Below are 144,179 nucleotides of genomic sequence, written 5' to 3' on the forward strand. Positions count from 1 at the left end.
CAGTTGAGTGAAGAAAGAGGCATTCCCTTTCCATCTCTTCACAGCCGTACAGGTCAAATATCACTCTCATTTTTCCCTTCTGGCTGTGTAAAAGGTGTTTCCTTTTGGATGCTGACAACTTTGCAACTGCTGAATGGCCTTCTTGAGGCATTTTCCCAATGATCATCAGGAAATCATTACAGCTGAGAGATGAAAGGTACTAACATACATAAGACTAAGGTACACATAGTGAATGCATCACCCAATAACCTGCTGTAGTGTGCGGGGCAAATTAAAATGTCTCTCACAAAATATTTGGCTTCTGGAGCCTGGTTCCAAAATGGCCAGTATCAGATTATTGATTTAATGGTGAGCTCTGTCTAAAACTCAGGAACAAAGGAGAGTTTGTGTCCTTTGGAAAAGGGGGCAGGCCATTTGGGAGGACTACAAAGACATGGTGAAGCTCTGTAGGGAGAAAATTAGAAGGGCCAAAGCCCAACTAAAACTCAATCTAGTTATTGGCATAAACGATAATAGCTCCTATAAATACATTAACCACAAAAGGAGGACTAGGGACAAATTCCAGTCTTTACTGGATGCAGGGAAAAACATAGTGACTAAGGATGAAGAAAAGGCTGAGGTGCTTTATGGCTTCTTTTCTTCAGACTTTAATAGCAGGACTAGCTGTCTGCTAGGTAGTCAGGCCCTTGAGGTGGAAGACAGGGATGGGAAACAGGAGGAGATCTCCATATCCAGAAAGAAAGGCTGAGTGACCTGCTGAATCACCTAGACATTTGCAAGTCTATAATGCCAGCTGGGTTACGCCTAAGATGTTGAAATTGTTGGCAGATGAGGGTACCAAGCCACTTTTCGTGATCTAAGAGCAGTCATGATCTAAGAGCAGTCATGATCTATAAGCAGGGAGGTCCCAATGGACTGGTAATTAACAAATGTGATGCCCGTCTACAAGAAGGGTTGGAAGGAGGATCCAGGGAACTACAGACTTGTCAGTCTGACCACAGAGCCAGGAAGGGTCATGGGATAAATCATCTTGAGGGTCATAAATTCCATTTACAGGACAATCAGGCAATCAGGCCCAGTCAGCATGGGGTCATCAAGTGCAGGTCCTGCTTCATGAACATCATCTCCTGCGACAAGGCAACCTGCTTGATGGATGAGGGAGAGGCTGTGGATGTTGTTTACCTGGACTTCAGCAAAGATTTTGAGACTATTCCCCACAGCATCCTTGTGAAAAAAAAAAAAGTCTGCCCTAGGCCTGAACTTGCCTACTCTGCTGGGTGGAACTGCAGCTGGATGGCAGGGCCCAGAGGGTGGCAGTGAATGGAGTTAAATCCAGTTGGTGGTCAGGTATATGTGATGTTCCCCAGAGCTCAGTACTGGGGCCACTCCTGTTTAATATCTCTAGCAATAATCTCAACTGTTAGTTAGGAGGGAGTATTGATCTACTGGAGGGTAGGAAGATTTTTCACAGTCACTTGCACTAGAGAGGCAATTCTTCCACTGTGCTTGGCACTGATGAAGCTGCACCTTGAGCATTGTGTTCAGTTTTGGGTCCCTCACTTACAAGAAGAACATTGAGGTGATTGAATGTGTTCAGAAAGGGGCTAAAAGGCTGGTGAAGGGTCTTCAATACAAGTCCTGTGAGGACCAGCTGAGGAAGATGGGGATGTTCAGCCTGGAGAAGAGGAGACTGAGGGAAGACCACATTGCTCTCTACAACTGCTTGAAAGGAAATTGTAGTTAGGTGGGGGCTGTCCTCTTCCCCCAGGTAACAAGTGATAGGATGAGATGAGATGGCGCCAGGTTGTGCCAGGAAAGATTAGATATTAGAAAAAAATTCTTCACTGAAAGAGTCATCAGGCACAGGAACAGGCTGCTGAGGGAAGTGGTGGAGTCACTGTCCTTGGAGGTGGTTAAAAGACATTTGGATGAGGTGCTTAGGGACACGGTCTAACAGTTGTCTACAGGGAGATGTAGTATGAGGGAGACATTGAGGTGCTGGAGTGGGTCTAGAGAAGAGCAGCAAGGATGGTGAAGGGTCTTGAGAATAAGTCTTATAAGGAGTAGCTGAGAGAACTGGGGTTGTTTAGTCTGAAGAAAAGGGTGTTGGTCTCTCTTCACAAGCCACAACTGATAGGACAAGAGGAAACAGCATCAAGTTATGTCAGGGCAGGTATAGGTCATACATTAGGAAAAGCTTCTATAACAAAAAGGTTGTCAAAGACTGGAACAAGCTGCTCAGGGAAGTGCTTGAATTGTCATCCCTGGGTGTATCTAAAAGCTGTCTAGGTATGGAGTTCAAGGATATGGTGTAGCAGTGGCCCTGGTAGATTTAGCTGATAGTTGGACTTGACGATCTTAACGGTCTTTTTCAGCTACATTGATACTGTGATTCTGGGAATCAGTTATTAACAATAATTGTACTCTGAACCAACTGATCAGCCTGTGAGCTTGCAACGATGCCCTCACCACCTCCTCTGTTGTTGTTATCAGAAGAGATGGTAGTTTCTGTGCACTGCTGCAAGGGTTTCTCTCTGCTGATTTTCCAGCATCACATCCAGTGCAAAGAAATCTCTTGCTATCCCTAAGGGAAAGAAATGAAATTAAAACCTCAGTCCAGCTTCCAACTAAAACTGGTGCTGTGTTAGTTCCTGGACTATAGCCTAACTGTTCCTGGACTAAAGATTAAATGTTGACGGTGATGTCAACGTTTCAATGGGAAATCATTCTGTTCCTCCTGATGGCTTTGTCTTAGACAATCTTTGGAATGCTGAGAAGGTGCAGAGCTCTAAATACTCCCCAAGTGGAGAGAGCTTTAGTGTCCTCAACTTCCTTGAACATGCAGCCATCCTAGATGTGCATGGGCCTGATCGTGGTACACCTCTTCTGTGCTAAGAGATGTGGAACTTTCTTTATGTCCTTGCCTTGATGGGTGGAAACGGGGGCACCAGGAACATACCAGTGATTAGTGACATTTGTCCTGCCACACTTAGTTTGGAGACATGGGGAACACTTTTGCATTAGACCTTTTCTAATAAGGGCTACTTTTCAATGACTCCAGCAAAAGATCATAGCATCATGCACTGAGGATTGACTGAAGAATTCCCATTTGTCACTAAAGAAGAGTCCTCAGGCTCATAACCTGAGAACAATCCATGTTGATTTGCTTGGGCTGCACAGGTTAATGCAACATCTTGAGGCATTTAGTATAGTTTTCATCACCTCTGGCTGAGAAAGACAGAAATAACCTGGGAAACATATCATCCAAGTCATGCACTCATAACTAGGTGGAGTTGGCATACTAAGAGAATACCCAGCTGTGGGCTGCAGAAATGAGAAGGGTTTGCTTGCTTTTCCTGTAGTGTTCCCTGAGGTCATCTGCTTGTGAAGAAGTGCAGAGGCAGGAGCTTGGTAGAGAGAGACAATAGGATAAAGACAGCATGGAGTGAAAAAAGTGTTTCTGCAAAGGCAGCCAATTAAGACATGCAAGGATATGTTCCTTAGAGCACTATGGCCTGTATTTAATGTGACATGTGGTCCTGTTGAGTGGTTCTTATGGTACTTAATTGCTTCAGAAATCCTCTGCTTTACTCTCCCACCAAAGAAAGGCCATTGGAGACATAGACATGCCTAAGGAAATTTGCTTTTCAGAGCAACCAATTCCTTTTACAACAGCCTGCAATGCAAGATGAAGGAAGTGTACTGCACCATGCCTTGCTCTGAGGTAATAAGGTGCTGCCCAACCAAGACATTCAGGTTAGGCAAATAGCCTGGGCACCCAGACCCCCACCTACAGGATCACTGTAGGTGCAATGGCAAGACAGGGGAATTGTTAGAAAGTAACTGAACATGCCCGGAGGGCTTATTGGCTTGCCAGATCTTCACTTTCTGTGTTGAAAATGGGAAAAAGTGTGACAGAAAACCCATGCCAATCTCCCCCTCCCTTCCTACATTCCTCTCTCTATGTCTCCATTCCTCAATCCCTCCATTCTTCTGTCCTTCCATTCCTCCATCCCTCCTCAGTTTGGTATGTCATTCAGTACCTATAGGTAGGTGGAAGTAACCTGATCTGCATGTTTCTACCAGAGAACAAATGGCTGTGAAAGGCATCCAAGATATCTTTGCTAGTTTCTTCCCTCCTTTACCCCCTCCTTGCTTTTCTCTTCTTATTTAATGCTTGTCAATAGCAAAAGACTTCACATACTAGTTACCATGTAAGGGCAGACAGATTGGATATCTAGCCTGCCCTCTGTCCAAGAGTGGCAGATGGAGAAATGGAGATAGTGAGAGCAGGGTGAGTATGCATGCTGTTTCTATCTTATAGAACTTCCATGTTTTCAGTTCAGATATTTCCTATACCTGATGTGTTTTCCATGGATTTAGTTATTCTTATTGGGTTACTGTCTAAGTTCTGGCCTCCCCTTGAACCCATGGAAACTTTCAGAATCCACAACTTCTCACATCAAGTTGGTCTCCAAGGTCTCTACATCTCATATGAAGAGCCACAACTTTCTGAATATGGTGCTCAGTAGTTTTGAGTGATAACCCCATTTCATGTATTGGAAAAGGTACTGAACAGTGAGTTCTTTCTTACCCTTGACAAGATGATTATGTTTCCATAGACCTTTATGATATCTCCCATCAGCTGTCCTTTCTTCTACACTAACAAGACCCAGCCTGCTCTGTGCTCCCCAGCCATCACGTGATCAAGATAGTTGTTCACCCATGTTGCCCTCCAAACCCTTCCCCATTATACTATCTCTGCTTTGAGACAAGGAGACCAGGACCACTCATGGTATTTAAGATCTGAACCATCTGGTGATGGCATCTTGAGATTGTTCAGCCTTGAGAAGGCTTAGGTGAGACCTTATTACCACATACCAGTACATAAAGGGTGGCTACCAGGATGATGGAGAGTCTCTTTTTACAAGGATTTACATGGAAAAGACAAGGAGTAATGAGTACAGGTCACTCCTGGGGAGATTCTGACTTGAATCCAGGCCAAAAAACCAAACCAAACCAAACCAAACCAAAAAAAAACAACGATGAGAACAGTTAAGACATGGGAACAATTTTCTAGGAAAGCAGTACATTCCCCTACATTGGACAGTTTGAAGACTCAACTTTACAGGGTTCTGGGCCATTTAATTTAAACTGCACTATTAACTAGAAAGGTTGGACCACATGATCCTTGGGGTCCCTTCCAACCTGGCTTTCTGTGATTCTGTTATCTAATAATTCCTACTGTCTGGTTTGCTTCATTAACTGTTCCTGAGCAGTGAGGTATGATTTTTGTAGAGCAGGCTCTCACAGCCCCAAGATTGGTTATGACTGGTGAACTTATCTTTTGTTGCAATAATGTGACCCACTTAGTGGATGAGTGAAAGGCTGTGTATGATATTTACTTGGACTTAAGTAAAGCCTTTGACACTGTCTCCCACACCATTCTCCTGGAGAAATGGGGTCTCATGGCTTGGGTGAACACTTCACTGGGTTAAAAACTGGCTGGATGGCCCAAAGAGTGGTAGGGAATAGTTAAATTCAATTGGTGGCTGGTCACCAGTGGTGTTTCCAAGGGCTCAGTTTTGGCATCAGATCTCTTTAACATCTTTACTGATCATCTGGATGAGGCAATTGAGTGCAGCCTCAGAATGTTTGCACATAAAACTAAACTGAGTGGGAGAGTTCTACTTGGGGGCAGGAAGGCTCTGCAAAGGGATCTGAACAGTCTGGATCTATGGGCTGAGGTCATTTGTATGACCGAATGTCGGGTCCTGCACTTCAGTCATACCAACCCCACGCAATGTTACACACCTGGGGGAGAGTGGCTGAAAAACTGCCCAGCAGAAAAAGACCTGGGGGTGCTGTTTGACAGCTGCTTGAACATGAGCCAGCAGTTTGCTCAGGTGGCCAAGAAGGCCAATGGCGTCCTGGCCTGATCAGAAATAGTGTGGCCAGCAGGAGTGGGAAGTGATTGTGCCCTTGTACTTGGCACTGGTGTGTCTGCATCTTGAATACTGTGTTCAGTTTTGGGCTCTTCACTGTTAAGAAAGGCAACAAAGCTGGTGAAGGGCTGGAGAACAAGTCTTATGAGGAGTGGCTGAGAGAACTGGGATTGTTTAGTCCAGAGAGAAGGAGGCTGAAGGGAAACCTCATTGCGCTCTACAACAAGCTGAAATGAGGTTTGTAGTGGGGTGGGTGTTGGTCTCTTCTTTCTAGTATCAAGGGGCAGAACAAGAGTAAATGACATCAAGGTGCACCAGGGAGGTTTAGATAGGATTTTAGGAAAACTTTCTGTACTGGTCAGGCTTGCCCAGGAAGGTGGTAGAGTCATGTCTCTGGAGGTGTTAAAAAGCTTGTAGACCTAACACTTTGGGACACAGTTTAATGGCTGTGGTGCTGCTAGATCAGTGGTCAGACTCAATGATCTCAGCGGTCTTTTCCAGCCAAAACAATTCTATGAATCTAGGATTGTGTAATTTCTGCCACAAGCTGGAGTAGCAATGGTCAGGGTAAAGCTAATCATTCCTATTTAAGAAACTAAAAATTCTGTAGCTAGGAACAAGAGTGCCTGTCAGAGACCCCCACAGGGACAAGTGAGAAAATTCAGGGAACAGCGGCCCACAAAGACAGAACATGGCCTTTACAACAGTGTTTGGATCCAGAAAGATGGTGGCTAGTGACCTGACACAGCCTGCTGAGCAGCTGGGCCAGTACAACACATAAACAATTTAATGCAGCACCTCTTTTACTGAAAATTAATAACAAAACCTTAATAAATCAACAATTACTTATTGCTGTATTTGGGATAATAAATTCTTTAGTTTATCAGTAGCTTCTGGCTTCCATAGCATGTTCTTTGAACAGTTTGCCTTTCAGTTACATCCCCTTTCTCTCCTGAACAATAAATTAGCATTCATTTTTCTTTTAAAGGAAAAGAGGGGAAAAAGAGGATATATTACATTTTTTTTTTCAAAGCAAAAAGAAAAACGCAACATATTTTGACATATATCTTAAAATAATACGAGGATAACTTTCTCCACATGTTAGATGCTATGCATAAATAATAAAGGATGTTATGTTATTTACAGTGTTATACAATAAACTAAGAGAGCCTCATATAACACATAATCCATAAAGACAGTAAATGATGAAAACATCCAAGTATGTACAAGATGTATTTACAATAGAATAGAGAATTACAAATCATGATAATTGGCCATGTTCTTTGTCTGCCCTTCTCTGCAGCATTTCAGAGGTGCTTTTTTTAGTTTCTTACTAGAAGTAAGTCCCAGTTGATGGTAAGTAGACACACTGCAGGGCCAAGAAGTGTTCAACAGGCTGAGAAGCATGTCCTCTGAGGGGACACAAGATTGCTATCCTGAATGCTCAGGAAACTGTTTGCAATGTGTCTGAGAGAAGCAGGGAGATGCAGCGTTGTTGTTTTGGAGAACTGGAAAGAGAAGGAACTTCCCTATTTCCCTGATAAAGGCAGTGATTGATCTCTTAAACCTGGGGGTGCTGGGGTGGCTCAAGTGAGGAAAGAATAACTGGGCCAAGAGGAGGGAGTATGTTTATCTCTGTTACATAGGAACCTCTGTAGAGTTGTAATGATTTTCACAACTGTAACAGGCAGATTGTACCAGTTTGTGCAAAACATATTCCAGATATGCACCCCTGAAGGAAGCCTTTTATTCTGGAATAATTCCTGCATATGAACACATGCACAAGGAAAACTCATAGCTCAAGAAATATGTCATGGAAAGAAACCAGGACAATTCTGCCATCACTGCAATATTTCCCTCCTCTTCAAAGTACATTTATCTTTGCTATGACAGTGATGGCTCAAGGGTGTTGGGACTGCCTAGCTCAGACATCTAGGAAACGAAGCAAATATCCCCAACAGGGGAGCTGGCCTTTTCTGTAGGCACTTGCTGGCTCTGCTCTGTGTTGTTGCAATTCTCAGCTCCTTGGCCAGCAGGAGCTGGCTACAGCCTGCCAGCAGAACCTGTGGCCATGTAGACTTCCTAATTTCGGGATGTAGACTTGACTGACACAGACTACACTTACGGTGCACCTAAAAGCAAGTGCAGAGGTCTGTGTCCTGCTCCCACTTCTGTGAGTACCAAGCCAGGGCAGGTCCTGTAACTCGCCGTTGCATGAATTGTGCTGTAAGACTGGGTTCTCCCCAAAGACCTAAGGGCTTAGGCAGCCATATCCCCAATTGTATTTTCTTGTTCTTAGGTCCATGTGAAGACTCCAGCCTAATTTCATGCTTATCTTATAACACACTACTATATGTACCAAGGGGAGGAGAAGCAGGGACTGCACACCTATCTGACTTTGAGGCATGGCAACAGAAGAGGTGCGATATTTTCCCCTAGACCTACACCAAATAAATCTCACATGTATAGCTCCCCGGGTTGCAATTGCTCCTTAGTTTTACACTGGCCCTCTATAATAACAACAGTGTTGCTAGTTAAATAATTTACTCCACTTCAAAGCAAGTTCCTTTTCCATCCTGGTAGTCTGTCTGGGCTATCACAGACATTTCAATGAAAACTGGCCTTCTGGGAGACCTATACTGGAGGAGATTACAAAAGACTTGTGTTATAATCTCTACATTGCCACTAACATTGGTGATTCTGGGGCAAATCTCTTGCTCCTTTGCCATCCTTTCCCTGTCTTATCTAAGATACTTGTAGTATTGAGACTTTACTGAAAGGACAGATTTTCAAGTGCCTCTGGAAACTCAGCAATGCAAAATGTGTGGTGTGCATTAGGAAAGCCCACCTGGCCTTCTGTACTGCTGAGTGGCAGAGTTACTCAGGAGATGGGTGTTTTGCTGCATGGGATTGCAGATAAATAGGCCTGACTAAAGGGATGAAAATGAATGTACTTTATATAGAATTTGTAGATAGCTTTTGTTTTGGTCTGCAAAGGCAAAGCGTGTTCAGGTACATGCTAGCTGGGAAAAAAAGTCAAGGTGGACTTAAGTCCAGACAGAATGTATTTGACAAATTCTGTCATCTCCCATAGACTTCTGAAATTACCAGTGCTATTTCAGCCACCATGGAGCAAAAAGTTGTACTAGTTTCCTAGCCTTTTGCTTCTACTACCAAGATCCTGGTATACAACTTTGTCATCATCTTCTTCCTATACTAAGGTCTTACTGCTCTTTTTCTGCTGAATCTAGTGGTCAGGTAGACTCACTCACGTTCCTACTAATGTGGTGTGGCTGATTTACACAGTGAGCAACTCACTGATTTTCACCACCCTGATAAAGAGCTTCTTTTACCAGACTTTGCTTTTGGGTGTCAAGTCAAGAGGACACCTTGTTTAACAAAACTCTTAAATGCGTGCTTAACTGCATGCATGTGCTGGGTGTGTCAGTGGAAGCCTAGGACACGCTGAGGGTAACTCTTGCTGGGATTAGAATAAGCATATGCTTGAACAATTTACTGAGTTGGGGCTTTTGTTCCACGGGTTTACATATCACAAAATTCCCTTGACTTATTTCTCTTCATTTAACTGGGGCCAGGATGTGGCCCAAAGGATGAGTGTAGTTTGGCTGAAATTCTTTTCCTCTTGACATGGCTCTTATTTAGAGTCCAGTAATACCTGTAAAATGTATGGTCTCATTTTCAGAATCCCTGGAGCTTGGAAAAACATTTGTTTTCCACATCAATCCTGAGTCTATGCTGTGCCAACTGAACGCACAACAAAAATCAAAAGAAGACGCAGTGACCCTGACTAAACTGATGGGAATTTAGTGCAAAAGAGGCCATTTGCTTCTGTCTGAACGAATGCAATTGCTGCAGCACTGGCAGCACCCCTGTCCATCACTAGTCAAAGACTTTAAGGCTGTCATTGGCTGTATAAACACTGTTATCAAATAGCCATGCACATCATGGGTGTAACCCACATGCTGTTCTTGCCTTCATCAATGGGCTTTGCACCAGACTTGTCCTTCTCACCCCAAATAATGGAATCAGTAACAGCAAGTAGAAATGAACTCCATACTTCTACTACGTCCTTCCTACTTGCCTGCACCAAATCAGCTCTTTGCTGTTTCCAAAACCCTTATGCCAATGCCAGCTCTAACAAGGTACTGCTAGAAGCCTGTCAGGGTTCTTTCTGAGGAGAAGAAAGGGGAGAAAACTGAGAGGAAACAAAAGGATAAGTCATCTATTAGAAATTAACATTAAAAAATAGAGGTGAAAACTGATTGCACTTTTATTAGTGGCATTTGTTTTCCAGCCAGATCTCTTCCTTGCTTGGTTACAGATATCTGCTATTATATTTGCCCCATTAACTTAAACTAGTAATTTTTTTTTAAATTTTAATTTTTTTTCTTTTTTTTTTCTTAGTTTCTTTTTTTTTTTCTTTTTTTTATTTTTTTTTCATTAGAATATTGGGTTCAAAGCCTCAGCTAACCTAAATCTGTTTTCTAAGGGATAACTACAATTAGTATCTGGAAAATAATGAAATGGCAGCTCCTAGTGATTACAAGCTAACCTCTGATTAATAATATATTTGGTTTAAAATCACAATATTATTTTCTTTCTATAACATTATTTAATGCAGATTGGCTTTTTTTTTTTTCATTTGTTTGTTTGTTTGTTATCCTGCTGTAATTAATAGTAGCATGCTGTTGGATCTACTATTATCCCAGTGCTCAAAAAAGCAAACCTTTTGGCTGGCAGAGAGCAGACAAAACTCATTTCAAATACTGAAAGCAAATAAAACTTCTTGTAGAAGAATATATTTTTTTGTTGTTTGTTTTGCTGTTTTGTTTTTTTTTTTCCCTTTCTTTCCCTTTTGTGTGTGGATATGAGTGTGTGTGTGTGTGTGTGTGTGTGTGTGTGTTTTTCTGCTGGGCTGGGAGTGCCATTACAGGGCATTTTGATCTGGGGATTCTAAAACAAGTGACCAGAGGGACTTCTGCAATTCTTGCAAATCAGTCATGATAATGCAATGCACCAAAAAAAAAAAAAAAAAAAAAAAAAAAAAGCCAGGGTAACTGAGGGCTAGAAGGTTTTGCAAAATACTATGGGTCAACCATCATTTTAATTGTACACAACTTGCTCTCAACATAACATAACATAAAGGCACCATTGATATCTTTCCCCATTTTTGAAATACTGTAAAAAATTGCTACATATGGCACATAACACATTTGTACATACTTATATTTAATTTATAAAAGTTTTTTTTTCCCTCTCCTGTTTTCTATCAGCGGAATTGCTAGAATAAAATAAATCGTTTAATTTAAAGGTGGAATACTTCATTATATAAAATAAAGTTTTACATGTGAATCTATGTGTTTTTCGTTTTATACAGCAATAGGGTCTTGGTTAGCTATCACACTGGACAACCTTGCTTGCAACTCTTCTGGTGTGGAGAAGCGATTCACCGGGTTAGTCCTACTTTCACCGAGCCGGTAGGCAGCGGCTGGCTCCAGATTGGTCACTGTGGGATTCGGTATGCTTAGGAATGGTGTATCCTCACCTATTCTTTCATCTTCGGTTTCGGTCTCAGAGCTGCTGCTCTCAGAGCTTGTGTCACAGTCCGCTTCCACCCTGCTGGAAATGTGGCCGTTGGGCTTTGTTCTTTTGACCCTCCGGCTGTTGGTGAGTTTCTTTGGAGGCTCCTGTGCTGGTTCATACTCCTGCGTGGTCTCATACTCCTCATCCTCCACTATCCGCAGAGGACTTGGAGGCAGGCTGTTGTTCTCGTGAGCAGCATTGTGGTGGAAGGAGTTGAACTGCTGAAGGTGGTGGCTGTATTTGTCATGTAGTGTTGGCGGGGTTGCCAGCAGCAGCGGTCGCTCCTCTTCTATGAAGGGGCTCACTGCCACTGAAGGGACGGAGACAGTCAAGCTGGAAGCCGGTGGTGATATTTTGGAGGGGCGGGACTTGGGGGAAGTTGGAGTGTGGAAATCAACAGGTGACATGCGAGCTGGTGTGGTCATAGCTGAGACATACCTGAAGAAAAGAGATGGGGAAAGGTTGCAAGCACAGGAAGCCGTGGTAATGTGAACACAGCTGCTCCACAGCATGGGTTGGGAGGGAAAAGGCAGGGATCCCTTAAGATCCTCAGCATGCTCACACAAGGATACAGGGGAAACTTTCCTATTGCTACTAATCTTATAAAATTGGTGACTCCTGGAACTCTGGGCAAAAATGTTTGAGAACCCCCATGTCTCAGGTAAAGCCCTCAGGTCTCTTCACCTCAGAAGAGCCATGAAAATACTGTAAATTGTTTGCCAGAATAACTTTCTGGAATGAATCTAAGAATGGGATTCATAGACTGGGGGGCTGCCAGAAACAAAATGCATTTGCAAGCATTTTCTCAGCAAGAAAATGGCTGCTGCACTTCTGGTAGGACCTGAGCAAAATATGAGGTGCATGCAAACAGACAGGAGTAAAGAAAGGAAGGGAATTGAGGGGCAGTCTCTTGGGACATCACCCTCTTCTGGCAACCAGATTGTCTGAGGCTAAGTAATAAAGCGAAGTTTGGACAAAATCCAGACCCAGGTTCTGCTGATTTTCATCACTGCTGTGAGTCAGAGCAGAATTTGCTGCAACTTTGCACTGTTATACTCATTGGGTGCTATTTGCCTTGGCTGGTACATCACATCAGTTGGCAAAGAAACGTGAAGTATTATTTGGTTTTTTTTGTGAGAGCAAATGCTGACAGAGAAGATGGTCTGGCCTATAGTTCATGCAAAATTTATCCCGATTCCTTCATAAGTTTCTGTGGGAAGGGTAGTAGTCAAAGGTGATTTCTGAAAACAAAGCTCAGGTGCCAGTACAGAGTTTATCCCAAAGGAAGAGGAGAAAAAATGTGAGGCTCTCAGCTGGTTTGAATCATCAGAGCTCCATGAAATGCTGTGAAGTCATGTGGTTTCATGCCAAGTGAGGATCTGCTTGAAACCTCTTGATCAAAGGCACAGTGCCCAGTATGACATTTTGCATAGTTTGGCTTTGGTTTTGTTCTTATCTGAAGTTCACCCACCTGAATTTCATCTGTGTCCAAGATTAAAATCTTTCTAAGCTCCAACTCCTACACAGGCCCATTGACACAAGTTGCATGGCTGTGATCGAATAAGTTATTTAGTTTTTTGTTAATGATTTATTTTTCCAAGTCTGAAATCACCAAAATAAATCTGAATCCAACTTTCTTATCCAATCTATGACTCATTTGCACATACTACGCTTGATTAAAACAGTTACTGGATAAATGGGAAATCAGGATAGATCCTCAACAGATGTGCAGTAGAGTAAATTGGTTTCACTAGAGCCATATTGATTTACATCATGTGAGAAATAGGAGAAGGAAAAACACACCTAGAGTCATGCATGGGAATTAATTGTAAGTAGAATGGGAATTAAGTGTAAGTAGAGAGCAATTAATAGGTCTGTGCATTGAATCAACAAAGTAATTATTTTTCCTTCCATAAGTGAGCTTTTGATCCCTTTCAGATTTTTAAATAGGCATTGTCTGAAAAACTGAAGCTTTGCAACCTCCCCATATGGTACTGTGTTGGACTTACATCTTCTCGACACACTGCATTTTTGATATTATGGACATCCCATAAGATCAAATCCTTTTGATTTCACAATACTCAGAGAATTAGTCCAGTAACCATTTGCTTACCTTTTCTTCTGCCTCTGATTGTTGTGAGTAAAGCTCTCTTTAAATGTCTTGGGTTTTATCAGTCTTTCTTTTGTTACTTTGAGGTTATCCCATGCATTCGAGACAAAATTCTAGCCTAAATCTTGGAATACTTTTTCAGTAAAAGTTTTATTGCAGTTGATGCGCTTCGAGGCAGACCCTTGGTACTGATGAACAAGCCTTCTCAGAGAAAAAATTACTTTGTTGGAAAAATCCTGGCCAGCTCTTTCTCTAGTTATTCATGACAATAACAACCTAAGTTCTTCAGCCTTGCACTTTGGGTTCCTGGCTTTTATTTAGCAAAATACCAAGGACAATTTTTGAAGTAGGTGTTCGCAGAATTAGTGACCTCCTCCTATGGATCAATACACTGCTTTCTCCACACCTTTTGTCTTATAAAATCCCTCAATTTTCTCATTTGATTTTTCTAAGAAATTGATAACTAGGCAGAGATCCATTTTTACTTTACAATGGACATTTTTGACAAATTACTCCAGTAACCCAAATGTGAACTGCTGTCTATTAGGAATAAGTCCAGGAGAGGCAAGAAATGTTTTTGGCAAACTTTAAACTACTATCAAAATCTCCACCTTCACAAATGTAGAGATGCATGCCCTACACACTGCACTGCTGGACTTCCTCTTGTACTACCAAGCTTTGGAACCTTTTGGGAACATCAGGCCTTTCCAGCTGGAATCTATGAGGTAATGTGTCCTACCTTTCACTATGAGGAGAGTCTCGGTAGGAGTCAGGGGTCTCTCTCGCATGCCGGAGGAAGTTGCTGCCTTCCCTTGGCCCACCGATGCCATTGAGGCGGCCCCGGGGCCCTGCTGGGCTGGCGTGCCTGCTGTTCTCCATGGAGGAGCTGATGAGAACCGAGTGGCTTTCAGAGAGGATGCTTTCAGAGTGGCCATTACTCCAGCTGGAAAGCAACAGTCAGGAAAGGAGAAGAAGGGAGGGGGGAGTGAGAGGGTGCTTAGGTGGCAAATGCAGATGAGCAGTAGCCAGGGGAAAGAAAGGGCTCTTTGCTGCTTGGGATGTGCAGCTTAACCTTTGGGTTGATAACTGAGGCTGCAGAGGTTTGTGAATTGTGTGAATTCACATGCATCAACATGGTTTTGCATGTGAGGATAAAAGGAGAGGGAAGGAGGGCTTCCCAGTCATAAGGACTGTCACTGATTCAGCAATTTGCATGTACCAAAATTCACTGCAATAATTACTGGAATGTAATTCACTCAACAAAGATATTTGTAAATTCCTGGAAAGATAATTATTTGCACGACATCAAATATTGTTAGTCTTAAAGTGAAAGCGATATGAAGGCAGCATAGATTTCTGTGAGTTTGGTTTTTTTAACACATCTTTTTGGTCTTGCAACAGCAACAGATCGGATATGGTAGGCGCTGTTTTCCTTCCCCCTCCAGTACCTGTGGCTAGGCGTCTGGGTGACTGTCACAGAGTGATGTGTTGTTGAGGTGTAGTGGCTTGTAGAAAATGAGGTCTCCGTTTCTCGCTCAATGACATGCTCACTGGAGATTATGTTTTTTGAAACATACTGCTGAAAAAAACCAGACAAATCTCAGGTTTACAAACTGGAACTCACAGCACATTTGTAGACTTAATTACAAAACCCTCCTGCCTCCCCCTGCAAGTCACAGTTTTTCATGTGTGTCAAAGCACTAACTTGGTCACTTAAATACAGGCAGAAACCATACTGACACTCTTAAGCAAATTCATGTCCACCTCTGCATACGTATCCCATGTAAACTCTAATTACAAGGAAATAAATGAGGAAGCTAGCAAACATATGTATCCCAATCAGGCTACACGCAACACATCTATTAACAGAGGAATTGGAAGTCTTTATATATAGCGACCTTGAAGGGCAACTCCCACTTTACTAGTAGATGTATCAAAAATACTGTTCTCTGATGGAGAAGACAGCAGTAATTAGCAGAAGAAATTCTTCATTGCAGAATAAGAATTTGGACAGCAATTGACTATTTTCAGTGTCCATGACTGCAGCACCAGGGCAGACCTATTCATCAGGGGATGATCTGCAGAACGGGCCAAAGCCTCCTGGAGGTGTGAAGTGTCACTACACTCACACAGCTTTCATCTGTGAGCCCTGTACAGTGCTGTTGCTGGTAGGACTCTTCATTGTGGGGAAGCCTGGTTTCCCTACTCTTAATAATTTGACCACGGATTTGTGTCATTTGAGGGGAAATACTGGAAGCTGAACTTTTCTGAGGTGGTGTCTTGGCCTTAACCAAGTTCATTGGGAGCCATGTCATTGACTTAGCAGAGTTAGGGCTCACTGCTGCAACAAGCTGTCATGAGTATGTACAATGATGGAGGAGCAGGAGAGTGGTGATGGCTCGAAGCGGCAGGAGGCTGACAATGTCTCTGGGCATCAGGCTTCCCTGGGAAAGGGAGCACTGGAGGAAGTGGCTATAGGACGTGTGTGCCCTGGGGATTTGGTCAGAAGGTTAGCTGAAGAGTAACTCTCTGCCCAGACCAATGCCTGGGAGTTCCTGGTGGAGTATTTGCCCCAGCCCATTCTCCTCAGTCACCGCTACTGTTCGTGTGAGATTTCAGTCAGACCTGCATTCATAAAGTCACATTCCAGATGTGAAGGGGCTGTCCTTACGCACCAATCATTGGGCCAAGGACAGCAGGAAGATCAGGACTTGTGTCTTTGAAGAAAATGATCCCTATAGCACTTATCCCTACTGTAGAGCCATTAGTTTTGTCAGGTTTTTTTAAGGTGTTTTTCTTGCTATTGGTGTCCCAGATCCACACGCACAGTCACAGGACTGCAGCATGTCCCAGCAAACTGGCTGTCTGCAGAAATGTGCCTTATTTTACTGTGTATTTGTTTTGCTAAGTCCCTAACTGTTTCTGAGGGGAGAATGACAAGAAAACTCAGTCACCGGCCTGTGACAGGTTGAAGTTTAAAAGCTGTGCGGTGAACTTTGATGTGTCTCTGCCAGCCTAGGCTGAAATGTGGGCAGTAAAACCTACGTTCACCAGCTGGACATTATCCGGTGGTGGGTTGGGGTGGTGTGGCCCGTTGGCCAAGTTCATCACATTGTTCCTTTCTGAGCGCAGGCTCTGCCGAAGGCGGTCGTGCAACTTTTTCCTCTGCTTCCTGTGCATAAAACACAGAAACAATTTTAATAGAAAAAGGGAAAGCAGCTGCACCTTTCAGCATGTTGATGATGATGATAATAACACCACCCTTTTTTTTTTTTTTTTTTTTTTTGCCAGCACTTTCCCCACTGCTGCAAGATCTCAGAGTAACTCTGAAGACCACAAGTCTAATTGCAGCTGGAGCAGTGAGGACCTACAGAGGGGGAAGGATGTGTGGGAACCCTTCCAGCAGTCAGCAGGCCACAGAGGGATAAGAAAAAGGATGAGGAAGAGGGAAGCTATTCCTAAGCCATGTTGCATCTCAGAAGGAGCTCTTTTCTGCACTCAGAAAGGAGGCAGGAGAGATTGTAACCTAGCCATCTTGACACCCTCACTGCAGCCACAGGCACATGTCTGGCAGCCCATTAAGTTCACTTATCCACTCACCACAGGCAGCTGAGGACTGCTGACAGCTATGGGAGAACACGAAGTGTGCTGTGATCTTTGTGGCATGGCAGCTCATGTTTGCTACGGGATTCATCCCCTACCTCAGCAATGCACTCCGAATATGGGAATGTGTTAAACAAACGACAGGTGCAGAGGAAGCCTCAGAAATCCAAAGCAAGTCAGTGTTTGTGACGTGCCTGGGTCTGCAGTCATCCTGGCAGCTCTGGAAGGTTTTATTAGAGCAACATCAGGTTAACTCTGGAACCTAGTGATTACCAGATTGATGCCATTGGCTGCTAATGCATTCGATAGAACCGTTCATCAATTACATGTACTAAATAGCATGTTAGCTCCTTCTACTATGTCCTGTCCTCAGCTGCTACGTCCTAAATTGCTAATCCTTCCAGCTCTTCTCAAGAGAACTTTTCAGGAGATTATTGCAAACTGCCAGTAACAAAACTTGCATCACAGTAAAACTTAGCACTGTGAAGGCCATGCATAACACACTAAATAGAACACCAAAATAAATACCTGGAGAAGGAACTATTCAATTTCAGACTTAATTTAGCAATATTCCCCAGCTTCGTCTGATTATACTGGACAACTTCCACCATCCTGCCACAGAATCTGGGGAAATGAAGGGAGGATGCAGGCTCCAACGCACTGCAGAGTACATATGACCTTGGCTGTGGCAAGAGCTAAAATACACACAATTCCCTAACCCCTACACAGAAGTGCAGACAGTTTTGGCAGGCTAGGACAGTATAAGAAATAACCATTTTCAATCCTGTTTTGAACACAAGAGGACTATTCCATGCTTTCCAAAAAGGAGGAGGGGAGAGAAAACAATAAATATTTTGAAGCTTGATGGCCAGCAAAGCTTAAAGGCAAAGAAAACATTACTTGACACACTATATTTTACATATTTTATCTCTGCATAATGTGCCTAGACAGTGGTGGACATTTAATTTATGTCACTCCACATGAATGGTGTGAGCAGACTTGGCTCCGTGTCTCAGTAGGACACAATCACTGGTCTTAGACACAAAGGTGCTTGAGGCAGATGGCGAGTGCAGTGCCAGGAAGTATGTGAGCAGCTTCCCAAAGACCTGCCTGGGTTGAGAGGCATGACAGACAAAGGCTTAACATGATTTCACAGCACCCCTTCATGAGACTTTGGGGACCTTGTGAGTTGAGGACTACCAGGGACCCCTGACATAGCGGAGAAAGTGGGTACTGGAGGGATTTTGAGTTCATCATCTATGGGTCCAAGATCTTGGCACACATTGCCTGGGACTCTGTCCCCAGCAAATCACGTTACCTTCAGTGGTCAGCATATTTGTGTTTTGCATACTTGAATATGTGCTGCTTGTCCTCCAGTAAAAGGATGCTAACTTTAAGCGGGAATTACTTCACGAAACTGAGAGGGAAAGCTAATCTCACTTTTTCTGAGAAGCCTTTCTCTTTAAGTGGATGACTTGCAAATAAAACACCTTGGAATTAAGATTCAGTCTCAGAAGATACTGCCTTGCACTTGAGCACCAGTATCTCTTGCAAGGAGACAAATAAAATCTAAGCCACTACATTTTATTGAGTGGCTTCTCCTAACACCATTTCAGAGTTCCCTCACTTTCTGAGTTTTCTCCTATTAAGAGAAGAACATTTCACAGACACAAGTCTAGCATCACCACTGCTTTTGGGGGCCATGAACTGGAAGCTCATTCACTCTCTACCAGCTGTGCTTGAAAACATTTCAGTTTTGACTGGCAGTGATCGCTGACATCTAGAAGCAATAGGGACAAAGCATCTGAACCCCTGATGAATGATTCTGGGCTCTCTTTAAATAGGAAAACATATTTCAGGACCCTGACTAAGTGTTTGCTGAAATTCTTTGTGATGTCTTGTCTGACTTAAATGAACTTTGGATGAGGAAAGGCATTGTTCAGCTCCCTGGTTTACCAGTCATCATTTATAAAAGCAGTAATTGATCTGATTCTTTATTACTATTTCAGTTGTTTGCCACTGGCATGAGGTTGTGGGTGGGAGCAGATTGTGTGTGTCTGGACAGTGTGTCTCACTGAGCAGGGGAAAAGATTTCCCTCCTGCCCTTCTTTTAACACATCCATTATTGTTGGGTCTTACAAGGAAAACTAACAATTTGTCTGCCAATAAGGTGCTGTAACAGTAAATCAGGTTTAACAAATGTGGAAGATTTATGACAAGGGTTTTGGTGGGGAGATTTATAAAAGGTGCCAGAAATTGTGGAAGCAAAAATCCTGCTGATCTTCTGTGTAATTTATGGTCCAAAGTGCCTCATGTCTGTTGGAGAGTCTCCCCAGCTAATTTAGTGACTCACAGAATGCATGTAATTGCCTGCTTTTACATTTTTAGTACTTTTGTCTTTAGTAATTTTTAGCACTGTTAATCTTGCCTTTAGTACAAACTAGTCTGATAGGTAAAATTTACTACTGGAGAGCACCAAGATTCCAGTGTTGGGTTTGTTCATTTCTAGCTGGGAAAACCAGCTGTAATGGATCATAGGCAAAGAATTGCAAGATGGTGAAATTTGCTCAAGTCACAGTTGAAGGGTGAGAAACTTTTCAAATATGTGCCAGATATGTGTCTTAGTTTTGCACTGCTGATGGACACACAGACCCCCACTCATCTAGCCTGGATCAGAGATCCCTGGACACAGGTTTGTCTCTTTCTGGAGAAAGCCAGGTACAACCTTATGCTCAGAGGAGTAGAGGCTACAGTAAACTGGGAAGGTCCTGACCAACAATCACAGGTATAAAAAAGAAAAGAAAAGTTTACTTGGTTTTGCAGTAGGCCACCACACACATGATGCCAACTACTAGAAGGGCAATGCAAATGCCAGTTATGGTCAGCACCCGTTTCTGGTACAGTTCCTCAGCTTCTAGAAAGGGACAAAAACAGAGAAGGTTACAACATGGAGAATGGCTGGGAAAGGAGTACACAGTCAACAGCTGGCATGCTACAAACCACTGCACAGATTCACACAGCCACATGGAAACAGCCATCACACTTCAGGTAGACACATTATTGGCTTGCAAGGAGAACACCATGAGCTCTTAACACAGTACTGAGGAAGAGTGATCATCCATAAAAGAACAATCAAAAGTGATCATATTTTTAAGTCAATAAAAATAATATCTAAGAAATAACTTCACAATTAACAAACTCTCAGCATGTGCTGGAAATTAAAATGCAATGCACTAAAGTAATAACATGAACTTGCAAATGCTCTGGAAGTTTTACTCTGCAAAGACATCTGGACTGCAGGCCAATTTTATTGGTCTTAAGAGAAATTTATCTTCTTATTATTATCTTTTTTTGGATTGTTTTTATATGCAGTTTCCTTCTACATCCCATATCAGTTTAGATCTCAGTTGTCTTTACAGAAGAGATTTCCATATACGCTTATACATTTGAGAGATGAGATTGGCTTGTAGTTATACCACCAACAGAATTGAAGACAGGTTTTGAGCTCTGGACATAAAATTCAGACTTTTTCTCCAGTGCTCCTTCAAAAACACAGCAGTATCACTAACCAGTAATGCCTTGTATCAGAGAAATGTGGCTCAGAAAACGGCAGCTTGCTCAGTGATGACAACTTGTTACCAATCTTGTCCATTGGAGATGTTTCACTACCATAAAGACATTAGGAGCTCTGTTGATTGGAGCCACACATGTATTCCATTGCTCATGCTTGGCAGTGACAATTGCTACATGCTATACAAGGGCAATGTTATGCAAGGAACCATGAAACAGAGGCATGTTCTTTTGGATGCTTCGCATTGTGGATTTGTATTCCTGCTTTTAGGACAAAAATTTGGTTTCTAGCTCTTCTCAAGGCTTACTTTTGATTAAGCAGACAGTCCAGAAAACTTGCCCTGGAAGATCCAGACTGGACAGTGGTCTAAGATCAGACTGCAATATTGACCACAGTCAGAATACCATCAGGTGATTAAAAATAAATGAATTAATAAAAGCTGCACAGATCTGCATTATCGTTGGGATAAATGCCAGTTGCTGGAACAGACTTACATGAACATGAAAGGTCTGTGAGGCAATTCACTGGAAGGTATACAGATGCACAGCAGTCCCTTCCATGTGCCATGATCATCTGTCCAAGCTCAGGCACTTAGATGATGTCCTGTCATAAGTGCCATAAATGCCAGTTCATACTGAAGAAGGGGGGCAGTCATTCCTCCAGTGTAATTCCTGTGCTTACCAAATTTATTTGCTGTGGGCAAATGCCAAATATTCCATGCACAAAACCACAAACAGAAATACTAATTTCTCTGATACAATGGACCTTACCATGGAATAAATTTTCTCTACAAGCCAAACACACTGTAAATCAAAATGCCAGCAATCCAATCATGAGCATTGTCAGACAAAATTAATAGCACTGATTATTAACAGGAGGGGAGAAAGTGGGAAGAAGTGAGTTTGGTAAAACTAGGATGCTGCAAAAATGTATTAAAGAAAACAAAAATATAAATCCAATAACTGAAAGTCAAAAAAAGGAAGGAAGAAAGGGCTAAAACTCCAGATCAAACCAGGACAAAGAGAGGAGGAAGCTGAAACACAGGGAAAGACAAGGTTAAAGGGTTGAGAAGTCAACTGCAAGCCTGGCACAGCATGCTTGAAATTGGGAAAAACACAGTGAAGAAATGCTTGGAGGCAGGAAAAAAAAAAGAAAAGAAAAGAAAAGAAAGCTGAAGCAGAATGTGAAGGGATTTCTCATACAGCATAACTCCTCACCTAGGCTAGTTAGTGGCACTTGACGCTCTTCTCATTTTTGCCCCTTCTGAAAGCGCTTATTAGTTAGCCATGGAAATGGTGTATTATGAGGATGTCACAGGAAACAAGAGAATTTTGCTAAGCGATGTAGGGGCAAATACGAAATGCTTTGAATTATTCTTGTTTAATTTTAATTTTTTAATTTTTTTTTCTTTTTGGTCATGCTATCAGCTGTTAGCTTGTGAAAGCAAAATTAATAGCATTTCAACCTGCTTTTCTTGGAGGGGAAGGGAGAGGGAAAAGAAGATTAATTAACAGTGGAAACTCTGCTTGGTTGTTTATACCCAAAGATTGCACTGAGTCCAGGAGGCTTACTCTAGTCTGAGGCTGTTGCAAATGAGCTGGGTATCTGGCTGACAATGGTCTTGCTAAGGCTGCAAATGTATTGAAGCTTGCCACCTGTGTGTTGGACACTTCTGTGCTCTCACCCACTGCAGAGTGCAGTGGAGGGTGCAGTCAGGGAGCAGGGCTGTGGGTGCAGCCCTGAGCAGCACTCCTCAGCTGGCATATCTTCTGGGACTGTAGGTCTTAAGGGACATGGAGAAGTAAAGTCCTGGATCTGCTTTCATTGCCTTAATTCCCTCCCATGCTTTTTGAAATCAGGTCCTTAGGTGTTCATGAATGGCAGCACCACCATGCTACCTCTCAAGCCATGTGGGGAATGGCTGCCTGGAACAGTACATGAACGGTACAGGTGTTCAGACATGTCTTGCCCAGGAAACCAGCAAGTTCCCACATAAACTTGGCTGTGCTCCTGGCCGACAGGTTCTCTGCTCAGGATGGCAGGGTCCAACTAGGGGACAGCAGGGTGCCCTGTGGGAGCCACTGTGGGCAGCAGGGGAAGCTGGTGGGTGGGACAGGATAGGAATCTTCACCACAGCTCTGAAGGAGGCATGCTATCACAAGGACAAGCTTTGGCCTTTCTGCTTAAGGCCAGAAGGGTTTTACAAAGCAGGGGCAGAACTGCTGTGGAGTGCTTTCAGTTATACCAGCTCTTGCCCAAAACTCCTCTCTCTCTCTGGTGTTAACACCTACTGAGACAAAATCAATGTGATACTTCAGTCAAAACAGTAAGTTCCTCTATGTGTGGCCTTTTGACAATGCACGTTTTGCAACTAATTTCACAGCACCCTAATTTATGTATAATCAATGGTACAAATAGTCTTATATTTGCTCTGTTTTAAATTTTTTCTTCCTTCAGGTCTCTGGGGATTTCTAAAAGAATTTAATTCCACGAGGTTGTTCCACTGATGTATTTTCATGTAAAAAGCAAACTTTGCAAGTCAGTTTTAAAAAGGATTTTAATTAAATTCCTCTTATGTTAATGTAGCCATGTATCATCTGTTACAATCTAGTACTTGTGAGTAAGAATATTAATATTACTTTGTGATAATGATAATAATAAATAACAATAAGTTGGGTTGTGAGGTATTTTTAAAATTTGGACTTATAATGGATTTCCTGCAGTTCAGAACTTAAGCTAATAACATTTTGTGAGGGCATTTTTAATAAGAACATGAACTAAAACTTTGTGAAAAGTAACACTGTCTTGCTCTTCTTGTTTGCTGAAAAATTTTAGGAGATCTTAAACTAAAACTGTCCTGGATTCCAAGTTAGCTTCTTTAAGAAACACATTATTTGTACACTTCATTACTAAAAGTTAGCCAGATAAATACAGTCTATTCATGAAGAGGTCTATTTCTATCATGTTTACGCTGAAGTGTAAAAACGCTGCCAATGGTTGGGTGCCATATGAGCTTGGTACTCAAAATACTGAATACATTTGCTGACTTGAGGGTATGAAAGTCTAGTTGTAAAGCTTTGCTTAAGTTCTTAAATAACTTTCAAATTCACTTCTAATTTGCAGTCCTAGAAATAAATGAATATGTGCGTGTCATTTACACATCTGATTCATGTGATTAGCTGTGGTTTAGACAAAAAAGCTTGACTTGGAAACCAGAGCTCAAAACCATAAATGTGCAGAATTTTAAGCAAATCTATCATTTCATCTTTTTTTTTTTTTTGTTTGTTTTTAATAGATTAGTTAGTCGTTTTACTTAATGCTTGCAGTGTTCCCAACATCTGGCAACCCTAGAAGTACTTGGCAAAACCAAATGTCAAAACTAGTCAAAATCACACAGCAGAAGAATGAATGTACTCATGGTATGATTTCTTCAGTTATTCCTAGAACTTCTTATGTCTGGAATATTTTATTACTATTATAATCTTAGTGAGCTGATCTCCACCAACATTTTTACAAGGACTGCTGTTATAGCTGTATGATCCCTTCTAAAGCATAAAGAAATTGGTTAGGAATTGAAAAGGGAAGATGGATTAAAAAAAAAATAAAAAAATGAAACCAGGTTTATCTCTCAGGCTCTACATTCTGCAGGCTAAAAGGAATGATTGGTCCATACCCATAAATTCAATCCCAAGATGCTCTGCCAATGCAGAAAGTTGACCAAAAAAAAAAAAAAAAAAAAAAAAAAAAAAAGGAGAAAAAGGAAAACGTTTCAGAAAAGAGCAATATACTGTACTCAAAAATAATTCACATATGAGAATTATGGCTATTCTGCCTGCACATTAAATAGGACAAAGGGACATACAGGTAAATGGGCACTGAGTTTCTGCAAGCTAAATGACCAGACCTGCTAGGGTTACCCATCAAAATACAAATGGGGAACTTGAATAGCCACAGTTCAGGGAAGACAGCAGTAACCATTAACCCTTAAATACCTTACTGAGATGACAGGGTCTATGACTAAAGCATGCCATGTGAAATGGCAGATTATTTATAGATGGGTCCATGAGAGTCTAGGGATGTTTACAAGGAGAGGCATGCCCCTGGAAATGGGTTGTGCCTTGCCCTCTCTTCTTGTCCTACCCCTGTCTCTGATATGCAGCTCCTTGCTTTTGTGTTTTGCAACCTGGAAACGGATGGGACTGTTTGCTCAGCATTCGGAGCTTTTCTCAGCTTTGCAAACTAATTGCAGAAGGGCCTCATCTCCAGAAATTGAGGAACCACCCTCTTTTCCCCTGCCTTTAGGATGCACTGCCTCAGCAGAACCATCTGCTGGCCATCTGGATGCACCCTGGGGTGCAGGGACCGGAGCTATTTAAATGGATCACATGCCTAAATTAGCACCCTCAGGCTTCAGCAGCTGAGGGTGAGAAGTAACACAGGTTTTCCCCCTGCCTGTACCATAGGAGACCTGTCCCATGGGGCCAACACCGTAACTGTGGTAGCTCTCACTTCTTTGTCCTTGTGTGATGTGAAATTTAAATCCAATCCTAATTTTCTGACCAAATGAATTTTGTATGTAGTTTGTACACATGGGGAATGCCAATTCTATCCTGCCAATTTAGTAGCATTTAAAGGGTTAAGCGAGTTGGAATTCATCCAAGCCTCTTACTAAAGAGCTAGTATTACATGCCTGCATAACACTGATAATGATACACATTAGTTGCATAGAAAAGTTGGTTAAGTCTTCAGTAAAATGAATGACATGCCCATGCATAGACATTACTGCATTTACACTTGCTTAAAGCTAAAACATCTAGCCTGGGTGTAATTTAATTTTAGAGGAAGTAATTCATATCATGCAGTTTCTATTTCAAATAATTCAACAGGAAGTTGATCCTTAAAATGGGACTATATTATGTCTGAAACCCTAACACGAAAACATGCTGAAGAAACATGCATTGCTTGTTCAAACCTAGATGTCATGTAGCTCTTATTTATCTTTTGATTTCCTAGATATGTTCCCTAGACCTGATTAAAAGAAAGCAGAATATCCCATTATTTTGAACTTTTCCTATTTAGCCCAATATTGTTGCACACTTTTTACGTGCAGTGTGGTTTGTATTGAATATTTATTTGTTCAGGTGGTCTAAGAAGAAATACAATTAATTCTTTTTAACAACTTGTGCTGGATTTTTTTCCAAGAAGTGACTCAGAACTATAGCACATGGATATATTGTAGCCTACTAAGGGTCAAGATTTTGGGATGGCTACTTTACAGACTTGGATGGGTAGCCTGGCGTCGTGGTGCTGCCCAGTAAAGGGTGAGCACAGTTGCATGTTTGTGTGGAGTGAAGGACCCATTTATATTAAATACAGCAGCAGAGTGAACCCGAGAGACCAATTCCACCTCTGAAGCATCCATGTGCCATGTTTCTAAATACATTATTTAGTTTTCATGACAAATGTGTTCTATGAGTAATAAGAAATTCTAAAAATTTTCTTTTTATTTTTTAATCACAAAGCAGAACCTACAAGGCAGCCAATTCTCCCTCAGGAGCCAGGACTGTGACCTCTTCGTGAGGCTTAGGATCTACTTTGGGTTCTACCTGGGTTCTAAAGCTTGGTTCATTTCAGTGGTACTCAGGCCGCAAAATCAGTTTTGAACTTGGGATTTTAAACCCTGTGGCTCCTGTAAAAATACTATCCCACAACTGATTTTGAGTTTCAGAAGTATAGAAAATGTCTTTTCTTAATTAGAATACTCTATCATGGCCATTTTAGCATTTAATCAGCATTAACTGATCAGTTTATAGTGGAAAACTGTCTTTAACCTTGAGAAGAAGATGAACAATGACATTTTTCAGATCTGTGTGTATCGCTTAGCAGTCTTGGTCCCAGCACACCTTGTCCCAGTACAACTTAAGGTGCTGAAAGGCTTTAGAAAATTAAAATGTCAGATGAGATTGTCTAGCATTCTTAAACACATGTGTATACACAAGTGTATACCACTTGAAAAATAAGCGGAAATTAAGAAATGCTAACCTAGTGGAATTGCTGAAAATCTGAATTTCAAAGATCTGTAGTTTATATGGAAAGACTGAGAAAATTAGGCCATTATAGAATACCAGCAGTTTTGATCAGCCCCCTAGAACATCAAACCTGTTCTCAGCTCTTGCTGCCCTTAATTTCTCAGCCAGGCTCATTTTAACAATATGAGTCAGAGGCTATAAGAGAAATATCCCTCTGCCCTTCTAAATACTGTCCTTCTTGCTCACCAAGGATGGCAGAGCTGAAACTGACTCAGTTTAAATTGGTGTTCCATGCTGAAACATTTGCCCTCAGGGAGGCGAGGACCATATCCAATTAATTCTCAAGATGGCTCACACTACACCCCACAAATTGCTCCATATTCACAATATGTATATAATTGCTAATGAGGGAAGTAAGCAAAGTAACTGGCCCTTTGAGTTGGACTTCTTGGTTTTTCAGCTTTCTATAAAGCCAAGGCTCTTCCAGTGTTTCTTATCCCAAGGATCATTCTGCACAGTGTTCCTATAAGAACATACAAGCTACATAAAAAAGAGTCCAGAATTTTAATGGTCTTTCATTATCTTTTACTTTCCTTGATTTGCCTTGCTTCTTTGCCTGCAAGTGAGTGAATGCATGAACATTCAAATACAGCAAATATATCTACACTGTATTTTTGTAACAGTATTTTGGACCACCCTTCTGCTGTGGGTCAATGGGCCAATGGTGGACCACGAGCCTCAAAGTCAAAAACACTCCAGCAAAAGCCAGAGTATGGCAGAAAACATCTGGCAGCAGCTGTGATTGTGGTGCTCAAGGATAGTGTGTCACAGGGTTTACAGCCAGACTCCAGAGATGAGCAACACTAGCAGTTTGTTCTTTAGTTTCCCAAAGTCTGCAGTGGCAGTAAACACCAGCTAAAGAAGAAAAACTGCAGAGCTGCAGTGCTGGAGGGAACTGTGTGAGTGGAGAATCTAACAGCCACCACCGTTTAGCTGGAACAGGTTGTCCTACGGTTTGGCATGCTTGCAAAGCTGGAACTAAGGGACAGTCAGCCTAAACACATGCTTTCCAGTAGTTGCCCTCACGTCCATTCCCAGTTATACTCACATTTCCACTGACAGAAAAGACAGATATTTCTATGGAAGAATTTTTAAAATGGACATCCCCCTAATTTACTCTCAACTTCTTTTTCTAATATGAATCATTCAGATCTAACCAAACCACTGTCAAGATAAGCCAGTTAGCCTCACACTCTTCTGGCTTATGCACTGGCATTGTTTTGACCTTGCAAAAGACCCTCAGCAAAGTTCATAACTTCATTGCCCTTGCAATGCAAAAAATCTGATGCTAACTTTTTCTCAACAGCCAAGCACAGAACCTTAAGATAGTTGGCCCAGTTGGCATGTGGAACCCCATCGATATTTTCTTTCCAAATGAAGAAACACCCTTCTGAAGCAAGTACAATTGGATAGCACAATAGAGTTCACATGTACACTTTTGTTCCCTGCTGGTACTTAAACTGTTTAACATCCTAATCTGCTCCATACTTTGCAAAAGCTGCATCTAAAGAGCTAAGTTGATGAACTGTAATACTTGGTGCAAAATAAGAGCTTGGCAACCTTGCCTGAAGATAACTCTCATTATAAGTTGCCTTTATAATTGCATGGTCTGCTCCGTGTTTGGTGTAGTAATAAAGTCACAAATATGTCACAAAAATGCTTCTTCAGTGATTTTTTTTTCTGTTAAATATAAATGTACTCTCACTGGATTCTTTCAAAAAGTGGTCTTTTTAAAAAGATTTGTAGCAGTTTAAGAAACCTGTCATTGTGTAAGAGATGCAGGGTGAGCAGGAGTGGGGGAGTCCCATAGCCATTGCCTGGGACTCTCAGAGTAGCCTAAGGTAGGTAGTGGTGTGCTTTCCTGCTACTGCATTTCAAGGAGATGAGGGTGGACTAGCTGAAGTACTTACAGCTGAGGATAACTCTTGCAGCAAGGCAAGAGTATCTACGCCTTTTTCTTGAAGACAAAATTCAGAAAATTTCAGTCTGGTGTCTACTAATCAAAGATTCCTTTAAAAATTCCAACCAGACTTATGAACCTGAAAAACTAAGGAAGGGAAACCTACCTAAACTTTTTTTTAAAATTATTGATTTTTTTGGTGCCTGTGTGTTTGCTTGTTTATTTTTTTCTTTGTTTCCCTGAGTTGAAAAATTAATTTATTACTAACATGAACTTCTTCTGTAGTTTTCGGGATAAATTCAGCAACAAACAATGGATGTCAAATTTTTACACTACCTCCTTTTAAATGATTCCTCTCAGGTCAGAAAAACTTAACTGCACCTTTCACCACAATGTACAGAAAAATCTATTTAAGCATAGCATTTAGTATACTTAAATGCTGTTAGAGCATAGACATTTTAAAATCCATGGTTACCAGAGGTATTTTAAAAACAATTCACACTAATAAAGATTTTTAAACAAGGCACAAAATACACACTTGAATGCTTGAAGATCTGGTCTCCAGTCAGCACCCTTGAGATTTACATGGATAGCTTCCATGATAGGGAGCATGAATTATGTATGGACATTTTTCATCTGTCAGTATAAGAGAAAACCTGTGCATGTCTTCAGGCTCCAAAATGTCCAGCACATGCTAACAGCTTTTTGTCCTATATATTAATGGAAATTAAATTAAGCTAGTCTGTAGTCTCTGACATCTTTCTTTGCTGGCAAGTAACCCATCAAAAAATAGTTCCTGTAACACTGCTCCTAGATCACAGTACATTCTGATGCCAGTGACAATTAACTACAAATTCTCTATGCATGTAAAATCTAAGCGATTTTCTCAGGTGTTACTCTTGACTTTGCTATAGTGAATGTTAGAAAATTAACATAATAAATAATTAACTCATCCCTCAGTGGGAAATCTTAGGAGATATTTGACTGCAATGCCGATTCTACCACCACTTTGGCACAGGCAGAATCCTTTGTGTGTGCATGCTACGTTTCTTTGGTTAATTAATCTGGCTTTGAAATACTTGATCTCTTACACCTGTTACCCACAAATAAATATGTCAGATTCCATTGTTTATGCTGTCTCTTCCCCTCTTCTTTTTCTTTCTGTGCTCTTTCCCCTGAAACTTGGACCATAAGGAGGCACAGCACTTTGATCCAATTTGGCGTGTGCTCATTAGAAATGATGTAAGCAAGTAAATGACCCTTAACTTGTAGGTCTGAATACAGATCTTATAAGCAAGCAGAGAAGTAGCTACACATCACTTTTTTGGGGGGTGTGTTGGCCTGTATAAACGCTCAAGGGTTTTGTGTCAAATAAAACACGAGACTTTCAACATGTAGTTTTTGCACTTTTACTGCTTAATGTCAGTGGGGACTCCGTATCACACCATTCAGTGTCCAATTCACAGTGTTCCTAAGTCTTGCATTTCCCCATCACCTCAATGCCAAACAATTCAGGGGAGTATTGCAATTGATTTTTGTTATCATTTTCATGCAACAGGTAGAGACAATCAATATTAGGCCTTAGGCAACACATCTAGTTACAGATTTAAAAAAAAAAATAAAATTGGAGGAAAGATGCAGCGACAAGAAAGCAGCACCGACTGAGCATGCTTCTACTGCGGCACAGACAGAAAGGTAGTGGACGTACTGTAGAAGCTGGCCATTACGTAGTTTTGGCAGCGATCACCAGTAAATTCATTTGGGCACCTGAGAGGAAAAACAAACAAACAAAATGGTAGAGAAAAAACAGAGAAAAGAGAAGAGGTGAATATATGCTAAGAAAGAAGCTCCTTCAGTGTGAACTGATATGACTTGGTGAGTTCACTGTCAGAAACTGAATCTCATTTTAGTGTGTCAAAATGAATCAAGATATTGAGAGCAAGTAATTTGCTCTGCAGTAATGAAAAGAAATCCCCCACAAAAATACAGCCAAAACCAAAATCAATTCAGACAAAAGTGTGTTTCAAGAAATGAGACAGAAATTCACCATTCCAAATTCCCAAATTGCTTTTAGGGTGCACTTTCCACAAGGCAGCGAGGACACAAGATCTGTACACGACTCATCTCCGTGAGTTTGCTCTTTTGGGGTTGCACGTTAACAGCAGTCTCCCAAACAAGAAAGCTGCCAGTGTGTGCAATTCAATGCATCTGCAAATGGATGGAAAGATCAAAAATCACATGAATGAGAAACCTTTTGGAGGTCAGTAATGCCATAGTGTACAGATTTTACTTTGGAGCATCAAGTCATAAATTAGTGCATAAAGAGGCCAGTTCCAGCTGAACTGTGAAAACACCAAGTACTATTGATTTTGTTGCTGTAGTTGGGGAAGAAAGCAAAGTTCAGATTATTTTAACATACTTTCTTGGTTTTGGATTTTCATGGGCAGAGTTTCAGTACATCTTGCTCCAGTGAATCCAGGTTGGCACCTAAAGGGCAAAAATGTGATAAGCAATAGTACACCAAAACCACTGTGCTAACAGCCTGACATCTTCTGGCCTATGGAGATTGGAGTGCATTAAGTCACCTCCTGGTTAGGTGTTAGGGAAATATGATCTGAAAAGAGGAAAGAAAGTGTAACCTTCCCTGAAGATAACACTTCGCAAAATTTACAGCAAAAATCCACCAGAGGAAAGAAAAAATCTATGAAGTCTTTTTTCTTGTCTGTTTTGAAAAAACAATGAAGAATCAGGCCTAGCAAAAATATATAAAAGCTTATTCCACTTCATGAAAGGATCAGATCAATTTTTTTTTTACATTTGCAATGCAGTGTATAACAGCAATTTACACTGGTCTTTTTAACCAGTCACATAAAATCTATTAAAAAATCCATGATTTCCCTGTTTCTGTAATGGCATGTGGTGTCCTCCAGTAATTTTCTTTGAAGGGGAATAGTTAAAACAGCAATCACAGAAAAACCAAAAAGATATCCAAAAAAGTGAGAAGATAAACTCAAACACAAAAGAAGGAAGTATATTCAACATGGCTGACAAAAGGAAAAATAAAAAAGATGAGAGGCAAAGGTGTTTTCAAAATTTGAAGCCCCATAGCTGTCCACCCTTTCCAATCATAAGATCTTCTGCAGAAAACATCAGTGCACTTTTCCCCTTGGAGAGAGTGAAGAAATTTCTCTTCTCTGTTTTGCCTCTGTTTTCTTCTGCTGGCTTTCAATTCTTCCACCACCTTTGTTCTTTATGTTGGAGCAAAGTTTGAGGTCCCAAAACACGGCAAGGAAGGCTCTTGTGTTTTGAACATAGGCATGAATGACTGTCTACTACACTAAACATATATAGATTTAGATTTTCTTTCCTTCTCCTTCTCCTACCCACCCTTACTCACCACGAAATCTTAAATTACCTGATACATACTTTCTTGAATACTTCTCACCTTCATTGCCTGCCTTTCTGATTCTCTACCTGGGTTCGCCATGGTGTAAACTGATTCATCATTTATTCACCAGGGGCTGAAGAGCCCTCTAATTTGTAAAGGCACATTGTTTAGAGCAGTCTTCCACCTCTTCCATACCAGTTGCATGTGCATTGGAAGCTGTCCTCAACTTTTCAAATTCCATTCTTCCACAATTGTTTCCATCCCTAAGGGCCAGGGATGCTGCCCTTGTACAAGTGGAACTTCCAGAAAATCACTGTGGCAGAGGACTGGTGTCAAGCATAAACACTAGTGTCTTGTTCAAATTAAACACATGAACGAGTTTTGTATAATACAGATTTTTTTTCCCTGAGTATTTGTAGATGATTCTTTGGAGTAACTTGCTGCAATTACATACTTGTTCATTAAGGAAGAGAATTTATATTCTTTAGAGCCAAGGTCACATTTTTTTGATAAGTATATAGTATGGAGAGATCCCATTCTCCACAAATACATTCAGCTGAGAAAAACGCAACAAGGATAACTTTGTCATGAAAAGATGTCATTGATAGGCATGATAGAAGACTTTTTTTGTCTTTGACAGAGGCAAACCTCTTTCATAGGCAGCATTGTGATCTGTGTTACTAAGTAAAAATATTTTAGTCCTGTAATTTCAGTTTTATTTTGCACTGTGGTGATCTTGTCAAACACCCATCCCTGAAGTAGCTGGCATTCACATCTGCATTTGCTTTCATTTCACAGGGACATCTACATCTTTTTCATCAGGCTCAACCCTATGCAATTCCAAGGAACATGCTGTTGATTTCAGATGTCAGTGCAGCTGTGGAGGTGATGGAAACAACCTGAGCACTGGTGCAGGCAATGTTTAAATGGCTTCCAGATCAAGCAGGGTCACAATGCTGAGATGATGCTGAAAACAGTTCAGGTGTGTTTATACTTCCTCTGAAACCATCGTCAGGAAATAGACCGCATGCAGCACCTGCCTCTCAGAAGGGGTTCAGGGAGCACCAGCCAAAACAAGAGCAGAGATGAGCCTGTCCACTTACAACTATGTGAGAATGCTAAAGGCATTGCATTGCTCAAATATGCAGTGTGGCACTGCTTCCAGTCCTGTTCAGCAGGTTGTTTACTGTTTACTCTGTGCATTTACAAAAGGTGTGTGACAGCGTTGTTTTCAAAACATCTTGTCCTACTCAAAGTTTCCGAGTTTTCTTGTTGTGTCTTTCATTTCTAGATCATTACCCATGTACAGTTTTCTTTTGTGACACAAGCGAAAGTTGGAGGCAAGCAACTAGCGCAACAAGTAGACATTTATGCTACAAAACCCATCTAACTTCCTTTCTGTATATTTATGTAATGTATTAACTGGATGAAACCACCAAACTAAACCACATATACTAAAATAAATTCTTTTTATCTCGACATGAAGTTGTTGCAGAGAGCATATGGTCAGAACACTGAATATAAATCATCAAACTGTTTTTCGTCAGGAGAGGAATGGCTGAATGATCAGGACCTCACATTTCCACTACATCCACTTCTATTAGCAAATGTTTTTTTTTCCATTGGAAGTCAAGTTGCACTTCCATATCAGTCTATTTCATAGCCGAAGTCAGAACTAGTATTTCTATCCTGCCTGTTGAAGAGTATCTGGAACTTTCACTAGCATCTCCTGCTTGGGCAGCGGGGTTGGACTAGATGATCTCTTGAGGTCCCTTCCAGCCCCTGACATTCTGTGTTTCTGTGATTGTGGAAATGCATTTTCTTTTCTTGCTGTTTTCAAGATCTTTCTGTCAATTTCTATTTCACCAATGCCTTTACATGACAATAGAGATAGAAAATGGCTATATCATTAAAAAAGCGTGTAACTTGGTCTTTTGCTGTTAAGAAAGGAAGCAATATACTTTTGTTAGAGAGAAATGTTATTTCCATCCCTTAAAATTCAGTCACATTTCTTCAGTAACAATGAAATAAGATGAGTTCTGTGAGTAAGGAATAAATTAGTCAAACCAGCTTAATAATAGGATACTTTGAAAGAACACTCAAAACATATAATAGATATTGTACTCATAAAGATTTTTCTTCAAGTAAGAAACAAATGCTGGGAATTCTGCTCTTAATTTTGAATTTACTCAAAGAAATTAGTGAATTTTTGTCCTCAGTTAACTTGGAAAACATTTCCAACTCAACCAAAATTACTTGCAAATCTCAGTCTTATAAGGAGCCATTAGCATCCTGGCTTCCAAAGGCTATGATGTTTTCAAAATGTGATTCATGTTCTTATGAAGCTTCTGAAAAATATGTACACCAGTTTATTTAAGTAGCCTCAAAGCTCCATTTTTCATATTGTGAGATTATTTTGTTTAGTCTGGATGCCTAATTAAGATAGACATAGGGAACATACAAGCTACCACAGATGTAGCAGTACAATTCATTATTCAGCCTTCACGCATTTCTTGAGTGTTTCACATGGTTACCTCTTGAAAGCAGGGAATTTTCTCAAACTTCTCACCACACCCATGAGCGCAAGATCTAATCCAGTCTGGATTGTTATACTATGTGTTTTACAAAACACTTAAAAAAAAATTACATAGCTAGCTTTTAACAGAAGATGGATTTAGGAGCTCCTTTTTTAAAATAGAATACAAGGTTTACACCAGCAGAGATACCATTTGGAAAATTCCATGGTTGCTGTGAATCTGAGTCATGTTTTTTTGGTGAGGGATAAAACCAATTTAGAATGATATGGCTCATGCTTAGAAATTTTGCTTTTGCTATCAACAGATGGAACATATGGAAAAAAGTGAACTTGCTACTGAGGCAGAAATATGAAGAGCAAGTACCATATTTCAAGCATTCTGTTTCCACAGGCATGTTCTAGGGGAAGATTTATTTTCTTAGAACAATGAAGGCAATGTGTACTGGTTAGATACTTATTTTAATTAACACTGGAATACTAGAATTAAAAGTAGACATCTGTATTTTTAATGAAACAAGAAGAGACCCATATTTTGTCTCTTCAGTTTCCCAGTACACCCACTTTCAAGTATTAACACTTTTCTTACATGGCTGTATTGCATCCTATTTTCTTACACTATGTAAAATTTCAATTCTGGCAAGTATTGGAGATCATAGTGAAAGGCCCTGCAAAATAACAGTGGACCTATGCTCAGGACAAGAATAATTTTCAACGTCTTATTGCAAATGAGATTCACTTTCTTGCATTTTACATCTTTGATGCTTTTTCCAAACAGGTCTCGCATCACCCAGAGTGAGGCACATCTGTGAAATCTGGGAATTATTTTTTTTTTTCAACTCCAGCCCTAGAATTAAAGGTTATTTCTTGTCTATGAAAGGAAAAAAATCCCCCCACTTTATTCAAGTATCTCTGAGGCATTAATTAAAAAAAAGTCAATCTATAAAATCAAAGATGAAATACAGTTGTCTCTAAATTAATAAGACAAAAAGGAAGTCCCTGTCCCAGTAAAAATGGGATATCTCTAAAACTGTTCAGACAACACTAATTATTATAAAATCTGATAGATGCTCAGTTCTGTTGTCCTGGAGTTTTCTGAGCAGTGTTTGGGTAGGAACTTGGAACAGGCAGGTAATCTCTTGTACTTGCCATGGAGGGTCATAGCAAACTGCTCATCTTGTACTGCTGGCTTACATCAGTCATGTAACTTTAAGACAGATCTTTCTGTCTCTCAAAAAAGAATCCAATCCACCACAGCCAGTAACTTTTCCATGTTCAGTTTAGCTAAAAATTATTATAAAATCAATAAAATATTAATAACTTTCAGGAACAGAGCAATCTGTGAAGAAACCAAACCAAAGCTCATGAAATGGAGGTAGCACCCTTCTACAAAAAAAGGAGAAATCATGAATAAAGCAGAACATTGTGGGGGTTGGTGTTTGTGACATTTTTTATGTATTGATTTGTTTTGGACTGTTTGTTTGGGTTTTGGTTTTATTTAAAATTAACAATAGAGACAAGCAGTCAGTGCCTTCCCAGAGCCTAATGAAAGCATCATAGACCTTCACCTATCTCACCAGTCAGAGTCAGCTTTACAATAAATGTTTAATTTTCAGTCCTAGAAGACTGAAAATCTATGCAGTTACAGCAAATAGTCTTTATTGACCACTATCCCTTGGTGTGTCTGAAAAATAGCAATATTGTCATAGAAATGCCTTCTCTTTGCTCAGTCCTGCTAGGTCTCAAGGATGTTTCCTATCATCTAAATGTTGAGTTGCCTCACAAACCAGAAAGAAGCACTACCTCGCTATGACTAATTCATCTTCAGAGGTAAAAGCTTCTTGGTATACCACCAAGATGGTGAACTCCAGTGCTGTAGCCCTTTATGGAAGTTCCCCAACACAATGGACTACGCAACAGCCCAATACAGCATGGGCCAAGGCTTGAGGAAGGTGCACAAACATATCCTTAAAACTAAACTCACATTACTTCCTGAATCAAATAATCTATGGTTGGACTAGATGACCTCAAAGGTCTTTTTTAACCTAATGATTCTATGACTCCATAGGATTCTCACATGAAATAATAACCTCCACCATGGCATTCATTGGTCTTTATGCAATTAAACACAACAGAAAATACTCCAGGTGTGAATATAATCTTATCAAAAAGTGTTCAGTTACTACAGACAATAATAATAATAACCACTTTGTCCAGTATAAAGGATTCTTATTTAATGCACTTATCCACTTATCTCTTTTTGCTCTTTGCAGTGTACTTAGTATACAGTATCTGTTTCATTATTTCTATCACAAGGCTCAAGTTATGTCACTTTATCAACAGGGCTTGCTGTGCCAGTATTACACAGGAAGATTTCCTGGTTGCCTCTGTTACACCTCCCATGTAGAACACCGAGGTAATTCTTGGCAGGTTATTTTCACAGTCACTTACTTAAAAATGAAGAAATATCTAATGCCACAAGCACAGGAGATAAGTCGTTCAGGTTCTCCTTTAAAGAAAAAAAGCATTTCTGGAATATGAGTAAGCAAGTAGGTTTTCTTACCTGCACAGGTATCGTGGTGGGTTTGGGAGGTCTTTAACCATGTAACACTCTCCCCCATTTACACAGAAGGCTTTCTGCTTTATGTCACATTTTGTGAGATGACTTGTTCCAGTTGTAGATGTGGAAGTGGCTGGAAAAGGCAAGAGTGAAAATACAGGTCAGAATTGTTTAGTTTGGATTCCTGACTGGTAAGTCTACTTGTATGTGAGGTACGAAGTAGGGCCAGGAAATATCTAGCAAGTTCTCCAAGCTCTCTGTCTGCTGCTATCACAAACACTAATTATATGACCTTGCGTTCTGTCGATTGACACAAGGAGTGGAATTTAAATGCCTTACCTCAGAGGTACACTACTCCAGACCCAGCCTAGGAGGAAAGGAGAATTTCACTAGCCCTACGCATCAAGTGACCTTAAAGTTCTTCAGCTCATGTATTTCACTAAAAATGTGTCATTTATGTGCAGTTACTGATATTGCATTAATTACATTCAAGTGATTTTGGGATGTGAGAGTCATTACAAGCTGCTGCCCAATAAAATGAGGCCCTGAATGTGGCCTCTTCACGACATTGCCTCGAAGTATGTGTTTTTCAGTGGAGCTTAACCTGAGGCCTCCTGCTGATTCAATCTCTTGGGTCTGAATCCCCCAGCCCAGCCACTGCCTTATTCCCAGGGGAGAGGGTGACTGGCTCAGTGCTGAATGGCTCTTCCCCTGCTGAAGCTGCTCTGGTTTGACACTGTAGGAAGGGAGAGGATAGGGAGGTGCTTGGATACATTGTCCCTGTGTGCATACAGTTGCCACCCTTGTGTCCACAGCTGTCTTTGATCTGGAGGCCAGCCTAGAATCTGCTGTAGATAGTCTCATTTGCAGTTTGGGGCCACCAACACTGCTGGACACCATTAGATGCCTAAATTGCTATTAAATGGAAGTACCACTGTGCCTGCTGTTTTTCATAGCTTGCTCCCTTCTGTGTTTACCTGGAGAAGGCAGATGCAGCAGGGCATAGTTAGCAACCTTTAAGGAAGCAACAAAGGTAGGATGGGTTTGCCCATCAAAACTACTAGTGTAAGGTGATCTTCCTGACGTTGCCCTAAACTAACATCAGAGAGTGTGGATTAAATTCTCAGCTCCTCATGGTGTTTTATGCCTTCAAAACCATCTTTACAAGCCGAGTTAAACCTAAGTCAGGCATGTACCTGCTAGGCTGCATCTGCAGATCCAAACTACAACCTCTGACTGCTCATTAATTTGGATATGTTTTGATGTAAATTCTGTTAAAAAGGGCTTGAAGCATGGGCCACTAGTCGGTGTTCCCCCCAGGGACCATGCCATTGATGGGCCATATGAAAACACAAAAGTCATTCAGACTACTCATTTCACTTGGTTTTATCTGCCTAAATTCCCATCATTGGGTTGTAAGGTGCTCTTCATCACTTACAGAAAGCATCTCAGCTTATCCCTACAATGGGTGGGATACACAGTCCCTCTGATGGTGTCTGTCTCCCTACACTCAATACAGAGCAAGCTTTAAGCACTTGAGATTACACCCCTAATTTTTAAGTGGATAAAACCCAGAGAATATTTCTATGTTTTTTGTTTAGCCACTTTCAGAAATACAGAAGTAAGACATTTTGTTATAGTGCTGAAAAAATTCCAGTATTTTTGTTTCTGAAAGACAGCTTCTTCTCTGAGGTGAGGAAATGCTTTTATCTACTGACTGATACCACTAGAGCTGACTAGAAAGTGGCAAGCAACTATGCAGAAGTTGCCTGATAATTAAAGCCTTTTCTAACATGAAAGCACTCAAGGGGCATGTTTATTGTGCATAAAATGTAACCATTTCTACACACATTGAATCCAAAGAAAACGTGTTTCTTGCAGATTGACTAACAACAAATACCACATATATGTATGCTGAGGTTTTCTTTCTGAGAATAAGGGTGAAGTAACTTCTGTTGCATGACTTTCCCATTGTCTTCTAAGTAAAACTGCATTTTTAAAACTCAGTTATTGGGAGAATGGGCCACCTTGGCTCAAACCATGAGTTTGGCTTTAGTTGTCTTCTTTCAGTGAGGCATGAGACAGTGATTGGGATGTTTAATTCCCTCTTTTTACTCCATCAAAATTTTATCTGCCTATACAGCTAACGTGTCTCATGTGCTTTCCTTCCTTTGCCATTAATCACCAGCATGCTAGCTTCTTTCTCTTTGTCCAAGATGCCTTGCTTGTATGGGGTGCCCTCCTCCAACAGCCCATGAGAAGCCCTTCTGTGACCTCTTCCAAACCTTAAGCTCTCTCCTGTTTCTCACTGCTACATCTACCCATTGTGTCACATCTTCCCAATTCCTGATCTTGACTAGGGCCTCTAAGTGCTAATGAAACGTAAACATAGAGTACTAATTCCTTGTAATAACACAATCCTTTCTCATGGCCTCTCAAAGCATGATTTATAACCTGGTAGACCGGGATAAATTTATGCCTTGTCTAGAGGCAGGAAAAGGGGTCATGTTTTAAGAGTAGTCTGACACCCTTTCAGCTAGGACCGATTCAAACAGGACTTTGCACCTAATGTTGACAAAAGACTGGCCAACACATTGCCATCTGCTCAATGGTGAAGTGTTTGCTACACTTGATCCCAGTGGGTTGACCACCATCCTTGACATGAATGTTAGTGTAGTGAGATGTGCCTTGTGGAAGAGTCTTTTCTTCGCTGGCTCAAAAGAAGTGTAGATTTTTAGCCCAAAGGAGATATGTGACATGACAGGCTACATTTTGAAGCCTTTGTGGGTCTTAACAGGTAGACTCACCAATAAGCTTATACCTGCTGATATCCTATCCACTATTGTATCCTTTTACCTTATTAGAAAATTTCAACCTGCAAGTGAGATGAGCACTATGAGGATGTCCTTGAGCTCAGAAATGTATTAATTTGCAAGGGAAAAATCCCCATATTGTCTGCAATATCTCTGACAAAATAAAGCTTTGCTACCCTGCTGGCTAGTGGAATGTTACAAATTGAATTATGAACACAGAGATAGTAACAAGTGGGATAGAAGCTATCTGTAATTCTTTTCATCATCTTGCTTCAAGCAGCAGTTTAATTAAAAGCAGAACACCATGGAGTTTCAAAATAACAGTTATTTCCCAGCTGATGAAAGTCAGCTTTGATGGTGGCAAGTACTCTGAACGCATTACTAGAGATAGGAGTAATCTGCAGCTCTCAGAGAAATGTCATGATACAACAGCTTTACACATATTTGTGAGGAGTGCCTCTGCCCACGCTTTTGGCATCACACGTTCAAAACAGTTGTATAAATCTTGTGCGAGAATTTTCTGTGCATTACTGATCCACTGGCACTGTAGTCACAATCTGCCTGAGCTTTGTAACTCTGTGGGGTAGGAGGAAGAAAAGTTCTCTGGTGAGCTAATTGTAATATTAATTCTTCGCAAAGGATGCATAATTTTATGGCATATGTCCAGTTTTCAGTGCATGTACTGTTAAGTCTATTTTGCAAATTAAGTACAAGAAGCACTAAGTGTGGTTTTGAGTTTCACTTAAAACCACATAATGGAAGAAATACAGTGCTTGGGAGCAGGTGTTCATCAGAGCCCATTCAAACAGTTCATAACAAGCCCCAGAACACTGCCTATCCATACATCTCCTGCAGACATGGGCTTGGAGAACGTATAGTGGGAATGACTAGCAGTGGTGAGGTAAAACACAGCTGTAGACTATGTATCTGTGCATTGTTCTTTATTCACCTAGTCGAAATTCATACTGCCCTTCCTTTCTGTAATGTTTTCTTCAGCTATACAAGCTCAAGATGGAAGAGGTGGTTTGTCCTATAGTCCTATATGAAACCCCTACCTTAGTGAAAGGACTAAATTATATATTGTAATAGCATTTGAAAATAACAGGTATGAGATAACATCTGACAACATGCTTCTTTTTTTTTCTTTCTTTTTTTTTTTTTTGAGTGCAGAGACACCACACTTAAAAAGTAGTAACAGGCAACATGAACAAAGTCCTTATTAATGCAAATATTCACATGGCACTGAAAAACAATGAGATTTGCTCCCATTTACAGGAACTGCCCAAAGCCATTAACAAGAATAAAAATAGGAGCTATTGCACCTTTCAAAAACCACTGTCTAAAACATGAATTAATTCTGTAAAACAACATTAGGATCATTTCATGTCAAGCAGATACAACTTCATGTAACTCTAGCTTATCTGGACAATCTCTCACCCTTTTCTGTCTTGAAACACAAAAATGCCTTCTCTTTCTTTTTCTTGTTTTCCAGAAAAAAACCTCTGAAGTTCAGTGGCTACAGCAGCAGGACTTTCAGGCCCTGCAGTGGTGAGGCAGTCTGCTGAGAGGAGTCCTAAGGGATCTCTGATACAGACTGAGAAGGACGGGCTTTCCAACCTGAGCAGGGTAGTATCCATGCCTCTTTGAAATAAGTTTCTGCAAAGCTGGTGTAAAATCACAGGACATGTTCAAAGCTGTGCAAGATGACTAGTGAGATGGAGAAAAAGTGGCAGCTGCAGCACAAAGGAGGGCTTGCATTCCCACTGGAAAGCCACTGATGGGATGCAAATAAGACACCTTATTATAATGCATTTGGAAACCTTTACAGTTTCCTTCTGTGAAAAAAAAAAGACTAAATTACTGGAGAAAAACAGACTGAGGCTAAGGCTTGCACAAACCCTACTTGCAACTCATGCCAATGGAAAAGATAGGGACAGGCATGGACTGAGGCAAGCACAGAATGAGAGGAGTGCAATAAATAGCACAAAAAAGTGAGCTTTGTGGTGATGAAGTGTGTGCCCCTTGAAGAAAGTGAGCTTTGCTAACTCACGTTCCCTCACTTGAAACTCATTCATTTCTTTAAAAGCACAATCCAATTTCCTCTTGACTTGCTGATGGACAGTTTAAAGACGTCCAGCTCTGATCTGCGAGGTAGATTAATTTCCTATGTAACCTTGGCTGTAGCACTCTGTAGGACACATAGCAGCTCTATCTGCTATGCCTCTGTTAAACTGTCTACATTTTCTTCCCAGTGAGTACTGAGCCTCTTCAACTCATTCCAGCTTCCCCAATAAGCCTGACTTGCAAAAGTACTTGCGACTGCAGAAAATACTTGGCAAGTACTTGTGGCTGCAGAAAACCTTGGCATTTCTGTACTGCGCTAAATGAGGAAAACTGCTGGTTCCAGGGTAACTGTGGGCAGTAAAAGCTATATGAGGTGCCATCAAGGAGAACAGAAGCCAAAGCCTGAGAGATTTCAGAAGAGAGAATAATTTCTGTTTTACCAGGTGCATAGAGAGATGTATTTCACATCCTTCAAACTTAATGGTTCCAGAGCTGAAACTGCACCCATGTAGCTCTGAACATGCCAAAGATTTAAAAAACACCCCACCAACACCAACAAATAAACCTCAGATAAAAAAAACCTTCAAATGTCTATAGCAGTTAACTATGGTCTATTTCTTTGGGGCCACTCAGAATTTTTCACATTGCATTAGTGATAGAATATGCTAAATTGGTTCTTCAGTCTAGTACTTTTTTGTTTCAGCCTCTGTCTTCACAAATAGCATGCAGCGTAACAGATTCCTGGGACCTTCACATGACAACCTTTAAGGAACCTGCTCTTTTTCCAGCAGCTGGAATGAAATGCTTACAAGTTAGCGGAATTACTCTCTGGCCCTAAAACAGTGCTTTTTCACTTTGGCACTATCACTATTAAGATCAGGACCAGCAAGAAGGAAACAGGAAATCACTGGGTCTGCAAGATAGAAACTTCAGGAAAGATTGAGAGCACATAAACTCTTGCTGAACCAAGGCAGTGTGTCGCTCTTCCCCCATGACATGGACTCAGTGGCAGTTTCCCCTCACAAATCCAACCTTAGCAAAGCAAAGGAAAGAAAAAAAAAAAAGAAGAAAAGAAAAGAAAAAAGAAAAACAAAGGACAGATGCTTCAGCTCCCTGCACCACCCGATCGCTTCCTCCCCGATAGGCCAACAGACTGACCTAGTTGGCAGGCATGTGACTGACTGTGAGACCTGCACAGCATCTGGCTCACCACAAAGGGTCAAGAGGTGACACATGCTATAGACAGCCTGACCGGGAACAGCTTTTGTTTGCTTCATTTAACTTTGAGACCAGAGGAAAGATGGGCACAGACATCGCACAGTTTATGGGTTGTTCATGAGGAAATGCAATTACTGCTTGCAAACACTAGGGTTTTCAGGGAAAGGGTGGCAATATGGGTTGCAGAGGAGTGCACAATGGATGGGGAGACCTGGTTGAAGCTTGGCTTTGAGACAAGGCACACTTTTCCATTTCCATGAAAGATGTCAGCTTTCACTTTAGGGTGATGTGATAAGTGCCTGCGAAAAGTCTGCAAGGGCCTTTAGAAAACATTCTCCACCTGGTGAGGGAAGATGTGAATGGCAAAACACAAGGCAGTGACAGACTGGAGGGTCCAAAGAGGAAAAATGTATGTGTGGTGGGAAAAACAGGCCTAAGCTAAAATGCTAAAATGACAGACAGATAGGAAAATGCCTTTCACTACTGAGGAGCTCCCAAACAACCCTGAAAATGCCAGGAATGGATGGGAGGGATGAAAATGTATAGTCCTAAATTAAAGCAGACAGCAGATAAGGAGCTGAATGTAAATGCCACCAGATAGCGAACTTTATCCAATGTGGAGTCCCTTGCTGCGTTGCAGAACATCTCACTATGCAGAAAAGTTGGGTAGCCAGATAAACGGTAGGAAAGGCTTCCTGGCTCACTTTGCTTCAGAGGCTGCACTCTGCTCTTTTCCATGCTTGCTGTGAGCAAGGTAAGGTAAATAACTCATTGGGCTGGAAATTCATAACAGGAGAAGAGCCCACGTAAAGCAACCCATAGTGCATTTGTTAAGATGTGCTTCATCATGGGAGACCTTACTCCTGAGTACCTTGCAGATCCTCCACAGAGCTCTGAAATGTCTCATTAGGCTGCTGGGGAAGTGGAGATGTGGAGCAGACTCTCAAAACTCTAAAGGAGATTTAAAAGAGGAGTCTAGTTAATTCTCCAATATATGGCTAGGGGAGCCAATGCATAAAGAAGAGAAATCAGCTGCTGGAGAGGTGAGAAGCCACCTTTTTCTGCATCCCAGGGCATAGATACGAGCCCCAGGAGAAGTGATTGCACCAAACTACTGGGCAGGTCAGGTTTTCCCATTGGTGTTATGACTCCACCAAATAAACGTGAAAGGGACTATCGTATCATGTGCAGTTGCACTATATATTGGAGAGGTGACTGATGAGATCTAGTTGGACACCTCCTTTCTGGCAAGAGGACTGGGCTTGAGATAATAAAGTGGAGAATTCGGGCTCTTTTCTCAAGTCTCAAATGCCTGATTTTGCAAGGCAGTGTGGAGAGCACCCTAACACAAACAGTATCACTTCTGTATAAAGAAAACAACTGTACTCGATTGTTTTAACTCAGAAAGACTTTTAATTAAAAAAAAAATCTGAATTAAAAAGAACCTCAACGGGACTGAAAGACAAACTCCCAAAGAGTACAAAGATTATGAAGACAGGTCTTTGTCCCTCAAAACACTGTTCAGAGACAAATTGTTACACTATTCTATGCCCCTGACAGCTGCCCAAACCCAACTGCACATTTGGTACAGCAGTACATTCCCTGAAGCAGCAAAGAGAGCTGTTTTTACAGTGCTTTCTCTGCACTGGGATGCAAAATCTGTATATTTTTCCCTTCTTCAGTCCATGTCTGATGCTTTCTGTGATAGCTGATCAAGTAGTTAACTAATGCTGTAACCCAAGTTACAAGTATTAAAAAAAAAAAAAAAAATCTAAATCTCATTAACTGCAGTTAGTCTCAGTTCAGGTAGCAGGGCTGTTTTACTGCTCCTAAAGGCTACTGTGGCACAGGTTTGTGTTACAGGATCCACTAGGTAACAACAATTTTGCCTTAATGGGAGCATAATGATACTGACATAATTTCTTAAAACTATTACTTGACATAACTATTTTCTTATCCTTACAGAGTACTAAAATGCTTCTATCCCATTATAATACAATTAGTCAAAATCTTTTCTTCTTCCTCTCTCCTTTAGAGATATATTTATTAAACCCAAGTATCCAATTGCACTTCTGCAGATAGGTGCAAAACCACTTCACTTCTTCAGTTCTATCTTTTCACAAAGATGCAGGGATAATAAAGACTATTCAGCAGCTTACAAAAGAAGCATGCAAGCTTTCTATTACAAACGATATATAAATTATAAACTTTTCATATAAATCAACCTGATAATCTTTTTCAGGAACCCTACTTCAGGAAAGCATTTCAGCAAGAGCATACTTAAAACTGAGCATATAAACCACCCTGCAAATTCAAGATAGAGTCTAGCCATGTTCATTTCCAAGTTTTCCTTGGTGTCTTTAAGAAACCTTTCTGAATTAGAATTAATTTCAGCACAGTGCTTAGCTTGTTGAAAACAAAGCTTGCCCACTGAAATATCCCATGTTAAATAAGGATGCAAGAGGATGCTGTGTGTCTGCAGCCTTTTCTTGAGTAATTCTAAATGTCCAATCCAGGATTTATAAGTATGCATTAATCTGTTTCCTACTGCATACTCTGAAGTGCATTAGTTTACTGTTCCACAATGAAACAAGTTTTCATTGATTTCAAAGCACATCATCAGATTAATTAAGGGTATGTCTTGTCCCCATGCCCCCATCCCCAAAGCACAGAAGTCTGTTATCCCCCCAGTGGTTTTCTGCTTCATGAAGGTGGCCATGAAAAGAAGCCATAGGAAACTTGAGGCATGAAAGGGATGTGCTGGCCCTGAGGCAATTCCAGCTCAATCTCTTTAACCAGAGTGAAGTCCCTGAGTGGTGCCTGAAAGCAGAGTAGGAAAGACTGGCTTTCCCCATGTACAATTAGCTCTGGCAACATCCTTTGAAACACAGACTGGCACAGAAATACACCTCCATTTCTGAGTCAAAGATATGGCAAAGGCAGCTTCTGTCAGAAAACACAAGGGATTGCTCATAGGTTTACAACTATCTCATTGGTATCTATGATAAGAGAGCACTACAAGAAAGGAACTTTAATGAGGCTGGCAGTTATTGGAGATAACAAGAATGCCTGTTGAAGACAGGTTCCTTCCTAATGCACTGAAGCTCAAATTTATTTGTTCCTTTACATTGGTATGTGTATTCCAGCAGGTTTCCAAGGCCTTGGATTTTTTTTCTTTTTATTTTTTTTAAGGTGCTTTACAATGGGTAGAAAAGAGATACTGCTCGTTCTCACACTATTAATGTTTATTCCTTACATTTGAAATGGACCACTAGTTTATGAGAAACTGTTAAACAGTGCTGCTGTGTATCTCCTCTGCTAGAAGATGTAGCCTCCTGGTTTGCTTTGTAGTTGCTCTCTGAGACCAGGAAGACAAATCTTCTCTGGGAAGGCTCACAGGGAAATTTCTACACTGCTACCCATCAGCATAGCCATGAGACCTATCTTTTCTGACAACATAGGGTTACCACTACCGTGCTTGGAATTTCTCTCTTCTGAGGAGAGTGGTGGAGAGAGACATTAGGTACTTTGCTTGTAGCAAGATTCTTTGGATTCTGTAGGCAGAGACCTCTCACAACAAACTGTCAAAGCACTTGAAATTCCTGTCAAAGGAAGTACATTCTGATTTAAGAGAGCCTTTTCTCATTTTCTTCCCTAGTTTCCAGCCTGGAGGTATGAAACTGTTTATAGTACTGTTTGGAAATAAGCGTGTATGAAATGGTATTCAGGGAAAACAGGTTAGCAAAAAAGGTTAGCCTAGAAAACATGGCTAAGTTGGACAAAATGGAAAGATTTCAAGTTGCCTAGCCTGAAAGAAGTGTGTTTTGTTTTGTTTTTTTTTTCAAAACTGTGAGCTGTATTTCTGCTGGGACTGACTCTAACAGGCTTTAAAGATGGTGTGATGTGTAAGAGGCAATTGTATTAGTGGGCACTAGTTCACTGCTCCCCCAGTGAAACCTGCCGGCCACCCCTGGGCAGGACCTCTGTGAACCACTGCAGATGGCAGCTGCAAGTAAAAAAGGAGCAAGTGCTTACAGCCAGACAGTTCCATGAGCCTGTCCTCCTTCTCTTGCCTGCACTCCTGCAACTTCTACCACCATCTGCATTAAGATGTGTGGAGCACTTCACCTTGGGCTCACTGGCAAATGTCTGTGGCAAAATTTCAGGGAACGGGATGCTGTCCTTAATGAATATTTGCTTTCAATTCAGTTTTTGTGAAAGCAAGGACTATATTCCATCTATCAATGGCACTGCTCGTTCTGGCACTTTATTTTATTTACCTGCTAACCTTATTTTAATCAGATGTTATTTCCTCAGTGAAGTTATATTTTAATGTGCTGATACAGGTACTGCCATTTAATTGGTACCTGTTCATAAGAAACATCAGGAAGGACCATACAACCAAATTGTCACAGTGTCAGACAGCTTTTAAATGCTTACAAAAAGGTCGGAGGTTTTTTCACTTTAAAAGAAGTACCTTAAAATAAGCATCAGGTTATTTTCCTAGCCCCTAAGAACAGTCTGGTAAGAAAATATATAATCATGCAGAAAATAAAATGTGCTCATGTTGGGACTAATGGCACATTTCCTCCAGCAGTTAATTTCTACAGCCTGGCTATAAACCTGTCAAAAATCAGATTTATAATGAAATGCTAACAGATTCCAAGCAATTGTTGTGTTAATGGTGTCGCTGTCATACTCATGTATTTGTGCAGACACAGACCTGCAAAAGGGATGGATCCGTAGGAAGGAGAAAAAGGTTCAATAAGCATGGGCAGAGTGTGTCATTTTGAAGAGGGAATGTACAGCCTAGATAAAAATCATGCTTTCAACAGAAAGTCCAGATTTTTGTCCAGCTAAGAGAGGAGATGTGGCAAGAGTACATGCACAGTCACATGAGGCTACAACCTGTAACAACAACAAAGCTTACATACAGCACTTACTTTACAATATAAACCATTTTGCTAAGGCAGTGCTACCCTGTGCCCCTGCTTTTCAGCTTAGAAGGAGCTCTTTGGTGGTATTTATTATTTCTGTCACTGTAAACACTGTAAACTGGGATGTTGTTGTGCACCAATACCAAGGAGAATGCCAGCCAGAAATGTAGGTAGCTCACAGGGTGCTTAAAGGTCATGGTTCTGAAGTATGCAGGAATAGAGATATCTTTTCATAGAATCATAAAATCATAAAATCACAGAATTGTTGTGGTTGGAAAAGATCTCTAAGATCATCAAGTCCAATCATCGACCTAACATCACCATGGTCATTAAAGCATGTTGTGAACGACCATGACTAAAATGTTTCTCAACAGCTCCAGGGATGGTGACTCTACCACCTTCCTGGGCAATCCATTCCAAAGCCTGATCACCCTTTCAGTAAAGAAATTTTTCCTAACATCCAATCTAAACTTCCCCTGGTGCATCTGGAGACCATTTCTTTTTGTTCTACCAGTTGATACTAGGGAGTAGAGAATAACACCCATCTCACTACAACCTTCTTTTAGCTAGTTGTAGAAAGCAGTGAGGCATCCCGTCAGCCTTCTTTTCTCCAGACTAAACAACCCTGGTTTGCCAATCCATTCCTCATAAAACTTGTTCTCCAGTCCCTTCATCAGCTTCGTTGCCCTTCTCTGGACACACTCCATCACCTCAATGTCCTTCTTGTAGCAAGGGGCCCACAACTGAGGTGCAGCCCTCACCAGAGCTGAGTGCAGGGATAACATCACTTCCTCAGTCCTGCTGATCACCCTATTTCTGATACAGGCCAGGATGCTGTTGATTTTCTTGGCTACCTGAACTCATGTTTAGCCATCTGTTGAGCAGCACCCACAGGCCTTTTCTGGCCAGCAGCTTTCCAGCCAGTCTTTCCCAAGCCTGTAGCACTGCATGGGGTTGGTGCTACCCAAGAGCAGGACCTGGCGCTTGGCTTTGTTAAACCTCATACAAATAGCCTCAGCTCACTGATTCAGACTGTCCAGATCCCTTTGCAGAGCCTTTCTGCCCCCAAGCAGATCAACACTCTTATTCAATTTATTGTCATCTGTGCTGAGGAAGCACTCAATTCCCTCCTCCAGATCATTGACGAAGATGTTAGAGAGAACTGGCCTCAAAATTGAGCCCTGGGAACACTCCTTAGTGACTGGCTGCCAAATGGATTTAACTTTGTTTACCACCACTCTTTGGGCCTGGCTATCCAGCCACTGGTCCAAGCCATGAGCAGTTAGTTTGTCCAGGAGTATGCTTTGGGAGACAGTGGCAAATGCTTTACTAAATCAGAATAAACAACATCCACAACCTTTCTGTCATCCACTAAGTGGGTCACCTTACTGTAGGAGATCAAGTTTGTTCAACAGGGCTTGCTCTTCATGAACCAATGCTGAGCAGGCGTGATCACCTGGTTGCTGCATAAAGCATTCAAAATATCTTCTCCGCGACCTTCTCTGGTCAGACTGACAAGTCTGTAGTTTCCTGGGTCTTCCTTCCAGCCCTTCTCACAGACAGGCATGATGTTTACCAGTTTCCAGTCATGTGGGACCTCTCTTGTTATCCAGGACTGACGGTGAATGATGGAAAGTGGCTTAGTGAGCACTTCCTCCAGCTCTATCAGTACCCTCAGGTGTATGTCATCCAGCCCCACAGACTTGTGTATGTCTAAATGGTGCAGCAGGTCAGTAGCCATTTTCTCTAGGATTATGGGAGCTTTATTCTTCTCCTTGACCCTATCTTCCAGTACAGGGGGCTGGGTATGGAGCAAACTACTGATCTTTCTCCTAAAGATGGAAGAAGGTATTGAGTAACTCTGCCTTTTCCTCATCCTTGACCACTATGATCCCCCTGCATGCAACAAATCACAGAGATTCCCCTTAGTCTTCCTTATGCTTTTAACCTTTCCATTCCAAAGCACTGCCTTGAGTGAAAGGATCACCTTTTTCATGTTCTTTGCAGAAAGCTGTTAGTGTGTGTGGTTCTCTGTCAATTACGTCTCAAGCACTCCATTTGATCCAAATAGTTTTGAATTTCTTGGCATCAAAATGAAAACACATTTCATTAGTAAACCTTTTAGAGAGTCTGTCTATCTTCTTTCAGTTTACCAACTGAATCCTTGTGGTTTTTCACCTGCATCCCTTTCATGGTGCCTTCAAGCAAAAATCTGTTCTAATTAGGACCTTGATTGTCACACGTGTCATTGCCTCCTGCAAGTGATTGAGGAAACTGCCACCCACCGTGTAGGAGGGGAAAACCTGGGGATTGTTCTCATCATATCACTTGCCTGATAGCACTATTTCCTGGATTTCAGCCAGTAATTTAACAAAGTCCAAAAGACAACTCAAAGGCCGGAAGAGAATTGTACACCAAATTGTTTCCATCAAAACCCAGAATATGCCTGACATGCCATAATTATTGGGTAGATGTACCAATCTTTCCATGCTTGTTCTAGGATTAGTAACAGAGAAAAAATCCAGAAGGTCTGCAGGACAGGACAGCAATTTGGCACAGATCAGTAAAAGGGGAAACTACTAAGTGCTCAGTGTTTCAGGTGAATACTTGACAGTGGGAGTGATGGAGCACTCCTGAAGTTGTGGAAGATACAGGCTTAGGATTATTTATTTTAAATTATTGTCTTGCAGTATGAGATAAACCAAGAATAGTCTGAGACATTTAAAAACCCTAAGTCAAAATCCTGTGATTAATTAAGAAGGAGAACAGCAGGATATATATATAAAAAATAATTCACTTACTGTGTGTTTATTTTGTTTCTTTTCAGTCTTTAAGCTTACCGTGTACTGCAGCCCAAAAAATTGGACTTTCTCCACATTTTTTTCTTTCAAGTGAAAGCTAAACTGTATCTTGAAGGAAAAAAAACTAATCCTGCAGGAATTGTGCCTACTTTGTGTGCTGATAACATTGCAACCACATTTTACCACAGATTGAGAAACAATGCAAACCACTGCAGAACCACCTCTAAGTGCTGCTTTCAAGGGAACTCTGGGTATTGCTGTGAGCTGCAAGGAGCACATTACCTGCGTGGGAGGTGATGAGGGTTTTAGCAATGATCAGATTTTCAACTCCTATGGAGACAAATTTCAGCCTTTTTACAGGACAAAAGTAGTCACTGGCTGATTTTTTTTTTCCAGGGCTGATGAGTTTATGGGGAAAAATACATGGATGCCAGCCTGGTGTGTGTGGCAGCCTCGAGGCTGTACCCAGGCAGTATTGCATCTCAGAGCTTCCAGAATCAATGCTGTTGGCATGAGGATGCAGCCAAAAGCTGCAGGGACTGCTTGAGGAGAGTGGTGCCTCGTGCTTTCTGCCATCAGACCTCCCTTGCAGTGCTCTTTACCAATCTGCACATCCAGAAACTCAGTAAGGTTCCTGGCACAAAGACCATGGTGAATATAAAGTAAGAACAGCAATTCTAGCCTAAACCCACCCTGCCTTTCACAGGATGCATTTCCTCACTGGAAAATACTTAAAGGTCAATGAAGATAAGACAAAGTTTGAGTATCTCTCAGGGCAAAACAGAATGATTTTTTCTTCCTTCAGTGTATTCTCTTACAGTTGAGCAAAGCTGACTTCATGTCTTTTCCAGCTTTCCTGTTGAATCAGAGACCTATGTCAGCTGTCTGCCTTATTTAACTTTGGTCAGCAGGACACAAAACATAAATGACTGATAGTGCTGGGCAGACACTGTTGACTTCCTCAATTTACACAACACAGCTTGCTTCATTCCATCAAAACCACATATTTTGTTACCAACATCAGCAACATCATGGCAGTGATGACAGTCTTGTGTTAGTGTTATGCCAGTAGTGAGCTAAGTTACAGTGCTTGTACAATCTTTTACTCTCCCAGGACTCTAGCAATGACCCTGAGGTGCCATTAATTTTCATAGCCTTTATGAAACTCACTGAGTGGGATGAGATTGCATTTTACTGTGCAAGGAGTCTGCTTTGAGACAAAAAGGCAAACAGGCCAGGAGGATTTATCTGCCAGAGTCACTTATGACTTGGCTAAAATGAGAAACTGATCCCACTGAGAGAGTGGGTCCTCCTCTCTGACATTTTTTCTTGACTTATCTGTGTTTATTTACATGCACCATTGAAGAGTGGTCCTTTGAACACAGTGTTTTTTTAATGTTTCTGAGGCTAAGAATAGCTATTTGAATTAAATAGTTTGAAGCATTTCCTGTGTGAAAATGGGTGAATTTGATCATCTATATAATTCTTTTCTTTTTTGGCTACAGATGAAAGCAAACACTAACTTAAAATATTCACATATGAGGAAAAATAAAGTCTAAATCAGGGGCGATAACCCTGATTTAAAAGTTGACTAATGGAGAAATTACTTAATGAATAATAAAATCAAACTAAGTATAATATGAAACACACTTGTTTAACTTCTAGCAGTAAGTCTTTTTTTCTTGCTTTGGTCTGTTATTTTTGTGTGGTCATTCAGAAATTTGCTGTGGAATGAGATCTTCCCTTCAATACTCATGCTGATTACAAGGCATTTGGGTACAAAAGACATATCCATTAAGAGATGATGATAGAAAATACAAAATGAAAAAAACGTTCATGCATTTTGCAAAGACAGAAACAAGTTCAAGAAGGCTGATGGGTGCATTAAGAGGACTGTGTCTAATAGATCAAGGGAGGTTCTCCTCCCTGTCTACTCTGCCCTGGTGAGACCTCACCTGGAATATTGCATCCAGTTTTGGGCTCCCCAGTTCAAGAAGGACAGGGATTTCCTAGAGGGAGTCCAAATGAGGGCTGTGAGGATGATTAAGGGACTGGAGCATGTGCCCTATGAGGAGAGGCTGAGAGACCTGAGGCTTTTTAGTCTGGAGAAGACTGAGAGGGGATTTAATAAAGATTTATAAATATCTGAGGGCTGAGTGTCAAGAGGGAGGGGAAAGGCTCTTCTCTGCTGCACCCTGTGATAGGACAAGGGGTAATGGATAAAAACTACAGCATGGGAGGTTCCACTTCCACATGAGGAGGAACTTCTTCACTATGAGGGTCACAGAGCACTGGAACAGGTTCCCCACAGAGGTTGTGGAGTCTCCTTCTCTGGAGACTTTCAAGACCCATCTGGATGTGTTCCTGTGCAACCTGCATTAGATTCCAATGGTCCTGCTTTGGCAGGGGGTTGGACTCGATGATCTCTGAAGGTCCCTTCCAACCCCCAACATCCTGTGATTCTGTGATCCTGTGATGAACATACTAAACAATTTTGCACTTTCAGAAGCATGAGGAACATTTTTCACTTGTTATTTTCACCTAGTAGTCACAACTAGGTAACAGCTTCAAGAAGACAGTGGATAGCAATAAAGAAGAATCTTTAATATTTTTAGAAGCATTTGAAAGTAAAACAAATCAGCAAAAGAGGTGGATCACATTTGGAACATACTTTCCTACTTCCTTGGAAAAAATGGGAAATATGAAAGCCATAGTTTTCCCTGCAGAGAAAAAAAATCACTGTTTTAATTTTGTTTATCGTTTTGCTCTAAATTGTGATGAAACACACTACATGAAAATCAGTAAAAAAAAGAAAAAAATAAGGCTTTGAACAGAATAATAATAAAAATACTTTAGGTATATTGTCAGCACATAGAGCTCTTGTCTGGTGCATATCCCATGCACATCTACTAGACTGGTGCTGTATGTGCTGCTTGTCTCATGGACATCCATAAGCGGAGCAGAAAATTACCTGTGTCTGAAGAGTAACATTACAGATTTTTCAATCAATTCTAGCAAAATAATTTCCTTTTTGCTCATTTAGTGTTCATTAGTTGAGACAAAATAAAAGACACAAGCATTTTCTATAGTATACAAATGGTTTTGGCTGGACCAGCTTGAAAACTCTTGAGCTAGCCTACTTTTCAGACGATGTGGTGAAATGTGGCCTATTGGAAAAATAAATGGAAGCGGTTGTCACTTTGAGATAAATGGGAAAAAGCAAGTTTCGAGGATTATTCTTTGATCTTAATATATCCTGAAATTTGCCAACTAGACTCTGTTTCTGGAGGCTGGAAAAGAAAATATGATGGCCTAAAATGATACTTCTTCCTACTCCACTTAGAGATAAAACCCAAATCTAGTTCTTACTGTTGTAGCAGTGGACCTACAAAGCACATTTACCCCTTTTTGTTTTCAGACCCTTTTATCCTCCCCCTGAGTTTGTTTCAGACTGTGCCAAACCAGCAGTCGAGTCTGTCTGTCTGAGTCTTTGCTGCTCATCACGTTTCTTCCCTCTAGCCCTCCTCACAGCCCTCCTGCTTCACTGGTTGAAGCCATTTTTGTTTCTTCTTCCTACCTTAATTATAAGCCCTTGCAGCATTGTTCCTGCAAGTTATAAGGACAGCAGGGATATCCTGGGGCTCCGGAAGCACCACATTTTGACAAAGGCTGCCCTGATCTCTCGTGGGCTAGTGAGGCATGAGGCAGCAAGTGACGTGTTGGGCTGGCAAAGATGCACCTTTCTTGCAACCAGCTTGAAACAGGGCTATACTCTTTCCTTACCTCCAGGTACAACTTTGTCTGGAGGGCAGAAGCGTGTAATCAGGTTGAGAAAGAGAGGCTGGAGGGGTTCTTGCCTGGGAGCAGGCTGAACACAGTAACCAGACCCATCAGTAATTTCACCCTCTGCATGTTCTGGTGTGCCTGGCTCCCATCCTAGACTGACTGCTCTCTGGAGACAAGTCTTGTTACATCTTGAAACAGAACATGCCCTAGGTATTAAATAAAGGGTCACAAAGAAAAGTCTCAGCTCAGCTACTTGTCTGACAAAAAAGGTCTTTTAAAGCATTTTTGAAGTGGTCTATTTTGCTAGGACTTCAGCAGATTTCTTTCCCATGTCCCTTACCTAGGCATTTCTAGATTTTTAGGAGAGAGAGAGTTAGGAGTGAAATGACAGGCATATTACGAGAGGAAATTACTAAGCAATACATGGCAAGAAAAGTGGCAATTTTCTGAGCTAATTCCAGCCAGTGAGGTAAGGAAGCTGAAGAACTCCCATTTCTTAGTCTGTTAAATAATAAAGTTAATTAACCTCTGGGTTTCAGCTTGGAATGAACACGAGGAACATTCCAGCAATACAAACCCTAGCTCAGATAGTCTGCTTAAAGCACTACCTTGATGCAACATGCATGTATACCACTCCCAGAGTGGACAAGGTATGTTCACTGGGAATTAGTTGGCCTGGGTCTCAAACTCACAGGCTTTCAAATGCCTTGAAAAGCCTTGCATGGAGTTATGTTTTGGTAAGCAGTTCTGGAGGAGCTCAGGTTGGTTGCCTGGTCCTGTTATATTCGGTGCAAAGATATGGCCAGCAGAGCTGCAGGAGCATCCTTTGACAGTGCAGTAATGCTAGCCTGACTTATCAAGGACAGAAACTATGGAAATTAATTCTGACCAAACCCCAAAACCCCACCCAGCTCAGTGCCGCATTTTGTGCTCTGTTCCAGCAATACTCCAGCTACCCATGGAGCTGATTTGACTGCCTGATCAAATGATGTGTTGGTTCAGCCTGTGCTTTCACACACTGCAGTCTAGTAGTACTGCTTCAGACCCCCCCCTTATGATATATAAAATATACTTTTTTTTGGAGATCAGATATTTTCTTTCACAAATGTCTGTCTGACATACAGTAAAAGTAATGCTTAGAGCAAAGAAGCACAAATGCAATCATGATTGTCAGCCATGATCATTTTATAGAGACCCCAGAAGAGGTGGGATTTTAAAGATTCAAGAGAATCAAGTGAAATTTTGGAGTTGGTGGCACACTTTCTGGCAATGGTCTGTTGTGGTTTGAAGAGCTCAAGGTAAAATAAGTGCATTAAAAGATTATTTGCCCATAGAATTATAAAAAAGATACTTATTTATGTAACAAAGAAGGAGTAAGTAGAAAATATATCTCTGGTCATTTACAGAATATCCACAGTTCTGTTTTTTTACTTCCTAGGGAGCACGCTTAGCCATTAATCTTACAACCAATATGTAAAACAGACTGCAGTGCTCTAAGTACTTCTTTTCTGAAGGGTCAGCAAACCCTGAAAGGAAAAGCCATACATGAGAAAGACAAAAGGGCATATATGTCCCAGGACTCACAGATCTTTAGATCCATTGCATATGAATGTTATTTTTGTCCCTTGGAGCACTTAAACTAAAATGCTTGGTCTCCTGCCTACTAAATGTAATGCCTGCAAAACTTTTATTAAAATGAAAGATCACACTGCCAGGTGGACATTTAACCACGTGGGATCACAAATCACATGCAATTCCCAATTCCCTGCTCATGAGTCTGACTCAGTCCCACAATTCCTTAGAAACAGTACACACTACCAAAAAGAAAAAAAAAAAAAAAAGTTTGTCAAGATTTCATAGCTGATGTGAATCTTACAGAATTCAGCACTGACCTTATCTGCAGCTGTATTTAAAAATTTATCCAGTTAAACTATGATGTCAAACAGTACGTTTTTCACAGGTGCCAGTATGACCCGCTTTCACTGAAACCATTGGCACTGGCAGGTGTCTATTATTTCTATTTAATTAATCTGCTATAGTTTTTCCCAGACATTCATGAACTACAGAAATTTCTCCTACTCAGTACAAGTAGGTGACAGTTTTCAGTGAAAGACCAGCAATTTGTGAGGCAGATGACATATTGCAAGGGCTTGCTGGCCCTTGACATGAAGTACCAGTTTTGGATGTGAGCTGATCAATGAATTTAGGCTCATCAATGTATTTGTACTGGACTAGTTGAGGAAGGCCCTGATCAGCCCTTTATGCCCCTCACTGCATAACAAGTTGCAGTGAGAAGGACCTTAACAGATCTTCTGTGTTCTTTCTTTTGCTTTTCTCAGTTTCATGTAGCTTCAGCTCACTGAGGTGACACTAAAGGTGAACGGAGGTAAACAGACAAGGGATGCTTTATAGCACAGCATAACCAGACTCTTTGAAACACTGGAAAAATGAACTTTTTCTAAGGTTCCAGTGGGGATCCATGGTGTGATTGCTATCAGGGTTTCTTCTTCCAACATGTTAACAGGCCCACAAAAAGCTTTCCTTGTAATCGCGTGTACCCATTTCAGATTAGATCAAATCTGAGCTTGATATCCTTCACTGCAGAAACTGCTGGGCTGCATGCCATCTTTGATGGTACCAGAGTCTGAAAGGATGGAGGAAATTTTCCTGCCATATGCAGCAGATATGATACTCTTAAAGCCAGATGAAAAAGTGGTTGGGAAGAGACAACCTCATTCCTCTTGGGAAGCTGCAGAAGCAGATGAAACTACATCTTTCTTCCTCCTGCCTTCTTATTTTTATATGCCTCTGTGGAGTGCATATAAAGTGTTGAACAAATGTGTATGAGGCTGTGGTGGAAGAGAAATTCAAACAGAGCAAAACCCTATTCGTTCACACACAGAGCATATTCACTGCTGGTGCCAAGACCTGTTGGTATGGAATCAGACTTAGGACAGATGAGAAGCTCCTCTCCCCACCTTCTTCTCCTATCTGCTCCACCTCCGCCCTGTCACATAGAAATACAGACAAAAATGACCATACTCCAAGACCTTGTTGGCTCAAACGTGTTTTGTTCCAGAGATCACAACAAACCTGCTTCAGCTGCAGGTTACCATTAGCTTGTGGACAGCGGGACATGAGCCTTGTGCTAGCAAGCAAGAAGAAGACCTTGCACGGGGAACATTGTATCAGCTAAAAGGGAACAGCCAGGGAATGCAAGGGGCAAAGAGGTGGTCTTTAGTACCAGTCCTGAAACACTGAAGCAAAGTATTATTTGTGGAAGGCATTATTCACCGATTATTTTAGTTTCCCAAGCCTCTCAACAGCAAAAACCTGGAAAAGTTGAAAACCTGTGATGAGGGTCAGGGTGGATGAAGAAAGAAGAGGCTTTGCTAGCCTTTAGGAGTGAACTCTGCTGCTGATGTGGCATGTCACATACTGGCATCAGAGTGGTTTAAATGTCATAGTTCCTCTGCCTGCCAGAGGCAGAAATTATCTCCTTCAGCAAAAGTGTCTGTGCAATCACAAACTTTTAAACTAGACTATAGCTATATAATTAAAAGTAGACAATCCCCGATATTGACAAGGAATTTCAAGGCTATGGGAAAGGCAACCATGGATCACAAGTGTACATCAGGATTGCTTTGTGGGTGTGTGTCTTAACCCAAAAAGAACTGATTTCACTGTGAGATCTACTTTATTTTTTATTAGAATTAGGAAAAGTAAAAAATACAATTGACTTTGCTTTGCAGCTATTGTTTGTAAGTGAAAAATGTACCAGCTCCTCTAGCACATATTGCCCATGCTTCTGTCTCACTGCATTTAACTGTCCTTAGCCTGTTTACTTCAGAAAACTGGACCTGATTAATTAAAATATTTTTGTTACGATATTTAATTTGTCCTTCAACGCTTCTCTGCTTTACTTATTGAGATCATGCATTCTTGTGTTAACAAAGCATACAGGAAGTTTTTTCCTCTGAGAGATGATCTGATAGATCATTTAAAAACCACAAGCAAGTATGTATGGTATTAAAGAAAAGAAATCTCTTGTTACAGCAACCAAAATGGGTTGTTTGGTATAGGCTACGGATAGTCTTAGACCCCCTATACAAGGGGAGTGATATAAAAAGCTAAAACTATTCTATTAAAACCTAGATATCCGAAGTTAGACTGAAATGGCTGGCAAAAATGTCTCATTTTGCTGTCATCAACACTTAGTAGTATGCAGAGCAACACTGGTAATTTTTAATCAAATCAGCTTACACAAAGAGTCAGGCTTAATATGCAAATTTTCCTTTTCCTTTTTTTTTTTTTTTTAGAGTAAATGTCTAGCTACATCTTACATCTGTACATTTTGTGTGCCTAGGTCCACACAAAACCTGTTGATGGGAGTAAACCCATTCATTTTTATCAGTATGGCACCAGGACATAATCTAGAAATACATGTATTTCCTGCAGAGAAAATCTGTGTGCTGTGAGAGGAGAATAAAATAATTGAAGGCAAACTCCGTTTTGCCCTCTGGAAGCCAAGGGATGATCATCAACGGTGATAACATCTCCAAGAACTTGGAGCAGGTTATCAACTCAGCCCACGCACTAGCCAGAGTCCCACTGCTCACCCCTATCAGAATAATTCTAGGCCCCTTCCTTAGGTTATGAAGTTGGAAGGTGGGGGGATGAAACAGAGGAAGGCAAGTCTGTGAAGCTTGCACATCACTTGACAGCAAAAGACAGACCCAGGATAAAGGCCTGTACTGGAACTGGTGCTACATCTGCTGTTGTTAATTCACATATGCAGCATCCATCTCTTGTTCAACTGGTTTCCCCACAAGTTTCAGAAGACCTCCTCCTCTGTAAAGGGCTGAGAAATTTGGTAACAACTAGAGCTAGAAGGTCCTCAGCTAGAAGGTCCTGATGCCTGTGTCTTATGGGACAGAAGGTGAAAGAGACCTGTGCTATTGTGGTGCATTCCTGCCTGTCTGGAAGTAGCTGGCTGGCCTCTGTTGGAAAGCTGCCATTTTTGCTTTGTGAAGCTGAAGCTTCTATTTCTGATAACCAGGTAGATAAAATAGAGATTTCAGTGAGTCCTTAGACAGAATTTCCTTCTGCTGACCACTCTCATCTTCAGTTTCCTTCATTAAGCCAGGGTAATCTTCCTCTTCATCTACCCATTGTCTTGGCCTGTATTCTTGTTTTGGTGCAGGATTTGAAGTTGGTCAGATACTGCCACTTGTACCATTACCACACAAATAGTTCCAAGCAGAAAAATCAGAATCTCTGACAGCTTTCATGTACAGAAATCCAATCCAACAAAACATTGTTCTAGTTTCACCCTAATGGTTTCTTGTGGCAACACACCACAGTTTAACTACATACAATATAAAATAAGATTGTCTTTGATCAGCTTTTTATCCCATCAAGCAGTGAGACTGAGCGTGTCTTTGCTTTCATACCAGTGGACAAAGAGAGCAAAACCTCTTGTGTATCTTCTCAAGCTAATTTTTACAATCACCCAGACAGCCTATTATGCTCCCCAACCGTTTCACCTCCATCTTCTCCCATAGGAAAAATCTGTCATCAGGCAGCACTCCAGACAAAAGTACATCATCATTTTCTATGAAGGCATTATGAGATTTTTCCTGTGGTTTTCCCATTACAATTTGTATATTTTCTAACATCTACATGGTGCTTTGAGCACACTGACTTATGCAGGAGATCTCATAATTTGGATTTAAAAATGAAAAATTTAGTGGATTACAAGCTGTTCGATACTACAAGTAGCAGTGGAATAAGCTATTTATTTCAGAAATATCTGTAACAAAACTGACTGGACAGATAAGAGGTGATGTGCCTGAAAATAGAGAGAGGGTTAGTAGCAAAGGCAGGGAAATTGCTTGGTTGTCCTAGCAGCTTGGTGAGCAGCTTGGTTTTGGCTCTCCCTTTGGGAAATGGACAGTTGGGCTTTTTACACCTATGTGCTATGTGAGCTCAAACAAGAGAACCATTACAAAGGAGTGTTTGGAATGGATCTCTTACATATAGTCTGTTTTCTTGCATCCTGAGGCTGCTTATTACTTCTCCTTTAAGAGACTCTCTTCTTCCTTTTTTTCCCTCCCAGTTCCATTTAATATGAATTATGAAAAATAACTCTGTTCCATGATCTCTGCTCTAACATATCTGCACAGATATGGTCACCCAAGAGACAATGAAACTTTGACTGACCTGCTCTGTAGCCAAAGTTTAACTTTCAACAAGGAAATAAGCAAAGCCTTTGATCCAAAAGTTTCAAAGAAGTAAACAGGAGAAAACCAAAGAAAAAAAGTCAGCCCATTGTTCCTGAAAGACATAATATACTCCACAGTTTATTTTTCATAGGAGAGGAGAAGGAGGAAATGGGGAGTTCTTAATTCGCGTTCCTCATTCCACTGGTCTCAGGAGTTCTTTGAGCCTTACAGATGGTCTGAGTTATAAATAGGTGTATCTCTTGCTTTTTATTTCTCGTCTTTTTGTCATTTGTTTGCTGGCACATCTGGTTCAAGGATGGCCACTAGACAGGAAACTATTACACTGCTCTAGTGAACTTTCTTACTGAAGTGACAATTTTCCAGTAACTGACTTTATGTTATTGAGCCCATATTATGCTAAGTAAAAAAGAGATCCTCTATTTCCTCCCTCCCACATTTCCATCATTGATTTTTCTAATCTATTTCCAGTTTTATGCCTCATTTTAGAATAGAAAAAAAATCCAGTAATGATATCATCATCTCTCTAGGTTTAACAAGAGATTGCTTTGTATTTTAGAAGCAGAGAAGTTAAACAAAGCAGCAGAAAATCATCTTGCCTTTCACAATGTGAGGAACCCAAATTTGCAGTAATAATGAATAACCTAACAAAACTGGGACAAACTTTTCCAAAAACTTGAAAGCAGCCTACTTCTATGAGTGGGATCTGATTTGCTGACACAATCCACCTCCCATTGTACCTTTCTATGGGCACTGTTTTCTGTCAAGAGATGATGCCAAATGATATCCACAGAGAAGTTTTCAAAACTGATTAGTGCCTCTCTTGCTGGCTCCTTTGAGCAAACTTCTTGTAAACACATTTAACTGGGAGCTGATGTTTCATTGTGGGTGCTGAGGGCATCCCAGAAACTGACCGTTGATACAGAGAGGGAAAGTTTGTGGTTGCCTATGTCTGCTGCCACATTGCTGCTTGTAATGCTAGGGAAAAGGCTGTCCCACAGGAAAGAAACATGTTGATCTTGGTTGGAAAAGAACAATATGAGTAGGAAAGAAGGGAAGGTGGGCATTCAGGTTTAACAGACAGACTGAAGGCAGTTATGCTGCTCTCTGAGGACTTTTTTGTGTTCCCCAAATTCAGAATTCAACCCTCTTGTTGGTTGATTGGGAGTTGTTCTGTTAAGCAGATATGCTTTTTTTTTTCCTTACGTGCTTGTTCATCAGAAAAAGATGCATCTAGGTTGAACTGGTTTTTTTTTTGGGGACATCTTCCTCTATACCTACCTCAATATTTTCTCACAATTATTTTTTTTTCCGTCCCCATCCCATTACTTTAATCTTACCTGACTCTATTCTGAAACACAGGAACATTTCATTCCCTCTCCACTGGGTGCTAAAGCTGATATATGTCTTGGTACAAACATGCTGTTCTTTCACATGGGCTGCAGCTCTGTGAGATTTTACCAGAAGGTCTTGGAAAAAATCCAGTCTTTGAAAAACCTTTGCTGTGTTAGCAGAACTGACACACCTCCTGTCCTGCATAGAAGGTCCCATTGAGATTACTTTAAAGATTTAAAAAATAGCCTTAAAAATAGAAAAGGTTTTTGACTGGTCCCAGTGTTGCAGTGGAAAAGGATGATGTGGCCTCTCAGATTCATACTGAGGTTCATACTAAAGATGTGTGTGGTTAGGTCTTAGGTCTTGCTGAATGCAACAGATTGCGTCAGCATAGGAGGCTAGGTATTAGGTTTCCTGTTTTTGACTGGGGACATGCTGACTTCTTTTTTTGGTGTTTGCAAAATCTGAAATGAGAAAACTTGTTCTGCTTTCCCCAAACTTTTGCTCTGTTTCTATTTTAATTCTGAATTTGCATTTAACTGAAGAAAACTGGTTTTGACAGATTGTGTTTGGCTCAGGGCCCAGACAACCAGTGTCCCCCTCTTTGACAGTGGTCAGCACCAGATGCTTCAGAGGAAGGTGCAAGATACTCTGCTAATGCTCAGCTATGCAATAAGCAGGCCCCAGGGAAAATTTCTTCCTAAGCCCTGTTAGCTAGAGCTTGGCTTCTGTCCTGATGCCCAAGGATTTATATTCCTTCCAAAATCTCTTGTTTACTTTTAAGTATTAACTGTTATGACTCTGGCAAACGTTGCTTTTCGTATTATGCCTAATCCTGTTTTGAACAGGTCTACAGTCTTTGGCTTCAGTTACATCCTTTGGCAGTTAGTTCCATAAGCTAATGGTTCATTGTGTGAAAAAGTGTCTCCTTCTATTAGTTTTCACTTTTTTTTTGTTTTGTTTTAATAATAATGATTTTACTATTTTATCACTCCTTCCTCTTTTCATGTTTTCCTCACAAATAGATATCCAGCCCAGAACTGGAGCAGAAGGGAGAGACATGGACTTGGTGTAAGTTATGCCAGTGGTTCAAAGAGAAGCGATGGATTGGAACACGTCACCTAGCCAACCCCAAGCAGTCTGTACTGTGATGTGCCAGTCCTCCAAAAGCAGAGCTTCTGTAAATAGCATTTAAAGAGATATCCAGAACAAAAATTTAAAATTTAAGTTTGTTTTTTGTTTTTTTTTTCAACTTTATTGTAGCAAGTTCTAATTTTAGATATTTTACTTCAGCCATTTTATTTACTTATATCATATATTCATTGCTTTGTTACAGACCAATGGTCTTTGTGGGCAGAACTGGCAAGCGTAAGGGTAAAATTTGCTATTAGTTGCCAGCCAGCATTTCTCCTTATTCACTACAGATACTTTCCCATGAAGGAGACAGATGGCTGTACTAGCAACATGCTTCCTTGGAGATTTTCCAGCGAGGAGAACTTCCTTAAATTGTACGTGGAGCTTTCTGAGAAATGAAGTAGAAAACTCTGCATAAGTAACTTAGGACTTCTTCTTGCAAGGTTCTTCACATCACTTAGCATATTCTAAGTGAAAATTACTCTGCTGGAGGAACAAAAGAGCCAGGTGACCAGTGGAAGCCATTTCCATAGCTGCAAGGTGAACGGGCTCATCTGGTCTCTGCTGACCCACAGATGTGAGTTTGCATTTACTTCAAGAATGCATTTTCCATGGCTGACTCTGCAGCAATACAACACTGCTCTAATGTTTTTCGTAGCACTAACTCCATCTTTTGACTTAAAAAATCCAGTACTGCATTACATTTAAAATCTGCTCTAGTCACCATTCTTTTAATTAGATGTGTGCCACAGCCTGTACTTCAGAGCAGTTATCTTCCTTATCTTCAATATCTTGTAGAAAAGAAACAGATTTCAGTCCTACAGTCACATTAATCACTAACTAAGCAAGCTGTTTAACTCATCAAAATCTGGGTCTTACAGCTGATTAAATGTAATGAATGAATTTCACTGCCACTGTGGGCTTACCTCATAACTCCATCATTATCACCTAACTAAGATGGAGGAAAATGAAACTGCTTCATTTTCACTAAGTACATACTTAAAGGCTGAACAGAAGTGTATGGCAGTTTCATTCATGGATAGTCACCAGTCATGGGATCCGAAGAAGCCAGCTGAACAGAAAAGTGGGGTGTCTGCTGGCCAAGGCATTCTAGCTTACAAATGTGATCTCAGGAGTTATGGGAGACCACACAAGGAAAGGTACCGTGCTGACATCAAGATTACTACAGTACCTCAGAGAACAAGATGCTCAGCAAAGGTCTACAAAAACAATTCAATGAAAGACTGCAAGTTAAAAGGACACACATGATAAATGCGATGTTGCCACACAGTACTTTCTCTTTACAGTTGCTCTGCATACTTGGGCATCACCTTCTGACATAATTGTTATAACTGATCTTGCAATAAAGTTATTGGTTGTGATATTTGGACTTATGCAGACATGGCAATGGGCTGTGACAGCATAAACAAGTGTATGACCTTGCTGTGAGATGGGGTGAAAAAACAACAGTGTAGTGGTACTACGTAGTAATGATGAAAAACAGTTCTGGGAGGTCCCTTCCAACATAAGCCATTCTATGATTCTATGACTGAAAGGAAAGGCAGTGAAAAGAACAGGTCTTGCACAGTTTAAGGGTAGCTGCAAATTGTAGTAAAGGAAGAATGTCTTCTGCACAACTCTTCTTTCTCAAGCTGTGTGTGAGAAATAAAGAGCAGACTCTCACACAGTGTGTAGAACTGTCTGCATTTTGCAGTCTGTAGAGCCACAATGCTTTCTTATGACCTTATTTTTATTTTAGTACTGGTATACAAGAGGACGTTGATCCTCAGTAATGGGCTCATTTTACATAAATCAATCTAGCTTTAGTTATTTAAGAAATGTCACCTCATTCTGACACTGGTGTTGCAAATGTTTCTGTGCAAGAGCAGATCCTATCCATATGATGGGCTCTGCATAATCAGAAAAAGATGCTTCTCTTTTGCCACCTGTGCCATGGGAGGCATCTCCCTATTCTTTGAGCTGTGTGCTGCCTCAGTAGTATGTGTAGATGCACCTTGAGAGCTCAAAGGCCAGAGTATAGGTTCTCACAAGAATCCAAATCCAAACACATTTTACTAATTCATAGTGTTTAAATAGGGATTAGGAATCTAAATATATTTGTAATAGTCCTCCCAAAAGACAAGATGATAGCCAGGGATCTCCTGATTTCCACTGATGTTTAAACACTGTACTGATAATAACTTCAAATATTGTGGACCAAGAGACACAGAATCTAGTAAGTGGATCTTGTGCTTCTTATTGAAGATCCCAAGCAAAGATAGGTACAGCAGGCACATCTATTCCCCAACACCATTTTTCTAGGCTGAGAGTTTCAGAAAAGTTAAGAAGACAAGGATTTGCTGCCTCAGTTTTCCTAACTTCTTCCATACATCACTAAGTTTTTGAACACTAAATCAAACATCGTTGTAAGATAGAAGGGAGTTTTTCCTGATAGGCTTTCTTTCCTAATGGATGTTGTTTTGTTACTTCCATGTTGAATAGACCATCTTGCACACATGGAAACACTGAGTTTTGGACACACTGTCCTTTGTGAGACATGGAGCAAGGCCAGAGTGCAGAAGGAACTCCATTTAGCGAATCTGACAATTTTTCACCTCTCTGAGTTGTCCTCTTTTTTTCTACAGCATGCAGGATGCTTCTCTGCCTTCATTTCCTTTCTTCTTGGGAATTTGAAATGGAGAAGAAAATGACACAGAGCTAATCTGTGATCAGAGCGGGAGCCTGCTTTCTACACAGCCATGGGCAGACTTTACCTATCCCAGGTTGCCTATTCCCCTGGAGTGCCTCTTCTGAATATTACTTCTGCCTTTCCTGAGTAAACCCACAGCTACTGAATCCTAAAGGACAAGGGCTGGAGCTGTGCATGGCAATATACAGGACAAGCAGTTCCTAAATCCCTTCACTGACTTCAGCTTTGAAAATTCAAGCTGTCACAGATACATAGCAAACAGGATGGGTTTCCATCTATGGCTGCATGGAAAGATTCAAGACATCCCAAAACTTCCATAGCAATAATGCACCAAGGAAGGCTGCTCTTGGTATTCATTTTATCACCGCCAGAAAGACTTACATTTGGAAAAGCTTGGAAGAACTTGTAATTTCCTGAGTGTATCCACAGTGTTGTGGGCATTCTGGGGACACAACTGGGTAGAGCACAATCTTGTTAGTATTGTACTTAGTATGTGATAAAGAACCACAGGAGAGAAAAGTTAGTGCCAGCTGATTTTGGTAGGAAGTGACACGATGCAGCAGTGCTATAGGTGCAGCCAAACTACTTGGACTGAAAGTCAATGTCATTCCAATCTTCAAAAAAGGCAAGCAGGGGGACCTGGGAAACTACAGACCAGTCAGCCCACCTCCATCCCCAGAAAGGTGATGGAACAGCTCATTCTGGAGGTCCTGTCTAAACACATGGAGAAAAGGGAGATAATCAGGAATAGTGAGCATGGATTCATGAAGAAGCAATCACGCTTGGCCATTTGATAGCCTACTATGATGATGTGAACAGCTGGGTGACTGAGGGGAGGATAGTGAATGCTGTCCACCTCAAATTCAGCAAGGTTTTTGATGTCCTCTCCCATAACATCCTCATAGATACACTTTGGAATTGTAAGTTAGATGAGTGTGTCCAGCAGATCCTCCTGCCTCTACTCTGCCCTAGTGAGGCTGTACCAGGATTATTGTGTCCAACTCTAGGTCCCCCAGTTCAAGAGAGACAGGGAAATACTGAAGACAGCCCAAAGGAGGTTTCTCTCTGAGGAGCAAAGGCTGAGAGACCTGGGGCTCTTTAGCCTGGAAAAGAGAACATTGAGAGAGGATCTTATCAATGCATATAAGATCTTAAGGGTGGAGGTCAAGGGCATAGGGCTGGGCTCTTCTAAGTGGTGGCCAGTGATAGGACAAGGGTAAGCAGGTACAAACTAGAACACAGGAGATTTCACCTGAATTTAAGGAGAAACTTCTTTACTCTGAGGGTGACAGAGCACTGGAACAGGTTACCCAGAGAGATTATGAAGTCTTCTTCTCTGGAGACTTTCAAAACTCGCCTGGATGTGTTCCTGGGCAACCTGATCTAGGCAAAGCTCCATTAGCAGGTGGTTTGGACTGGATGATCTCCAAGATACTTTCCAACTCCTACCATTCTGTGATTCTGTGATTCTATGAAAATGAACTGAGGCCTCACTCCAAACTGGTAAAAATTAGAAAGTGTCTTAGGAAATGTCTCTAAAGAGTTATTCAGGCAGGGCCATGCAAATTGTCCCAGCTATCCTGCCAGGTCCTCATGATGCCCAGCATTTTTATATATTGAGACAAAAAGAAAGAAAATGTCTGGCCTTTGGATTAACAGAAGAAATGCTGATACTAGATGTTGCATTGATACAGATTGATTCCTGCTTGTGCTAAAATGCTTACAAAAGTAAAAAAAAAAAAGGATGAATGACCCTCATTACAACACTACCTGGACTACTAGCAAAACAAGAAATCTGGAGTTGAAAGTAGCCACATCTTAGTAGCTACTGAAAGTAGATAGTAACACAATACAGGATGCCAAAACACCCAAAGGATGTTAAGACAGTTTTAGTACAATCAAGCTCTATCAACATGTAGCAACATTTCTGAAATTTTTTATTCTTATGACTTACAGAAGATTTTCATTTAAATACAAAACCCAACCCAACTTTGGAAGAGCAGTTTATTTGTTTTATCCATTCCTCTAGGGCTACTATGTTTCATTTTTTTATATAGACCAGTGCACTGGATTTCAATTAAAACAGAGACAAAAATCTAACTTTCTTGCTAGAGTTCTTTCTGTATATCATTCTCCCCCTCTATCCCATCCAGCAGCCCCCAAAGACACACGTTTGACAGCCTTCCTCCTCTCGGTTATCCTTGACTTTCTGAAGCTATTAGTCCCTAGAAAGAACTACATGTACATCACAGATGGACCAATTTCATTTGATCACAGTAGGAGAGAAGATTAATTCCAGGCTTAACAAGAAAGCAAATCACAGCCTTAGCTACAGAGACACCATGAGCTCTTCTTCATTTTGAAATAGCAAAGCCTGCTTTTTACAGTGACAGTATATGTAGCTCACTTATTTTGAAACCATGGTGGTGGGGAAAAAAATTGGTTGTGTTAGTGTGGTGTTGAAATGTGGGTTTGATACTACTGGTATTTCTGAAACTGTCCTGATTTGAGCCAGAACAGAATAAATTATGTTCAGTGATTTTACTTTTCAGCTCAGTCTCTTCTAAGTAACTGCACTTTCTCCATGTTTCTAGTTAGTACCAAGGGTCGGCATGCAGGCCAAGATCACTGATAAATTGTGTGTACTACAATGGGGGTCCAGGGTAAAATGCTGCTCATGCATGGAGAAACTGACAGGACACATGACCCTAAAAGCATCAAGATGGTATTGCATTCTATATACATATGCAGTATATATACATCAGTCTCCACACTTTGGTGGATGGGGATGATGTTTTCATCTGTTGAATGCTGATGGAACATTTCCTGCCTATGGGAAATCTGTTCTCAGGTGATAGGCATACAAAAAGTCCCAGGCTAGAACATCTTTTGAAGTTTTTGATTCCCAGATCTCAACAGCTTGCTTGATCACAACGACATTCCTTCCGGCAGAGACTATTGCCCCTGGCACAAGGCTGCTGTTAACATCTTGCTTGCACTGTGTGTCCAGCAACCAGCACCGTGGGCATTTTCTCTTTCTTGCCAGTGTACCACACCTGGACATTTCCTTCTTTGCTGCTTTCAGACTAATGGTGATGCACATTAGCCACCTCCTGACCACACAAGGCTGCTGCTCCATGGCTGTGCTATAGTGCCTGTAGATTTGGAGCTCCATGGGGGTAATAAGAACCAGTAAAAGCCCATTGCCACTGATCTATACAGGGAGCTCCCAGATCCAGCACCAAGTCTCCAGCCTGCTCAGAACCAGTTGTGGAAGGAGGACGCAGGATACACAGGGAGCCTGTGATGGAGCTGGGCAAGCGGTTAGGAGCTTCCTAGAGAGACTAATAATGGCTGAATTCTCCTTTGCATGTACCCTTACCTGCCACACTGTTCCTGCCTTTTTGAGTACAACAGTTATGATGCAGCCCATGAATCAAGTATACGCCAGTTCAGATGAAACACAAATTCAGGCTGGTAACTACAACCCAACAAAGGCCATCCTTGTGTAGTAGGTAAAGAGTAACAAAGGAAATTAACCAACCAATGATCAAGCCAGAGACACGTGCCCATGCACACCCACACACAGATGCATGAACACACACTCTTGTACACAAAAGACTAAATAAAACCAACACCAGAAATATTGTGTGCTCATCAAAATGCTGGCCAGACTGCTTTATGATTACTATCCTAGGATTTTAAATAATGACTGAGTTTGAGATGAGACTTTCAAAACAAAACAGTAACTGCTGATGCTTAGGGAAGTGGACAGTAAAAGGGGATTTAGATATATAGGAGAGACTTTACTCCTAGAGCAGACAGAATTAGTTTGACAAGTAGTCACTGTTTCTAAGCCAACATTCATTCTTTCTGGCTGCTGGGCCTTATCTTAGATGATCAAGAACTTATGGAAGGGAATGAGAGAAATAGAGCAGTATAAGCTACTTAACATTACTCACAGCCTCTCACAGCAAATCGAAGAGGAAAACAGAAATGTGACATGTGTTACATGCTCACAAATGCAATTTGAAAGATCAGTGATCATGTCAGCTCTTAGCCTTGGCTGCTAGATTTTTTGCTATTACTAATTTTTAATTGACACTCCATTTGCAGTTTGAGACTGCAGCAAGTGAATCAGCTAGCCTGTGTCTTTCAGTGAAATGTAAACCAGACCATTCAAAACTCAAAGGAAAAAAAAAGAGAATAACAACAACAAAAAACAAACAAAACCCCCCTTAAGCTTCAGGGCAATGTGTTCTTCAGTCACAATCCCAGGTAGTTATTGTTCCAGAAGGTAGGTAACACCCTGCAAACTTCTCTCAACACAGGATACAATGCTGACTCATTCCAGGCAGCAAATGATCTTTATTTTCCCTGAATGGTGAACTGGGCAGCTGTGCCAAAAGTGAAGTAAAAGCTCCTCTCTTATCAGGAATCCTGCACCTGACGAGCATACACTTTCTTTCAAATGTCTCCTTCTCCTCTCAACTCTTTTTGGGGAGAACAAGGTTACCATGGCTAGCATAACACCTATCTCTTCTTAGCAGCAACTGACTAAATCAAATCAATCTGCTGCTGATATCTCTAGCTTTCCATTTCCCTACCATCTTCCTTTTACAGCATTTGTGATCCACAGAGGTAGAAATACAGACACCTTGATCATAACAGCAACAGGTTAGCACCCCACATGGATGCAAACTAGGTGCCACTGGTAGAAAACTGGTTGTGTAGGCCTAATGACTGATGAGCCATGAGGGAGATGGCAGGAGTCCAGCAGACCAGTAAATCACTGCCTAGGGCAGGCCTTCAGGACTGCTGCCAGAGACCAAGCTTGGGCTGGCATTTTTAGACCATGTGTAGATCCTACCCTGTTCAGATGAGTTTCAAGACTGACAGGCAGAAAAGTAGAAAACAGAGGCAGACGTGAGTTAATGCTCATACAGAGGCTTGGGAAGGAACAGCCTGTAAATGTCTATACAAAGTGCAGGACACTGTATACTGCTGTTAGCTGCCAGCTCCCTCAAACATCAGCAAGACTCTTCTATCTGTCTGATAGCCATATTGACAATGTACACGAGACATTATGCTGAATATATGTGCTTTACAGTGGTGTCAGTGCAGTCACATGACTCCATACATAAAGAGTCTTCTGCCTGTGACTGTGGGAGTACATCTGTTACGTACTCAAAAGTTATTCTTTGGCATGAGCAAACATACTCTGAAAAAAAAATCCTAATTGTACTCTCAGAAGAACAGAATATTCTTTTTCACTGAAACTTTCCAAATAACGTTCTATCTGCAGCATGAGGCAGTGAAAATTTCAATTTGGATAGTCTGTCAAGTTTGTAAACAGCTGACAACATGGGCTTATCAGGGAAAATAGCATACAACCTTAGATACAAAGCATTTGCTACCATAGTTTAAGTATTAAATGTTTAAAAGAAAGTAAATATTGGGTTTTTTATTAATAAAATGGATGGCCTCCTTTATTCTTACCATGATGTAAGAGAAAGGCAATGACGTCACTCACTGCTGCAGAGGAAATAAAAAGCTATGACTTTAAATGTTTGCAGGAAAAAACAGTTTTGGACTTAATCCCTAAACAAGTGTTCAAATAAAGTCTGTTTTCCTTGAATGCTAGTCAGGGTCCAACAGGAGGCTGGTAACCTTTCTTGAGGTACCTTGTCTCCAGATAGAAAAAAAACTCAAGGTAGAGCAGAGGGCCTGGATACTGGTAGCATCGTAATCAGGTTAGCAGCCAAGCCCTCTCTCTGACACCCTCACTTCCCTGGCATTTGTGCCCTTTTCTAGGGCATGTTCAAAGAGGTGAACATCTTTGCAGCAGTGGTTCCTCAAATGTTGACTGATGTTCATTTAGAACTTAAAGGACCACACACTGCTGTACAATTGGGTCCTTATTAGCCCACTCCTCTGACCTTCAGCTCTGCTGATGGTGCCCCAAAACACTCACTCCTTTGGAAGTCTTGGGCTAGAAACCCTTGTTTGTAACTGGCAAAGCCAATGATAGAGCTCAAGGTCAAAGCTGTAGTACAAGGCTTACCAAAACAAAAGGCCAAGCTGGTGTAGTCTCTATGACTGGCTGTGAGATGCCTGAGATCTGAACGTAGAACACCACCTCACAGCTGTATGGCTGTGGCTCTGCTGAGGGCTACTTTTTTTCTTTTTTTTTCCTGGTAAGTGACAATAGCTAACAAAGGCCCATATGTACTTAATCTACTATTTAGACAACAACAGAGTTGAAAGAAGAGCTCATCTCACTGTTCAGCTTTATTTTGTGTTCTAACACCATGAGGTTATGTGATAATAGCTCATCTGCCCAGCTGTGAGGAAGCAAACAAAGATAACTGCAGCCGAGAGGACCCAAATTGTACCTTGCCTGGCTTCACACAGGCCTATCACAGAAGCCATCAGTCACAGGAACGAGAGGCAGGGGAAGGGAGGGATCTCGGTGGCTTTGGGGAGAACAAGCACGGGAAAATAGGGGAATAAAGGGACAAAAGGTTGTGTAAACAGGCTCAGTCTGCTTCTGTGGCCACATCTTGCACCTAATCATCACAGTGTGTCCTGTCTTCTCATTAAATTCAGTTTCTAAATATTTTCCTGGGTGAAGTGTAAGCATATTGTCCATATTTTTCCTAGCATATATTTCCTAGCAGAAAAATATATTCTCTTCAGGGGTATGAAATGTGGTCATTATAGGGCAGAACAGTACTAATTATTACAAAACCCCACGCTTCTTAGTATCCCAGAAAACAATAAACGTCCATTCTTCTTGCAGTCCCACAGGCCATACGTATAGTAACTACTCTTATTTTAGGTACAGATAAATCCAATGCACATCTCCTTGAACTGAGGTGGTTAAGACAATTGATAAACATGCTCATCCTTTTTTCCTATTTACATTTTTCCATTTGAAAACTGACGCAGTACTTGCTTGAGGAAGGGGGATAGTTAAACAATTTGGTGATTTAAAAAGATCTTGCCACATAAAGAAATATTTTTAAAACGGGTAGTTTGGTAGAAATACGTGACCACTGCTTTAGAAATACAGTGCTTTAATTAGTGTGTGTTTTTTCTAGCCTGTTTTAAGGATGTTATTTGCAGGATATGTAACATATTTTTCAGTGTATACAAGATGCTATCTCTTGTTAGGTTTTTTTTTCCTTTCTTTTTCTTTGTTGTTATTTTTTTTTCTCTGTAAAATGTTTTCTTGGAAGATATCAGGTTTCTAAAGCATATGTTGTATTTCAGATTTGGATATTATAAGTTGGAGATGATGACTACAACTTGAAGGTAAACTTTGAGGGAAATAAAAACGTAACATAGATTTCCTGTGGAGGTGCTCAGCTGATAAACAGCCTGTAATGATTATGCATACCTCATGTGCTGGTTTGAGGCCAGCCAGAACATCTCTTGCCCCGAAAGGGACAAAAGAATGACACACGCAAATGGATTGGAGAGTGATGGAAAGTTTAAATGGAAAAAAAAAATGGTGAAACAACAGAAAAACTACATAGCATAGTGGCAAAGAACATCCTAAAGCATACAGAGTCCCTTACATAGTACCCAGAGGCTTCCCAATCCTTCCCTCCTCCCACCTGAGGGTCTACCCAAACCCCCAGGGCTCTTTCTTCCCCCTCCCGCTGCTAGGCAAGTCTCAGGCTGGCCAGGTATGAGACTGCCCCCCCTCCATTCTCCTCCTGGCATTAGGCCTAGTCAGGCCTAAGAGGCCTGAGATACCCCCCCCCGGCATTACCCGATAAGAGAGGACATCTCCCGTGGGAGCAGAGAGGGAAGAAAGAGGAAGAGAATGACTCTGCAGATGGCTTTATAGGGTGCAGGATTTATGGGTAGAAATACGTCGTTTCCTGTGTTCACCCCTATTGGGTGGGCACCTGGGACACCAGAGGTGTATCTCATGCAGCAGTGGCAGGGGGCATCCAGCCTAAACTGCCACACCTCAATTTAGTTTACAATGAAGACAAGAATCTTTGGAGCATGGAGCAACAACAGCCATTTTTAAGAGACCAAAATTCAGAGAAACATAGCATCAAAAAGCTCACTCAGCACAGGTTCTCATCACGGGATATTCAGGATAATGCCACAGGTGCCTTAACTCACCTCTGGCAATTTCCTCGCAGTCTGTCCTCTAACCTGTCTTCACTTTCTGATGCTTCTCTAAAGCCCTGAGATGTGTCTGTTTGGATTGGTAGAAGGTGAGAGTGCCTTCGCAATCGGTTGCCCAGCAATTCTTTGCCTTCCCACTTCTCTCTAGCACACTTCCCACAGACTTGTTTCAGTGGGCAGCTGCTCTGGCCCGTAAGGATTGCCTTCTGCTTTCCAGCTGAAGCTCTCCATTTTTTCCCCCCTCTCACTGGTGCTTTTCCTGTCTTAGGAGATGGCCCAAAGTCCAGCAGTCATCATAGCAGCTACAGTGGGAACTTCCAGTTGGCTCTTTTTCTCCTTTCCAGTTTGTCGGTGTCTTCTGCATTGGGTTTGCCCTCTCATCTCACCTTCTAAAAGGGAGCTGGGGCTGTCTGGTACTTCATGGGTATATTCAACTGTTTATTGCCAGTTTCCATATAGTGCTGACCTAGCTTATGACTAGAGCTTTGGCAAAACACTCACCATGCATATGGCAACAACCAAGAACGACACCTTTTAATCGTCCCTGTTACACTGCACATGGGCACCTTGGCACAATCCCTGTGGGTTTGCTGAGACTGTCCTTTATCTCTGGGTGGGGGAGCACTCTAGAAGAGGTGCTGCCCAGCTGGTAGCTCCAATTTGGCAGAAAAACCCAGATATGTGGTAGATTTCCACTAGCTGTTTCCTCAACTAGTGAAGGGTTACTGCTCTTTTTCTCCCATTTCTAATGACTCTTGGTTGTTTGGCCTTTGCTAAATACAGCCCAGGTGTTGACAGGGTGCCTCCTTCAATAGGCTATTGTGGTATTTTGGATTCTTTTTCTCTCCCTGGCTGCTTGTAAACAATCAGTGACTGCTGGAAAGGATTTCCTCCACCTCTGGTTTTTGTCTCACAAGGTTTTCTGCTCTGACATTGTCATCATGAACACAGGCTACTGTCACACTCAGCAATGTGGATTATCCTCTCTGTGCCTTCTCATGGAAATGGACACCTACACTGTTTCACCAGGGTGCTTAGCAAAGGACAAAATGTTGAATCTGCTTTTTCTTTTCTGCACCAGTTTAATTTCAATGAAATTTGGCTTTGTCTGAACATGAATTATCCATCTTCTTACAAAAAACATTAGTAACTAAACTGTGTCTCTGGCTCCTCATCTTTCCTGGCTCTGTACATTCTTTCTCTGTTCTTTATGGTTTGCCCTGTTATTGATATTATCTGTCTCATGAAAACAGTGTACTATAGATACTGTTCCACAGGGAGTTTTGGATTGGGTCACTAATGACAAAACAGCAGATATACTCTCAGGTCTAATTTTTTCCATTGTATTGCAGCCATTGCTTAGATGTGCACAAAGAAAATCTTAGGCATGGTTTCTTCCTCATCTGAAGACATGAGCTTGTCTTTCAGGGCTATTTGTTACTGTGTGCTTTGGATGGCTCTGGAATAGTACTCAGTTGACTGTTTGCAAACACGTCTTCCATTCAGAGGAAAGCTTAAAACAGAAGAGGAACTATCTTTTTAACTGCTGATGGATAGAAACCCTTTGTCTAATATCCATTTTAAGCATGCCCCGATAAATGTAATGGATGCTTGCAATGGTTTTGCTGCATCCGGAGATTTCCATGTCAGACCACTGAAGATTTAATTGCATTTTTTTGCAGTAGCAGGCAGCAGAACTCTTTTCATAAATCACACACACAAGTAAACCTTAAATTCTAAATGAGCTAAGGTCTGTATTGGGAGGCAGTATCTCTTGGTAGACTGATGGCGTGAGTTGGAAAAGATAGGTAAGCTTTTGAGCCTATTGAAGTCTCTTCAGTATTCTGCAGTTTCAACAAATTCATCTAATCTCACTATGTTCTTATACTCCTTTCTGCTAGTGTTCTAACTTTATAGAGTTCAATGTCCCTCCCTGTTTAGTGGATAAGAAACTGGCTGGATGGTTGCATCCAGAGGGTAGTGGTCTATGACTCAAAGTCCGGGTGGAGACTGGTGACAAGTGGTGTCCCTTGGGGTATTGGTTAGTATTCTTATCAATGATATAGACCGTGGGATCAAGTACACCATCAGCAAGTTTGCAGATGACACCGAGCTGAGTGGTGCTGTCAATATGCCAGAGAAACAGGATGTCTCCAGAGGGACCTGGACAAGCTGAAGAGGTGAGCCCAGGAGAACCTCACAAGGTTCAACAAGACCAAATGGAGGGTGTCGCACCTGGACTGGAACAATCCTCACTATCAATACAGACTAGGGACTGAGGTGATAGAAAGCAGCCTGGTGTGCGCTTGCAGGCCAGAAGGCAAATCACATCCTGGGCTGCACCAAAAGATGTGTGGCCAGCAGATCAAGAGAGGTGATTCTGCCACTTTGCTCTGCTCTGGTGAGACCTCACCTGGAGTACTGCACTCAGCTCTTGTGCCCTCAACACAAGAAGAGCATGGACCTGATGCAGCAGATCCACAGAAGGGTCACAAATGATAAGGGGATTGGAACACCTCTGCCACAAGGACAGGCTGAGGGAGCTGAGTTTGTTCAGTCTGGAGAAGACTCCAGGGGGACCTAATAGCATTCTTCCAGTACCTGAAGGGGGCCTACAGAAGGCTGGAAAGGGCCTGTTTATAAAGGCCTGTAGTGATAAGATGAGGGACAACAGTTTTAAATTAGAGAAGAGTAGTTTTGGGCTGGATGTTAGGAGGAAGTTCTTTGCAGGTAGTGGAACACAGGAAGAGTTTGCCCAGGGAGGTAGTTGAGGCTCCATCCTTGGAGATATTCAAGGTCAGGCTTGACAAGGCTCTGGGCAACCTGATAAGTGGGATGCACCTGCTCACTGCAGGAGGGTTGGACTGGATGACCTTTGGAGGTCCCTTCCAACCCAACCATTGTATGACTCTGTATGTCGTGGATTTGGCTTGATGCATATATTGAATATATTAGTGAACATCTAGTGACCTAACTGAGCTAAACAACACAGTGTCAGCTTAGCTGTGATCCTTAACTCAATCTTGCAGCTGGTAAGTTAGTAGTTACAGATATTCTGCTTGAACACAACATCATGTAAGTATTTAAGCCTGCTAAACTTGTAGAATTTCCTTCCAGCATTGTCCAGGCTACTTGACATGAGCCTTAATTTATCCATGCTTCAGCTGAACCAAAAATATTTTAAGAGCCTTACTGTTGCATGCCACACATCTTGCTCATGAGCCAAGCAATTCTGTTGCCACTGCTCAACATGTTGGGTACACTTGGTCAGAGGTTTGTGAGTTACTAGGCTGTCTCATATGACCCTTATTTGCCTCCATCCAACAGACAACTCAATAATCCTCTTTATTCAGAGGCATTTATTCAGGGTCACCCCACTGCCTGGAACATGGATGCTAATTAATAGCTTTCAAAATATGTGTAGGTATGAAAGATCTCAGTTCAGTAATCTTAACAGCTCTGCTTCATTCTTCAAGCTCTTTATAAGCTCTCTTCTTTCCCTCCACTAATGCCAAGGGTCACAGCAGTTGGTAGAAACAGGACACCCTGGGAAACCATACCCTATTTTCACTTCTGGCCTCTTTCTATGTGCTGGAATGAGAGGAACTACAACCATGATGGCTTCAGGCACTGCCCTGGGTGATTTTTGTGCATGCTTCACAACACAGAAATGCATCCTGGGGCAGTCTGGGAGGGTAAAGGAGCCTCATCCTGAGCAAATGGGGTTTCCTAGTGTGTCTAACATAACAAGCCTTAAAATCTAGATGAGGCCTCTGGGGCTGCATGCCATCCAAGCTCAGCAATGTGATTGTACATCACTATCATTTCTCACTGTCTGACCTGGGCAGTGGGGATCTGCTGGGTCACCTCACCAGAATCTCTGGTATGGTTCCTTACTTTCCTGTGCAAGTGCCTAGCAAACCATCCCTCCATGTTTCATGCAGTGTGAATTGGGTTGAAAATACAGACAGGCACAGCACTTAGGAAAGTACAATAATTGTCCTTAGTCAGCATGTTTCAACTGTGAAATAACTCAAGCCATATTCTCCAGTTCTCGCAGCCTGACCTCTTCTCATTTCCTGATGACTTCCCTAAACACTTCCATGCAGCAACAGCTCTCAGCCCCTCTGGGATTCCGGCAGAAGGCTCCATGTATCTGCCTGCTGGGGCCCAAGCAGCAAGACAATGCTCATAAAGGAGGTGTCAGAGAAAGTCCTTGAACAAGAAGGAAATCAAGCAAATAAGAGAAAAACAACCACAGCACAGAGATTTCCCCCCAATCCAAGCTGCCTCTTAGCCATGCAGCAGTAACTGCACTTCTCTTCTAATGTGATTTTTTTTTTCTGTTCAGCTGTTCTGAAAGCCCTAAGCAAAATGTCTGCTTAGAAGAGGCTGCTTTACCTGGCCATTCTGTCAAAAGCAGCTGCCCACACCAAGCACACTCTATTTGTAACATTTCACCTTTGAGGAGGATGCCTATGACTGGTGTTTGCTGATAACAGCAGAACTCACAGGAAGGTTTCCCTTTTCCTTAACTAGCACTTACATTTCTGGGAAAGTGCACATGCACTCCAAAGCAAACTGTTTATCCTTGTCTGTATGAATCTAAGCTACAGGACTGGAGATAGAAGAAGGCAGAGCTCCCGGGGAAGCATTTGCCACATTAAAAGGGCAGGAAGTACATTCAGGGGCACTAAGGGGAACAGGCAGCACTGGTCATGCTGAGAGTCATACGAGGCCTGGGAACAGCCTGGCTCTTGGCTTCAATTACTGAGCAGCAGGACTGCACTTTAAGAGATCACTTATCACCGCAATAAATCTTGCTTCTCACTGAGCTCTTGTGGAAGCTGAGATATCTGACAGTGAGAAGAGCTGCTGTAGGCAGGGGTTTGGCAGCACAGGTAGGCAGTGGTTTGTACAGAGCTATGTATTTATTGCCAGTAATATGACAGAAGGAATACTCTTATGAATACTTTATTCATAAAGCTTCTCTTTAACGTGTGTTTTACTAATGGCTGGGGTGTGCAATTGGAAGAAGGGGATTTGAATGAAGAAATCTCTTTGTAAGCAAAGAACAGAAACAAAAAAAAAAAAATCCGAAGACTCAAAGCTTCTGTATGATCCCCCTGCCATGGCTTCTGCATCAGGCTGTTGGCAGGGAGAGCCTCTCCTTTAGGGTGAGGAGCAGGTCCTACTATGCTCCCATTTTTACAGCTGCATTTGCTAAAGAAAGTGTGAGATGTCAGTGTCTTCTCACACTGCATCCACACCTGGCTGCTGCACTCAGCAATGAGTCAGCACCAGATGCTTGCAGGCTTGGGAGTCTCAGCTTCATCAATAGTAAATCCCTGCAGCTCCACTGACTACAAGAGCTCCTCAGAGCAACACCAGCTGGAAACCTGCCCCTGTAAATCTTGGGATGTACTGCCCCAGCAGATCTGCCTCAAGGTGGCCTCGCACAAGGGTGTCATTCTCCCTGGTTTCTGAGCCCATTTTCACTCCTCCCAAAATACAAAGGGGGTTGTTAGAAATGGGAGCCACAGCCCTTTACTTAGAATTAGTATGCAGGGTTTGCTTCATTCCTAGTCTATACAAAAGTCTAAATAAGTGTAAATGAGACTAAGGGGTTTGTCTGCCTGTGTGTAGGGGAGGCAGTAGGGCTGCAGCCTGCTTCCATCCTCCTGGGAAGAAAACAGGCATTTGTAAAACCTGCACACACCTAGCTTGGAGTCAGATTGAAAATCCATTATAGCAGGAGCCTATTTTTAGCCACTAGGTGATGATGGGATATCTGTCAGCAGAGTGTTCAAACCTCATCCTGTGCCTGTCATTTTCCTTCCCCCACTGTTCATGCGTTCCCCATCTCTTCCCCAAACTTTCCCCTTCATATGGAGATTTAGAGGTGTTTCATGAAGTTGGTAATGAGATTCCATCTCCTCACACAGACAATGAATCATCCAAGGGTTCTTTCCTCCTTCTTCCGTGACTCTTCACAACAAGCAATCCATTGATAATTCAATGACCATGTAACAATGTCACAGTCTTCCTTCCTTCCTTCCTTCCTTCCTTCCTTCCTTCCTTCCTTCCTTCCTTCCTTCCTTCCTTCCTTCCTTCCTTCCTTCCTTCCTTCCTTCCTTCCTTCCTTCCTTCCTTCCTTCCTTCCTTCCTTCCTTCCTTCCTTCCTTCCTTCCTTCCTTCCTTCCTTCCTTCCTTCCTTCCTTCCTTCCTTCCTTCCTTCCTTCCTTCCTTCCTTCCTTCCTTCCTTCCTTCCTTCCTTCCTTCCTTCCTTCCTTCCTTCCTTCCTTCCTTCCTTCCTTCCTTCCTTCCTTCCTTCCTTCCTTCCTTCCTTCCTTCCTTCCTTCCTTCCTTCCTTCCTTCCTTCCTTCCTTCCTTCCTTCCTTCCTTCCTTCCTTCCTTCCTTCCTTCCATTATGAAACATGGGCTTTTAGCAAAAAAGATAAAACCCTCACATGTATTGCTGCAGCCGGGGATGACAGCAGCAGCACACAATCAGCTATGTGAAAGCACTCTGCTAAAGGCCCTAGCAGCATCCAGTGCTCAAGGTACCAGAAAGCAATGAAAAGATAGTGCTGTACTTGAAAACAGAATCAAAGAAACTCAGCCGTTCCAAACAACTCCAGGGAATATGACCATACAGGGCTACTTTCCAGAAATGTTCAGATACACAGATGTATTATTTTAACTGCCTAATACATAGCCTCTAAATTATAATTATTTTTGCATTACAAACTCTATTGTCTTACTTCCCTTCACTTAAAAATTTCCTTATTTCCCCTAACATCAGGATTGTACCTGTAGGACTGCTTCTAATATGACTCCATGGAAACAAATGGTTTTTTTTACTGATCTATATAGCTACTCCAAAGTAGCACTATACTCTCAAAACTGTACTTAACAGAATCACAGAATCACACGGAATCAACCAGGTTGGACAAGATATCCAAGATCATCAAGTCCAACCTATCATCTAACCCTAACTAATCAACTAGATTATGGCAATAAGGGCCTCGTCCAGTCTTTTCTTAAACACCTCCAGGGATGTCGACTCCACTACCTCGCTGGACATCCCACTCCAATGGGCAATCATTCTTTCTGTGAAGAACTTCTAAGATCAAGCCTAAACTTCTCTCTGCACAGCTTGAGACTGTGTCCTCTTCTTCTGTTACTGGTTGCCTGGGAGAAGAGACTGACCCCCACCTGGCTATAATTGCCCTTCAGGTAGTTGAAGACAGTAATAACATCTCCCCTGAGCCTCCTCTTCTCCAGGCTGGCAATAAAGAACAACCAGGAGTAGTAACTTCTTCAACTGCCCCAACTCTGTCCTCAAAATGTACAAGACTGCATCTTCCTTATAACTTAGGAATGGACAGAACCCAGCAGGCAAAAGTTATTCTTGCTATATTGATAGAGAACTAAAAATATGCAACAGCTGTGAGTCTCCTCAGTCATTTATCTCTGAATTTTAATGAATATTGAGTCACTAAAACATGATCTCGTCCAGCTGATTTACAACCTCTTTTTTTGTCACTGTGTGAGCACTTTGAAAACTTGTGAACAGGGCACCGGTTTTCCAAGGTTAATACACACGCTGTGTCACCTGAAAAACTTTGAATAATTGTTCTTTTCTTGGCTTTCATGAAACATACAAGAACTCCAGCGATGAAGCAGTCTTTCGGGGAGCACGTGCAACAGTGTTCTGCACTCAGTAAGTGAATAGAGGTACCTAATGGCTGAAGGGGAATGGAAAACCATAGAATCACAGAATGTTAGGGGTCAGAAGGAACCTCTAGAGATCCTCTAGTCCAACCTCCCCTGCCAAAGCAGGATCACCTAGGGCAGGCCACCCAGGAATGCATCCAGGTGGATTTTCAAAGTCTCCAGAGAAGGAGACTCCAGGAGCTTGTTCCAGGGCTCCATCACCTTCATAGTAAAGAAGTTTCTCCTCATGTTGAGGTGGAACCTCCTGTATTCCAGCTTATACCCCTTGTTCCTTCTCATATTATTACTGGGCACCACCACTGTCATCTTCATCTTGACACCCACCTCTCAGATATTTTATAGACATTGATAAGATCCCCTCTCAGCCTTCTCTTCTCAAGACTAAACTGCTCCAGTTCTCTCAGTCTTTCTTCATAGGAGAGATGTTCAAGTCCCTTAACTTTCTCTGTTGCCCATGGGCAGAGAAAGGTTACACCACTGCTAAAACACTCGAATGAGATTGCTACACATCTCCTGAGAAGCCAGCTTCCTATCCAGGCTGCATGATGAGCTAGCAGAACCTGGTGTGCTGAGCAGTGTGTTACAAATTACAGCTTGGAGATGTTTACTGATGAAAAGCAGCCTGACTGTGGTGCCAGTGTACTGCCTGCCTATTTACTTACTGTTGTAGCCTGTGCAGGAAAGGATTTTCTCTCATTTTGCCAATCTCACAATAGGAGTTGTGTGCACCCAAAAGGTACCACCTGCCGCACCCCCACCCTGAAGCCCCGCTTCTCACACCTGTCATTAGAAATGTCCACGTGGCATTTCTCACATAGGTATTTCTGCCATGGATCAGTTTTCATCCCAAATGCCAACACTCTAAAACCAAGGATATCCCCAAAAGCAGTGCTGTACAAGTAGCAGGTTTGTACACTAGGAAGAGGACATCAGACAACTGATGTGATGTTACAAAGGCTGTTTTACTCATGACCAAGCTGTTTCTGACTTGCTGTGTCTTTCAATATTCTTGCAACTTTTCTTCTTTCACCTTGTGCTATAAACTGCTATTTTTCAAAGCACTGTGCCATAAACTCTGTCTGAGGGAAACGCAAGAAAATCTGTGTTTTTGTGGCATTAGAGTTTGTTTGTTTTGCTTACTTAATGAGAGCTTTGATTCTTGCCTTTCCTCCTTGATTTCTAATGAAGACATCTGTGCCAGCTGTTGTGAAGAATACTAACCCCTTCCTTAAACACATGCTTTCCAGTAAAGGCTCTGAGGTTCACTACGACAGACATACTGAGCCGCAGGGATCAGGAACTGCCTCTGGCAGAGCAGCCCAAAGCTTTGCAACACACTTCTCAGGCTTCACTCTGCACCCCTAAGCTGAGAGAGGCAGGGTAGGATGACATTCTACCTCTGGTTTGGTGCTTAGGCTTATCACCGCCACATTTCTTTAGGAATGTGGAGCCAGGCATGGTGACACCTCCTATGCTCCTGCTCCATTGCCCACAAATGGCCCTTCAAATTCACCCTCACAGGGTGCCCATGTGTGGAAGGAAAAAACAGGGATGTAGAGATATGATGAGAAACAAACTATTGTACAAGGATTCATATGCTAGTACCAGCACAGAGCTGATTGATACTCTTACTAATGATGGTATTACCAGCACTGATCCCCAAGGGGAGCAGCTTGAAAAACTCAGAGAGGAGGAAACCACCAGCTCAGCTGTTCGCTGAAGCAATGAAACAGGACCTGATTCCTTCTGAGTGACTGCAGCTCAGTTAGCTCATTCACACTGTTGTCCTAGCCTTGCAAGGGAAAGAAACACACTATAGAACAGTTCAAGAGCAGTATCTGCCAGACTGTGTGCCAGAGGCAGACTGCTTAGTTCTAAAATTATGTCCTTTGCTGCACGGTTTCAGTACAGGACATTTCCAAAATAGTTGTATCACCTCCTGAGACCATACACATATCCTTGATTGTTGGTCCTTTGTCTGTCCACTGCCTGGAAACATTACACAGAGCTGTCTGCATAAAACCACAAGCCTTGAGATGAGGAATGAGGGGAGGTTGGTGTGCTTAACCTGGGTGCAAAATCCCTGATATCAAGCCCTTTATCCCCTGAAGTGGGAATGAATCTGTGTTCCATGCACTGTGAGAGATTATATTCGTTGTTGACCTGTGGGTGCTCAGTGTGGGGAAGGATTGGAAAGGACCAGGTTTCCTTCTGACAGCCAATAGAAACATCTCAGCCAGAGTCTTGCAACCCAGCAGCACATCCACATCTTATGGCCTATATTCACAGCAAGACTCTACCTTCAGAGAATGGAAGTGTGAAGACTGCATCCCCTGGAGGGCGAGTCTGTGGGAGCTGCAAGAATACAGCAGGCCCATATCTAATTCTTAGCCAGGGGACCTGGATACTAACAAACTCCTTTCTCTATCCTCTTTCAAATTTTATTCACCACCACCACAGGCAGGACAGCCTGCTGGGCAATGCCACACTGAGGACAAGAGCCATCCTGGTTTATTTTTCTCAGACAGAAAACTAGCACAACTGTTCCCCAACAATTGCAGGACAGACTTTGCCAATGCAGCACAGGTCTTCTTAGAGGACAAACTAAAGGTAACTGTGGAGCTGCTCTGCAAAGGTACTTTAATTGCTTTTGACACTGCAGACTGACTTAATTAAGCTCCAGGCAGATGACTCACAGTGGCAAGCCTTACTGGTGATGGAAACACAATGGGAGGACATTGGGAGGAAGGCAGTGTTTTCACAGTAATTAGAAAATTTCTCTGTTGTGAGTGGAACTGCCTGATGTCTTGCCTTCAGCTGGACTTTAATAGTAGGTGATCGGAGTTGTCCTCAAGGACCAAAAGATGGTAAGCAGTGCCCATAATATCTGGCCTGTATCGAAAAGAAAAATGTCTTTCCTTGAAGGGCTCCTCCAAAGCTAGACATTCTTCTGGCTTCCTTCCAGCAAACAGAACCATTCCACTATCCCAAGTACTCCACCATCTACAGCCACTGCCTTCACCCAGATTTCATTAAGCTTGCAGAGCCACATCAGTATGTGTAGGACAAGGGAATGTCCTTGCTGTGTGACTGAATCTGGAAGGCAAAATGTGGAACACTGACAACCAATTGAGCAACCAAAAGGACACAGGACAATTTTCACTGTCATTTTGCCAGGCTTAGGTCCAAGTTACCTTGCTGTGGGTGCTGTTAATCACAATAACTAATACAAGCATGGATGCTGAGAAGCTGGATGCCTCTTGCATGTCCAGAAATGCACCTCAGACAGTCGCTTTCTTTGTAGCAGTAGTCACCATGTCCCACAAGAGCTCAGCCCTGGCTGAAACCATACTGCAAGGGGACTTGGAAGCAATTCTGTATGATGGCTCAGCTATAAATGTTGAGGTTTCTAGCCGCTGAGTATCTGCAGTTATTACAGTTACCTGAAAAATGGTAAACCTGTGATGGAGATCCTCCTGGTGAAACCACACTGAGAGAGCTGCTTCACCCGTCACATGCACATGTGGAAAAGGTCCCTCCCATTGTGGTCACTGTGGGTACAACACTGTACAGACTTACTGCAAGAGTCAGTCCCCTCACTGTACAAAGAAGGGAAAAGACACTGCCTTCTGAAAAAGGGCAGCTAGTTACAAGGTTTTGTGGTTTCTGCCCCCCAACACCTTTTTTCCCCTTTTTTTTTTTAATGTAATATCTAACTCTCAGCTGAAACCAGCTCATTTCTAGGCATACTAGTGCTACAAAGCATTCAAATATATTACCTAATTTAGGCCTCTATTACTTATGCTTTCATATTGTGATGGTTTGAAACTGTCTTTTTAATTTTTCCTTGCAAAGTTCAGAACAGAGAAAGTGAAAGAATGTAAATAAGTCACTATTGGGTGTAAGAAAGCAAAATAATGATTGTTCTAAACACTTCCATTGGATAGATAGAAATGTTTAAGAACTATTACCCAAAACAAAGTGGGCACTCTGCACATTCTGCGTTCTGCAGTGGGGGCAGTTGCTGGGCTGTCTGGCTGCTGTTTCTTCTTCTCTTCTGGCTGAAGATAACACACTGACCTTGGCAGCTAAGTTAACAACTTTCTGCTTAACAAACTCTGCTTCTCTGTCCAGGGAGGTCTGGGGGGAATCTCCTGGGAGAGAGAGGCCCCTTTGGGAGGGTCCCCTTGGGGGGAAGCAAAGGGAGATTGGTTGTGCTTTTCTGTTGATTGTATATATTTGTGAATGTTGTGAATTTTGTATATTTGTACATATTAATTGCATTTCATTGTAGATTTTAGACTCTGCTTGTAAATACAGCTTTTCATTTGCTTCCAGACTGGGCTAGCCTGGTTATTGTTGGTGGGGGGGAATTTCAGCTCCCACCGACACACATATAAGCATATAACAAACAAATATTGTGAAGCTAAAAGCAAAAAGCAAATGAATACAGCTGAATTAGGAAAGCTTTTCCCCCGACATAATAAATTGTCTAAATGATACCACAACACTGAACAGTAATGAGAATGTCTTTTTAAAAATTTGTTGTCCCCTCACTGTGAAATAAGTAGCCATGTTCTGAAAACTATTAGTTCCTGAAAAGTTAGCAAATATTTGCCCGAATGGCAGAATTTTCATGACAGAACACTATGCTGAGAACAGGTATTATGCATTATGTTTGCAACTAACTTTGCCAACAAACTGAAAAAATCTAATTTACTGCTCATTGTTGATTGTCAATGCTTATGAAAAAATATTGAGCAGTGTGGTCATGGCACTTTATGTTTTCCTATATCTTTAAGCACTTCATTAAAATAACTGTAATAACTAATGAATGCAAAGCAGTCCATAGTGGCTGTTGCTGTGCAAATCTAGTGATAACTGCAGAAGGAATAGGGTTTTTTTACTTTGCTGCAGTGATTACATAGGAGCAGCTGCAGCTTTCCACACTTGAGATGTTTTTGTTTAAATTTATTTTGCTTCTGAAGGAATAAAATATGCTTTTCCTTTTTTTTTTTTTTTCTTTCTTTCCCCAAGGTGTGGGGAGATGGACTGGGGATGGACTTCCAGCTATGTAGTTTTGTCTGAAGCCTAGGCCAGAATCTCTTCTGTAAAACACCTGCATGTCTAACCATGGTAGATAACAACTCCCATGATAAACTTAGGAAGGAGGTCAGATGTCAAATTTTGCTGAGTCACTTTAAGCTATCAATTGTCTCCCCTATTCAGGGCCTGATCCCATTACAATGCTTGATTCTTGAGGTTGGTGCTAGTGAGAACACCACCAGCAAATATGGCAAGGGATTTCCAGATAACCAGACAGACATACTTCCACTTTTTCAAAAGCTTTTTCCATTCGCCTTTCTGGTGACTTTGGTTTAATTGCCACTGCTAGTTTATTCTCATAATCAATACATTTATGGAATGAGGGCACTGTGGTAACTACTTTCTAAAAACTACATAAAAAAATCCTGTTGCTTTTCTGCAGCATCCCTTGAAGAATAATATTCACCAAGACTCCTTCATTTTAATTGCAAATCTTAAATGTGACAAGTTTTTAGAATAAGTGTGAGATTGCACATTTAAATGTGAGCTGAGATAAATCTGCTATAAAGCTGGTACTATTATCCTCCTGATGCATTCACTGGATTTCTGCTGGTGTGGCAGTGGAGGCTGAAAGACTCCTTTTTGTAGGACTCCCAAACTCCTGTCACCACATTTATAATTTCATGGCTTCCAGGCCAGCAGTTCCAATGGTCTCTCGATCAGAGACACCTTTGTTCTCTTTCCTTGCCTCAGGACACATGCCTCATTTTCTGGTACTGTTCTTCTACTTTCTACCAGCTAACTCTGCATAACCACTGTTGAAAAAGTTGTATGGATGGAGGAACTGGTTACAGAATTAAGGGCATGTGTTGTGCCAGAATGGGACTTGAGCTCTACCCCTGGCTGTGCCATATACTTCCAGTGCACTGTAAGCAAGCAAGGACATTCTCAGACGTGGCCACTAATTTCATTTCACTTGTTTTTCTGACAGCTGGGGCATGACCTTTCCAAAACATTGTGCCTTCTGACATGGTGCTGGCAGGGAGTGAACAGGGAAGACAGAAGTTCCACTCAAGCACTGAGGGCATAAGGGAGAGGCTTTAGAAGATGGTAGAACATTTACAAATGGTTACATCTGGTTCAACTTCTATGGATAAGGGCAGGAGCGCCGGCAGACTTACAGAAGACAACAGACAAAGAAGCTACATCAGTGGAATGGTGCCTACGCTTTTGGCCACTATCTCACTTTTGTAGGTACCAATGGAGATTCCCAGATGAGATCCTCTGCCTCAGCCACGAGTTAATTTGGCCACAGCCATCAAATATCTTGGCCAGAGAACCCATTTTTTAAATCACATATAAACAAGTGAGTGACACAAACTGGTTTCTGTGACTCATGCTCTCTGAAAAGGCACTCTGTAAACAGTTTTTATGGTTAAAAATTATTATAATCTGTCAATTACAGCATGCTACACAATGGGGCACAAGTGTTCCACATTTCTGTCATTTGTCACACATTGCTATGGCCTGTGTCACACACTGGGAAACTGTACATGTTGAGAGGTTCAGTTATGGTCTTGACAGTATGAATGCATAGCAGGCAGTCTCTTCACGAAAAGGGATTTTGTAAAAACAGAAGAAAAATGCAGCTCAGTGGGAACAAACAAGCAGAATGAATCAACTCTGTACACACAGGTGGGGATGAGTGACTCTAGGAAAGGATGTCATCTGAGCTGTAACAGATCAAAATGGTGAGAAACAACAGTGTTATAGATTAAGGACCAAGTGTCCTGCCATAGAGATGAATTCCTCCAGAGTACCAGAGAGTACTAAGGGGCTGGATAGTCCCAGAGGGTAGACACAGGAAACTGTAATTTTGTTATTCCATCCCATAATCCTGCAATGCCTATATAAGCAGACCTCCCAAACAGTTCTTCCTCTTTCTCCCTCCTCTCTGCTCCTGGCATGTGTGGCTGCTAGCTCTTTGTTTTGCGAGGGAGTGCAGCCTTCTGTGGCCTTGATGGCAAGCCACCTTGCTGCACAGCTGGGCCTAGTGTGCCAGCTAGTGTGGGAGGGCAGTCTGGCCTACTCTGGGCCTACTGAGGCCTAGTGTTGAGGGGGGAAGGTCTTGGCCTGGGTGAGGCCTAGTGTGGGTCTTAGCTGGGCGGGTGGGGGGCTAAGCCAGGGCTGATTTGGAGTATGTGTATACATACTTTTGCCTTTGCACATTTTGTATTTGATTTACTTTTGGAAACAGTATTTCTATTTAACCTCCAATTCTGTGTGAGTGTTTTTATTTAATCCCTGAGTAAATTCATTCTGTCCTCAGTCCAGAGCTGTTTTCAGCTCCAACCACGATGAACAGTTGCAGAAAAGGCACATCCTGCACTGTGCTGTGCCACAAGCCTCCCCTGCAAGACTTGAGACAACTCTTTGAAGAAGGAGCATGTGGACAAAACAGAGAGAGCCCAGAGGACAGCAGCAGTCACCCTGAACATGAGCATGAATATGTGAACACATAATCATGAAGGAGTGCATACTTTCAAGATCAGAAATGCTTAAACAGGGCAACAGAAATTATATGCAATCAAACTTCACTACTCTTTAGTGGTGTAACAGTGGAATGCTACTGCTGCAACAGATCAATGACTTCTAAACTCCGATTCTGTCAGATTATAGTTTCCCTACTGTATTTGAATTTACCCTTTCACAGTTCAAATTCGTATGCAGATTCAGTCCCCTCCAGGCTGGACCTTTCACAGTTCAAATTCATAGGCATATTCATCCACTAGGCTAGACTTCTAGCAGGCCATCCCTTTTCATTTTCAAGTAAGGGTTTTCAGACAGACAACCTGCTCCATGATTCTTTTGGTCAAAGGATATTAACTAAATGAGCCTTGAGCCAATTGCCCTCTTTAACCCTTAAACTCTAAGGTTAAAAGCACTAACACTAGAAAATAGATCAAAAGTAGTTAAGCTTTTGAGTGTGCTTATAATGAAAGCATGGCTCATTTTTTTAGCAGAAAATCACCAGTTTGCTTGGTGACAAAATCTCTTCGATGGGTCAGATCTACTTTAGAGTCAGCAGAGGGAAGATTGTTTTATTTTGTGATTACAACCTTCTGCGAAACACAGGACATGTGGTTCTTGAGGTATCAGAGGAATTAGTGAAGAGAGAAAAACATTCTGACACTGTTTGGCATAACATTTTATGTTTTTGTATGTGTGCATGTATATGTGCATATGAGCATGTAAAATTTTGTGGGGGGATGAGGAGAAAGTAACATTCATAATTCATCAGTTTAGAGTCATTTGGATGCTGGATTTTTATTGTTGGCAACAGAATACTCACATTCTCTTGGAAGAGATTATTAGCGAAGTAATTCCAGAAAGTTTAAAAAATCCCCCTATATGCTTCTGAAACATTCTAGGGGTTTTCAGACATTTGTAACATCATCAGTTGCATCAATAATATGTATGGGCCTGTCTACTTTTATTCTGGAAATTTCATAGAACAAGGACAATTATTTAAAGCGTAAATCATCCTGAAATCCATCTGGAAGAGCTGGCCACAAAAGAAAAGGAACTAAAATATGTCTTATTGTAGCTAAAAAAGCTCCAAACAAACAACAAACAAGTAACAAAAACCAATTAAAATCCAGATTCCTGAAGATGCCAAGATTTGAAGACTGTGTTCTCAATAGAAGGTTAAACAGTCTGCCTTGCCAATCCAAAATGTTAAAAAATCATGAAATTGTAATGAAAATGAGTCTTTCCTAAAGATGCAACTTTTGGCCTTGGGATTTTTGAACTTTAGATGCCCAGATTTTCAACCTTATTTTGAAATCACCATGATTAGAAATAACAAAACCCAAAACCAAAACCAAACCAACCAAACAAAAAACACCCCCAAAACAAACAAACAAACAAAAAGCACACACAAAAAAAAAAACCAGAGGAAATAAGTACAGATTTTCAAGTAGTGTCAGGACTATTTTGGTCTGATACTTTGACAATAAAGTTTTGAGTACCAAGAGCATCATGGTAATAGCCTAGGTGCTGGCTGCCATAGAACAGCTGGTGTGTCTGTATCTGGATGGACTCTACAAGCCACTCTCCACTGCTTGTCTTTTGAGTGCTGCATTGGTGGAATATATCACCTGGCTACAAACAACTTCCAAGAGAATTGTTTTGAAAGGTGCTTTTTTATTACAGAGCAGGTATCTCCAAAGATCAACTATCTTAATTAATGTTGCAGACCTTTAGTCAATAGTCATCAGTAATTTTTGACAGCAGCTGACCAAATCAGAGCCATGATCCAACTGACAGCTCACACCATCTACACTGACTGAATTCACAAAAGCAGGAGCTTTTATTTCCAACCTTGGTAAGTGATGGCACAAGAGATGTTGTGTGGAGAATGTGCTACTGCGGCAAGAGCCATGGCCCTTATTACCTCCCTTCTGCAGGCAAAGAGGGAGTGGAAAGAAAAGCTGCATTTAAGTTTTGACCTGTTTGCTATTCTTCCTGAACAGGGAGAGTTTTAACTGAAACAGTTAACCAATGCTACACCTGCAGAATTTGTTTTTCAGGAACTGTGTAAACTTTCTCTGATGCATAGGCAGACTTTCAGAGAGATTTAAATACTCAAGTAAGGTAGTTAACACTTAAGGATATTTGTTGAGAGAGTTTAACTCATCCCCTGGAGTCAGATATATCCATTCTTCCTTCTCTGCCATCATCTTATACAGCTTTTAGGAGCAAAAAGAGGGAGCAGAGGGAACAGGTTTGTCATGTGCTGGCCATGATTCCTTCTGCGTAGAGTCATGCCTACAACTTCATCCACTCCCAATGAGCGCCACCAATTTACCACAGAGGAAGCATTTATCATCAATAAGGGAGTATATCTCTTCCACGGCTTTCAAGGTCAGCCTTAGTGCCACTCCCTCAGTGCCTTTAACTGCTCCAGGGGAGGAGATTTCACACCTGACTATAGAAAGGTTGACTTGCTACACTCTTTTGCAGGTATTGCTGTGGGCCTGGAGTATGTGTCAGCATAATCAAAGAAAGAGATGGGTATAATCCTGATCATTTTCAGGTGTGTAGTATGAAGCAGACCAAAGTCTGTGCTATGAGGCATTTTGCTCCTGTCCACTCATGCAAAATCTCTGCCCTCATGTGTTTCTTATCCCGGGCATGGGGGAAGGGAAGGTTTTGATCTTGGTGATGTGTCTGGTGGTGGGGAGGAGAAGGAGGGAGGAAGGAGGGACATAGTGGTCTTGGCACAGAGCAGTTCTCACATTACACAGCATTAACTAAGGGCTGCCACACAAAATGGGCCAGCAGCTGTGCCTTTGTTTTCGTAGGGGTTTTGTGTACAGTTAGTGTCCAAACTAGCAGGTGATTCAAACTGAGTCAGACTGTTGTGGGCATGGGACAGCTCTCTCTTTGCACGTACCCATAAAGAGCAGTCACTTTGAAAAGTGGGCCCTTAGCTGAGCTGCGTAAGGAATGTCCAGCCTGCTGGGGAAGTGGTTTGTTGGTGAGGCATCAGGGTCAGCACATACTGCTTCTGCTGAGGTACAAACCTGCAGCTTTCTGTCCTGCATATCTGAATCCCTCTACTAGCCTTTGGTCCAAAGCAAAGGCAAGCACTTTCAGACCTGCTACATGATAAGTACTGCTCCCTACACTTTCCCTTAAGAGTTAGTACTGAATTTCTTAATTTCCAGCAAGACGTGCAAATACCTGTTTTACTCATTACATGTTATTGTTACTAGTGGTCTTCTGCCAATGGCAGAGGGACAGGCAGTACTAGGACTGTACAAAAGCTTGCCTGTACAATCACTTTTGAAACACATTTGAATGAGCAGAGCTGTTTTCAGGTCACAGTACTTGGCAGTACCTGGATAAAATATTTTTGTCCCAGTACTAAGACCTCCCAAAACTGATTGTTTGCAAAATCACAACCTCCCAATGTGCTATTCAAAGGCACTGAGCTGTCTGAGCATGTATAAGAGGTGACCAGCTTTGTCTGTGTAAGCTGCAGCTTTGGTAAAATTGTTGTTGCTCCAGAAGCAGGAGGTGGAAAAAGGTCATATCAGCAGAGGAGACCTGACCTAGAAGCCTTATATTCAGCCCCTTGTCCTGCTTTTGACTCACAGCATGAGCTCTTTCACACTGCTTTCCCCTTCTACCCTTCATCTGCATTGGCTTTGTGCAGTACAACACCTCAAAGGAATGGCTCTGTCTCTTATCTCAATTTATTGGCATGGCAGACCTTAAGAAGTATCATATAATGCTAGTGATAACAAACACACATTAGCAAGCTATTGACAGGATCTGAACTATTATGCTGACCTACACAGAACAACAGAAGCCCAAAGGAGCCACATCTCTGTGCATCATTTCCAGTTCTGGTCCTGCGAAGGTCTGCCTTTTGCTGTTTCAAAAAGAGTACAGCTAGGGTCAGAGCAGAGGGAAGATCTGCCTCGCCCTGGGAGGGTGCCATGTCCACATCTCTCAGAGCTGAACCTCACCTTCAGCATGCTCGGCAGCAATTTGTGAGAGCCTGCATTCATCAATTACAAGACTGCCAAGAAGTTTTTCTTACCACAGGATGTAGGTGCAATTTAACCCTGCTATATCTGCTGCTACATCTATTCTAGCTCATCCAGCAGGCAGTGGTGGGATCTGAGCATTGTCTCTTTCCCCATCAGCCAGGCACACATTGGAAAAGCCTGGGAAACATGCTGCAATTACTTGGCTACATCCAGAATGCCAAAAGGATGAACATGGAAGAGATGCTACCATGCCAGCTATGAAAAAATAGGCTGTGTTTCCTGTGGGCTGTCAGTCCCTCAAAACAGCATTGTCCTGCTTGTGAAGTGGGCCTGTGGAGCTCTGCCTACCGTTCAGGTCAAGTCCAGCCTCTGTGGGAGCACAATACACCATGTGTGGTACCCAAGAAGCTCAGTCAGTATACAGCCTGGAAGAGCCCTGCCCTGGGCAACTATTGCACAACGCTATACCCTTTTGTGACAATTCAGGCTTTGATGGGATTCCCTGTTGCTGCATGCTCCTGGATTTCTAAGAGATCAATTAGTGCCAGCAAGTCACCATAATGGAGGAATAACAAAGCAGGTGTTATACAGACAAATGCATTTTATCAGAAATCTGCATGAGAGGAACTGAGTAAAATACTACTAGGAAACCTGCTCTAACTGTTGTCCCTAAAATTGGAAGCATACTGGGATGGGGAGTGGGAGGCTGTATGAGAACCCTCATTTACCAGAAAGCTCTTAATCTATTTCTTGAGATTTATGAAACCTTGTCACTTGTTCTCTGTTCAAGTCTTATGCTCCTGAGAAGCCTTTTTCAGTTAGAATAAATGATGGCCTCCCCCACCATGGCAAAAACAGACTGTTATACAGTTCTCCAAAAGACCAGACTGAATTGCAGTGGAAAAAATAGATGATTAATAGATGTTCTCCTGGAAGTATTGTTTCACCAGCTTTTAATTGGAATCAGGAAATGCTAATATACTAAGACCATTGAAGACTATTCTATCTGATCTCCATAACAATACAGTAATTTTAGCTTGGTGAGAAGCAATGGCAACTTCCTCTTTTCCTCTCATAAAGACCTTGAATATGTAAGTGAAAGGAGGTCTTAGTCATGTTCCAAGGCAATAGATAAAGAGCCTTTAGCTTCCCTGTCAGAAGTGTCAGATAACCAAGACATGAAATATAAGGCATAGCATTTAGGAAACAATATACCACTGAAATGTTTCAGGATGCAAGGGACCTCTTAAAAAAAAAAGGTACCTTGAAAATACAAAGCAGGTGAGGGTATTTGAGAAACAGTTAATTGTGAATATCAGTGATGGCAATAAGACAATAATCCTTGTTTATTGCAGATATTTTCATGTTGGGTTGTCAAATATCTAAGGAAGCATGAAAAAACAGGGCCCTATCATATAAGGCCACCATGCACAACATTCTGAATCCATGTTTCTCAGTTACCCTGCAAATATTAAGACTTAATACCTGTGTGAGTCCACACCATCCCCAGAATCATCCCAACAAAGTGAATGAAAACAGGTGCTTGGGTGTTCCACAGTGTTCAGTAAAGTCTTAGGGTCAAGTGTAAAACCACAGCTTTCTTAAACAGGCAGTAACTCACACATTCACTCTACTGTAAAAGTAGCTATGAAAAAATAAGCATTTTTCCTCCTTCTTGATTTTGACTCTTATGACAGATCAGCCCACTGCCCTACCCATCAATTCATCTGAAATGTTAAAAATAGCCTACAGTGCATTTCCTTTCAGCTCAATCTGAATGTGAAACAGATGTGTCATGTGGCAGAACACCAATTTATCTGCTGGTAGTTTGCAAGCCAATTGGTTCTTTATTGATTGGTGTCTGAGAGGTGTGTAGCATTTTACCTCATGCTTTGTGGACTGCAGCATTCCAGAAAATATGCGACCTTGCCCAGTTACAGAGAAGTCTCAGAGCTGCTATTTCCCTGCCTTTCGGTTCACTGCTCCTCTTACATTTACCCAAGTGCATGTGGGGTGCAGGATGGATAAAGATTGTAAACTGAGAAGGTGCAAAGACCAGAAAAACATGTAAAAAATGTACAGAACTGGCACATCCTGACCCAAATAATTTAACAATATTGGCATGGTCAGACTCTGAAGAAGACTTAGGTCCTCCTCACAACCTGCAGTCTGAACAACAGCCAACTAAGTGTACTGTACTTGTACCCTGTACTGGTAAGGTAGCCTAGCACCAGACTTTGCCTAAGAGGCAGAATGTCATTTACTGTTTAAGCATCTCTATGTTACCATATGAATCCACTATTCCCCTTAGCAATGTCCTCTCTGAAAGATGACTTAAGAGCAAAAGAGTGCCATGAATGAGATGCTGTGCAGCATGCTGGGGCTGAGGACATGGGACTATGATGCAGTGCTCTGTGCAGCGCTCCTTAGGGTGTTGGTCACAGACCAGCAACACTCTCTCTTGGAGCAATACTTCAAACCATATGTTTCAATCCAGCTCTGTGCAAATCTCCATTCTGTCTGTGCTACTCGCAGTGTTTGCAAGCAGAAGGCTATTGGTGGTAAGACATACAGAACAGACACTTGTCCAGTCATTTGCAAATCCAGCCCCTGAGAGAGAAGAACCTCAGTTTCACCTGAGTAATAAGCTGGTAAGGCCAGTTTCCTCTGTGCCAGAACACCACTGGAGAAGAGGATCACAGAATCACACAGAATCACAGAACATTAAGGGTTGGAAGGGGACTCCAGAATCATCGAGTCAAACCCCACTGCAAGAGCAAGGGCAAAGCAGAACTTGATCTCCCAGCTATAGAGCCATGCCCAAATCCTTAAGTTCTCCACTACAATTAATACTGGGCCTATGGAGCAGAGACTGAAATGCCAGGCAGCAGAGAGCTGCTGCCTTTGGGATACGATATGTTGTCCTAAACAAGAGGTAGCATCCCTTATTGTTGCGCCGCACAAGGACCGTGCAAATGCTCTCGCCCCTGCAGTGAGCATCATGTGCTATGCTCTTACAGTAATTTCCCTCAGATACAAGCCTGGCAGTGACCCAATCTCATGCATTTGTGCTCTGCACCAAGCTGTCTATCCATAACAAGCCCTGTATTAACATTGGCATTTTTCACTTTGAAGGAACAGCATTAACCTATTCAGAAGCTGATTTCATGCAGGACACTGGGAATAAAGCACATCTAATGTAATCAATCTTTCATTTCTAGCTGAGGCAGTGCTTAGGTTGCTTTTTGCTATACAGCTATGCAGAACTGGTATGTATAGTATTCCTGCTGCAGAGAAACACAAACTGGCAGAAGAAGAAAGGATTGTTTCTGGCATCATTTCCCCACCTACACAGCAGAAGGAAGAGCTGTTTCAAGCCAACCAATTATCCTCAATTTATTACAGTAATGACAATAGTGAAGGGTAAAACTAAAAAATCTTTCTGGATAGGAAGGAGATGTCTGCCAAAGAAACTGTGCTTAGACCCACAAGTCACCCATGAGTGTTCAGGGGCTGCTTTTGTCCCTTTTCCCCCAGCCTAAATGGTCTGCCTTTTTGCCTGGTAGGTTGGAGCCATCCTTGCACACTGTCCACATTGGATTCTTGCACCCCAAGCAGAGCTGTGGTGACTGCCCTCCCTCTTGGTCACAGGGCTTTCACCGCCATGGCAATGGAATAACACACCCCCTGCAGCTCCTCTTCCTCTCACTACTGTGCTCCTCTACCTGGCAGACCAGGAGCTCCTTCCTTCCCCTGTCCAGCCAGGAAAACCATACAGTGACTGCCACCCCAAAAAAAGTCCCCTGGCCAGTGACATAGGAAGTGATGATATGAAGGTCATTCCTTCAACCTTGCTTTGTGCAAATCAAAGTTGTTAATTTTAATGGCGCTCTGTGAATAGCTAAGGAACTGAGGTCTGGACCCATGCTATATAATGAGCAGAGAAAGAACAGCCACAGGAGCAGACAGTGATCAAAACAATTAGCTGATTTTGTGTACGTACATACAAAAATTAAAACTAGCAAAGATTTGGAAAGAAGCAATCAATCTCTGTTAAAAACAAACAAACAAACCCCAAACAAACTCAGAAACCAGAAACAAACACAAAGAGGCCTTACAGCTGGCTGAGGTTCATCCAAAGAGTGAATAACAAGTGTTTAACATTCAAAGCTCTCAGCTTTGGGAAATGTGATCCTGGGACTTTGGCTATATTATCACTTGTCAAATATCAATGAAGTGTATTGCTGTAGTTTCTTCTTATTTCTTTTCTTTCTCTTTCTGAAGGGACTTGTAAGTTAACCGTTTATTACATTCAATGAAGCAATGACAGAAAAACAGCCTAATTCAAAATGTCAGGATGTGGTTTTGTTTACATTTATTTCATCAGTCTTCAGTGATAAATGCCAGAAAGGTATGTCTTTTAACAGTGAAGACATACTGTTTTCCTATGTATTTTAAACAATATTTCTTATCACAAACTAAAAGATAACACCTCTCCAATTGAAGGATTCTAGAATAATTTTTGCTTTGTTGTTTCTTTATGAAACCATACTTACTAAACTTTATTTGTAACTTTTCTCCCCTTTCTTCTGGGATATTCATTAGTATGTGCTGCCCTTTAATGAGAACACAACTGCCTCTCAGGCTGTGGGACTTCATTCTTGGTACTGCCATAAGGTTCCTCCATGATGCCAGGTAAATCACAGAGGCCTCTGTAAGAGGAGCTATTGGCCCTCAGAGACTGTGAATTCAAAAACATGGCAATATATTTGTAAACTGTTACCTACAAAGTTATTATTGACTCATGGTCCGTAAAATGGGGCTGGTGAGTATGTTTCCTTAGTTGTCTGCCAGGCTTGTAATGGCTAAGAGTGTGTGGTGTTGTTAGAATGTGTTGGGGGTATTAGTGGAAGGTCTCTCCATTACTCCATTTGTCTTAAGCCACAAGAAGTGTGATGCTAGCTAGTCTTGCAGTGCTCTTTGCTCATGCCAGCTGCAATATGGCAAAGCTCACGGTATCAGCCCTGTGGCAATGCAGGCTTACAGTAGAAACATCCTTCTCTACTTGCAGGTCCGGATATTCCCACCCCCACCCCCGTGACGCTTTCAAACAAGGTGAAGTGCCCTCCATATCACAGCTTTGTGTGGTTCAGCTCAGGAACATCTCCTCCCGTCTTGAAAACTGAACAATCTACCCAGGATCTCAGTCCGAAGGGCTGGCATGCACCACAGTGACATTTCAATCACAGTCACCATTTCCCCTTCAGACTGAAGCCCATTAGTTGCTAAACTGGCTACTTCCTGGCGCTCAGCTGAAGGAAGCACTTTGTTGGGAGTATAATCAATTTTACCACAAAACTCTGGCTGGTACTCTCCCAGGTGATTAAATAGTCACATGGGAGAAAAATGACACAATTAAAGGGTTGCTCTTAACCAAGCTAGGACATGAAAAATGAAAAGTGTCACTCTATTACTTGGACTCCCTTACATCATCACCCACAAAAAGAAACCATGAAGTGCAGCCCCTTCATGATGGACTTATGCATAATTCAAAACACGAGCTGCCTTCTGGAGCAGATCTCTGGGTCTGAGTCTGTCAAGAATGTCAAGCAGCATGAGCCTGAAGGCTTCTCAGGCAATGAAAATGGGCAGATCACAGTGCAAGAAAAGGAAGCAGAGGAAGGCCCTAGGTTGAGATCACACATGAGAAGTCACAAATTGACAACTTTAAAAACTCTGTTAACAAGTGAACATCCCAGAAGCTCTCAGTTTTACAGATACCTCTAGATATGTGATCCTGCTGCTACATAGCCTTCTTATGCTTTATGAATATTCACTGTATGGGCTCTCTATAAGAATAGAATATAATGCTCTTTAAATTAGCAGCATTTAATGCAGACTTAGTGCTGGATTTTAAATGGTCATTCCAACATTTCAAATGATCATTCCAAGGTTTCTTCTATTTTTAAACGCAAGCACGGAGAGTGCAAGCTATAACTGAAATGATAAGAGACGATTTCAAATCTGAACTCACCACAAGGTAAAACAAAGGCTAGTGTATCTGAATTGCCCATTAGTTTTCTATGAAAGCTACAATCAGCATGTAAGTAAAGAGCTGCTTCAAGTAATTATTGTAAACATGAAGAAATCTGCACTCAGTCAAAGTCACTAGAGGGTGTGATTTGAATTAGCTAAAGCTTTTCTCTTGATAAGATTGGAATATGAATCAGTCACTCTGAAGTAGGAAGTTACCACAGTGCAGTTGGTGACATTACTGTTTGGGATATGCATTCCTCCTATGCAGTTGGTGGAGGTTAGTTAGTTTGTTTTGTTTTCTTTGTCAGATTCTGCCTAGCTAAATGGCTTAAGGGAACTGACACTTCCTTTGATTCATGGCTAGCAAATCTGGTTTCTGAACTTGTAGCAGTTAATCAGAATACACTCACAGAACAAGACTTTTTTAAAGCTTCTTCCAAATTTGGAGAAGGAAGTACTGCACACACTGAACAACTGATTAATAACAATTATGAAAATTACAGGGTTGCTTTAAAAGCTACTTATTTGAGAGGGTATGTTCTTGAACCCTCACGTGTTCAAAACCCAGTGTATTTGATGGTTCTACTGGACTAATACCATTTTATAAAGCAAAAGGAGAATTTGGGAGAGAATTCCATGACAGAAAGGTATTTTGCAGTGTTTTGCTGTACAGGCAGAGCAGAGTGACTTCTGTCATGAGGAGGCTGGGGAAAGCAGTGTATGAAGGGCAATTCCTTGAATCTCAGTACTAGTGAGGAGCCTGTACTAAGCATGGCTGGATGGCAAGAGGATGTGGCCTGCAAAAATTCCATTAGAAATGCAACATGTCCAAAGAATGGATAATTGCTTTTGCTCCTTAGCAGGAAGAAAAGCTGCTTTGGGATCTCCTGCAAGTCCCAAGCAGACTGCAGAACCTATGGTACTGGGAAACAGATTCTTCCTGCTTGCTTCCAGTTAAGAAACTATCAGGCATGACCTGCTCTCCTGTGTTTTGCACATATAACCAGTTCTTCCTGGTTTCCTGTCACTTTCCACGTTACTTAATGATCTTTCTCTCTTGCAAGGACGAGCTTAAGCCTCTCCAAGCCCCTGTATCAACACAGCCAGAAGGCTCGATACTTCTTATCCTGTGCTCTTTAATTCCCTAACTACAACATATAATAATCCTAAGAACACGCTCACTAATTTGTTCCCTGACTATCTCAGACCAGATACAGAAATATCATTCGTTCATTCACCTACACTTGTCTCTCTCACCCTGATGCAGGTCAAAACAGGTGATTCTGTTTAAAAACAAGATAGAATAAGGGAAAGGGAAGAAACTGTCTCATTGTCAGTCTTCATACAGCAGCTGGAGGGAGTCTGGAAGAAACCTTAGTCAGGAAGATTCTCTTTCATGTAGGTCATTGACCAGTCACAATGCTCTGCTATATCTTACAGGGCTACAGACCTGGTAACCTTTATGCCAGTCAAATTTCAGATCATTTTTGTTCTAGCTGAAAAACTAAATTAATTACCCAGATTAATTTAGTAGAGTGTGAAAAGCATAAGGTTATCTTCTCAACATCCAGTTTCAGCAGCTTTACACTGATTTCCTATTACCATCTTAGAACATTCAAGTCATATCTTATGAGCTTGGAGTCATTTCTTTTTTGGCATAAGAGAAAGGCTTTGAATGAGCTTTATACTCCCTTTTTCTCTTTTGATCTGTCTAAACACATGAATTAATTGACTATTAAAAATTCTAAAATTAAAATCTCTTTCAGTAACTCCATAGAAATACTGTGCTATGTCACAAATCATACTTAAGATCATAGCTTCATACACTCCCCGCAGTGCCATGTGACTACCAACTCAGTATTGATTTGCTTTCATCTCAAAAACTGAAGCAATATTCATTGCCAAAATAAAAAGCTGTTTGAGTTATGAGAATGCACTGCCAGCAAGTTCCAGGATGAAGCATAGACATAAAAAAATGGGGGAGGGGGATGTGAAAATATATGTGAAAAAAGCAAAATATACTCTGTAAGAAGATGTATATTTAACTCAGGCTTTCATAATTAAAAAAGAGCAGAGGTAATAGATGGATATCACATTATCACCGAACTTGTCCAGGTCTGGATGGACCTTGTCTCTGTTTTAGCTTAGAGCAGCCTGAGTAGCAGCCAGCCATGTCCCACTAGAGATACCTGCCCATCTGTCTCCAGCTAAAACCTTTCCTGTTGCCTCAGTGACTCAGACTCTATTGGGGATGAGGAAAAGGGATAAGAGACAAGATGAGAGAGGACAAGATGTATGTAAGCAGAAATAATGCATAGGTATTTCTCCCTTACTTCTTTCAAGAGCTCTCTAATTGCTAAACTATGGTCATGCTCAAGCTCTTGTGTTTAATGCGTACCTCCTGCTGAGTGTGGTACTTCATATCACATTTTAATGTGAAAGATCAAAATGTGATTCACCACGCTTATTCTCCAGGAAACTGGGCTTCCTGCAGTATAAATAGTAAAGAGTGTGCCTACTATTAAGCAATCCACAAAAAGGCAGTGCCTACCTCTCTCCATGGTCTGCACAGGGAAAAAGAAGGTAGAAAGACTTAGCAGGAGATACTGTAAAACTGCCTACTCATCTCCCAACTTGAACACTATGACTCAGTCTTTCACTGACTTCTTGTGGCCTGAAGCACAGACTCCTGTCTTTGCTTAACTTAGTCCCTTGTAACAACAACAACAAAAAGATATCTTTGTGTCCAAACAAATCTGAATTCCTCAAAGACAATTTTCTTCCCTCAGTCAGAGAAACACTTTTCTCCTAACACTGCCTCATTCTGGGTGAAGCAGGCTTTTTGCTTTCAGAAGTCTTTCATCACCTGTCATGGCATCCTCTGGCTGTCTGCCTGTTCCTGACAGAGAGCCAGAGCAGTCTCTGCTCAGGTACTGTCTGCAGTAGATTGGCATCGCATGTGCTCTCCCTGAATCAGCTGCCTCATTGCATTGCTATTGATTCTGAGTTGGATTTCTGCAGCAAATCTATTGCATTTCCATTAGCAAGACTGCAAATGGTGAAAACAGTAATTTATATCATTATAGGCCTGCATCACAATTAACCTGCTACTTAACCTCCATCAAGCCAAATTCTGCCTTTTCATCTGATGCTGAGAAATTTCCCAAAGGTTTCTCTGCACCCAGAATTTAAGCACTGCAAATCTGAGGGGTGCTGCAGTGTGTTTTTATTTGCAGTGCATAAATAGGAAATAAAACATTTAACTTGAAAGTACAATAGATACTGGAGGAGGATGATTTCAGACCCCTGCAGTGGACATCCAAAGCCTGTGTTTTCTTACAACATCAATTATTAATCAGTTTTGATTAGAAACTTACAATGCAGTACAGTCCCAGATGTCAATTTGAATAAAGAACCAATGGCCATATCCTCCTCATACCTATTGTATTTTCTATACTCAGATATGCACACATATATAAGTGAGGAGGGAGACCACGCAGAAGATCTATACAGCACAAATGCATGACTTAGTGAAGTTTACAAAGTAAAATGAAGCTTCTAAAAATAAATTCAAGTGCAGATTACTGTTTTGCACTGAGAAATTAAAATTGTCATTAAGTGAAACTACTTAGGAAAATACTGCTTCTTTCTCCACATGTTCCATGCATGATGCATGAAAGAAAAAGAAAACACCAATGAAGTAGTTTTAAAGGCCACGAATTTGGGCTGCTTCTCTGAGAGAAAGAAACACAGGGCAAATCAGTTCAATCCTCTGTATGTTAAAGAGAATAATTCTTTCTATACAAACAATGAATGTTAAAAAGGAGGATGGTAGTGACACAAAAAGAAACAAAACAATGAAACTCAGTGATTGTTAAGGGCATTTTAAACACAGTGTTATTAACCAAGTAGATGAGAGGAAGTCTCAGTTACCACTTTAGAAGTCCCTAAAAATTGTTATGTCTTACACATCTCACTCCATCAATCCCAATCCCACTTTACTCTCAATGTTCCTGCCACAATTACATGCATTTGTAAATCACCATAATCTTTCAGACTGCAGGGAAACAAGTATTTCAGGGAAATACAGACTGGCTGGCTCAGTATGGTGACACTTGCTGTATTTCCTCTTGTTAATGAAGGTCTAGTTGTGTCTCCAGGGCCTGCTGAGATCAGCATCTCTAATCCTATGCTTCTGAGTTAGGCTCAGAACTTGTCTGGTGTATTAACTGTGATTAATTATAACTTTCTTTTGTCAAAACATTGTTAATTCTCAGAACATGTCAATGAAAAGTCATGGCATTCAAAACAAGTCTTCATATTGTGTACCAAACACTTAGAAAGTGAATTGCAAGGCTAGTCTGCCTGTACAGTCAGTGGAGAGAGCTACTCTTGCTAGAGTCACACTGGGAATCATCTGGGGCAGGTCTCTTTCTTAATGCCAAACAGGAAGACGAACACTGCCTACCTTCCTTATGTAGTCACTTAAGTCAGGTGTCTGAAGCTAATCAACATCAATACTGTATCATAAATGGCGCAACATCTGCCTTAAGGTCCTCTCCGCCTGCATCTTCATGTTTTGGGGGAAAAGCAATCTCTCTTGTGGCACTGCCCTGCATGATAACAATAATCACAGAAAAGGCTGGTATACAGCCTGTGCTCTCCCCTTCTCTGAGTACAAACCCTTGCAGTCCATAAATTGAAGCCTTCACTTGGGCTACAGCTGGAGGGAAAGGCTCCCTTCAGCCTGCCATAGAGGTAAAATACATATCTTTGTATATTTCTTCATATGGGAGAAAGGATCACAAATGGAGAGCTAAGAAAGAACAAGCAAGGTCAAAGACGCAGAGAGAAATTGTGAGGAACATTTGCAGTATGATACAAAGCCAAGGTACATTTTCCCCAGTTCTGCCTCTAAAAAGACAAAAGCAATTCACCCAGTGTGCCTGGATAACTTTGGATGGATAGCAAAACCATTTCCTAGGCAAAAACCCACTACCAGTCCCCAGAAAAAAGTTAAGACGATGAAAATCTTTGCTGATGCTGTCCCAGCAAACCTGAAGTGGCATCAGAATGAGAAAGAAGAGAAGAGAGCAGTCCCAGCCAAGGGTGTTTGACAGCATAGCCTTTTCTCTGCTTTGCCACAACTTGCAGGTGAGGGCCAGTACTGCTGATGTAGGAGCCACTGCGTGTCCCTGAGAGGCATGCATAGGTCCAGTGCTGCAGCCACCCACTCACCCCTGTGTGTTATGACCAGCACACCTTAGTGGGAACAGAGGTAAGGAGATGCAGATATGCCTGTTGGTCATCTGCTGGTCACCAGCACATGGCACTGAAGGTGGTCTGGGAAGCCAAAAGCGGAAAGGACACGGGTGCAGCAAGGATGTACCACCAGCGCGGTGACTCCTCTGGACTCTGTCCTGTGCCAGGACTTTCCCTATGGTCACTGGGAAACTCACTCCAGCAAAGTCCTGATGCTGTAGACTATCTCTTATGTAGCCCATGGAACCTCACCAAGTCAAGAGAGCTGTGATTCCAGAGCCAAGGCTATGGGTATCTCTAATTCAGGACAGAGCCAAAAATGCAGGAATGCTGCACTCCTTTGGCAGAGGTGTCACCCCAGAAAGGTAAACCCACATAGTCCTTGGCAAGTAGTTTTAGGGGCTATCTGCTTGATGGGAAAGAGAAGGCAGTAAAGGAAGTGGTTGGTTTGCAGATGTGTAAATGCAGTTATTGCAGAAACAGTTTTGACAATACTACAAAGCTACATCTATTACCAGCCTGGATAAAGGATCAAATTGTACTTAAAAGTGATGGTGTAGGAAGCAGTAAAATTTAGCTCCTGAATTGTACTAGCACTTTTACAACGTGCATGTCTTCTCAGTGGGAGAGAGATTCTAGTTTGATGCATACTATTGTATCCCTCTGGGAGTGAAATCTTCTCTGATATAATTAAGCCAAGATTGACACACTCCCTAAAGATGGGAATGTTTTAAAACCTTTCCTTTCTGTTTCAGCAAAGGAGAAATACTATTACAATATATAAAGTAAACCAAACAGAAAGGAAGAGATAATTTCTGTATTGAAAAAGGGAAAAGTATAGTGACAGAAGTGAAACCAGTCTTGAATCTAATGCACCAGACACAATTACTAGGATTGTCTCTCTTCTGCTTTCTCTCCCAGGCTCCAGGAGAAAGAAGAATCAATTAGCTTTCCGCAGACTATGACCTTGAGGGATGCAGCTTTAAGGGGGATATGCTGAGTAAGGCAGGAGAGAAAGAAGAAGTCAAAAGGATTTGGAAACTCATGGAAGGGCTTGGTTCAGAAACAATACATTAACCCCAAAATAAGAAATATGTCAGTTCGTTTTTATTTCTACACTGACCAAAAAAAAAAAAAAAAAAAAAATCAGCAGAAAAGGGCCTTTCTGGGAACAAGTTGCCTCACTGCCTGAAATGTTAAAAAGGATACTGGGAGGCAAAAGAAAGGACAATCCAATCTGCAGATGACACTTTTGAAGACATCTCTCTGAGAATTTTATAGGTGTCAAATACATTTAACAAGAAAATAGTTATCACTGATTCAATCTGTCAACCTCTCCAAGAAATCTTGCTCTACAATTGCTTGCAATGTAGCTGTATTAAAGCTCCCCAAGACAGTGCTATCAGAGCTGTCCAGAAAGTTGTTTTCATGAATTTTTTAATTCTTGGGCAGATCTTCTGCAATGTACTTTTTCAGCTTCATTTCTTTTTTTTCTTTTTTCTTTTTTTTTCTTTTTTTTTTTTTTTTTTTTTTCCCAGGGAATTGCAGCCCTTTGCCGTAGTCAGAATTAAGTGCCATGGTTAGAAGAAATACTGTCTATACAATCTTCTCCCTCAGGGCAACCCAAACCTGACCTGCTTTTAGTTCTCTCTCTCTCTCCTTTCAGTCTGCATCTATCTGGAAGTCTGTGATGCCTTAACACACATTTATCTTAAGGAAATTTCAAATGAAGAACTACGTTCAGAGGTCCCTAGGTGCTCTCATCAGAAGGTAACCAACGCTATATCCACCTTAGCACATTTAAGCTTTGCAAGCCAATCACATGATCTCCTTGAGGACAGCTGCAGATAGTGAGATGCCTTTTTCTTTTTGTTCAAGAAAAAAAAGAAAGAATAAGGAGAAACGTATAGCTTCTACTTACAAAGTTTTGGAGCAGTTTGGAGGTTTGTTTCTGTTGCTTGTGCCTGAGATGCTGTGGTAGGCTCCAGGGCAGATGGTGACAGCGAAGGTGCGGCAGAGGACAACAACCCGACATCTAGGATGCGGTTATATAGAGAAGGCTGGAGGAATGGTTTGGAGGACACTAGCGAGCTGTCACTTTGCACTGTCACTTCAGCCTTGCTCTTGGGGCTAGGTACGGGGAAGGATGAGGCATACACCTCCGAAGGCACCCAGGCAGACAGAGCTGTAGGATCCACAGCACTCTTTGGGTCTTGTCCTATTCTCCCAGGGTCAAGGTGGGTAGGAGAGTCATACTCAAAAATCTTGTCCACAAAGACCCACTTGAGACCAGCAATGCAGAGGCAAAGGCTAAGCAGGCAAGCCAGGATAGGGGCGATGCAGATCTTTTCAGAGTTGAGGCAGCCCTTCAGTCGCTCTGCCTCCAGGCACACACAGCAGGTTGCGGCAAGGCCTGCTATCCCCTGGACCCTCCTGTCCTCTCTTTGGGTCCCCGGCATGTTCTCCTCAGCTGGGAGCCCGTCAAGGGATGTGTCAGGGCTCAGTTGAGCTGAGGGGCTGGGGAAAGTGTCGGCAGCTACTTCAGACATGTTTAAGCATCAGCTCTCAAACAGCTCACCTCCAAAAGGCCTTAACCCTATCACAGTCCATTACTGTGAGAGACAGACAAAAAGAGATGGTAGCAATAGTCACAGTGCTCTGCAAAAATTAGAGTGGGAGTCAACAAAAGGTCCAAGCTCAGCAATATCATCCAAACTGGGAGAGGAGTAATGCACAGGAAAAACGAGACACCCCCCTTGTCCCTCCCTTCCTCCGATCCTTCTGTGGCTCTCTCTGCCTCTGTGAAGGAAAAGTAGCTTCACGATTACCAAGCTCCTCTTTGCTGGCCACTTTTATGATTCCTTAAATGCCTCTCAAGCAATTCTAGGTCTTCTGTGGAAGGGAAGAAACATCCCCCCAAAAGCAAGCACAACAAAACAAAACAGGGAGAAGGAGGGTGAGAAGAGAAAGAAAACCACACGAGCACCAAACAAAATGATCAGATTAAGTGAACCAATAGCCCAGAGCGAAAGGCAAGATTCTCACCTTGAGCATCTGAGACTGGTATCTGCTTAGACGAGGAAAACAATTGTCATGCGGTAGAAGAAGAAAAAGCAAAATCTGTAACAACAGCAGCAGCGGTAGAAGTGACAGTAGCAGCAGCATCCTGTCGTGTTACAGCGGCGGCTGAAAGAGGCTGAATCATTACAGAGCAGCAGGTGCTCACTGTCTGAGCATCACTGCAAACAATATCATTACACAGAGGTTTGTACGGAAGAGCGATGCCAAGACGGTGGTAACTCCCTTTCTCTCCCCTCCCTCTTTGTCCTTCTTGAGCGCTCATTCACTTTCCTCCTTCTATCCCCACCTCCCCCACCACCCCCCGCCCCGCTCCCCCAGCCCCCTCTCAGCCTGTTTCCCTGATGTACAGACTCGCTCCTTCCTCCCCTACCCCACCCCCCGCCCTCTGCAGGGCTGCTCTGAGGGAAATCAGTACACCCAGCAACGCAGGACTGTCAGTGACTTCCTATTTTATCCAATTAGGAGGAATAAAGGCCATTGAATCGAAGAGGGGGCGAGGGCAGAAGCTGCGCTCCCTCCCGCTCTCTCTCTGCGGCCGGAGCCGGCGGCCATCGGTGACAAGGTCCGCTGGCTAGGACCGGGTGTCGGCGAGATTTCTTTGGGCTGGACTGGGCTCGCTCACTGTGATACCCGATCTCTCCCAAGGGCAATACCTCTTTCCAGCAGCAATTTCTCTCTGCCTGACACTAGAGAGAGATTCTTTTTTTTTGTCTGCAAGCCCCTGGTAAGTTTTGTTCACTTGGAATAATGCTGGGATGCATCTTAGATCAAGCAGATAGAAAAAAAAAAACCAACCACCACACACATATACACAAAACTTTTCTGCCTCTGACAAATTTTCATTTAAGCTACTACAAAGAGATTTGTATAATTTTAAAATATGTATTCCAGTTTCCAACCTTCTTTCCAAATCCCTGCAAACCCCAAAAGGCAAAGGCTTCACACTAGAGCCCAGTCCTGAACATACAAGCGCATATCCTCACTCCCCCTTAGGGAAAAAAAAAATTATTAACAAGGCTTTTACTTTGTTCTTAAATGTGCTTGTCATTTCTCACCTCTACCAATACCTACCACTAACTCCCATTTCCACCAGTGGAGTGTGATTCAGGGGTAAATCAATAGTTCAGTTAACATAACGGAAGTAAGATTTGAATCAGCTCTATTCCTAGTCTCTCTTGTCTGCCACAGAAATGTACACCTGTCCAACAAAACAGACATATGCATAAAAGGAGAGGGGCTTTTAACACCATTTCCTGTTCCTTGGACTTTGTGGAAACATTTTCAGTGAAGATTTGGGAGCATGAATTCTCATTTCTCTTTAGTATAAATGACTGCAGGATGCATAAGGAAACAAGGAATCAAGTGCTACAAACGCACCTGAACTCATTGTTGCTGGTACCTTTGTCAGGCATCAGAATGGTTCCTTTATAATTACATATTTTCAGCAGTGACAAAAAAAGTATCGCTATCCATCTCGGCTCTCTGGCTACAACTCCTCTCCCAACTTCAAAGGCATTTGGGTCACCACAACCCCATGCAGCACCAAAGGCTTGGGGAAGAATGGCTGGAGAGCTGCCTGGTAGAAAGAGACCTGGGGATGTTGGTTGACAGCCAGCTGAGCATGAGCCAGCAGTGTTCCCAGGGAGGCCAAGAAGGCAAACAATATCCTGGCCTGTATCAGGAATAGTGTGGCCAGCAGGAGTAAGGAAGTGATCGTGTCCCTGTACTCAGCACTGACCTTGAATACTGTGCTCAGTTTTGGGCACCTCAATACAAGGAAGAATTTGAGGTGCTGGATCAAGAATAGTGAAGGACAACAAAGCTGATGAAGGATCTACAGAACAAGTCCTGTGAGGAGCGGATGTCGGAACTAGAGTTGTTTGGTCTGGAGAAAAGAAGTCTGAGGGGAGACCCTCTTGCTCCCTTACAGCTCCCTGAAAGGCAGTTGTAGTGGGTGGATGTTGGTCTCTCCTCTCAAGTAGCAAGTGACAGGACAAGAAGAAATGGTTTCAAGTTGTACAAGGTTGTACATTAGAAAAAATTTCTTCACTGAAGGGGTTGTCAAGCACTGGAATAGGTGGCCCAGGGAAGTGGTTGAGTCATTATCCCTGGAGGTATTTAAAAGGCATCTAGATGGAAGACTACGAGACGTGGTTTAGCAATGGACTTGGCAGTATTGGACTCAATGATCTTAGAGGTCTTTTCCAGACTAAACAATTCTATGATTCTATTATTGGTAACATTTGTATAAAAAGTTTTATCAAAAACTGAACAAATCCCACAGTATTTTCACAGACTCTCATGTCAAGGAGTGATTGATGGATGTCTGATCACAAAGCTCTCTGTGAGGCTGTAGTAGCCAACTGAAGTAATCATGAGGTTGCTATGTTCAAGTGTCTGAAGAACTTAGCTTAAAGCACAGCCATTGATCTTAAGAATGTAAAAAGGTAAATCATCATACAGTCAGGTTTATCATGTGATTGGTAACCTCAGACAGAATGAACAGCTTGAATTGCATATTTACATAAGTGGCTCCTCTTGTTACAAAGCATATGTGCTCCTTAGCTGATGGTATTCTGCATGAGGGCAGACTCTTTCCAAGTAACTCAGGATCTACTTCGAATAGCAATAACAACTGAGCCACTGTAGAATGAGTAACATCACAGTAGCATTGCTGTGACAGCTGTAATGGTCTGTTGGTACAAGGAAGCAAGGTTTCTAGGGAAAGGATGTATCTTTTATGAGATTAACTGATAAATACGGGAAAACTGGACTTACTTTCACTCATTTAAGTTTCTCCTCACATATGAAGCTGAAGCATCACTCTTCAAAGCAGCATGCAAGTTGAGAAATAGGAATATTCTCTTCTTCATTGCACAGATGAGATACTACAGCACCCAAATGCTTGGTGCAAATTCTAAAAAATATCTTGGCTTTATTCTCCATGTCTAATTTTTCAGCCTTTCACTTTCTAGTAAGACAGTTTTTCCTTCTGACACTGCTTTGAGTTTGTGTTTAAGCCACAGCCCTGGCCACATCTTCCCTGCACTGACCTTGCAGGCAAAGTATCTGTGTTCAGACTTCTGTAATCTTCACGGCTCTCCAGCATATTCACATTTAACTACTCTACTTTAAAATAATGTTTTTGCTTTGCTCACATCTTTCTGGTGCTGAAGTGAACAGAAATGTATATGGAAGTCTTACATCATCCTTACAAGTACTGCATGAAGTTAAATGCACAACAGATGAACGGAAAGATAGAACTATTATTAGTTCAGACCATGGAATGCTGCATCCACAAGCACAGTGCCTCATGGAATCTCAGAGCCTCTTTGTCACAGGAGACATTTCCAGGGACAACCCCAGTATGTGGGTGCATTGGCCCCTTCCTCACCCTGCTGCTGGAGGTGCTGTGAGTTCACAGAGACTGGGGGAAGACTCTGCCTTCCACCCCTGACATCCCTGGCTAAACAAAGCCAGGATAGCTTTTGCTACCTCCCTTGCTTTTTCACGCTTTCCTCCCCTGACCAGGGCCTGCACCATCTCCTGCGGGCAGCCAGCCACTACCAGCCCCTCCCGCCGCCTCCTCGTCCGCAGCATCTTTGTGGGGCCTGGCTCTCTTCCAGGCTGCAGTACCTCCTCTGCTGCAGGTCCCTTCCCCCGCGGCACTTCCAGACCTGGCACGCAGGCTGCCTGCCTCTGCATCGCACAGCCAGCTCTGCTCAGACCTCCTTCTCCTCAGGGAAGCCTGCACTGCTACTTTACCCCTTCGGCCCCGCTGGAGCAGCAGGGTGCTGAGGCTTGCGTGGAGAAGAGCAGGGCGGCACCCTGCCTTCGGAGATGCCTTCGGCTCCCATTGTTCCCAGGCCAACAAGGGAGAAAGGCAATGCTGAATCATCGCCCAGGCTGCTTCCCGAGCCCTGTTCCACAAGTGGTCAAAGCCAGGGCCAGGAGACAGCCTGCCCGTTTTGCTGCAACCTGATACTGCACAGGGCTCGCTCCTTTCCAGACTTTTTGGACAAAAATGCAACCCCACGTATTTAACACATGTAAATTGGTAAGAGAACACGCAGTCCATTGTGCCAGATCTCATGAGTGTGGTAAAGGCTGATGGTCTCTCACTTTGGGTTTGAAGTACAAGTGTAAACTGAAGGTACACTTTGCTGGTTTTAGGAGGCCTTTCTGCTCCACTTTGCCCCTAAAGCAGTGCAGAAATACTTTCCTGCAACTGCAGTTTTGAGCCTTTTACACTTCTGTAGCAACATGTTAGCACTGGTGTGCTGTGCTTAAACATGGGTTCCAGCCCAGGCTGGCAGACCAGAGTTCCTTGGATAAGAGACACCCATAGAAATGGAGACCCTGGGAGAAAACAAAAGGAATCATGACTTTGGAGGTAACAGGCTTTTACTAGGGTAGCCTGTTGATGGAAAATATAGAAGGATAAAGAAGGAAACTACTTGCCTGTTTGTATTTAGGTTAGGTCTTTGTACAAAGTTTCTGATTATGATTTGGTTTGTGTCTCTCTGGTTTAGAGGACAAAGAAGTGTGATTATACACTAATTAAACTAATCTGCGTCTGAGATTTGGACTCCTGCGATATGTGACAAGTTGAAACTCAGAGGTGTACAAAACTGTAAATTGACTTTGTGGAGTGTTTTTGCAAAGAGTCAAGTCTTATTTTGCTAAGGTCCACACCCAGAAAACTCAGTGAGAAACGCAAAGTCAAAGTAAGTGTTAGCCTCCAGCCTGTGATGAGAATGAAAAGGCTGTATCTGTTCCTCCAGTTTTACTAAAAGGAGGTTGTTTTCATGCCACCAAACTGCAGAGGACCATTCTCTCTGGCCAGCCACAAAGATCTGAATGAAGGTTAAATAACTACACGGTCATAACTGAAAACATTCTGCAAATTAGAGCAGTAAGTAGCATTTAACCCAGCTAACCCTTCAGTCATGCCATAGTCAGACCCAAACCTGCTTGAAGGTTTTGGGTATTAGGCTTAGTGAGTCATATTCATGGAAGCCATTAGATTTCAGATATCCATCTGCTTTAAATAAAGTCCCAGTAGTCCACACAAAGATTTTCTATGAATTATCTACCTTCTTGCAGCTACTGGAACATGGGGGAAAGTATGCCTTCATGGCTCTGTTGGATCACAGATCTAGCTAGGATGCTGAGAAGACCACACACGAGTACAGGGCAAGTGATCTCCCCCCATACTTCTGCTTTGCTTAAAGGATATGCCAAGTCTTCAGAAAAAAAGCAATCAGAAATACGTGACATCAGCCTCTCCATAATGTATTTGATTGCACTCCTTTTTTTTTTTTTTCCACATATATTGGGAAATTAAAAGCATTGTAACCAAGAAACTAAAAAGAAAAAAAAAGTGCATGTTCATTAACGAAAGATTGATGAGGAAGATAAAAGGATCTCTTTTTATTGATTGCAGGCACTTTCTTCAAATTAAATAAGTGCACTATTTAAAGATGGGGGATGACCCTAAGCAAGAGAGCAGGCCCAATATGCAGCATCAATGCCAGCAGTCATGTTATAAGAAGAGTGGGCTATCACAAATGGTGGAAACTATTCATTTATTCCCCCTCTCAGTGCTTCACCAATATTCCCTCAATCCATCTTTCTTGGATTTATGCCAGCAGTCTCTCCCTTTGAGTCCTTCCAAAAGCCTTCACTAAAAACCTCATCTCTCAGCTCAAAAGGCACAAGAAGAAAACTTCATTTTGCTTCTGTACTGGTCTTGTCACTGGAACTGCAAATGTTAAAATGGGATAGGCAGCCACTTGCACACACAAAATGCACACATTTTTGATCTGATAGAAAGCAAACAGAATACATGTGCTAGTGCTGTTTGCATGCCTCTGCCCATCTCATCGTTCTCCTTTTTGCCCTTTTTAAAAAAAAAAAAACACCTCTTTTGTCATTTACAGACATAGGTGACTGAGGAGAGGAAATATTAAGGCTGTATGAAAATGCAGGAAAAGATGAGCAGGACATAATAACATATTTAGTCTTCTATGTGAGGGTAAATACGTCAATGCCAGTAAAATCCTTAGTGTGTTTGATTTATTTGGTATAGGAGGGCTGCTGAGGGAAGACACCCTGTCCTCAGACAACACAAGAGACAGGGACATGAGGAGGCTGTACCCAAACTATCACTCTACCCTCAAACCAAAATGACTATACTGGAATTACTGCACTGGCCATGTAAGCATGTCAGAAGCAGGTCCTCACATTAGTACATTTCTTGAAAATATCTGGAAATAGAATACAAATTTCAGTAATTCTGAAAACTTTTAGGAGAGCTCATGCTACTTCTGTGGCATCTTTTTCTCTCTTGCCATCACATATGCACATTTACACCAGATGGTTTACACCAGGAACATGGAAGTCCAGTAGCTGTAGCTTGCAGAAACAGTGATTCAAAAAAACAACACAACCCAATGACCATTTCAAGAGACGTTTATACTTTAAATACCTACACCTAGTAATTGAAACTGAAAACACCCATAAAACCGTCTGTTGTTTCAGAGGAACCAAAAGGTTTTCAGAGTCTTTTCATCTTCAAGTGAAATGTGAGACACTGAGTTTCTTTCATCCTAATCAAAGGCAAAGCTAGTGTCACTACTTGAGACACAGAAATCTGACATCAAATCATGAATGTCAGGCGTTTTCATCAATGGTACTGACTCATTCCCCCAGCCTCTGCTCACTCACAAAACTGGGATGAGCCTTGCCACTGTTCAGGCTACTGATAGTCAGCTCTGTCATGTGGCAAAGCAGCATTTAAGAGATGCAAAGGACATGTCATGTGCTCAGTTAGGCATTTCTGCCTGAGGGCAGAAACAGCAGAAGGAAGATCATGTACAGTTTTAGTTTGGTATTAGGGTTCTTTTGTTGTTTGTTTGGGGCTTTTTGTTGCTGCTGTGGTCATTTGGAGGGTGTGGGGTTGGGTAAGGTTTTTTTTGGTTGGTGGGTTGGGTGTTAGTGTTGGGTTTTCATTTTCAGATCTACCACCACCTTTACCCTGTCACTGGAGTCTCCAGTACACCTGCTGAGGTGGTTGCAATTTATTTTCACAGTGCAGCAGTGAGCTGAGGCAGCATTGTAGTCACAGGGCCAAGGCTTGCTCATTAACTCCCACCCACCTTAGTGCTCAAATGCATCTGTGTGCCTGCACCTGAGCCATTTTATTTAGATGGGGGAAATTCCTTGTGGGCATTCATGAGACAGTGGCAATACTGCTGTTTTGCACAGGCACGAGCACGACTATGCAGGATTCTTTGCTTGCCAGCTTTTATATCCACATTGCCCCCACTGCTGAAGCAGTGATTGGACACTGAGTAGAAGTCCCATAATAGAAGTCCTGTAAGCCCTGAATCAAGGAATTATCCCTCGCCCATTGACCCCTGGTTAATAAAGTACTTAAACATGTAAGGAGTTAAACAAGTGGCCTTCCTGATTAGAGATGGGCTACATCATACATCTAAGTACCTTTTTGAATCAGAGCCTAATTCAGGAACTGAAAAGGTATTCTGGAGTGTAGTGCTGTGGTTTCATGATAAACAGTTTGGCAGCAATATTGTCCTTTCCCTTGTCTCTCATTTCTTTTTGTTCTATCTGTTCTGTCACCTGAACTATTTCAGTGACATTGTTCATGTGGCCATCTTGACCAGAAGAAAGAACTGATTTTTGAATTACAAATAAATAAATAAAATATTTTAATTGGATAAGCTTATCTCATAATTCTCAGCCTGGCCCCACAAGCATAAGTAGGCTGAAAAAGTGGGCACAGGACCATGCTCCAGGGGAGAGAAGTTCCATCACCCTGTTTCTCTCCAAAGACTTTGCACAGTGAAACCATTTCTCAGTACTTCTTGAATCTAGGCTTAACCTAGTAGAAGATCCTTTAAGATCACAAAAAGATACCTGTTATTCTAAAAAATATTGACTCTATGTACCACAACTTTCTTTTTTTTTTTTTGACAGAATTATTTTTGTACCTGCACATACTCCCAATGGCTGCTTATGGTATCAAGCTCCACTTTAAAGCATTATTTTAAATATTTCGACTACATGCAGACTTTTTCATAAAGAACTCTTTAGCATATGTATATTTAATAGTTTTGCTATTAGAAACACAGATAAAAAGAAGTCAAAAACATGGAGCTAACTACCCTTCTGCATGAAGAAATTCTGTATCATTAAATAAATGGGTATTAACATTGGACATTGACATTTTACTGGCTTAGATTTGTAAGGTATGTCTTACAGTACAGTTATACATTCAGAATCTGCAAGCTCCAGAATTCTGCTTGCAGAAAATATTAAGTTTTCAGCTCAAGAGAGGGTTTGCTAAGCAGTTTTCTGCAAATACCTCCAAATAATTAATTTAATCTACCTTATCCTAAAGCAAGATATCAATTCAATTACACTGGTTGGTTCAGCTGTGATCATGCCTATGTGTAGCCTGATTATGCTCAAGTTAGCAGAATTAGAGATGTCTGCTGTTTCAAACAGACAAGCAACACAGTATTTATAACTGCAAAAATTCCAACAAAAGCAGCAGTTCTTGTGATGCCTCAGTATCCTAGCATCATCAAGGACATTTAATATTTAATATTTAATATTCTTAGTGCATTCAGAAAGCCATAGAAGGCATGAATCACTCCTTTGGCATGGGCTGGAAAATTTTGTCAATTTCCAGCAAATAATTAAGAAGAATTCAAATAAGCATGACAAAGGAGATTTTATATCCAGTCATGACTTTTCTGTGCTCTAACCAAATACGGTTTTATTACACAGTTATGTATTGCAAATGCAATCTCCAGCTTGCATTTTAAGATGTTTTACTACATCTTTCTCACCCCTGCAGCAAGTTTCTCTTTGTGCTATACATGATCTGGCACGAAAGCAGAACTCTTGTATTTTAGAAATAAAAACTTATACACAGGACTTTAATGTTCCTGTTTCAGGCTGTGTCTTGAGAAGAGGAAAAGAGCAATGAGGAAACTCTGAAATCTTAAATAAATCTATCTCCTGTACTCTCATTTTATTAATGCAGACTCTGTGCTGCACCACACCCTGAACAGACCCTTACACCAGAGTAAAAGAGATTAATTACAACTTATTTGTGTTCAACACATGGGCATGTGCAGTACAGGGCAATGTGGGCCACTGCTGCTGGATGGTGTAAGAGCAGTAGTGCAACTTCAGAAATACCTGTTTTTGCAAGACACTGAACAATCTGGAAATGGAGCATAGGAGGTAGTGACAGAGCAAAAGCCCAGATCTTTGAAGACCGCAACAGGGCACAGAAAGGCAAGTAAATGGAACCTTTGCTACAGAACTCATATATTTCTAGTCCCCACTACTGGCAGCAACAGTATGTGATGGTGTTTACTCATATGTACATACTCACATCTATCAGTATGAGCTCACAGCAATCATCATTTCATTTGGTGGATTCACTATTCCTATGCCATTTTCTGCATTCAAACTGCAGGTCATGTGCCTTCTGTCTGTCTGTATTCACCACAGAGGCTATGGGGTGGCAAAGGGACTACAAAAAGAGGGTGGAGAGGACAGACTATTTCCTTCTTCTTGAGAGTGCCTAAGGAATGGCTACTTGAAAGAGTAGGCCAGCCAGGCAGGGCTGAGGACACCCTGTGTCCCATGTTCCCAGCCATGCTCATCCAAATCACCATCCAGAGAAAAAGTGAAACAAAACAGAGCTGTCCTTGTGTACACCACTTTAAGTATGCTATGCCTGTGGTGAGAAGGATGGTTGGGGATGGTGAGGAAGAGAAATGAGCACCTACAGGTTGCAAGAAGGAGAAAGAGGCTCTTTGTGACCTTGACTTACACACACATGGATGGGGTGAAGTGTGTCCCTAAATTCCTTTCTGATCAAGGCCCTATGTTGAAGCCAGATACTATAAAATTCTACCATTCCTTCTTATATTAACTGCTGCAAAGATGGGGACAATTTTCTTGCCACTGTGGGTAAGACTTCAGCCTGCTTAGCCACAGCAATTGTGAAGATCTAAAACCTGCTTTCATTTGAGGTGAAAACCTTTGCTTGAAAATTCCCTGTGCACCGCTTAACTGTTGCTTAACTCCAATTAAATTAGAAACTGCCAAGGAGCAACAAATACTCTTTGTGTTTCTAATGTCATACTAAACCTTGTGCCCTTCCTTCACAGTTTTCAAGAGAGGAACTTAATTTTAACAACTTAGCATATACTAGAGGAGAAAACAAGGATGTGACCAAAATAGATCTGGATTCTAAAGGCACAAGCTCCACAGGGCAAATCCTGAGCTCCCTGGAGTAGACCAGGCTGAAACACATGCTCATGGGCATAGTGTTGTTTCTTCTAATTCCAGAAGCCTGAAGCTCAGCTAAGGAAGGAAAAGGCAAGATGTCTTGAATTTTGAACTTGTTTTGCCCCCAAAAGCAAAGATGATGCTCTTGTCTCACTGATCAATATGAAATGCTTCTCTGAGGTCCTTGTTAATAACACTTGAAAAATATGTAAAATTCCATATATTAGATTCATTTTATTTGTTAGGTATCAGTTCATGGTTTTATTAGGAAAGCAGCCCTGCTCAGATCCACAGAAATCACTTTGTGAGGCTGCCTTGAAAGAGACAAAATGACTAATATTTAATAAAGTAGACTGAAAAATGGAAAAGGATAAAGTTTTGGCCTGTGCTGCTGAGTATGTGCTAATAACACTACACACTGCAGGTGTGAGCAGACCATACACTACCCTTTCTAAACCAGCCCACTTAAGTGCTAGTATTATCCCAACAGTGACTGTTAGGGTTAGACATGGGCTAATTAAAATTAAGCAGGTGGTGTCTAGTCTGCACTGATAATCAGTTGTAGCTGTTTCCACCACCTTCCACCCTCCACCTCCTTTCTTCTTTATGCATGTACATAATTACAGGAAACATAATGCATTATTGATGTGGCCACAACATAAAGTTCAGGTTTACTGCTTACCAGTGTAGAGGTACGTTGCAGCTACTGGCAACAGTCAGCTTGCTGGTGCATTAGGTAATGAGAGTTTCCAGCTATAATGGCTAAATAATACCAGCTATTTGGAAAAGAACAGAAGCTGGGAGGAATGATAGTTCACTGAAACAGGCAGCTGTGGACAACCTGTAGGAATTACTCCAGGAAAATGAACTTGAGACAGTAAGGCTGTGGATTTTCTTTAATCCATGAATGTGATTATTGTCAAATGCAGTTATGCAAATTGGAAACCCATTTGATGAGGAGAGGTACAGATAGCAGCAGGACACAGAGCATCCCAAATAAAGGTCTTTACTAAGACTTTTTTCTCATTGAAACAACACAACATTGGCAGTGAGCAGGAAAAAATGGCCACACATGTCCTAAGATTTCAAAGAATATCAGACAAGTCAGGCCAAGAATGCTTATTTCATGGCACACCAAACAATGATCTATCATTACAGACATATATCTGTCAAGCTGGTATCTGCATACACAGGCAGAAGAAATGCCTTTCAGATTTAATTTTCCAGTTATCTTGCACAACATATTATGCTTCATACAAATATAAATAGATATCCAGAACCTCTGAAATGAAGGTTTAGGACAGCAGAAAAATACCATGTGACTTGAACAAGTAATAAAGTTACGGATTAGATACACAGATTAAAGTCACAGAAATTAATTCAGACTTGCTCCCTCAGCAGGATGCCCTTGTACAGTCTCAACCCGAGTCACATTGTGTATTTTCCTTTTCTGCAGGGGTTCCCTTTTTTGTACAAAATTTGTAGCTCCTTGATACAGTGCCTAAAATGCAAAAAATGTAAAAAGCAACAAGGAGCTGTCCTAAAGCTGAAGAGTCAGAAGCTTCTCCCATACAACACTGACATGTCTCACATTTCAGGGATCTGCCAAAGAAATATAAGTAGACTTCCTTCCCAATAGGCCAGAGGGGAGGACCCTGGTCTGCAGCCAAAACTAGGGCTGCCACAAAATTCAACACACACAACGCTAAAGCTTCCTTTTCACAGATCATTTGTTACTGAAAAAGCACTGCATAAGGGTTGTCACAACACCTACCATTCGGGTTGTGGTCCCTCACTTCACCCTGCTGAATGTGAGCCCTCCATAACAGCTTCTTGCTGACAAGGAGCTACTATTTCTTCTTCCCACCAGTTGAGCGAGACAGGATTAGTGTAAAAAACACAGTGATCCTGCCTTTGAAGATGACTTTCTCTGGTTCCAGTGGCAACAGCTAACTATAACCTTTTAAGCTACCCATGGCCATTGACTATTACCCTGCTGCAGAAAGGCATTTTAATACCACTATGGGGAACTGTACTCAGATGACACAGAGAAATCCTTTGGTAATTATTTGGGCTAATCCTATTAGGAAAGAAAGGCTTTCAATTGCTAAAGTAACAAAAAAACCTTTCAGGCAAGAAACCTATCACTTCAAATTACATTCCCCTTCCAATCCAGGATAACATGATTGTTACTGTACATAAGGGGAGTTATCTTAACTGAAATAAAATACCGTTTAACACTTTAAGGAGTTTTACTTTAAAAATTTAAAAACTTACTTGAAATTCAAAGGACACCACACTCTGCCTTCCTGCACATATTTTGTTTTTATTTTACCTGTAGTTCTGTAGTTCTACTTGTCTATTTTATGTTACAGAATAGGCATAGTTTCATAAGATTTTTTCCTATGCTTCAAATCTGTGCTACAAGACAGGATAAAATTAATGTTCCCCAAATTTGCTGTTATTATAATGCTGTGATAACATGATAGTGATAGAGTTAACACTTTCATGTGCTGATCAAAAATTCAGCTAAAGTGTTTATAACGACAGTAGTTTGATTTATTGAGCAATAAAAGGAATTGCGTTTCTGTGGCCACCAGCCAAACAAGTAATCTTTTAATAAAGCACATGCAGCCACTGCACCTCTTCTATGAGGGAAAAAGACCCCAACCAACCAAATGAAAAAACAAACAAACAAACAAACAAAAAAAAAACACCACCAAAAAAAAGCCAGTTATAAAAAATGTGCCTGGGCATCTAAAATGGGCAGACCCAACCATGTGGCCTTAGGCACCTCAGGTCCCTTCTCACACCTGCATCTACACATGACTCTCCTCCATTCCTTGCTCTAGAGGGTGCTGGATGAACCAGTACTGCTCTTCAGATCCTATCACAATGCTACACTTCACCAATATGTCAAGAACAGTTTTTGGGTTTATTTCAAAACAAACTGACATTGGTACCCCTTTTCTCCCCCTTCGGAGTTTTCCTTTTCTCCTGAGAGCTTGTTTTCAATTCTGATACTGGAGGCTATTTTAGAGAGAATTTCTAAATTCCTGTTGCTGAACTAAGTGTCCAACTTTGTAGAAAATGGTGAAATATTTTCTATACCAGAGAGATGAAGACCACTGAAATGTTTTTCTGAGACTTTGTGGACAGAGGAAAGACGTGGTGAACACTATCACTTCACAGGTAATTGTGGGTGCATTTATTCAGTGGTATTTAACATTTCCCCTTGCCTTTTTTTTTCCTTTTTCCAATGATTATTTTTGTTTGTTTGTTTGTTTGTTTTTGTTTGTTTTTTTTTTTTTGTATTCTCTTGAAGATCTAGAGATATGCAAGACTGGAGACATCCCCTGCTCCACTTCCAATATGCTGTTTGTTTGCATGGCTCCCCACTCAGCAGATGAGTGTGAAGCAAATCTTTGGTAATTGGACTAATCCTCATAGGAAATACTTTCAGTCTCTCTGGGCATTCACTCGGGTGCCTGCACATGCAGCTTGGGATTCAGGGGTTGTTCTCTCATGAACCGAGTGTTGGTCTGGGATTCCCATCCTGCAGCATGTATTCATACAGGTCCTAAAGGATGTGCTTAGGAGTTGTTTAGGAGATCTTTACTTAGACCAGAGTCTTGATAACATTCAGTTGGACTGTTTCTCTTTCTTGAGCATTCAAGAACATATCCCTGTGATTGATGTCCCTGTGATACATTTTTGCATTTTCAGATGTACAAGAATTTATAAAAATGTTAGTGTGACTGCATATTTGATAGACACTCTGGGAAACAGAAAGGGAGTCTTTGGTGCATAACCAGCAGCACTAAGCAGTATTCGCCCTAAGCAGGAGCGTGAAAAGACAGGAGAGAGATGCAGATGCTTTGCGGGACCTCTCTCCTTCATTTATTTAGCAAATACAAATAATTACAAGACTGCTTTACAGCTTCTCACATTACAAAAATACAGCAAAATATTTTTGTAAGTTGAGGGAAGTGGTAAGAGAATGTAAAAATATCTATTAAAAGCCATGGTCCTCTCAGAAACACATTGCTGCTGACAGTAACTAATGCACAAGTTATCATATTCAAGCAGCTAACTTCAAGCCTGTCTTCTTTTGTACAGCTGTCTTTCTGACTGAGATCAAACCCATTATTTAATGAATTGATCACTTTCCCTTTCCTCACAAGCATTCCTATTTAAACATGCACATTTTATCCTAGTAGCATTATGCATCAGGTCTGAAATCAACATGATCATGGAATTCCCAAAGGAAAATGGAGCATGGCTCATGTTGCTCTCACTGCAGAGGAAATGCAACCATTCTTACTCATTCTTCCTCAATAATGAAGAGTCAGATTCATTGCCTTGCTCTGCTGAGGAGGAAATTGCTGCATAATCTCCTTTCACAGCTAGACAATCCCCTCTTTCCAAAGTAGGCTAAGCATGCAAATTCTCCAGACATATTTGATGAATTTCTAATCAGAGAGGATGAAATGACAGGGCAAAGGTGAGTGTCAGTGACAGAAGCCTTGTGCCAGCTCTTTGCTGATGATGTGGTTTTTCCTTGTTTCACCCACATATTAATTGTGGGTGATACTTATTAATTGTATCTGCTTTATGACAAATAAATCATAATCAGGTCAAACTGCAACCAGCCTTAAGGTCACTTAGAAGTCTTGAAAAGACTAACCCATGCATCCTTCTTAGTACTTCATATAGTCTGCAAAATGAGACCCCCATGGTCTCCCAGTTTACAGTCTTACATCACTAGAGCAGCGAAGGAAGAGCCTTTCGTCAGTCAGGATTTCTCTTGAGCTAAGAGAGGGACTTTTGAGGGCTGTGAGGAGTGGGCCAAGTTTTGTTTCTCCAACCTGCTGGGTGATTTTACAGACCTCTATAGGGGCTATAGGTTTTCCTGTATGTGGAACAGACATATTTCTTTTTTTTCCATGTAGGAACAGAAAATAAACAAATAAATAAAAGTCTATTTGCCATTAAGAAATACTTATTTCCTTAGGCCCCCTTTGGATTAAGTTCTTAAGGAGCTTTTGAGAACAGTTGCTTGGAAAACAGGAATATGCATTCCCTTGCAGCATAAGAAAAACAAGTGCTTCTTGTATTAGTGATAGTAAGACCAGTGCTTTAGTGTATGTCAATCACAAGAGAGCAAAGATGACATTTGATATGTAATAAAAGAGTCCACAGTTTTCCAACAAAGACTTTTTGCACATTTCAATTCCTTCTTGGCTTGCCCATCAGTTAGAGACAACTATCAGTAAAGCATTGACATATTCTGGTGCTCTGTACTCCCAAGTCAATCATGTGCCACACTATTTAAGGTGTCTGAAATGGTATGCAGCTCCAGCCACAATATTTGATTGTGTAGCTTGCTGCTTTAATTCTTGATGTAGATAAGAGCTGAGGAGAGCCAGCAGCTCAAGTGAAGATTATGCTCCACTTAGTAGCTTAGAGTTTAATCATTTATTGTCCCTGATTGCCCTAGGTCCCTTATATGGGACCTTCCTTATATATGGGAGAAGCCCCCATCTGAAGTCACAGGATGTTGGTGACCTCATGGTGAGGAACCTGACACAAGGGATAACGAGTTGCTAAGGGAGAGTGGGATGGACTTGGAGCCAACAACCAAACAAGATTACAGAAGAGACAAGACTCCCTGCAGATGGAATGAGAGGAAAAATAGGAGACAGAAAGTTGAGTTACCTCTCATGGACACAGTTTAGGAGGAAAGTGATTTAGCAGAGTCATCACCTTTCTGTTTTGTCTCCCCCCCCAACAGTTCCTGAGGAGCCAACTGTTGACTGCTGCTTGAGACAAGACACAGTGCTAAGTAGGAGCTGGGACAGGCCAGCCTGCCTGCTATTGCCTGTCTCTGACTGGTTTGCTTTTCCATCATCTGTGAGCATAGGCTGGCGACACAAATTCTGCCCTGCAGCATAAGCTGTTTTCCAGAAGGTCAGCTTCCCTTTCTTTCCTGACAGGTAAATGAGGTACAGCAGCATGACAGCTTCACACATGGTCAGTTTGACTAGCTGACAGCTGGGTCTCTTGTTCAACAGTCAGTGATATTTCAATTTTGACAGGTGGCATTGTGTGCAGAGATTGTGCTGAAAATTAATTGGTATGAGTGTTTTCTGCAGAGCTGCTGAAGGCTAAGACACTATCATGAATAGTGTTAAGGAAGAAATATCCCTCAGAGATCAGAAGAGGCAGAGCTCCTTAAAGACTCACTGGGTCCCTATTAGTCAGTGTTTCTTGAAAATGCTATAATGTGGTTTGTTATGCTGACAATTTCCTGTGACAACAAAAGGGGAATGTCAAGAACATAGCAGTGTTTAAGAAACGAGCAGTGAGATGGCTGAGACAAGGGCTCAACAGAAATGCCAGCTCATACCCATATGCTCTTCTTTCTCTTTAGACTACCTTTTCCTGCACCCTGCTACCCCTTTAATACTAGGATACAGCAGATGATCTTGAGACAGCAAGTCTAAAGAAGTGATAACCAATTCTCCACTTGCCTCTTCTTCTAAAGAGTTAGCTGATGGCCAGCTTTTTAAGAATCTTTTTTTAGTTTAGGAAATGAAAAAAAATTCCTCAAACTTTTCCCATCAACAACAGTTGATGTGTTTCTACTAGAGCTAACCGGTTCACATCTTGTTCTGCAAAGTTGATAATAGTCAGTATATTTGGCTCACTTTTTTTTTTTTTTTTGGCTTATTTTCATTCCCTCCTGAGAAAATTCTCCACCCAGTACATCATACATGCTGCTTTTGAGTTTTTCTGAATGACATTCTCATATTTTACAAGATATTTACAAATAATATATGCTATTTCTCAGGATGAAACATCATCAAGCGGAACAGATTCTCACTGAATTGAAAGGAAAGAATCCCTCCCCTGTATCCAGCTTTCCTTACTGGCCATCTGCTTAGTAGTGCCCATGGGTGTAAAAAATCCATTTGCACATTCACATTGAAATGCTCCATTTGCTCATCTTGCCCATAACTGTGTTCTCTTGCTGGGGTGAATATTAGGTCTCTGATGTATGCATATTATCCAGTGAACATATAATTGCAAGTGCAATCCACATCAAATTATCTGGAATTTTACTGCGTATTTTCTACACACTTCAAGCAGTAAGGACAACAATACATAAACTCTCAACAATACATAATTCTTGACTGTAAGAATTAGTAAGGTGCTGGTGTTTAGCTCCTGACTTCTGAAGTGTAATTTATTCACAGTGCTGCTGCCAGCACAAGAGGTCACTGATAACATTTGGTGCAGGATAAAGACGTTGTGGGGACGACACCAAGAATCCTCTGCTCAGACAGAAACATGCAACTGGACAGGTTAAGGTAAACAGTCCCTAAGCCATGACTGTTCTTCTCTCCTCTGCCTCCAGGAAGGCATTTCACTGACGCACAGCCCAAGTGTGCTGTCCAAACATACATGGAGAGGATTTCAGATTTCTCTTACCTCCCACAAAGCTTGATATTGATTCACCACTCTTAGGAATCACTACTACAGTTTAAGAAAAAAAAATACAGAATTAATACTCAAAGCATTCCTTCTCTGCATCTGTATTAACCTCCTCCTCCCTCCAAAGTCACAAATACAGGACTTACAAGCATCTGCTCTGTAGATGTAGCTTGCCTAGTAACCAGAGACAGCATCTGATTCAGCAGTCATTACACCAGAGAACTGAAACATTAGTTCTGCATCGTGACAGACAGATAGACATGCATTTGAATAAGCTGCATTGCTGCTCAAGGCAATTCTTCATTATTCTTGCAAAATTAGTGTCTAAGATTCTTCTGGCTTCTCACAGACTCAGAGACAACTCTTTCCCTACTGTCTGTCAAGTGTTAGTTGCCATTGTGACAGCTAATGGGTTTTGTGTAGATCACTAAAACACTCAAGAACTATGCACAGCCTGTAGCTTGTTCTAAGCCAGAGATATCCCCAGTAGGAAACGGAAGGAAAGAGCCATTCCAGGAAAATAATGAAAGTCACACTAACAGTATAAATTGCACAGTGCAAGATTAGACTCCAATCCTATTTCACTGTGTCCTGTGGAGTCAGCAGACTTGCTCCATGTTACTGTTGCTTTAAATAACATAAAATATTAAGGAATTCAAACCAATCAATGCTAGTTTTGGACTTTCTTAAAATGGGGAAAAAAGCAAGGGAGGTGGCATTTAATTTGGTGAGGCAATTACATCTACTGTTCTCTCAGAACAGTAACTACAGTGTTGAACTAATGCCCTATGGCATTGGATGCACTAAACAGAATATTAGCTACAACTGAATGAACATCCTCAGTTGCTCTATATAAAAACAGACATTTCAAACAAATAAAAGCATCACTTTTAATTTGAGAAGACTAGAAAAATCTTTCTGCCACTGACAGTTTGTGCCACAATTAGAAGGAGATCTAGCAGGTAGCTTTCGACAATGTAGGTAGATGTAACTTTCATAGATATGTACGTGCCTGCAAAAGAGATGTTATTGGAAAATGCCCTCACATTTCTTCCCTGGAGTATGACTTATCTTTCTCTTTTAAAAGCCAGCCATTGCAGTAATACGCCTCAACAAACCTGCTGACATTTTGGAAGGCTCATCTAAATACCCATCTGACACTTGAATCATGTTTCAAATAATGTTGAATATTACCAGAAAAATATCAGCAATAAAGTTCAGATTCCACTTTACAAACCTCAGAAAAATAATGACTGTATTAACTTCAGAGAGGCTATTACCACCCGGTGTATAAATGCTAAACTTCAAGATAAGCTCAGTGGCACATGATGCCTGTAAAAGCTTCAGTCTGCAGAGCTGCATCCAGTCAAATCCTTCTTGACTCAACATCAATTCTCGACATTATAGCTCTAGAGCAAGGAGCTTTCCTATGCTGAATAAACAAAAGAGAAACGAACAAACAAAAAAGACAAATGCTCAGGGCTGGAAAAGCAGTTGTCTGTTGGCTTGAGATAGGAGTGTAGTGTCTCATTTTGCTCTCCAAGAGCAGTGGCCATGGTTGCTAAACACAGGAGGGCTGTGGTGTAAGACCATCAACGCTGTGCCTGACAAGTTATGGCACCATGGCACACCATAGCTGGGTGTGCTGACTCTGCTTAGTAGCAAAGGATACAGGTCATGCTTTCTAGTCCAACGACTAACGATGTGGCTGAGATGTATCACACACAACTTCACTGGTGCTCTATCTTTTGTTAAAAACAGTCTGTGTTTCTTGTTCCTGGTGTCTAAACTGAGGGAAAGCTGCGTATTGGTACTGGTGAGGCCACACCTAGAATACTGTGCTCAGTTTTGGGCCCCCTCACTACAAGAAGTACACTGAGGCGCTGAAGTGTGTCCAGAGAAGAGCAATGAAGCTGTTGAAGGGTCTAGAGAATAAGACTTAGGAGGAGTGGCTGAGAGAACTGGGTTTGTTTAGTCTGGAGAAAAGAAGGCTGAGGGGAGACCTCATTGCTCTCTACAACTACCTGAAAGGATGTTGTAGAGAGCCTGGTGCTAGTCTCTTCTCACAGGTAATTAGTGATAGAACAAGAGGGAATGGCCTCAAGCTATGACTGTGTAGGTTTAGACTGGATATTAGGAAAAAATTTTTCACAGAAAGAGTGGTCAGGCATTGGAATGTGCTGCCCAGGGAGGTGGTTGAGTCACCAACCCTGGATGTGTTTAAAGGTCGTTTGGATATGGTGCTTGGGAATATGGTTTAGGGGTGAGCTTTGTAGAGTAGGGTTATCATCTGGAGTTGGTGATCCTGAGGGTATTTTCCAACCTGAATGTTTCTGTGATTTCTGTGATACGCAATAGAAAGCCCAGAAAACACCATCTTAGAAAGTCAGCTGTGTGTGCCTCTCTGGCAAAGTAGCCCAGCAAACTTCCAGGTATGCTGCAGCAATTCAGATCTGGAAACTCAGATTGCCATTAGGACTTTCCTCTTTGTTGGCTCTTTACCATCAAAGCTGAATAGAGAAACTGTGACTCCAAAAACAAGACAGTGGTCTGCAAACCTGTCCTTCCTAGGAGAGAAGGAGGTGTACAATGGACCTTACGTTGCTAGTCTCTCCTGGAGTTAATACAACAGGGTGCCTCAGGGAAAAGGCTTTTTGGGGGTAGGTAGGTATCACTGAGACAACGGGCAGAAGATAAGAATTTCTGGGCTATACGGACAGGTTGGGAACTGCCCATTGCATTAAAATGTAAATATTGTGCTATACTTATACACACATTAATAATTTTCAGATGTGAGTATTCTTTTTTTTGCACTTGCTCTGAGCTCTTTGTCTCTTTTATGTTTTCCTATAAAGCATTGTCATTCTTCATTTCAGTGTGGTTCCTATCTTCATTCACCAGAGTGCCTGAAATAGATGTGTGATTCTGTTAAGGTCATGGAATCCATGTAGTTCACAGATCTCTGTCCAGAGAGTATCACTGCCAGTCATACCTTTATTCAATATGAACTACCTTGATGCCTCAAAAATTACATAAAAACGGGAAGATTTTGAGCAGGCTGGTCCAATACAACAAAGTGTGTTCACAGTTGCCAGCAGGGGACAGGAATCCTTGAGTACCTGTTTTTGACAGCACCAGGGACTTCTTTCCATGGAAAACATAGTGACCAAATCACCAAAGTTAGACCACCATCAACCCTGTGCTACAAACTCATGTTGACTGGTATAGCATAGACTATGCTGGCAAATAATAATGATGCTGATTTTCATCTCAAGTGGGCACCCAGACATTTCAGCATAGTGGGGAGAAGAAGTCAGAAAGGCATAAGCTACAAATGCTCTGTTAGTAGAAGTTTTGCCATAATCAGACACTCTGGGAGACCCTCACAGAAACTAGGCCTTACCAGCAGCTCCTTAAAGTCAAATTCCCATACAACTTACAGGGGCTCAGAGGCAGGGGTCCTAAAACAGTCAGGGATGATGAGGAAATCTAGGCCTGGAGCCCAAGGTCTCCATCTCTGAGACTCAGCTAAGGCAGCAGTTAGCAACATGGCTGCTGTCCAGCTACTGTGTTGAGAAGACACATTCAGTTTTTAAAAAAATTCAACTACTGATCCCTTTCGATAAATGATGGGAAGAGTTTCCGCTAGCATCCAGGAGAGAAGGAAACTTTCCCCAACATGTTACAAGAAATGGGAGGTGGGCCTGTGAAATTTTTGAAATATTTGAAATACTACAAGCAACGGAAACATCTGAAGTCACGTGACTTGTGTGCGAGCAGGGTGGACTGCCACACATTTGGTAGTGCTTTTTCATAGTGTAACCCCTGACCCCAGGAAAGCACAGACTGAAATAAAAAGATTCAAACACTGTCCGCACAATTACAGGTACATAGTTTATAAACCTGTGTGGGTGTGTATACCTTTACGCAAAACTGTATTGCCTCATCACACACAAATGGCGAGGCAAGTGTTAGCCTTACTCACTTATTCTTACATGCACCTATGTACAGATAGCTAAAGGCAATATCCTTAAACGCTTCCACTTTGACAGCTGCATTTAAGTGATACAAACTGTTGTGTTTACTGCTCTGTGATTGTTATGTCAGCTACTTCTGATTTTAATACTGCTTATACTCCTCATTGCCTTTACCTCTCTGACCTCCTTGAAGGAGGAAAAGGAGAAAAGAAACCCCAGCACAGAAGAGAACTGACCCTATACTGGTGGTGTTATCTCAGGAGTTAGCTATGTGTGAACTAACCAGTGGAACTGCTTAACTCAGCTCAGGTCCTTAGTACTTGGTTCTCCTTCAGAGCAAGGCTGGAGGACCAAGAGTGCAACTACAGAAAACCTTGAAAGATTAAGTGATTGGGAAGGAGATAGTGTCACACCGCTCTTAGACTGGAATCACACAAAAGGCTGAAAGCTGTGTCTGTGGGAAATGTTACCTGTTTACAATAGGGTTTGCCCTATTAGTGGAATTTAAGCATAAGAAACAGGATTTTTCATGCCAAACAGATCAAACCACTGAGATTACCAACGCATTGCCCACAGCGATTAATGTCCACTGTGGGGAAAGTGGAAAACACTGCACAATGTGCTAGGTTTTAACAAAGGATTTCTCTCTGCTCTTTCAGTAGGATTTCACTAACACAGAAGCTTAAACTCATGTTTTATGTTTTACATTAAACAAGAATTAGTTATCTGACCCTGCCCTTGGTCACTCAATGTGTCCTTAGAACACAGTGTTTTGTTCAGAGAGGGTTTTTCAGAAAAACAAAAACACGGAAATAAAGCAAAATGCATGAAGCAGTGCAGTGTTTTCTTCTAACTTACTGTCTCACCAACGAATCAGGTATATGGTTTTGCTTAAGAAGTCCCTGGAAAGGGATGAGTCTAATGCTGACAGTTGAAAATGTCAAACTAAGTTCTTACAACAGCAGGAGTCAGGAGTCCTACTGGGCTAGCCTAATTGCAACCCTAGTACTTGCTTTCTACATCTGAATTTCTTCATCTTTCTCCATTTGTTACAGTATTCCCCTCTTCCCATTCTGCCTCAAGTGACTAACCTGTTACTAAACTTTTGTAAAACAGTTCTGCTCTTTCACCCAAAGATAGCTGCCTTTCAGGAGTCACTGAGCTGCCACCAGTGTATTTAGCTTTTTTTGTACAATGACAAAACAGTGGAGGCTTTTGGGATGAATGAAGCTAAACACCTTCTAGGCAGTATTTTCTGATTTTTTTCTGAGCCTTGCACTGCGCTGTAGCTCTGTCCACTGTTCTCCGTCTCTAAGTTCTTGAAGGAATATTAGAAATCGTATCTGTCACTCTAAACAAATAAAGCCAAACAAACCAGAGTAAACTGAATTAATGCAGAGACTCGTTATGTTCTGTATTCCAGTATACTGCAAGATACCTGGTTACCAAGTCACATTGTATCCTAAAAGAACTGCAATTCACATATGACCTGAAAAAAGTAGGAAAGACCTCAGAGTGGAGTTTCACTTTTCATTTGCCTTTTCTTGACTCCACAAGTTTCAGTTACACATCAAATACAAGCAAACTCATGTAGGTATCTATGCATGAGTAGAGTTAAAACAATAAAGAAATCTAACCAAAAATGCCAAACATAAGATAGCAGGACATCTTGAATGGTCTAATGATGTGCAAAAAACTAAGATGACCTTTTAAACAATTTATTGAAATAGCAACAAAACCAGAAGTTTTTTAGAGATTTGGAAAAGTATCCTGAAGGCAGAAGAATCAGCCACATTAAATCTATTTTATTGAGGGCCCAAGCTTTTTCTCTTGCAGAAGTGCTGATTCAGATTTGTATGCATTAGATTAAATTAACGTTTTTGGAAAGTGGAGTCCTGTCAGATACTACATAAATAAATACAAGGGAGGAGGACTGGGTTCAATTCATGAGATGAAGGAAAGTGGAAACTAGCAGAAACGTAACTTGCTTGCTAAGATGACTTATGGGCCAGGCTTCTTGTCTTGTATATGCAAAAATGTTCCTGTTAAAAATACTCTATTAACCAATGACCCTAACACCATGAAGAAGGTTTTACTCCTCAGCATCGAACATTTTTATCAAAGCATCTCAGTATTGTACTTGAGAATATGTGACAGGTGAAAAGTCTTTTCATGCCTCCTTTCTACCTGTTGAATCTGTTCTCCATTTAATAATCAGGTTGGAATTTGCTATTTCACCATGAAAATATGAAGTGTTAGGAAGGAGCCTTGATGTACCAGGCTTGGAGCCTGCAAGTTAGTAATTCCAGGAAGAAGAGATGAGCAGTCCAAACTGACACATGTGTTTTCTTCTCCAATTAATATTTTTAAAATTTCTGTGCAGGTTTTAGGGAGCAGCATGAAAATCTGTGGGAAAATGAGATCAAAGTCATCCATGTGACAGATGACTAATCTACAATCAAAAGCTAATCGCACTTGCATTGTACTCTTCTGGAAAAGAAACCACAACCATGGTAGAATCAGCCTCCCAGTTGCTCTTCATCCATGCTTCTACCTCCAGCTGGGTGTTATATCAACTGGCTAGGGGACAGGAAGATACATGCTGCAGAGGGTTATGTTCCGAGCACAGCCAATGGCATGGTTGCTGGCTCACTGTCTTGCACAAGCAGACAAATGTGAACTGAGAATCCCAGTTTAAGATAACCAGTTCTGAAACACCTAGAGTACAGAGTATGCCCTGACTCTTTCCTCAAGGAAGTAACTCCAAAGACATTTTAGGGGGCTGCCCTTAATGGGTAGCCTAAACAAGGGCATGAAGGCAATGCTGCAATGTGCAACTGAACAAGTATTTCTGGCTGTGATTGCAAGTCACAAATGCATGCTCATACTTTATCTCAGTCTGGATTCTTCATATTCTACTGCTGCAAATGCTTGGCTTTTGATCCAGTTCAGGCCTTGGAGCAAGACTTTCCAAACCGTTGCTCCCCATAGAAACAGTAAGCTAAGGTGCCACATCGCTCCTGGTCTGCACACCTGTACAATGCTGTGGATGGTTCCCATGAAAGAGGTGATGGGCTCACTGCAAACAGCTTGTATCCCACCATTTCTCTTCTCCCCTCTTGCACCAGACAAATATTCCTGCAGAATTGCTCCACCAGGAGGCTGTGTGCAGTGCTGATGATGTTAATCTAGGAAATCCATTGCCTTTGAATTTTTTTACAAGGATGTTGCACTTGCAAACAACAACACAAGTTCTGGGACCACTTCTCTAAAGAAAAGATCAAAAGAAAAGAAAGACTGCCATATGTATGCTATTTTTGTCTGTCAAGATGAGAGGCCAAAATTCCTTTAAAAAGTCCCAGAAGAGTAAAAAAACAACTGCATTCTGATCCTCTAGTCCTGAGCACAGAGTGGATAGAGCCTGTAAAAACCAAGTCACTAGAGTGAAGTCTCATATTTACTTTTTTCACTGCAACTCCTGAGCAGTAGAAAGTATTTTTTTTTTCCAGAGGAAAACAAGGGAAGAAAAATATCTTCCAGCCCCAAATTGTTCTGAAGGACTTAAGAATGGCCTCTGGAATCCTTGATAGTAAAAGCAGTCACTGTTCCTTTGTTCACTTCATTCAGCAAGAAAAAATGTATCACAAAGAGCTCCATTGTCAACGAAAACAGAAGTTGAAACATAGGTTCCAACATTGCACAGTACAAAATATATATATCTATATATATATAAAATTCTATGGTTGGAGTGGAAGAGAAGGCAGGAAGCAATTCTACCTGCAAGAGGCATCATTAGCAATCAGTGCCACAAAATCTCACACTATGAAACAGGACATAAAACCATGAATTTCCTTTTCATCCCTTGGATTAGTGACACCACCCCCCTCAACCCTATTACCAGCCCTTTATGTGAAACTGGACATACATCACAATCTTTCCCTTGTCCTTTACTTAAGAATGGAAGCTCACACTCTCTAAATGGGCTGGATTTTGAGTAATTTAGGTACATGTGCACATAAAAGTGTAGAGGATATCTGTTGTGAAGTATCTTACAAAAATGGGATTTTTTTAAAATCTCTAGCTCACTGGAACTCCAAAAAAGCAAAGCATGACACTTGTGAACATCCTAAGGAGCTTACTGAAGCACTCTGCTTTTCTTAGGTTTTTCCCAGCATCTGGACAACAATGACAACGCTGGCATGTTCTCTGAAACATCTGCTATTGTCTGAGAAGTGAAAGGAAACAGTTTACTTTATCTCCTGTAGCTTTTACAAGATTGACAGTGACAAGTGTGAAATGGACATGTTCCACTGAAAATCAGAAAAGAAAAGCCCAGAGCAACTTTATAATAAGTACTTGGACTCAGTTCCCTCATCATTCTACAGTAGACATTCACTTCTGTTAGCCATAAACATTGGCTCCCTCCTGCTTTGTAGTACCTTTTCTACCCAGCATGCACAGCAGTATCCAATACTGCTGTCTCTTCTCCTTGACATTTTTTAGTGACTTGAATAGTACTATTCTCAATTTACATCAATGTGACTGAGAACAGAACAGAACAGAAAGAAATCACTGTTTAAATTGTCCAGGAGTTATTCCTGCCTGCTGCTATACATCAGAGGGAAAAGAAGGCTAAAACCAGTAAATCTTACTGGCAGAAACTTTTCAGCCTTTTAAAATAACCTATCAGATTTATAAAATTCCTTGAAAACACAAACACACACACTTTAAAAACTGATCAAACAGATGAAAGAAATCTACAAAAATAATTTTTTTCTATATAATATGTTTCAAAAATTGTTCAGAATACTGTGTTCAGAGATTTAGCAATGACCATTTCTCCTCATTTTGCTACAGTAGTTATTAGATGTGATTAAGGGCATCAGTGTAGAGTTTGCTGTAAAGAACAGGCCATGTTTTACAGCAACATTGGAACTGTCAGGGTGGATTGGACCGCTGGTCTATCTCACCCACCATCCTGTTCCCAGCAGCCAGCAATACTTACTGCCTTAGAAGAAGGTCAATACCCTAACTCCCACAGTCCAGCTGACTTTGTGTGAACTGTCTTTCCAGACTGCTCAAAACCACGCTGGGTAGACAGTGAATTTGGGTCTAGTAAAGAGCTGGAAAGGTCTACCTGACAGCTCTCAGAAATTCTGGTTGTAAACCATGCTTCCCTGGAAAGTATCACCACAGAGGATGAAAAGAGTCACCTTCCTCACTGCAGCTTCCAATATGCTCCTAGTATCAGTAGAGACGACACCACTCTTCCTCAGGAAGGGGAAGAGTTTCTGATTCTCTGTCCTAGTTAAGGGAAGACACACACAAAGATATCCTCTCCTTCTTCATCTTCTTCCTAAAGAGCAGAGGGCCACAACAGAAAGAGCCAAAGGAGCTCTAACATACACCAGCAATCATGGGGATGAAAAGAAATGCACCATAATTGGAGATGGCTGGACTTGAGGATGTTGCAGCTACCCTAGTGCAGGGGCTGTGGAGGCAAAGGACACACTTGAAGCTGTATCTTGCCTGGGAAGAGGGAGAAAGCGAACTTCAGGTAGAAAACACTGGAGCAATTTCCTCTTCCTTTGTCCTGCCCAAATATACACTTTGATCTTCCTGAAGGAAAGTGTTTAGCCTTCAGTCCACAGAGGATACGCCTCAGAGAATTATAGCTAAAAAATAGCAACTGTGTCCATAGTGAAGGAATCTTGTGCAGTCATTCCCAATCTCTTATTGCAGGTTTAGATAGAAGTGCAGTTTTGTGAGCTACAGACTGAGAAATATACCTGAGAGACCTGCCAGAAATGATTTTAACAACTTGTGGATACTTACAGGAGGAAGTGTTTGCTCCTTCTGTTGAAGCTTGTATCTTAAGCATGGGTTCTGTAACACAGAGAAGTAACAGCAAAGTAATAAGAATACAGCCACAGCTATATTGTTAGGCTGGAGAAGCCTGAACATCTTGCCCTAGTAGATTTTGTTTTCTTTTTTTTTTCTTTTTTTTTTTAAGTAATCAGAAACCCACCAAAGAAGAGAAAAAAAGACATAGCTTGAGAAAGCGAAGAACTTCAAAGTCAGTACAGCATGTCCTAGGCATACTGTGAATAATCAGTTACAGCAAAATGCTCCACAGTCCTGAGAGGAAAAGCGAAGAGAAAACTGGCAAAGAGAAAGCAAAGTTTTCAGCTGTTTGTGACAGCATTAGGTGAAAGTGGAAAGCAATGGGTCTTGAAGTTTCATGCGTTGACCCTGAAACACTAACTTCTCATCTTCTCACACAACTCCAAATGAACAGTTAGGACTCCAGGTCTATCACCATTACGGATAAGGACCATTTGGGCTTGAAAAGAGCAGGATCCATGAGTACAACCATCTCTGTAGAGAGATGTAGCTGGAGGGGAGAGCAGGACAGTTTCTAGACCAAAGTCGTGAAAATACAACCTATTTTCAAGGTGGCAAATGATCTTGTAAAACAGCTGGAGGAAATGGACCTCAACACAAATCACACAAAGAAAGCACTCAGAATAGTTAATGGAAGAAGCAAGCTATCCTGAAGCTAAGGCTGAACCTGCTGGGTTGTAGGAATGTGAACCACACAGCAAATCACAGTCACACACTTTGGTGGCTGCATGGACTTTTGCTTAGAGTGCATAAAAACAGGCAGTATCATGCATGAATAAAGAACTCAGAAGTGTACTTGAGGAGCACTATTAGCTGGAAGAAAGAGTTTGTGGAGAGAGCAAAGGTGGTGTAATACGCCACTGTGGAGAGAGATAAAGGAAGTCAAGGTGGCTAGTAACCAGTCTGTGGATCCTAGGGAGCAGATCAGGCATACTGCATATTCTGCAGTGAAATATTTGCAACATGTCATGTCAGCCAGAAAAGATGAATCTTCATCTAGTAGTCAGTTTTTAGGCAGACTAAAAACACACTTAAGAGCTAAGAGCACTTTGTAAGTCCTCCTATCATCACAAAGAAACTGTAGTAGTGATTCAAGAGACCAGGTTATTTAAACACTGTCATCTCAAAATAGCCTATCTCCAGTTAAAGGAGCAACATACTAATAACTTATTTGTATTTGCAAGGACTGGAAAACAAAAAGCAGTGCTCTAAATCCCAGACACTATTGCTCAGCAGGAGACTCCTGTAGTGGCAGAGAAAGCTGACACGGTCTGGACCCAGACCTGGGTGAAAACAGTGGGGAAAAAACAGCACCAGACTGGATTTGGGACTTGCCAGGTTTCTGCTCCAGCCTTATAGCAAAGACCTACTCAGTGCTCCGTGAGGATGCCTTAACAAGCAGATACCAAACTAATTGCATTCTGGTCTTCTTCAGGACAACAGAGTGATCTGCTGCTTGGCATGAAACGTGCTGGTGCAGTGATTCACCAGGAATGCAGCCAGCATTTTGCACGTCTCAGCCTCCTCCTCTCCACTGACAGTACAATAGCAGTAAAGCAGAGGACAGTAATGTAACAGCAGGCACTGGAAGGGACATAAGCAGGGAAAGAGACATCTGAAAAACAAGAAATTTAGTTCATGGGAAAGAAGGGAGGGAAGTTCAGGGACTGCATTCTTGCTACACAAGGGAGAAGACAAGGCAAGCCCAGTGGAGTCAGTGACCAGCATGTCACCTCCTTTGAACAAAAATGGTTTCAACGGTTACAGAAGACTTGCTATTAGCTATGTGGTCTCATATACATCCAGTGAAACACCAGTGACAGGCCCCACTGAGAACATGAAAGAATATGGGCACATCCAATGGCTCTTCTGTCAGGCAGCAGTGCCAAGATTTCAGAAGTAGGTCACCACACACGCAGATGCATCAAAGGAAAGGCTGCAGGCATGCTAAATGCAAAAGCTTGGAATCACACTGTTTTCCTTGATCCAGCCTAAAATCACTGTCATCTCACAGTAAAATATGTCTCTGCCAGACATAGTTTTCTCAAAAAAGCTAGTAGGACCCCACACTCTTTGCCAAGCAAGATGTGTGCATCTTGTAAATCTTTGAGATGCTCAGCTTACACATGCCTATCCACAGCTCCCTCAGCCAAAACCAGCAGTATGGACTACTGCATATATTGTGGCCATATATAAAAGTTAAAATAGCACAAGTGACTTCTCCCTGGGGTCAGTTCCAGGAGTACTTCTGGAGATGTGCCATCCATAGCTGCAGGTAGGATGCTGAAAGCAAAATTTCACCAGCCTGAAAGGAAACCATCTGCAGAAGGTTTCCTTCTTGAAGCCAAGTCAGCTTTAAAAAGTGGTTAAACTACTGACAGTGTACCTGTCTACATTCACAGACCCTACAGAGGTGTCAGGAATTGTATGTAGAGTCCTGAGGAACAGAGCACTCTAGGCAACAGACCCTCTGCAAATTCATATGCAGCTGCGAGGATTTACAGGAACAGGAGCAACAAGTCCTTTTTGAAACACAATTCCTAACAAATACATTTTCTCTAGGGCTGCTGCAGGCTGACAACTGCAGGCAGTTACCATCCTCAATATAGCTCCAGGTTAGAGAAAAGTACGTTTAACCCTTCTTCATTCATTTCTCAGTTTCTGAAGTAGCCCAGTATTCAAGGCAGTATGCAGGTACTGAGGTGCTGGATGTAGGTGAATTGCTCTCTGCTAAGAAGGAGCAGTTCCAAAGCTGCAGAAGCAGTTTCAAGAAGAAATCAAGAGAAAGTGATAGAAAGACTCTCTTAATTCAACTTACGTGAAGAGGTTTTTGTCCCTTCAGTTGATACTTGTATCTTGCTGGTGCTCTCTGGAAAACACAAAGGCAACAGGAAGTTATAATGTGGAATCAGATGATCCTCTAATAGCATTCCACTCCAAGAATGGACAGGGTAAAAAGGAAAAAGGTGCTCAACGAAGCCAGCTTAAATTCTGCTTCAGTGGGCAAAGGCTGCAAATCAGACACCAACTTGCAAAAGATTTGTTTTGGGCCAAAATGAAAACGATGATGTTTAAGAGTAGAACTGAAGAAGAAAAAAAATATTTCTTCTGAAAGAAATCAGTTTTTCAATCTCTTATTTTCCTTTGGGAATAAATGATCAGTGACAACAGAAGAAATCGTGCAGATGGCTCTGCTTCTGGAAGGCGTCAGTGTGAGGATTCACTTCTTATACTTGCAGGCAGAAAAATTTTGCAAAGACATCTTCCTGTTCCTGTTGAATTGCTGGTAAGCACATCCAGTAACATCAGTTGCCATTTCAGGGAAGTCTTCTAAGCCACACATGCAAAACCTCATAGGATGACTGCTGGGGGCTCTGTGATGGAAATCAAACAGCTGCTTTGTTGAAGAGATAAGAAAAAGCTGCTCTTCCACACTGGTCCTACACAGTAACATACTACCATAGACTTCTTGAATGCACTTGTTGAACTGGATAATGTCTATGGAGGATGATGCTGCTGTGTTTGGATCCCAGTTAGTGCCTTGAAGAATGCAGACAGGACAAAGCAGAGAGCCTTTGATTATTCTTCACAGACTTGTACAGAGGACTCGTTCCAATTACATCATTCATGTGCCCCTGCACTGCTGACACCACAAGCCACAACTTGTGGCTTACTGTGTACACAACTGTGTAATTTCCTAGATGTGAACAACTTGGCCTTTAGTTGCATGCATCAACTTCTTCTCCAAGTTCTCAAAACACTTTTCAGCCTCATAGTTGCGCAGTTCAATACTGCTGCACAAGTTTCAATTCCACAGCTGGAGAAGGGCCAAAAATGCCAAGGAAGAAGCCTTGCCCTGAATCCTCAAGGGCCACCAACAACCCTCTGGCAGGCTGCACAAAAATAATTTAGAAAAAAAACTCATAACAGATTTAGGTAAAAGGCAACTTAGGAATGTTTTTATTCTGTTTTGTCATTCTGGATCAGATAACCCTCTGTTCAGTGTCTTCAGAGTCCACAGAAACTTGGCCAGAGACAAAACTCAGTCCACCTGTCTTCCCTTCTCATTTAACTTTAGTGTTGACCCCAAATTTTAATTTCTTACTTGCTAGCTCTTGTATTGCATTTTTTCCCTTTTTCATCCATTTTTCTTTGGGAAACTTGTTTGTCCAGGCAGTACACCCCAGCTTCAACTCCTAATGTGAAAGAACTTTTTATACAGCATTTCCCTGACAACCAGTGATGAGTATCATAAGTATACAGTGGAATACAGTGGCCTGTAGCCAGAGAGCTTTCAGGACCATTTTTGGGATATGGAGGCAGTTTGCTGTTATGCAGCTGGGTTGTCTGAGCAATTCACTTTTCTCACTCACAACAGGAGACAGAACAAGTCTGACAGGTGTGTAGCTCAGCATCTGGCATAACTGGAGCAAATTTTCTTTCACCATTAAAGAAACCATGTTCCATTTAAGTACTCATGCTGAGCTCGATGGATCATTTCTTCCAGCTGCCTCCCCAGCACAGCTCTGTCAGTACAAACGCTGGTGGGCAGCGTCTCTGCTAGTTGAAAATAGAGACGCAGCCTCCCACACCTGAGAAATACATTTGTAAAATGTGTGGCAAAGCCACATGTTACCAAGCCCCGCTAGTAACATTCATGTGAGCAACATTAACAGTGGATGCTAACATTTGGAAGATGGAAAATTTATATGTATTGCTTATTGAGGGCAGTACAACACAACAGTAAGGGAGGCATTTTATTCCACTTGAAGACCCATCTAAACATAAGAAGCAGAGAAGAAAGAGGCTACTTGCAGGGGCTGTCAATACTTGCCCAAGGTGGAAGAGCCAGAAGCATTTTTCAGTCATGATACTCAGCAGCTGCTGCTGCAGTCTGTTAAATGGTATGGAAACAGCATCCCACAGCCTTGTTTACATCATCATGTTTAAGTCCCCATGGAGTAGCTCAGATGCTACATTTACTTCTGTCCCCTGGCATTTCTAGGGGCATTGGTTTTGTTGAGTGCTATTTCCTGAAACTGGATATATTTATACTAGGGTTTTCTTATGTAAATCTATTGAAGGATGGACAAAAGTTCGTTGTTCAGGGGTGCTTTAAGGCACATGTCCTTCCAGCCTTTCAGTCCTATTTCCTTAGTACCCTGGTCAGCTCCATTTCCTGCTGTCTCCGGCAAGATGCAGAAAGAAATCCTTCAACACCCACAGGACTCACTATAACCCACCACCTTATTGGGCTTGGTATCTTGATCTAACCTTCCATGTAGGGAGCTTTGGTTTGGCTGCTGATAGGAGACAACTCAGTGCCTGGACACTCTAACACTTCTGAGGGAGGAAGGAGGTCCTCCTCTGCAGGACAGACTTTTTTCCAGGGAAAAAGCCTGCTACACACTCTCACAGCCTTTTCCTCCCCCAGCCCCCCTTCCTTAGTTCACCAAAGGCACAATGCAAAAAACCTGCTTGAGCAAACAGAAGGAAATTTTAGGTTGAACTCATGGTTTTCAGTTCAGGTCTTGAAGGTGGCTCCGAAGACCCTGACAGGGAAAACAACCTGGGCTCTGATGAGGATTCAAACACTCTGAACATTATGGGTAGTTAGAGCTCCAAACAAGCTTTTTGTTGTCCTGAAGTTTACTCTCCAGCAGCAATGTAAGACTTAAAACTTTTGCATTGCTTGTGCCAATCTCATGACACATTCTGAACTATACAAAGAATGACACAAGCTCGCATACACCTTGAGAAACCAGAAGTATCCAAGACCTCTGTTACTCAGTCTACAGAAAGCAGAGTAGGGAGCAGGTGCCTAGGAGGTGATCCTCAGAGGGATGCAGCACGAGTGGCCGAAGACATAGTGAGATCCAGTAGATAAACTGACTTTTTTTTCTTAAAAGTGTTGTGCTTTTTACCTTTTTCTGGTCCTTCAAGAAACTATCATCCTGAATGAGATTAGAAGTGCACCCTCAATTCAAGTATGTCAGATTGCAAGGAAAAGTTCAAAGCTGCTCTGAGGGGAATTGCTATGCCAAAATGCTTGATGGCAACGTTTCTCTCTATACAGAGGTCCAAATCAGTGGCATTGGTTCAGGAATGCTGACTTGCACCAGCTGAGAATCTGTCCCATTACACCAGCTAGCTAAAAACAAACTATGGCCCCTGGTCACCTGTAACTATGTTAGAGAGAGAAGAGAGACACTGATCTTCTGCTTGAATCAAGTCTCACATTAATGTACTAGGAACTTTTCTTGCATGTGAGGTATTTCACAGCTGGCAACATGCTCTAGAGATAACAGATGCCAGACATTATTTTTATTTGTTTATTTCCTTTTATTTGCTTGTATTTATTTGCTTATATCCATTTGGATACCTTCAGAAGAGGAAGGTAAACTAAAGTTTAATGCATGATGAACATCAGGTAGTTATCGATGACTGTATAACTCAGAGCTGTTATTACCATTGAAAGTCCTATGGATGCAAAAGCAGAAGCTTGCAATGAGACACCACTGTGTAGTTAATGAATTTACAAAGGCTTATCTCTGTCTACAGTTGAGTTACCCAAACAGATCACCTGAACACTTCTTGTTCCACTCAATTCAGGCAAAGTTGTCTAAGCCACCCATAGTGATGACTCAAACTGTGTCAACTCACTTTGTATAGCTATGCAGGATGAGTGCTCACACAATACTCTGCACAGAACCCAGCAGTTATCCAGCACCATAGACTTGTAACTTCTGAAATACCTCTGCAGGAATTCACCTCTTTGCATCCAGAATCATGCTGGACACAGAAAACACGTTTAGAGTGCCAAAAGCACCAGGTCAGCAGGTTTTAACACCACATTCAACTGCAGCTGTGGTGTTCTCAACACTGCAGAAAACAAGGTCAGTTATCTAGTTGTCTAGATAAGAGATCTTGTGGGCAAGTTTTCAAACATGAAATGGAAAGTTTTGTCAGTGGTATGAAGTGCTCTCTTGGTGTTATCCGTTAAGCATAGTAACATTTTGTGTTCATGAGAAGGGCCATAAAAAAATTCACTGCTCTCAGGCTAAAGAGACAAGTTAAGTTGCAAAAGTACAGTTAACTGTTGCATTACAAAACCTGTGCACTATTTGTACAACTCCAGGAGAGCTTCCTGCTTCTATTCTGACCTTAATTAGAATCTTTCTTAGGGCAGCATACATGAATAAGAGTGAATGAAAATAAGGTAGTTCGTATCCTGTGGGCAACTAATACTCATGTATTTAAGGAGTATAGAATAGCTTCCACTGTTTGCTACTAAGACTGGTAAAAAGTAGAGTTTGTCTACCTTTTTTACATAATTGTTACATTTTTAATCTGCACATATGGCACTATCCACAAAAGTTTATGATACTAAACATGATCAGATGAGGTCAGATTACTGATTGAGAGGTGATTCTGTCACTCTATTCTGCTCTGATGAGACCTCACCTGGAGTACTGTGTCCAACTCTAGGACACAAAAGGGACATAGACCTGCTGGAGCTGGTCCAGAGAAGGGCCACAAAGATGATCAGAGGGCTGGAGCACCTCTGCTACAAAGACAGGCTGAAAGAAGTTGGGCTGTTCAACCTGGATAAGAGAAGGCTTATAACTAGAACCTTATAATTACATTTCAGTATCTAAGGGGACCTACAGGAAGGCTGGGGAAGGGCTGTTTAGAAGGGCTTACAGCAATAGGATGAAAGGCAAAGGTTTTAAATTGGAGCAGGGTAGATTTAGGTTAGACATAAGGAGGAAGTTCTTTACAATAAGAGGGGAAAAATACTGGAACAGTTTGCTCAGGGATGTGGCTGAGACACACGAGGTGGAATGTGGTCCTGGGCAGCCTAATCTAGTTGGAGGTGTCTCTGCTCATTGCAGAGGTGTTGGTCAAGACGGCTTTTGAGGATCCCTTGCAATCTGATACAGTCTGTGAATTTGTGAGATCATTAAATTCAAGGTAACAAAGTTCTAGTCTACATAGCAGAGGAGGTCAGTATGGCTATAAGAAAGTCCTCTGGTTTATCTTTCTTTACCCCACTGGCATTGTATCTGCTGGGGGTGGAAGGAAACAACCTCTTTGCCTACCCTGAGAGGTTCAGCTCACTCAGATATCCACACTAGTTTTCTACAGGGGCTCGTGGGCTGCACTGGATGTCAAGGTCTTCTTCAAAAGCTCACTGGCAAAAATAAGCACCAAATGTGCTGAGTTGTTTGTTTAGTTATA

General features: G+C 41.7%; 1 protein-coding gene across 3 annotated transcripts; it reads right to left on the reverse strand.

Moving 5' to 3' along the window:
• Positions 1 to 11,335: 11,335 nt before the first annotated feature.
• NRG1 (neuregulin 1) lies at positions 11,336 to 107,690 on the reverse strand. 3 transcript variants are annotated; one of them, XM_054397451.1, is made up of 9 exons: positions 107,063 to 107,690; positions 37,307 to 37,436; positions 30,531 to 30,589; positions 24,507 to 24,530; positions 20,074 to 20,176; positions 16,705 to 16,831; positions 15,108 to 15,238; positions 14,399 to 14,602; positions 11,336 to 11,987 (listed from the first exon to the last, which is right to left on the reverse strand). In XM_054397451.1, exons 1-9 carry the CDS (start codon positions 107,688 to 107,690, stop codon positions 11,336 to 11,338), a joined length of 2,058 nt encoding a protein of 685 aa, XP_054253426.1. The 3 variants fall into 3 exon arrangements, with proteins under 3 accessions (XP_054253426.1, XP_054253425.1, XP_054253427.1); XM_054397450.1 differs by lacking the exon at positions 30,531 to 30,589 and adding an exon at positions 31,242 to 31,309; XM_054397452.1 differs by lacking the exon at positions 24,507 to 24,530.
• Between the last annotated feature and the right edge of the window lie 36,489 nt (positions 107,691 to 144,179).

This window comes from Indicator indicator, chromosome Z (genome assembly GCF_027791375.1).
Source record: "Indicator indicator isolate 239-I01 chromosome Z, UM_Iind_1.1, whole genome shotgun sequence".
Classification (NCBI taxonomy): Eukaryota; Metazoa; Chordata; class Aves; order Piciformes; family Indicatoridae; genus Indicator; species Indicator indicator.

Bases quoted from the DNA above. Each gene is read 5' to 3' on its own strand.
- NRG1 (XM_054397450.1), bottom strand. From the start codon at position 107,690: ATGTCTGAAGTAGCTGCCGACACTTTCCCCAGCCCCTCAGCTCAACTG. The intron at 31,310-37,306 runs GTAAGAAAACCT...TTTGCCCTTTAG, and splicing joins CCACCACGATACCTGTGCAG to GTGCCAACCTGGATTCACTG. The intron at 20,177-24,506 runs GTATGGACCAAT...GTCCCTTTCTAG, and splicing joins TCTTGGGATTGAATTTATGG to AAGCTGAGGAACTGTACCAG.